The 144,179-nt window shown below is 47.4% G+C and overlaps 5 protein-coding genes and 1 long non-coding RNA gene across 13 annotated transcripts in view; 2 read left to right on the top strand and 4 right to left on the bottom strand.

Moving 5' to 3' along the window:
- myg1 (myg1 exonuclease) overlaps window positions 1-29,415 on the bottom strand; it is a 35,302-nt gene extending 5,887 nt beyond the window's left edge. Inside the window, exons 1-6 of the mRNA XM_035389337.1 lie at window positions 29,076-29,415; window positions 28,543-28,655; window positions 14,024-14,183; window positions 13,128-13,277; window positions 6,388-6,510; window positions 4,734-4,915 (exon numbers count right to left, since the gene is read on the bottom strand). Coding sequence (XP_035245228.1) covers window positions 4,734-4,915; window positions 6,388-6,510; window positions 13,128-13,277; window positions 14,024-14,183; window positions 28,543-28,655; window positions 29,076-29,204 — 857 coding nt within the window. The 5' untranslated portion in view covers window positions 29,205-29,415. The remainder of the gene's footprint in view (window positions 1-4,733; window positions 4,916-6,387; window positions 6,511-13,127; window positions 13,278-14,023; window positions 14,184-28,542; window positions 28,656-29,075) is intronic.
- A 13,742-nt stretch (window positions 29,416-43,157) lies between these two features.
- map3k12 (mitogen-activated protein kinase kinase kinase 12) lies at window positions 43,158-100,444 on the top strand. Of its 2 annotated transcripts, none has more exons than XM_035389612.1 (14): window positions 43,158-43,376; window positions 68,314-68,855; window positions 76,756-76,939; window positions 77,822-78,013; window positions 79,664-79,822; window positions 86,296-86,454; window positions 86,742-86,850; window positions 88,007-88,116; window positions 90,272-90,388; window positions 90,727-90,858; window positions 91,487-92,240; window positions 94,866-94,933; window positions 95,372-95,654; window positions 98,487-100,444. In XM_035389612.1, exons 2-14 carry the CDS (start codon window positions 68,390-68,392, stop codon window positions 98,583-98,585), a joined length of 2,832 nt encoding a protein of 943 aa, XP_035245503.1. In that variant the 5' UTR covers window positions 43,158-43,376; window positions 68,314-68,389; the 3' UTR covers window positions 98,586-100,444. The 2 variants fall into 2 exon arrangements, with proteins under 2 accessions (XP_035245503.1, XP_035245504.1); XM_035389613.1 differs by lacking the exon at window positions 43,158-43,376 and adding an exon at window positions 60,977-61,440.
- Window positions 100,445-104,706: 4,262 nt separating this feature from the next.
- On the bottom strand, window positions 104,707-123,079 carry LOC118210953 (poly(rC)-binding protein 2-like). Of its 6 annotated transcripts, none has more exons than XM_035387500.1 (14): window positions 122,896-123,079; window positions 121,482-121,620; window positions 120,880-120,903; window positions 120,732-120,764; window positions 120,142-120,258; window positions 119,492-119,623; window positions 117,020-117,148; window positions 115,045-115,047; window positions 114,727-114,801; window positions 113,862-113,903; window positions 111,496-111,568; window positions 108,479-108,531; window positions 107,577-107,746; window positions 104,707-105,205 (listed from the first exon to the last, which is right to left on the bottom strand). In XM_035387500.1, the coding sequence occupies exons 2-14, from the start codon at window positions 121,548-121,550 to the stop codon at window positions 105,169-105,171; spliced, it is 957 nt and encodes a 318-aa protein (XP_035243391.1). In that variant the 5' UTR covers window positions 121,551-121,620; window positions 122,896-123,079; the 3' UTR covers window positions 104,707-105,168. The 6 variants fall into 6 exon arrangements, with proteins under 6 accessions (XP_035243391.1, XP_035243389.1, XP_035243393.1 ...); XM_035387498.1 differs by having other exon boundaries at window positions 111,496-111,595; window positions 122,896-123,078; XM_035387502.1 differs by lacking the exon at window positions 113,862-113,903 and having other exon boundaries at window positions 111,496-111,595; window positions 122,896-123,078.
- LOC118210956 lies at window positions 109,054-110,424 on the bottom strand. Its single transcript, XR_004761938.1, has 3 exons — window positions 110,186-110,424; window positions 109,909-110,118; window positions 109,054-109,771 (listed from the first exon to the last, which is right to left on the bottom strand). It is a non-coding gene; the product is annotated as an uncharacterized LOC118210956 (long non-coding RNA).
- Window positions 123,080-123,693: 614 nt separating the features above from the next.
- prr13 (proline rich 13) lies at window positions 123,694-129,158 on the bottom strand. 2 transcript variants are annotated; one of them, XM_035387505.1, is made up of 4 exons: window positions 128,943-129,158; window positions 126,638-126,703; window positions 125,892-126,394; window positions 123,694-124,889 (listed from the first exon to the last, which is right to left on the bottom strand). In XM_035387505.1, the coding sequence occupies exons 2-4, from the start codon at window positions 126,651-126,653 to the stop codon at window positions 124,842-124,844; spliced, it is 567 nt and encodes a 188-aa protein (XP_035243396.1). In that variant the 5' UTR covers window positions 126,654-126,703; window positions 128,943-129,158; the 3' UTR covers window positions 123,694-124,841. The 2 variants fall into 2 exon arrangements, with proteins under 2 accessions (XP_035243396.1, XP_035243395.1); XM_035387504.1 differs by lacking the exon at window positions 128,943-129,158 and adding an exon at window positions 127,265-127,685.
- Window positions 129,159-129,259: 101 nt separating this feature from the next.
- Window positions 129,260-135,632, top strand: LOC118210952 (cell division cycle-associated protein 7-like). The gene is made up of 9 exons (XM_035387497.1): window positions 129,260-129,364; window positions 129,477-129,608; window positions 130,013-130,291; window positions 131,713-131,796; window positions 132,890-133,036; window positions 133,485-133,628; window positions 134,092-134,241; window positions 135,082-135,218; window positions 135,501-135,632. The coding sequence occupies exons 1-9, from the start codon at window positions 129,356-129,358 to the stop codon at window positions 135,538-135,540; spliced, it is 1,122 nt and encodes a 373-aa protein (XP_035243388.1). The 5' UTR covers window positions 129,260-129,355; the 3' UTR covers window positions 135,541-135,632.
- The last annotated feature ends 8,547 nt before the right edge of the window (window positions 135,633-144,179 follow it).

Genomic DNA, 144,179 nt, shown 5'->3' with positions numbered 1-144,179 from the left:
CTGTTAACAGTGTTTTTCAAAGCACTGCCCGGTGTAGCACCAGGCTACACATCCAACCTTTTAATTAGTAATCAGGCCAAGCGTGCCACCAAACCATCCAAAGATCTGAAGTCTTTCCTGTGTGCCTTGAAGTAAATTATAAAAAAGCAGAGACGCTTTCTTTTTATTTCAATGCCCCCACACTGCAGAATACCAAAAGCAGACAGATCAGTCACCAACAGCCAGAGCAGCCTGAAAACGTGCTTCTTTAAGATTGCTTTTAGATGACTGCACTTCCATCCTTATTTCCACACTTCTTTGCCTTCACACGTTTTCTAATACGCAGAATCTCTCGTTTCATTTTATCGTTTTACAAATTTTGTGTTTGTAATTTTGTTTTATCCTGTCCATTTTCATTCTGTCAAGCATTCTGAGCTGAAATTTTTATATGAAAGGTATGATATAAATGAAAATGATGATGATGATTATTACTCTTTAAGGAGACTGCTGTGCTGGTTTCTGCTTTTGTAAAATATGATGTTAAACTGAGTTACGCTAAATGTCAATGTAAATGGTGCTGAGACACTCAGACTTTGCGTACTCTCTCTGTATTAATAACGTCTTTTTGTTGTGGAGCCACAGGCTTTATTCGTGAATCAGGTTCATGGGGGATGAGGTGGGACGCTGCGTCCCCCCCTCCTTCCCCCTACACTGAAACGCCCCAGGGGCAGCTCTGACAATGAGGGGCTTTCACACCACGTGATCGTCACCAGGAACCCGCTGACTCCCCGAGGTGGGGGGGAGGAGCACGTTGCCATGGCAGCCACATGACTCCGCGCATCCTGCCGAGCGTGCCCGTCCCCAGGGTCTGGGGGGGGTGGGGGGGTTAATTAGCCCGTATTGGTGACATCACAGCCTACCGCAGAGAGGGCAAAGCAGCAGGAAGTGGTGAAAAAAAAAACTCACTGACAACAACCTGTAAAAAAAATTTTAAAGGACAAGGTAGCAGAGGTCAGTAACCCATTTTAATCAGCGCAAAATGTCAAACAAACGGACCTTTTCTGATTTAATGTGACGTCCAAGACTTTCAGACGTACGGACAGTACTTTTTAAATATAATAATCTTTATTTAAAATTATAATTTATGATGTTGTTTCTTTACCAATATGCAAAAATAATCTTTTTTTTTAACAGTACATGTGTTTATGTTGCCACGTGTGTGTATGTGTGTGTGTGTATACACAAGCTGATAACTTGTTAAAATGTAGGGGCTGTCTTAGTAATAAACTGAGGACTGAGTATGAGACAGGAGTCACAGAGAACCAGTGAGAGGACTGAGTATGAGACTCACAGAAACAGTGAGAGGACTGAGTATGAGACTCACAGAGAACCAGTGAGAGGACTGAGTATGAGACTCACAGAGAACCAGTGAGAGGACTGAGTATGAGACTCACAGAGAAACAGTGAGAGGACTGAGTATGAGAGTCACAGAGAAACAGTGAGAGGACTGAGTATGAGACTCACAGAGAACCAGTGAGAGGACTGAGTATGAGACTCACAGAGAAACAGTGAGAGGACTGAGTATGAGACAGGAGTCACAGAGAAACAGTGAGAGGACTGAGTATGAGACTCACAGAGAAACAGTGAGAGGACTGAGTATGAGACTCACAGAGAAACAGTGAGATGACTGAGTATGAGACTCACAGAGAAACAGTGAGAGGACTGAGTATGAGACTCACAGAGAACCAGTGAGAGGACTGAGTATGAGACTCACAGAAACAGTGAGAGGACTGAGTATGAGACTCACAGAGACAGTGAGAGGACTGAGTATGAGACTCACAGAGAAACAGTGAGAGGACTGAGTATGAGACTCACAGAGAAACAGTGAGAGGACTGAGTATGAGACTCACAGAGAAACACTGAGAGGACTGAGTATGAGACTCACAGAGAAACAGTGAGAGGAATGAGTATGAGACTCACAGAGAAACAGTGAGAGGACTGAGTATGAGACTCACAGAGAACCAGTGAGAGGACTGAGTATGAGACTCACAGAGAACCAGTGAGAGGACTGAGTATGAGACTCACAGAGAAACACTGAGAGGACTGAGTATGAGACTCACAGAGAAACACTGAGAGGACTGAGTATGAGACTCACAGAAACAGTGAGAGGACTGAGTATGAGACTCACAGAGAACCAGTGAGAGGACTGAGTATGAGACTCACAGAGAAACACTGAGAGGACTGAGTATGAGACTCACAGAGAAACACTGAGAGGACTGAGTATGAGACTCACAGAAACAGTGAGAGGACTGAGTATGAGACTCACAGAAACAGTGAGAGGACTGAGTATGAGACTCACAGAAACAGTGAGAGGACTGAGTATGAGACTCACAGAGACAGTGAGAGGACTGAGTATGAGACTCACAGAGAAACAGTGAGAGGACTGAGTATGAGACTCACAGAAACAGTGAGAGGACTGAGTATGAGACTCACAGAGAACCAGTGAGAGGACTGAGTATGAGACTCACAGAGAACCAGTGAGAGGACTGAGTATTCCGTAAGGCACATCTTTGAGACTCCGTGTCTGCATGCCAGACGACCTCTGATCTTATTATGATTCCAGTCCAGTTTATACTCTGATTAACTGCGGTACAGCGATGAGGAGCAAGGGATCACACACTAGTTCAGTCACCCCAGGCCTGTGGACGGACTGCCGTCCACGAGACACAGACCCGACGCCGTGTCCTGCGTGCCTGTCTTCTGAACCAGCCCGGTTCTGAGCACACAAACAGAACGGAGGTGCCTGTGTGCAAAGGCTTGGGGTTCGAACCGATTCGGATGAAACCCACAGTTACTGTACAGCTCATCACGTCTGCCACGGCCTTTGTTCTTACTAAAGTCCTTTCTCTCCAAGAACGAGAGCCTGTAGCATTTTAATTTAAGGACGGGTTTAGAGACTCTCCGCCCCTCCTCACTGCGAACGGTTTCCTGCAAAGCCAAGAACTGGGGAAGCGTCCACCGGCGAACGGCAAAATCCTGACAAAGCAGAACCCCGAACATCGTTAAGCCAGCGTGAAATAAGAGCGAGGCGGTTCATTAGCAATAAAGACGCGAGCGACAGAACTCCGTAAACAACCCTCCGCGCAGCCAATTAGCTGCAGGGAAGCACCGAGCGCAGTAATTGAGGACCTCTTGGTCATGAATTCAAAGCGCACACAGTGAGCCGTCGGGACTGCAGAGGGAGAGGAACACACCAACCACCCGGGAGAAACGGTTCAGGAGACAAGTGCCGACATGCCAAACTCGCGGCTAAAAACCGCCAGACCAACAGAATAACCAGCCATGATGAGTCAACAACCACTCACACCACCTGAAAGGTGGCTGACCGGATGAAACAAGGCTGTGGCCAAAAAAACCCCAAGTCGGCAGTCGCTCCATCTGGTGGGCTGTACCGGTATTACAGCAAAGCAGCACAGGGTTTTCTGACATGCAATCGTAAAGCAGCGGTAAACCTAAACATTTGACCGAACAGAGTAAACCTGACATCACAAGAGTGCAAATTTATGGGAGACATGGAAGGGATGGGGGGGACTGTGGGCCAGCCCAGCTTGGCCAATTTTCATTCCCCGCTGGGAATACAACTACCGCCCCCCACTGACTGTGGCAGGAGCAGAGCCAGTACACCTGGCAGGATTCAGCCACACCTACAGCACAGGGTCACTGAGCACCGGGGCACGCCGACTGCACGTTATTTAAGGTTCTCTCTCCCATTCGAACGGCGGCCACGGCCAGGTGACAGCCATAGCCAGGTAACAGCCCCGTAGCTAACGCTCGTCTCCCTGCAGGGCTGAGGTGACTGCTCACACGCATTAGACTGCAGGTGCAAAACAAGCGTGTGCCCACGTGCTGCTAACGAGCTGCTAACGGGCTGCTAACGAGCTGCTAACAAGCTGCTAACAAGCTGCTATCGGGCTGCTAACGAGCTGCTAACAAGCTGCTATCGGGCTGCTAACGAGCTGCTAACGGGCTGCTAACAAGCTGCTATCGGGCTGCTAACGGGCTGCCCAGATTCCGCTTCCCTCCTTAACGAGCGAGGCATCGCCTAGTAACCCACAGACTTCCTTTCCTTATTACGATTACCACTTCTGCAATTAATTTCATTTATTGCCGGAGGAAGCGTACACAAATATTGTTAATTTAATACGCGTGGCAAGCCATTTGCCCTGGAATAACACAACTGGGCAGACTGTGCCTGTGGCTTGAATTATTTTTAGAAATAAATACTTTTATCAAGACACACATTATCCGGTTAATCATGATTTTTGATGCCCATTTTAATAATTCATTTTTGTGAAATCCTGAGTTTGTTTGCAATAATTTTTTTCTATACTCCACTGACAACACACATTTTCTACGCACCGTAATCTAAGGACCAGGAATTATTACTGACAGGTAATTTTCCATGGTTATTAAAAATAAGCGTGCAATTCAATAACATTCAATAAAACAAATTTCTCTCAGGCTTCCCTTGCTAATGCTGCCCAAATGGAATTTATTTAGCTATACCAGGTTGTCACTGAGGGCTTGGACTGTACAGCGACGGTTCCATAATTGTCTTATAATTGTCTTTTTCTCCTTTGGGATGACAAAAGGAAGAAAGGATGAGGTGGCCCAGAGGGATGTGTGAGAGAGCGAGTCGAAGGGAGGAGAGTACGAGAGAGAGGGATGGGAGAGAGAGAGAGAGAAAGATTCACCTGTTCTGGAAGGTATGCAGACCAGCAGGAACGCACTGGACCCTCCACTGGCCGTTCTGGTCGGTGTAGAGGACGAACTTTATGGGTGGGTTCACGCTCAGCTCCTTCTCCAGCGAGAAGAGGTGCTCCTTCCAGGGACATCCTCCCTGCTCCAGAACGATCACCTCCCCGCTGGGGTCAACCTGGCAACCACAGAGGACATTCACACAACATCTCAAGTCAACCTGGCAACCACAGAGAGCTTTCCGCTGGTAACCACACTCACTGCCTCAATGGGGTAACTTAGCAACCGCACGCTCACCTCCCCAGTGGGGTAAACCTGGCGAAAATAGAGAACATTCAAACACAACAACCTCCCCGCTGGGAAAGATCTGGCAACCGGAGAAAGCTTTCGCACACCAATCTCACCCCTGGGGTCAAGCTGCCAACCACACCCACTGCCCTGCTGGGGTCAACCTGGCAACCACAGAGAACACTCACACAAGCTCATCTCACAACACTGCATGTCAGTACAGACTGTCCACACACACACACACACACAAACTCACACACACAAACTGACATACACATACTCACACACACTGCCACTTACACTCACACTCACACATACTCACTTGCACACACTCATGCACGCACGCAACTCCCACACTCACACTCACACACACCTGCACACACTCACGCTCACTCGCACACACACACACAAACACTCACTCAGATGCACATGCACACTCACGCACAAACACACTCACACACACCCACCCACACTCACTCGCACACACACACATACACACACACTCATACACACACACACACACATCCACACCCACACCCACTCACACACACGCGCGCACACACACACACACACACATGCACACACAATCACACACACCTGCACACACTCACACGCACACTCACACACACACAAACACTCACTCACATGCACACTCACGCACAAACACACTCACACACACCCACCCGCACACACACACATACACACACACTCATACACACACACACACACACACACCCACACACATCCACACCCACTCACACACACACGCGCACACACACACACACGTTTTAGTGCGGTTTGCAGTCACACCTGTGCCCACACAAAGACCTGGGTTCCATTCGTACATTTAGGCATTCAGCCGAAGCTTTCATCCAGAGAAACCTTTCATTCTTTCACACACAGTCCATTTATACAGCTCGATGTGTTTAGGGCAAGCGCCGTGCGCAAGGGAATAATGGCAGTGCCCCATCTGGGGATCAAACTTGCAACCTCAGAGCCCAGTTTCCTATCCATTATACTTCAGGCTCAACATCTTTGATCCTCATTTAAATAAAAGCTCATTTTTGTACTTGTTGAACTTGCCAACCTGTTTGCCCAGAGAAACATAAGCACTTATATCAGTTAAGGAAAAGGAGTTGACTGAATCCAGGCCACAGTCCTAAATCCAAAGGAGAGGTGGAGGAGTTCTCCTTTAACCTTTAAGGCGTGAGGTCACAAATATGTGATTAGAATATTCGTAACTGAACATTCTAATGATGTCACTGCTGGTGACTGAAAGCAACAGAGTTCTATAACACTGATTCCTAGAGCCCACTCTCCACAGGATTTGATTACTGGCAAGCGGGGGGCAGAGAAGGGTACCTCAGAGCGCATCTGGACCGCCCCCTCCACCAGGGCGCGGGCCGGCAGCCAAGAGTTCTGGTAGAAATCCACCCGGTCCAGAAACTCCGCCCCCACCATCTTCATGGCCTGCCGAAACCCCTCCTGGAGAAACAATGTCATCACACAATTCTCAATTAATTACGTGCACACACACACACATACACACACAGCATTCAGTAAGAGTGACGGCATATTTTCTGCCCTAGGCTACAGCTCTGGGGGGGGGGGGGCATCTTTGGTCGTTGGCAGCAGCAACATGCAGATTTTCATTTTTAATCTTTTCCCCTGTCCCTTCATTAGCCTAAATTCCCAGAGCAGGCCTAGCCTGAGCTCCAAAAGCAGGCCTAGCCTGAGCTCCAAAAGCAGGCCTAGCCTGAGCTCCAAAAGCAGGCCTAGTCTGAGCTCCAAAAGCAGGCCTAGTCTGAGCTCCAAAAGCAGGCCTAGTCTGAGCTCCCAAAGCAGGCCTAGTCTGAGCTCCAAAAGCAGGCCTAGTCTGAGCTCCAAAAGCAGACTTAGCTTGAGCTCCAAAAGCAGGCCTAGCTTGAGCTCCAAAAGCAGGCCTAGTCTGAGCTCCAAAAGCAGGCCTAGCTTCAGCTCCAAAAGCAGGCCTAGTCTGAGCTCCAAAAGCAGGCCTAGCCTGAGCTCCAAAAGCAGGCCTAGCCTGAGCTCCAAAAGCAGGCCTAGTTTGAGCTCCAAAAGCAGGCCTAGTCTGAGCTCCAAAAGCAGGCCTAGTCTGAGCTCCAAAAGCAGGCCTAGCTTCAGCTCCAAAAGCAGGCCTAGCCTGAGCTCCAAAAGCAGGCCTAGCCTGAGCTCCAAAAGCAGGCCTAGCTTCAGCTCCAAAAGCAGGCCTAGCCTGAGCTCCAAAAGCAGGCCTAGCCTGAGCTCCAAAAGCAGGCCTAGCCTGAGCTCCAAAAGCAGGCCTAGCCTGAGCTCCAAAAGCAGGCCTAGTCTGATCTCTGCACACAGTCCTGAAGGGACGGCAGTCAGGCGCACAGCTCGCAAAAATACATGAAGGAAAAAAGGAGAAGAAACACCCGCATAAAAAGAAGGAAAACCTAAACGAAGCTACGCTGACGCTAACGCAAGTCTCCCCCTTTACCTCCTGCACCGTCTACATGAGCGCGGTGGGAACGAATGCATTTCTGCACCCAGGTACCTCTGCTTCGGATTTCCTCCATTTTATGCCTGAGTGCACGTTTCATTTCTCCCCTCATTGCACGGCCATCCCAACGGCTGCCCCCCCCCCCAGTGCCCGGGTCCCAGCACCGGCCTGGACGAAGCTCGGCTGACGGAGGTCACACTGTGTTCCCCACACGGTTCGCCGGACACACGCATGCAGGGGATCCGGGTCGGGGGTCCATTTTTAATCAGCCAATTCGGGACGTGAAATTCAGTTCATTCACTGAAAAATCCCCATAGAACTTTAAATGCGTGTTTTTTAAAAGTCACTAAACAAATTTCCTGAACTGACTGAATTAAAACAGACTCCCCAAGCCTAGCCAATGTCATGGCATAAAGTTACCTCAGGTCATTTTACACAATTGGTCTTCGATTGGTCCCACTGGCAATATTAGTTCTAAATGGACTGAAACATTTGCGCTTAACACTTTTAGCTTGTAAAATGAACCTAGCAGTGCCTATATTCCCGATCTTGATTCTATAAACAGCTGCGTGCAAACTGCTGCACCTTCTTGGCGATCTGACTCAGTGAAACACCGTGAGCTCATTAGGGCTGTGTGAAGACGTTCACTGGCTGCTTTGAAGGCCATTTCAAAGTGGTTCGACTGCTCCGCGGGAGGCTGGTGCCCAGGAGGCTGGAGCAGGAGGCTGGAGGCTGGGGAACGGGAGGCTGGAGGCTGGGGAGCGGGAGGCTGGGAGGGAGGCTGGGGAGCGGGAGGCTGGGAGGGAGGCTGGGGAACGGGAGGCTGGGAGGGAGGCTGGAGGCTGGGGAACGGGAGGCTGGGAGGGAGGCTGGGGAACGGGAGGCTGGAGGGAGGCTGGAGGCTGGGGAACGGGAGGCTGGGAGGGAGGCTGGGGAACGGGAGGCTGGAGGGAGGCTGGGGAGCGGGAGGCTGGAGGCTGGGGAACGGGAGGCTGGGAGGGAGGCTGGAGGCTGGGGAACGAGAGGCTGGAGGCTGGGGAGCGGGAGGCTGGGAGGGAGGCTGGGGAACGGGAGGGTGGGGAGCGGCCGCATGCGTGTTTCTAATCCACGCGGCTCCTCAGTCCTCACGAGACATTACTCCACACGCACGCTCTCTCTAATTGCCAAGTGCCCCATGTGTGTCAGGCCACATGCAGAGGATGCTGGGTAGGAGACGCAGCTTTCCAGAAGCGAAGAGGGAAAGCCATTATTTTTTCAATTACGGCAAACTGCCCGGGTGAGAAATCAGGGCGCCAAGAAAACCTGGGGGGGTCAGATAAGACCATTAAACTTCTCCCAGTCAGCCACTTGGAAATATATATTTATTTATATTTAAATATTTTCAGTACATTTAACCACAACTGGACTCCTAAATAATTCCTGTTTTCTATATCCTGGTAAAATGAATATTTAAAAACGTAAACGATTGCTTTTCCTGCCAGTGTACTTTCCAGGCCCACCCAAATTTGGAATACCCACTTTGCAGACTAGGCACAAGCGGGCTCATATACACCCCCTGCTGCCATCTTGGGAGGGAGAAGATGACGGTTCTCTTCCAAAACACGTGCCAAGCCAGATGCTTCTTTTCACACCGCACCACCAATCATACATGTGTGCAGAGTGGGGGTAGAGGAGACCCAATCATACATGTGTGCAGAGTGGGGGTGGAGGAGACCCAATCATACGCGTGTACAGACTGCAGAGAGCTAGCCACAGCCATCTGGACGGCCAACTGGGGTCGCTCAAGCAATGAACACTGCTATCCCTGCCTAACTGGAAACACTTGACAATCTTAAATAATGTTTAAGATTATATTTAACATATATAATAAATGGTGGGGATATTGGACAGAAAAAAGGTTCAGGCTTTACCACAATACTAGACAACACTGTTGTTGCTATCCAGGATTTGTCCTTACAAATTAGCTGACTAGTCGGCCTGCGGACAAGGTAGTGTACTGACACTCAGGAAGTAAAAACCATTTCAAATATTGCACAGAAGACAAAACTATACATGTCTGTTTATGCAGAAAGATGCTATTCTTCCTTATGGGCCTTATGGGCAAGTTCACAATAAGAACCACCAAAGAATGACAGAGTTTGTAAAACAACAGACCATTATCAAACCGGTTTAAACCGGTTTAAGCACTGCATTTTACTTCCATTTCACCTTCATTGTTTTAAAACGTTTTTTTTTATAAATCTGTACTGTTCAAAACTATTTTATTGATATGATGACTTAATATGAGGACGGAGTGTGGCACAGTGGGTAAGGAACTGCGCTTGTAACCGAAAGGTCGCAGGTTCGATTCCCGAGTAAGGACACTGCCGTTGTACCCTTGAGCAAGGTACTTAACCTGCATTGCTTCAGTATATATCCAGCTGTATAAATGGATACAATGTAAAGTGCTATGTAAAAGTTGTGTAAGTCGCTCTGGATAAGAGCGTCTGCTAAATGCCTATAATGTAATGTAATGTAATGTAATATTGTCATGCTTAGTTTTACTTAACCATTTTTTGTCCAGGAATGCACGTATGCCCACTTTCCACTGCTTAGAGACAGAAAAAAACAGCCAGCACTATAAAAACATCTGTGGTTCTATGCACTAAAAGCCGCCCTTGAGAAAGTGGCCACACCGCAGTCAGACATCACCCGTGCTTAATTAGTGCCAATTTACATAAACTAGTGGGGACAGGGAATGTGACAACTGACTGACAAGTAAGCTCTATCGCCCTCTTGCTGGGGGATGCCTGAATTGCAGCTAAGAAATCTGCCCTACATAAACTGTTTTCCGTAATCACATGGTGTTGTTATTCATGAATTTATCTACTTTTACTTACTTACTCTGACTTTCTTTTGCTCACTCGCTCGCTTTTCAGGAGAAGCATTAGAAAACGAAAGCCGGGCAGAGATTTCTGCGGCCTTCAGAGTCGGAGTTATAAATGCTCGGATCATCGCACAAAAACAATTCCAGGGTTTTAAAACGAGCAGGTCACAGGTGCCTTTTATAAGACTGTCACTGTGTGTGCATCGTAGCATCACTTCCATTAGCTGTGCTTCTGCTGCATCTGCCCGCGGTGGTTGCAATCAGACCTGGGTCAAATACATATTTTGTTTTGGATTCAAATACTTTTCTGTGCTCTACTGATCTTGCCTGGCATAACTGAGCCTGCCAATATGACCAGAAGGCGGGGTTTGCACTTTCTGAGAGTATTTAATTGGTTCCAATACACCAGACTAGATGAGTAAAGCGTAGAAAAGTATTTGAATCCAAAACAAACACGTATTTGACCCAGGTCTGGTTTGCAATGCAAGCGCAAATTCTTACATACTCCTATCAGAACTGCGGCCTGTGTCGCAGTGCAGCTGTTGACGTGGTTGTGTGTGTTCTGTAAGGTTAATGACTGCGGTGAAGCACGTACGGTACCGATTCGCGAACGTGTGAACGGCGGGAATTTCCCATCAGCGGGGCGGCCTCGAACAACACGGACAAAATATTCATGTATTCATTGGTTCTGCTCATAACTGAGCCCGCAGGTGAGCCCACGGGTGGGGGGTCCGCTCCCCGTCCGGGTACAGAGGTTCCTGACCTACTTGCTCGGTCGGCGTACGACGCTGAATGGCGGGAGTGAGGACGCGTCCGCTTCCAGACGGCCGCCACGCCGACCGTCGGCCCGTTCCGCCTGTCCGCCGCCGCGTCACGCTCCCCGATTCAAAGTGACCCCGAAACACCCCGGGGACAGCCCCAGAGCCGCGGAGCGTCATCGCTCTTCCAGAAGCTTCCAAATCTCCCGGCTTTACCCCCCCCCGTCCCTGTCCTCACGTCCCCTCTGCATTTCGTCTTAGTGCCTGCACTCAGACAAAAAATTCAGAGCGCACAGGTGCATGGGATTGCATACACACACACGCGCACACACACACTGCTTGTTTTAATTATTTAATAAATGCATTTAATGATTGACAACCTTTCCGGAAGGTGCTATTTTTATCGCCCGTCCCATCGCGAACACTTATCTGATCAGTCACAGCAAAAAAACACTCAGAACGGCTTAAGCACCAGACACACATCCCAGTGTGTTGAATCTCGTTTTCGTCGTTTAATTTTTCAGTGACATTTCACTCGTCCATCCCATTTATCACCAAAGTATAAAAACCTGTTTAACCCTGGCACACATTCAGCCACAAGGTCAGTAATGAGTTGCTTGTATGTATTAAAATGAGAATCAATTTACAAAAAAATGCAATTTTATTCTATCTCATCAATATTTAATGCAATACAGAGGAAGGACAGCGGATAATAACAGGCTATTCATAACCAGCCAGAAAAGCAGGAATGGGTGTGAGCACCTCTGCCAGGAAACCAGGAATGAGAGTGTGTACCTCTCCCAGAAAAGCAGGAATGAGAGTGTGTACATCTGCTAGGAAGCACTGATACTGCCCAAAGCACCAGAAATGTGAAAGAAATTCATCTTCACAGGAGTAGAATATTCAGCTATGAATTCAATGTAAATAACATCCTTGTTATGGTTGTCTTCTGTCACAGAGTCGGCTAACTGCACAGCCAACGCAACAAACCAGTGGCTCCCGACCTTGTTCCTGGAGATCTACCATCCTGTAGGTTTTCACTTCAACCCTAACAAAGCCACACCTCATTCAACAGCTACAGCAGGGCTGCCCAAACCTGCTCCTGAAGATCTACCATCCTGTAGGATTTTACTCCAACCCTAACAAAGCAAACCTCATTCAAGGAACATGTTTGGGAACCACTGCTGTCAATGCTAAATAGGTTATCGATCAGGCTCTTATTTCGAACCATCATTCAAAGCCATCCCACTTGTCAATTATAGTTCACCGATTACATCTTGGATGTCCCCAAGAAACCATCCAACTGACATGCTGGTCAAATGAGAATTCCATCTCAAAAATCAATGTTTGATGGTAAACCAATCCATCCTTGGATAATGAGGGCCAAAAAGAATGCCCCAAATACAGGGAAGCTTCTAGATGCCCACCTCCCGCCCCTGAAAAGCCTGCCTGTGTTTTCACCGGGGTAACCATGGACACTTTTACCACAGCAGCAGAGATTTACTGAACCAAAGCGTTTCAGATGCAGGCTGCGGCAGGTAGGACAACTCGGCAACCACACATCAGAAAGGCTGCGGAAGGGGCCTCTAGTGGCACAGCCCGTACAGCGCTAACCACATGCTCAATGCGAGCCGCGACGTCGGCGGTTCGAATCCGACCGCCGACCTTTGTCGCACGTCTCTCCCTCTCTTCCCCGTTCTTCACTGTTCTATGAAATAAAGGGGAAAAACTCAAAAAACATATTAAAAAAAGAAAGGGTCCATAAGGTAGGACAACTGGGCAACCACACATCAGAAAAATGTCCCTTTTAACTTTCTAACAGAGGAGGGACCATTAAAATACAGTAATATTAAAGGAGGTGCATGTTTCCTTCAGTCCTCCGCCCAAACTCATATTTCACCCTCTGCTTCTCCGCTGAAATCCAGCCCCTTTTCCACAGTGCAATTCTGCCACCAAGAAGAGCAGTAACACCGTTCGGAACCTTCTCACTGACCTCCGTGTCTTGGCTCTTGCTGTTCCAGCGGGGGTTAAGATGGCTGACGCGAGCGCTCAGAGTGGAGGAGACGGCGTAGCGTGGCTCGCCATCGTACTGCGAGATCCCGTTGTCCACCGCGTCCACCTCCTCCACAAAGTTCTCATACAGCTGTGTGCAGACAAGGAGAGAGTTCAAAGGTCAACAGGCTCATCAAGTGCCCCATGCTCAGGATCTCCATGGTAACCCTGTCTTTAGGCAGAACCCTAACGCGCAGTATCTCCATATTAACCTCCTGTATTTATGAAGAACCCTAATACCCAGGGTCTCCGTGGTAACATTCTGTCTTGACAGAGAACCTCAATAATCAGGATCTCCAAGGTACCTTTCTACCATAATGGAGGACCCCATTGTTCAGGATCTCCATGGTAACCCTCTGTCTAGATAGTGGACCCAAATAGGCATGATCACCACAACTGTGGGCTTGAGATCCTATGGTTCTGTGAGTCTCCAGTGAGGACTCAGATTCCCTGACTCAGTGACTCTCCAGTGGGGACTCAGACTCCCTGACTCAGTGACTCTCCAGTGGGGACTCAGATTCCCTGACTCAGTGACTCTCCAGTGGGGACTCAGACTCCCTGACTCAGTGACTCTCCAGTGGGGACTCAGATTCTCTGACTCAGTGACTCTCCAGTGGGGACTCAGATTCCCTGACTCAGTGACTCTCCAGTGGGGACTCAGATTCCCTGACTCAGTGACTCTCCAGTGGGGACTCAGATTCCCTGACTCAGTGACTCTCCAGTGGGGACTCAGATTCCCTGACTCAGTGACTCTCCAGTGGGGACTCAGATTCCCTGACTCAGTGACTCTCCAGTGGGGACTCAGATTCTCTGACTCAGTGAGTCTCAGGCCCTCACCTTGTCGTATAGCGCGTCCAGCCGCCGGTCGTCCGGCTGCAGCTGAGTGAGCTTCTCCAGCACCTGGCGGCCGAAGTGCAGGTAGATGAGCCCGGCCGAGCTCAGCTTCGTACCCCAGGGCTTCTCCGGGCACAGGCTGCTGAAGGTCTCCACAAAGGACCTGCATGTACACACACAGGGGACTTACACAGATACACACACACTCAGGGGACTTACACACATACACACACACACAGGGGACTTACACAGATACACACACAGGGGACTTAAACACAGATACACACACACACAGGGGACTTACACACAGATACACACACACACAGGGGACTTACACACAGATACACACACACAGGGGACTTAAACACAGATACACACACAGGGGACTTACACAGATACACACACACACAGGGGACTTGTACAGATACACACACACAGGGGACTTATACACAGGTACACACACAGGGGACTTACACAGATACACACATGCAGGGACTTACACAGATACACACACACAGGGGACTTACACACAGATACACACACACACACACACAGGGGACTTACACACAGATACACATACACTCAGGGGACTTACACAAAGATACACACTCAGGAGACTTACACACAAATACACACACCCACAAGGGACATTCACACATACACACAGACACAGGGGAATTACACACAGGTACAGACATTCAGGGGACTTACTTACAGATACATATACACACACAGGGGACTTACATACAGATACACACACACACACACACACACAGACACAGGGGACTTACACACAGATACACAGACACAGGAGACTCACACACAGTCACACACACGCGTACAGACACACAAGAGCACTTCCATTGGTGCTTACATTGCTGCTGGAATTACACACAGACACTGAAAATATAAAATTGGAATTGTTTGTATCATTTTGCCTGTGTACTCACTGTAACAGAAAGTTATAATGTTGGTTTTATTCTATCACCAAAAACCACAAATTGGGAGACACCATGCAGGAATGTGCACTTGCTCTTGTCATTCATAGTACAATCGATAGTGTTCTGTCATTCATAGTACAATCGATAGTGTTCAATAACTACCGGATAAACAGGATTGCGCACCAACTAGCCAGCTAACAAGCTGGGTAGATTATAACATTAAAATTCATTTTATTTAGTGCTAGCTTACAGTTAATGTAGTAAATAAATTAACACCTTAAATTGAATTTGGTGAGAATAAAATGAAGTTAACTGAATTATTGTGGCCTGCTTTGTACACTAGCTGAACAGACTACAGGAGTGGCTCCCGCATATCGGAGTGGGTAAGCTGAGCTCCATTGTCTAACCAACTTCATTTACATTCATTCATAGTTCAAGAGATAAAAGAGATGGTAATTTATTACCCTTTGTCCATTTGCCGTTGCCATGGAAGTTTCTTTTTTTTCATAGCCTACAATCTACTTGTCCAGACGGCTATTTTAACGTAGGCAGGTCAGGTTAAGTGCCTTTGCTCCAGGGCACAACGACAATGCCCCTCTCTGGAGTTGAACTTGCACTCTCGAGAGTTATAAACCAGGTTCCCTAGCCACTATGCTAATCAAATATGCTAATAAAATCACATGTACAGCATACTGAAGATTCGGCCAAACTTTCGCACTCAGTTTCTCCTTTTGTTTTCAAAAGTCATTAAATAGGCTACATCTTTGGGTGTGAAGCACTTCTTCATTTTAGAATTAGGCCTACTTTTCACTGGGGTGAATGCTCAAACAACTTCAGCAAGGTTGCGTGCGTGAGCATGATGGCCAACCTCTAAAATGAAAGCACTACACTTTTTGAAGCACAAGCACAACTTCTGTTAAAGAATTAGATTATATTACATCAAAAATCTCTCACTGGTTTCTCCCCCACGTTATTGACAGCTGCCTCCAAACAGGCTTAAATGTGATTGATGTCATTCCTCAAAGGGTCTGGCTGGCTTTGTGGAAAAGATACCAAACAGTCATTGATGTGCAGGAAATCTTGCCATCACCAGTGCCTCACTGAAAACTTAATCATTTTGGCACAAAACATTTCACAATCTTAAGAGAAATGCCACTTTGAGACATGCAGTCTTGTTTTAAAAAATGTTATGTTCTACCCAGCTAAAAAAACAGCACATACCACCACAAGTTCTGAGCTGGTTAATGCTGATCTACTGCTGGTCCAGGTTAGTCAGAGCTGGTTAATGCTGATCTACTGCTGGTCTAGGTTAGGCAGCACTGGTTAATGCTGATCACATTAGTAGACCACCTTATTCAAACTGATACTGAAAACAGCTGTGATGGTAGACCAGCTTATTCACACTGATAGTGAAAACAGCTGTGCTGGTAGACCAGCTTATTCACACTGATAGTGAAAACAGCTGTGCTGGTAGACCAGCTTATTCAAACTGATAGTGAAAACAGCTGTGCTGGTAGACCAGCTTATTCAAACTGATAGTGAAAACAGCTGTGATGGTAGACCAGCTTATTCAAACTGATAGTGAAAACAGCTGTGATGGTAGACCACCTTATTCAAACTGATAGTGAAAACAGCTGTGCTGGTAGACCAGCTTATTCAAACTGGTAGTGAAAACAGTTGTGCTGGTAGACCAGCTTATTCACACTGATAGTGAAAACAGCTGTTCTGGTAGGCCATCTTATTCACACTGATAGTGAATACAGCTGTGCTGGTAGGCCAGCTTATTCACACTGGTAGTGAAAACAGCTGTGCTGGTAGGCCAGATTATTCAAACTGAGAGTGAAAACAGCTGTGCTGGTATACCACCTTATTCAAACAGGTAGTGAAAACAGCTGTGCTGGCAGGCCAGCTTATTCAAACTGACAGTGAAAACAGCTGTGCTGGTAGGCCAGCTTATTCACGCTGATAGTGAAAACAGCTGTGCTGGTAGGCCGGCTTATTCACACTGATAGTGAAAACAGCTGTGCTGGTAGACCAGCTTATTCAAGTTGGTAAGGAGGGCCATGCTGGTTCAGTCAAGCTAAAGCAGTTGGTTTCCAGCATGCTGATTACCAGCATAGATTGGTGAAAACGGTTATTTCAGCCGGTTATGAACATTTGTTTTTCATTAGCATTTAGACTAGCGTAAATAGGAGCTACTGCTGGTTGTTTCAATATCTTATTAGCCTATTAATCCACAAATGACTTCATTTCTCATATTCTGATATAAAAAATTTACATCTGCACAGGATTTCATCTATTTCTGCTCCCAGACTGTTGACAGTCTCATGAAATTTAATGTTCATGCGGGTAGTTTTGTTCTTGTTTGTGAAAATGTTCAATATGGCAGCTGACAAGCTGTCAACAGTCTGCCCATCTCGCACTTGCCGCCTCTCTGGGGTGAATCCCCCCTCCCCCCCCCGCCCCCCCACGCCAACAACGCCCCCCCCCCAGAGGGGATTAGGGCTCTTCCATCCCGCTCTTTGCACTCGCGGCTGAACTACGACTCACTCGGGGAAGGAGCTTCCGCTCAGCGCAAGCAAAGTGCAAAGTTTAAACGAACCAATGAGACCACTCGCATGCATAAAATAAAAAAAAACTGATTATTTTTCACACTGCAGGACACATCCTCTGACAGGGGTTAACCACACACTGGACCTGAATTTAAAAAGTACAGCGGTAATCAAACGTTGCTTACCGACTGGTATAAAAAATGCATAATATTCATTAAAACAAGACTCAACAAACACAGACAGATTTACCGACTCATGTTTTCATAAAGTACCACGCAAGACCTCTTGTGTGCTGAATGAGTTTGCCTTTCGATATGGAAGGCAGGCGTACGGATATGGAAGCTCACTTTAGCCCAGGCTAGCTGGTGCTGTTTCACAGGCAGCTGGAGAAGCAGCCAAACCAGCCATTATTCCGGAAGATTCTCCGCTCCGTCCTACCTTCACAACACCTGCATTTCTCACCTATCGACTGTCTTTATGTCGCCTGTTTTGGGGGTGTCGTTCTATAGCGACGCAACAGCCATCATACGGTCACACGCCAAGGATGTTTACCGCTAACTACGCCAAGAAGCCGCTAATTACGCAGCAGAACCCTGGGAGGGGACTCACCGCCACAGGAACGGGCTGAATGCTAATCGGCTTTGTGCGCCACTGAATGTTCCGGTGCCTTCCGAGGTGGCCTCGTACCCGGGTGCACTGTGCTGATGCATATAGGCTGGAGCCAAGCGAACATCATATCAGTCTCCTCACTTTGAAAACCCCCAGAAAAAAATTTGCATCTCGGAAACTCATGCAAGAAGTCCCCGCCACGTAAAGTCACTGAAAACTGGCCCGTCGTTCCAGCTCACCGGCTTGATCGCTCACCAACGCATCTGTGCCAGCCTGGATCTCAGCGATATCAGCCTTGATCGCTCACCACAGCATCTGTGCCAGCCTGGATCTCAGCGATATCAGCCTTGATCGCTCACCACAGCATCTGTGCCAGCCTGGATCTCAGCGATATCAGCCTTGATCGCTCACCACAGCATCTGTGCAATATCAGCCTCCATCTGTGCGATATCAGCCTCCATCTGTGCCATATCAGCCTCCATCTGTACAATATCAGCCTCCATCTGTGCCATATCAGCCTCCATCTGTGCCATATCAGCCTCCATCTGTGCCATATCAGCATCCTGATTGTGCGAGTGCATTGGACCGCACGCTGCATTGTGCAGACGTTCTACTACAAAAGTTATTATAAAACTATTTAAAAGTTAGCAGAGAGGAAAGTGTGTTCAGTTATTGATACAAAAAATGCCAACAGGAACCTATGTAGCCCCTGCTAATGTACCCCTACAGCAGCATGTAGCCCTATGGCTAGGCCTAGGCTATTGCACAGAAAACAAATGCTTGAGAATCCGAAGAATACACCTGAAATGTCACAGAAAATACAAAGCCGATCTTGCATGGGAGCTCTTGATCCACGTCACGCTTTTAAAATCCACCCTGGGGTCGCTGGCGTTCTGTGCTGGAGGTGACCTGTACATGGTGACATCCACACGTATTAGCGAAAGGTTTTCTGAAGCAGCAACAGGTGGTTCCTGGAGATTAACAGAGACCAGTGAAGGGATTCCTCTGGCTGCGCAGTGTGCCAAAGAGTCTGGAGACCGGGGACACTGGCTCTCCTGCCCTACGCATGCCCAGAGGCCATTTTACAAGCCTCCAGGCAACCACTGCAGTGCTCTACCTGCTGCACCGCTCTACCTGCTACACTGCTCTACCCGCTGCACCGCTCTACTGCTCTACCCACTGCACTGCTCTACTGCTCTACCCGCTGCACCGCTCTACTGCTCTACTCACTGCACTGCTCTACTGCTCTACCCACTGCACTGCTCTACTGCTCTACTCACTGCACTGCTCTACTGCTCTACCCACTGCACTGCTCTACTGCTCTACTCACTGCACTGCTCTACTGCTCTACCCACTGCACTGCTCTACTGCTCTACCCACTGCTCTACTGCTCTACCCGCTGCACCGCTCTACTGCTCTACTCACTGCACTGCTCTACTGTTCTACCCACTGCACTTCTCTACTGCTCTACCCACTGCACTGCTCTACTGCTCTACCCACTGCACTGCTCTACTGCTCTACCCACTGCACTGCTCTACTGCTCTACCCACTGCACTGCTCTACTGCTCTACCCACTGCACTGCTCTACTGCACTACCCACTGCACTGCTCTACTGCTCTACCCACTGCACTGCTCTACTGCTCTACCCACTGCACTGCTCTACTGCTCTACCCACTGCACTGCTCTACTGCTCTACCCACTGCACTGCTCTACTCACTGCACTGTTCTACTGCTCTACCCACTGCACTACTGCTCTACCCACTGCATCGCTCTACTGCTCTACCCACTGCACTGCTCTACTGCTCTACCCACTGTACTTCTCTACTGCTCTACCCACTGCACTGCTCTACTGCACTACCCAGTGCACTGCTCTACTGCTCTACCCATTGCACTGCTCTACTGCTCTACCCACTGCACTGCTCTACTGCTCTACTGCTCTACCCACTGCACTGCTCTACTGCTCTACCCACTGCACTGCTCTACTGCTCTACCCACTGCACTGCTCTACCCACTGCATCGCTCTACCCGCTGCGAATAGCAGACGCCAAACTTTACCCATACTTCCCCTGGGTGTATCCAAGGTCATAAGCGTATAAATCAGACGCTCCCTTTACAAAAACCACATTTACAAGTCAGCAGTGGCCTCTGGACCATATGCAGGGTGTTACAAATGCACACGTAACAGAGAGGATTTATTACATCATGTCAGTGATGTAATGACTGCTTTGGGATCTTAACGAGGAGAATGACATTACTTGTGTCATGTCTTCTGACCTGCTTGTGTTGCATGGGAGCTGCAGGGCAGCTGAACTGGTTTAGATACTGCTCTCGGACGGGCTCCATGGTCTGGTGCCGAATCTGGACCGTACCGGTGCCGACCGTGGTGCCAAATCTGGACCGTACCGGTGCCGACCGTGGCTGGCAGCCACCCAGAGCGGTGAACAGTTGGCTCTACAGAGCACCAGCTTGATGAACTCCACAGTCCAAACCATGAAAACAGAGGCTATTTTCTATTTTAATTTACTTTTAATTTAATATTAAATATTGGCCAGAGCCCAGCCAGCAAGCTCTGCCTGGAGGCTAATTTGGATTTGGTTTTTTTTTTCCCCCACATCAAAAATGAAACAATCAAATTCACAGATTGTAGTTTTAGAGGAACAAAAACATTAATTTTCCCAGCTTACCAAGGTTAGATGGAAGCTCTTTCGAACCTAATTACATATCTAAAAGTCCAGAGGGAGAAGGATACAGGACAAATCAAATTTACAGGAAGAGGTCATTTCCACTTCAAAACTCAACTCACTCAAACTCAAATCCTGCCGGGGCTCAATTTCTATTTTAAACATGGGCTCGTACGGGGCTCATGGGTAACGGATAGATAAGGAAGTGACCAAGGACAATAAGCAGTGGGTCAGGAGGGATGGAGGAGGTGAATTTGACTGGTGAGGCAGCACTGCATACCTACAGCACATGTATGACAGCTAAACAGGATGTCAATTATTAACCGTCTGTTATTATTTACTTATGACTGTTCGAAGCAACAGCGGTAATATAATGTTTTAATAACATGAAATTCTTGAAATGTGAGATTTCCGTAGGTTTTAGGCTGAAGAATCAGTGTTCACGTATAGCAGCGCTTCTTAATCCTGGTTCTAGAGAGCTGCAGGGTCTGCTGGGGTTCCCAGAAGACCCTGCGGCTCTCCAGGGCCAGGGCTGGGGACCCAAGCAGACCCTGCAGCTCTCCAGGACCAGGGCTGGGGACCCCAAGAGACCTTGCAGCTCTCCGGGACCAGGGCTGGGGACCCCAGCAGACCCTGCGGCTCTCCAGGACTAGGGCTGGGGACCCCAGCAGACCCAGCGGCTCTCCAGGACCTGGGCTAGGGACCCCAGCAGACCCTGCGGCTCTCCAGGACCAGGGCTGATGATCATTGGTGTGCAGCGTCTAGTTAGCAGCTGTGTCGCTACACACCTTAGTGTAGCTACCTCCTCTGCAGTACTCCTCCACCAAACGATGGAAGTGTCCGAGAAGGGAAGGATGAAGCTTAGCCATACTGCTTTGATTTAGGAATGGGATTAATTGAAGATGACCTAACCTCAACAAAATGGGGAGAAGCCCGAATCGTTTAACGGTAATGCAGCATCATAGCATGCTAATGAGGCTCTATAACCTCTCATAGTGCGGCTCCACACAAACTGCGGTCTGTTTGGCTCTGCTTAGCCTAAAAGGAAAACAGTGCATTTTCTAATACCGTAAATAGGTGATGACTATGGAGTACATCTATCCAAATGCCTATGTAAGCATGAGCGCATCAGAACAGCACACAACTTGGCTGAAGTTAATTTTTTGTCCTGTTCAAATAAATTGCCCCGCAAGAAATTTGTTAAATGACTGGTCCACCATCTAATAGGGTCCATATTCACGTTCTTAGCCTTCTGGCTGCATAAACTGCCCCCAAGATCACGCACAGATAACACAACCACGGCACATTAAAACCAGGCACAGGACTGAACGGCCTGCTCTCAAAAGCAAAAACTCTCACGTTCTCGTGTTCTGAAGACGTACTCGACTCACTATCCCTACGCTCACAACGGCCACCTTCCATCCCATAGCTGGGATTCCAGTACCCGCCCCCCCCGTGTGTACTTCTCTGCCGTTTTAGGTGAAGTCATGACCGCTGTGCGCGTCCGGCGGCGAACGCGATTCGGAGCGGAGAAGCCTGCATTTCATCTGCAGGGGGGCGTGACCGATGCAATTCCAAACTCGGCGCCTGAAAGCAGAGACGCGTAATTAACGGACGGCTCGTCGGGTGGTGGAGGACGGCACGCTCGTTAGGAGGCTAATTGGCGGAGCGGAGGCATTCCGGAGTCATTTAGAAAGAGAGCCGCAGGCGAGACAGGCCGAGCCGGGGGGGGGGGAAGGCAGGGGGGCTGCTATCAGGCATTTATCTGAGGCGATAGCGTACGAACCGCCGCTCATCGGCGGATGGAATCGGCTGCATTCCGGCACGTTCCAGCGCGCGCGTGCAGAGGAGTCTTGACGGATGGCGGGATGCAGAGTGCCCGCCGCGACCTTCAGTCTCACCTTAAGGGCGCGACTGAAGGTCGCGTGCGCCGCGGATGCCGCTAACCGCGGAGATGACAGACCGCGCGCCTCCGCCACGCGGCAGGAGACGGGTCGATGGTCTGCGGTAATTACCGCGACGACCAGCAGAGAAATGCGCTCCCGCCGCTCTCAGAGATTCTTCATAAAGCAGAAACCCGCTTCCCTGGAAGAAGAAACGCAAGCAGAGGCACGGCAAATATCCGACGCCCGTTCGCAAAATGGTGGACGGCCATTAACCCGAATACATATTGCACTTAAAAACTCCTCTGTTTCACACAGCTACACAGAATCTGACTGAAAAACCTGGCACTGTAAACATGTACCTGCAGTTTGGCACTGTAAACATGTATGTACAGTTTGGCACTGTAAACATGTACCTGCAGTTTGGCACTGTAAACATGTACCTGCAGTTTGGCACAGTAAACATGTACCTGCAGTTTGGCACTGTAAACATGTATGTACAGTTTGGCACTGTAAACATGTACCTGCAGTTTGGCACTGTAAACGTGTACCTGCAGTTTGGCACTGTGAACGTGTACCTGCAGTTTGGCACTGTAAACGAGTACCTGCAGTTTGGCACTGTAAACGAGTACCTGCAGTTTGGCACTGTAAACATGTACCTGCAGTTTGGCACAGTAAACATGTACCTGCAGTTTGGCACTGTAAACATGTATGTACAGTTTGGCACTGTAAACATGTACCTGCAGTTTGGCACTGTAAACATGTACCTGCAGTTTGGCACTGTGAACGTGTACCTGCAGTTTGGCACTGTAAACATGTACCTGCAGTTTGGCACAGTGAACGTGTACCTGCAGTTTGGCACAGTAAACATGTACCTGCAGTTTGGCACTGTAAACATGTATGTACAGTTTGGCACTGTAAACATGTACCTGCAGTTTGGCACTGTAAACGTGTACCTGCAGTTTGGCACTGTAAACATGTACCCGCAGTTTGGCACTGTAAACGTGTACCTGCAGTTTGGCACTGAACGTGTACCTGCAGTTTGGCAAAGTGAACATGTACCTGCAGTTTGGCACTGTAAACGTCTACCTGCAGTTTGGGAAAGTGAACATGTACCTGCAGTTTGGCACTGTAAACATGTACCCGCAGTTTGGCACAGTGAACATGTACCTGCAGTTTGGCACTGTAAACATGTACCTGCAGTTTGGCACTGTAAACGTGTACCTGCAGTTTGGCACTGTGAACGTGTACCTGCAGTTTGGCAAAGTGAACATGTACCTGCAGTTTGGCACTGTAAACGTCTACCTGCAGTTTTGGAAAGTGAACATGTACCTGCAGTTTGGCACTGTAAACATTTACCTGCAGTTTGGCACTGTAAACGTGTACCTGCAGTTTGGCACTGTAAATGTGTACCTGCAGTTTGGCACTGTAAACGTGTACCTGCAGTTTGGCACTGTAAACATGTACCTGCAGTTTGGCACTGTAAACGTGTACCAGCAGTGCTTACGCTCTGAATTTTGTTTACTACTGAGCAGAAACTGAAGTCAACTACAGTGCCTTCGGGAAGCATTCAGACCCCTTCACTTTTTCTACATTTTGTTACGTTACAGCCTCATTATAAAATGGATTAAATTCATTTTTCAATCTACACATATTACCCTGTAATGACAAAGCGAAAACAGATTTAGAGATTTTAGCAAATTCATAGAAAATTAAAAACTGAAATATCTCATTTACATAAGTATTCAGACCCTTTACTCAGTACTTTGTTGAAGCACCTTTGGCAGTGATTACAGCCTCCAGTCTTCTTGGCTATGACACTACAAGCTTGGCACACCTGTATTTTGGGTATTTCTCTCATTCTTTTCTGCAGATCCTTTCAAGCTCTGTCAGGTTGGATGGGGAGAGTGGCTATACAGCTATTTTCAGGTCTCTCCAGAGATGACTGATCGGGTTCAAGTCCGGGCTCTGGCAGAGCCACTCAAGGATATTCACAGACTTGTCCTGAAGCCACTCCTGCGTTGTCTTGGCTGTGTGCTTAGGGTTGAAGTCGTATTGGAAGGTGAGCAGTCTCAGTGCTCCGAGGTCCTGAAGGCCTGATTGAGTGAAGTGCTGCTGGAGCTCTGTCAGAGTGGCCATCAGGTTCTTGGTCACCTCCCTGACTAAGACCCTTCTCCCCCGACTGCTCAGTTTGGCCGGGCGGCCAGCTCTCGGAAGAGTCCTGGTGGTTCCAAACTTCTTCCATTTAAGAATCTATTCTTTGGGACATTCAAAGAAAAACTGGGCAAAAACCAGGCAGAAACCCCAACAAACGCGCAAAGGAAAACTCCTAAGTGGGAAGAAAACAGAAGCGGCACATTTACATTCAAAGCAACGGCCTACACGGGCTGCACCTCACACACGCCACACGGGCTGCACCCCACACATGCCACACACACCGCACACCCCACACACGCGTCACACAGGCTGCACCCCACACGCGCCACACAGGCTGCACCCCACACGCGCCACACACGCCACACACCACACACGCGTCACACAGGCTGCACCCCACACACGCCACACACCACACACGCGTCACACAGGCTGCACCCCACACACGCCACACACGCCACACAGGCTGCACCCCACATGCCACACAGGCTGCACACCACACACGCCACACGGGCTGCACCCCACACACCCCACACGGGCTGCACCCCACACACGCCACACGGGCTGCACCCCACACACGCCACACGGGCTGCACCCCACACACGCCACACGGGCTGCACCCCACACACCCCACACGGGCTGCACCCCACACACGCCACACAGGCTGCACCCCACATACGCCACACACGCCACACGGGCTGCACCCCACACACGCCACACAGGCTGCACCCCACATACGCCACACACGCCACACAGGCTGCACCCCACACACGCCACACAGGCTGCACCCCACACACGCCACACACTACAGACGCCACACAGGCTGCACCCCACACGCGCCGCACGGACTCACACCACACACACGCTCACGCCAGTGCGCAGCTGCTGCTGACGGTGCGTGAATGCAGGCGACTGGCTTTGAACATTTATGCAGGAGGCGGGGAGCTCGCCCTGGAGTGGAGGCAGCATTGTGTCCAGGTGCATCTGACAGGCTAATCTGAGCGCTGGGGCTCTGTCTGCGCAGCTCGGCTCGTTCCATTTCACAGCACAGAAAAGAGCCACACCTGCTGGAAAAACAACGCCTTTCGTTTGCTCTTTTCCGAAATGCGGGAGAAAACAGCCAGCCAGTCACCGAACACCAAGACATTACCTCACCGGCATTTAGCAGACAAGCTCATCCTGAGCGACTTACTAGCTCAAACATAAGTGCCAATATCAGGAACAGAAGTGGATTCATTCCCTCAAGGGGGAAGGCCCGAAGAGAGACAGCAAGAGCAGAAGAACAGACTCAACTGACAACCTGCCGACTGCCCTACTGAACATTTTACTGAAGTTATACAAACAAGAACAAAACTTGAGTACTAAACTGTGTTACAGGAACAAGAGCACAGAACCACAGTCACACCCAATCAGGTGTTAGAGGTAACGAGTGAGGCGTTTGGGACAGCACAGTTCCAGAGACCGTCAGGGTGGGGGAGCCCAGGTGTAGTCTGAACAAGTGGAGGTGCAGTCTGCGTAGAGCGATGGCCAATACCTCTGCTGTTCAGGCAGCTGTGGGACGTCCGGCCCACCAGAGGGGCAAAAACAGAAGGCGGACATGACCATGGCCAGGGCCCTGACCTCAACCCCATCCAACACCTTTAGGATCAGTTGGAACAGCAACCACGAGTCAGGCCTAATCGCCCAATCAGTGCCCGACCACGCTAATGCTCTTCCGGCTGAATGGAATCAAATCCCTGTAGCAATGCTCCAGAGGTTGTTACAGCAGCAAAGGATGGACCAACTCCATATTAATGTCCATAATTTTGGATGAGACGTTGGATGTCAGTGTTAGTGTCGACATACTTTTGGCCATACAGTGTATGAAGGGGTAATGCACTTAATGAACTAGTAAGCCATCGGGTACTAAATCTGATGCGTCTGGTGACAGGCAGCCGGTAGAGGGCAGTGAGGGAGGGGTGTTTGTCGGCAGGTTTGGGTACACGTCTGGGCACAGAGGTACTGAGGTCCCAGCTGAAGGCTCGAGGAGCCTGAGTTCATGTGGGGTCCGACTAGGGCTGCGAACGGTCCTGCGTGTCATCCTAAAATTGCTTTTCCTTGTACAGGGAAAAGGACATCCTGTACATCTCTTTGGCCATCTCTCAATTACAGAAAAAACACCACAGCGGGGGGCGGGGTGAGCGGGTGACTGACAAACCAAACTACCCAATAGCGCTTCTGTGAAGAACCTTCCAGATCTGTGCTCTCCTGCACTGCTGCAGCTAAAGCTCTGACTTTGATAAACCCTGTGTGTGCGTGAGTGTGTGTGTGCGTGTATAGTGTGTGCAGAGTGTGCATGTGCGTGTGCGCATGTGTGTGTGTATAGAGTATGTGTGCGCGTGTGTGCGCCTGTGTGCGTCTTAATCTGTGTGTGTGTGTGCATGAGTGAGTGCATGTGTGCATGAGTGTGTGCGTGTGTGTGTAGAGTGTGTGTGTATAGTGAGTGCAGAGTGTGCATGTGCGTGTATAGTGTGAGTACGTCTGTGCGTGTGAGTGGTGCACATGTGTACAGTGTGCATGTATGTATGAGTGTGTGTATAGTGTGCATGTGTGTGCATGTGCGTGTGTGCATGCGTGTGTGTGTATAGTGTGTGTGTGCGTCTTAATCTGTGACTGTGCGTGAGTGAGTGAATGTGTGCATGAGTGTGGGCGTGTGTGTGTATAGTGAGAGTGTGAATGTGCGTGTGAGTATGTGTGCGTGTGTGTGTGTGTGTGTGTGTGTGTGTGTGTGTGTGTGTGTGTGTGTGAGTGTGTGCGTGTGTGTGTTTGACCATGTGTGCGTGTCTGCATTGTCTCCTCTCAAGGCCACATCTCAATTTACAGGGGCTTTTGTTGGATTTTATGAGTGTGACTTTAAAGACAAAAATACTTTTATGTGTAATACTGTGTCAACACTGCAGAGTCATTTGTGAGAGATTAATTGTACACACCAGACACTATTTTCATTGTGCGTTTACATTTTAGGCAATTTAGCAGATGCTGTCTCCCACAATGACTCACACAGATGGCAGCCTTTGCACAATCATACAGCTGGATATTTTCTGATGGCGATTCTGGTTTAGTATCCTGCTCAAATGTACAATGGCAGCAGCCCCATATGGCAAACCTACACTCACAAGCCCGGTTCCATCATCATTATGCTATACTGCCATCTTCAGTGTTTGCCACTCTTATTACTGCGAGACACATATGAAATTAAAATAGTCCATTATTCTACAAATGGTGTCCATCTTATTAAATGTAGGAGGACGGAGTGTGGCACAGTGGGTAAGGAACTGCGCTCGTAACCGAAAGGTCGGAGGTTCGAATCCCGGGTAAGGACACTGCCGTTGTACCCTTGAGCAAGGTACTTAACCTGCGTTGCTTCAGTATATATCCAGCTGTATAAATGGATACAATGTAAAGTGCTATGTAAAAAAAGTTGTGTAAGTCGCTCTGGATAAGAGCGTCTGCTAAATGCCTATAATGTAATGTAATGTACAGTCAGATTCTTTAAAACGACATTGTTATGACAACCAGTGGTGAAATAAGCAGTCCTACCATAGAGAGCTAAATGGAACAGCAAGTGTGTAAGTCTCCACTGGCATTGCCCTAACCGGAGAAGAATGCAGCACATGGCCACTCTATGGTGGATAAGAGTGTGTAGGCAGGGCAGCACCGCACCTCTGATGATGGTCATAGCGATGCTTCTTGGGGTCGAACTCTCCACCAACGTCCACAACAACGTCACAGGTGGCCAGCACTGCAGGGTCCCGCGTTCGAACGATTTCCGCGTCCTGTGCGGGTTAGATTAAATCGAGAACAGGTGTTCATGGGACAGCTTGCATAACTATAAAACTGCACACCACTGCAAGTATAACTATAAACATATTAATTTAGATATAAACATATCTGGCAACCCTTTGATGGCGTGGCTAGTTAGCAATATAACGAGTACACTTAATATAGAATAACAAATGCATGAGATTTGGAAGCGTGTCAAGAGATATCACGCTTTTGAAATAGCCATGGAATTTATGTCATTATTCGCTTGCAAGGCAGTGTAGTTTAGCACCTAGGTACGTACCATTTAGTGAACAGAGTCGGGCATGTGTATACCGGTAGGCTTACAGAATAGACCGCTTTACTTGTGCTTTTTAGACTGAAGCCAGCTCACGTTGGCATGCATTGTTTCGTTTTGTTTTTAATGTATTTACCTTGTATTCTGGGAGCTGCCGAAGGAGAAAGCAAGCGAACACTTCATCACAATGAAAAGTCCCGTTGTGGGTACCAATTTTAGGCACCATGTTCTCTGCACACACGCGCTTTGCTTCGGGTGGTTGCATGTAGCGCCTTCGGATGCTCGCGGAACTGAACTGCGCCTGAGCGAAACGCAAAGCAGCGAATACTTCGGGAACACAGAGGACAGGAGCTGACCCGCGAAAAACAAACGCTGAAGACAGAGCCGATCTGAATATACTGGCACGCCGCAGGTGGACGGAAGTGAACACGGAACTAAGCTAAAGTCCACTAACTTACTAACGGAAAGGACCGGTTTTGCCGACGGACCGGCGGATGTGATGTGATATTCGTAGTGTCTTGGCTTTTTTTATTAATTCACATTCATGGTTAAATTGTACGACCGTGTTGATCACCCGTAACTGGTGCCAACCGATTTCAATTTACTGCAGAACCACCAAATTGCAGGAGTAATTTTCACTTTCTGCGAAGGTTTTCTTTGAACTGTGTCCTTTTAAACGTAGTATGAGTTCGTTCGTCATTACAGTTGGCTACAGTTTCTGTGCTGTACAGCTGCACTTTAACAGTACATCCCGATTTAGGCTCTCTGGCTACCGCTCTCCCCGACCACCCGGTAGTGTAAACAATTAATAACTGTATGTTCATTGAGTGTAAATCATACTTTGCACTTCTGTATTATAACGCACTACTATTTTAATAATATTTGCATGTGGTTTTATATTTGCTACACAATCAATAAAACTGTTTTCCAAAGTAGGAATAATGGTGAATATTATACTGGATATTATAGTATTTTGGAAATTGATATTATTGTCTATTGTCGGGACTTGCAGTGATGGGTAGTAATACATTACATGTAATCTGGCTCGCATAAAAACAGGTAGCAAAAATTAACTAATCAGCCCAGGATGGATTTATAAATAAACAAAATCTGATTATGGTTACTTTTATAAGGATTACATGGTTATATTTTGGAAGACTTTAACATACAATTCAGACACACACCACATGTTCAAACACTTCAACACCACTCACATGCGACAAGTGAGACTTACATGTATTGTAGCTGGACATTCAAATAAAAATAATGAACTATAGTCTTGCAAGAAACAGACAAACTGATGTATTTTGCAATAACATTTATTTTGGAGTATGCTAAGGTAATGCAACTGGAAGTTATCCTAAAATAATCAGATTATATAATGCCTTAAGAGCAATTCAGCCAATTGTTTTACTAATTACATTTTTGGCCTTGTCAGTTGTAATCAGTAGCAGATTACATTTTCCAAGTAATCTGCCCAACACCGGTGTAAAGGTTGATCTGGGAGATACTGAAGGCAAAAGCATTTACTTGTGAACAGACACACTGGGACTTAACTGCAAATCAGGGCTCACATTCATAAAGCAATATGACCAGAGGAAGCATGAACCTGGGTCTTGCACTCTTCTCTGTGAGATGCTTTGTGAATATAAGCAGTGGTCCATTCTACACGTGTAGATAGAACTACATCCATCGCCATGGCCCTTTTGGACAAAACCAAAAAAAAAAACAGTTCACTTTGCACTTAAATGAACCATACATGTGATAGGCTATTATAAATTAAAGATCTTCTGCTTATTAGAGCATTCAAGGCACTGGCTTTATTCATTAAATTAAAGAAGTAAAAAAACATGAGATTGAGAGAAAAATAATTACTAAAGCATGAAAAAAACAGAAAGAGGGATGGAGAGAGAGAGAGAAATTGAAACTGAATTGAGAGACTGAGAGAGAGAGAGACAGAGAGAGGAAAGAGAGAGAGAGAAAGACAGAGAGAGGAGAGAGACAGAAAGACAGAGAGAAACCATCACTGGCAGTAATTCCTTTCCCTAGACTCCAGCACCTTGCACCTTGCTGTGAAATCTGCCACACTGCGATGCCTCCCCGCTGTCCCATTCTGTCAGCTCAGATCTGTCCTGCGAGCAGCTGAAAATGCGTTATTTTTAGTTACATTTTCTTTTCTCAACACCTTTCCCACCTCACACACCACCCCCTCCCCCCCAAACGTTAGCCTATTTGCACAGCTGTCTGAGACAGGCAGCTGGTGTCAGAGAAGAAGGCTGTAAAATTAGACTTCAGGTTCTCGGCACTAATCAGAGAAACGGGAAATTTGAAGTGTTAATATTTTCTGCAGCCGTGTTCCTGGATTCTCTACACAGACCATTAGTGTCAGTCAGTGTGAGAGAGAAAATGGAGAGACAGACAGAGAGGCACAAATGAAGCCAGAAGACAGGATGAATGGAGATTAGGGTGGAAGAATGGAGCAGGTGAGAAGAGGAGGAAAGAGGAAGAGGACAGACCGAAATAGTAACTGCTGGACTGTATAGGTGATAGGGCAAAACCGGCCTTTCAGTTTATGAGGACCAGCCAGCCTCTTTCTGCAGGGGGTCCCCAGGCTCTACAGCACACACACACACACCCATACACACACACACACAGACACACACGCACACACACACACACGCACACACACACACACAAACACACACACACACACCCATACACACACAAACACACACACACACACACAAACACATACACACACACCCATACACACACACACACACAGACACACACGCACACACACACATACACACACACACACAGACACACACGCACACACGCACACACACACACAAACACACACACACACAGTCACCCACATTTTGAGGACCTTCTCTCTTGTGTATGCTGGTTTTCATCCCAACCACAGTTGCACACTGTGAACTGTAACGAACTGCTAATTGTTCGTAATTAGACAATTATAATGTCTATTGAGGGACGATTTACCCTATTGAGCCACATTGTGTCAGAAATAGCTGCGCTTGCCACAAAGAACAAAAGTCCCACATTCACTTCCCAGGACTGTTCAGCCGTCAAAGCGATGAATCATTTCATTTTCTGTGAGATATGTCAAATGATGCCTTTACGAAGATGTTGCATTTCTAAAATGATTCAATTATCACCTGACAGACGAAATTTAGCTAGTTTACGTGTGTATGAATCCACTAATGAATCCACTAATGCTCAATATTGTTTAAATACTTACAAATTAAGCACAGTAAAATGTTTTGGATACATTTGCAGCCTGCAGCTGTAGCTGGTGTTTATGCAAATGTTAAATCAAGATACGATTGAGCTAATTAATTAAGAGCAGAAGTTGGCACAAAATCCTGAAACGGACCAAATCTTGCCGTGCACCCCTGGTCAAGCATTTAGCTTGGGTTGGCAGTCCTGCTACACTGTGTTGCATCAGTTTTCCTGTGTGTATGGTCGTGCGTGGTGCCTGTGTGCCTGCATACACAATTTGAGTGGAATTATTTGTTTCCTTATGCTGTAAGTGAATATTTACGTGTGCTTCGCAATAATTATTGTTAATTCCTTAAATAATGTAAATACTTACTATTCATGACGTGTGTGTAATTATTGTATAATTGTAACCTTTTTGTAATTGTGTTTTCAAGCATGTGTATATTTGAAGGTTTGAGAGACCTGCCAATCCACAGAGAAAAATGACCTTGACTACAACCCCAAACCCTTTTATCTGCTGATCCTTCAGTGCTGCCGTTTCTGTCTCGTCTGTAGTGAATCTGATGGAGAGAGACACTTTGGTGAACTGGAAACGACAGCGGGGATCCACAGCGCGCGAGTGTGACAGAGCGACGGTGAAGACAAAAGAGACGGGAAATGATCGTTAATTCCCGGGCCATTCCGCGGTTGTCAAACCAATCTCAGCTCAACAGTGCCACCCAGTGGACTGAGAGTGCCATAACCATAGTGTTCAAACAATCATTATTATAATAATAATAATAATAATTATTATTATTATTATTATTATTAATAATGTATTTGTATAGCGCCATTTCATACATGGAGTGCAGTACAAAGTGCTTTACAGCAGACAAACAAAGCATTTGTCAGATATTTTATAAAACTAAAAAGATGAAAAAATGAAAAATGATTAAAATCCATTTAAAATAACATTAAGAACACAGTGGACAATTCATAAAAATAAAAAAAAATGAATGAATAAAATAAAGGCATAAATAGATTTTTTTTTAAAATAAATAATAGTAAGCAACATAGCATGTGTAAAATAAGACAGCACTTTATGACAACTACAGAAAAATAAAAACAATTTAAAAAGAACATTAAGATTTCCTAAGGACAATACAAAAGAATTCAATGAAGAAATAAATAATCTGCCTGTAATCATAATTGTATTAATTAAAAGCCAAGGTAAAGGATGGGTCTTTAGTTAAAAATAAAACAATAAAAATAAAACAGTGGACAGAGCTTGCCAGTCTTATTTCTATTGGTAGGGTGTTCCACAGTCTTGGAGCATGAAAATAAAAAAGCCTCTTCTTCATGGTTAGGATCAATTATCGACTCCAATTTGTAGCTGTAAGGCGCCCTGCCCAATTCCCACAGGTACAGGTTGTGGCCGTTTAACGACAGAACGTAAGCAGCCCTGTTTAAGTGCCCAGCCACTGAATGGAAAGGGAAACAGGATTTGCAATAATTTTGTTGGACGTACAAATACTGTGCGGATGCAACTGCAGAGAGGCCTGTTAGACTGAGTTTTGCATTAAGTGCGTACAGTTCACTCTTATCCGACATGATCAGAGGTACCAATTAAATCACTAAATTTGTTGATAGGCAGAGCAACCTGGTGGGTCAACCTTTGCCAGAATGAACAACTCAAAATGAATTGATACTCCTAAGAGAAGGGTTAGTAAAAGAGACACAGGCACAAAGACAAAATATTCAACATCTCAGTGAAAGGCATGTGTTCAGCAGGCATGGGTTCAGTATGGGTTCAGTGAAAGGCATGGGTTCAGGGAAAGGCATGTGTTCAGTGAAAGGGATGGGTTCAGGGAAAGGCATGTGTTCAGTGAAAGGCATTTGTTCAGTGAAAGGCATGTGTTCAGTGAAAGGCATTTGTTCAGTGAAAGGCATTTGTTCAGTGAAAGGCATGTGTTCAGTGAAAGGCATTTGTTCAGTGAAAGGCATGTGTTCAGTGAAAGGCATTTGTTCAGTGAAAGGCATGTGTTCAGTGAAAGGCATGTGTTCAGGGAAAGGCATGTGTTCAGTGAAAGGCATGGGTTCAGGGAAAGGCATGTGTTCAGGGAAAGGCATGGGTTTAGCATGTGTTCAGTGAAAGGCATGTGTTCAGGGAAAGGCATGTGTTCAGGGAAAGGCATGTGTTCAGTGAAAGGCATGGGTTCAGGGAAAGGCATGTGTTCAGTGAAAGGCATGGGTTCAGCATGTGTTCAGTGAAAGACATGGGTTCAGGGAAAGGCATGTGTTCAGTGAACGGCATGGGTTCAGCTAACTCAACAATATGCTTAGAGCTCAGTTCTTTTGAGCATATCAGGTTTTCTTTAGGCTTAGTATGGGGAGTCTATGGCACTGTTTGTTAGGCGTGATTGGCAGGTGACAGGCATTTATAAAGATTTTCTTGGAGACCATTCAGGCAGCACATTCAGTAGTTTTTAATAGAACTAGGCTATTTCCAATCAGAAACATACAACTGGCAGGTCTGTCATCAATGCATTGTCTTACTGGTGAAATACTGGGATCCAGAAATATGGGGCGATTATTACAATGCATGTTTTGTCAGAAATATGACACTAACACTCACATCCCAGGACCTTGACCAGTCGTGTCAAATCAGAATTACTTTCTCTGTTCTATATTTTCCATATTTTCTGTTTTTTGGAAAGATGTTACATTGTTAATGAATGAAAAGACAAACGAACAGGTGAAAACAACAAGGTCCTAATTTCTGACAGTGTCAACACCTGAACTCTGACGCTCGAACATTTGTGGAGTTGGAAGACAAGGTGCACGTAAGCCAGTCAAAGCCAAACTATAATCAGTATATAATAAGTAAGATAAGCATACTCTGGGAGAACCTAAAGACTCCCTGAAGTGATGGAGTGACTGGGTGTAAGATGGCACACAGCACTGCTGGACAGTCTTCCCTCAGTGGCCTATTTTCCCAGACTAGATGTCTCGAGCATCATGTAAAAGTGATAATGATACGCTGACCTCTCTCTTCTCGGGGGTCGGATGCTGTGACCTCACAGGCGAGACTGTTAGAGAGTGTAATCTTCCCGCTCGGAGTACATTCTCACCCGCTGCTGTCACATGACTAACTCTAATCGTGCGGTTTGTCACAGCTGTGATGGTATGACTTCGTCTCTGCGGTTATTATATTTCAGCGGTTCTGCGTTTGAGCCTCGAAAGTGGAGCTCAGTGCTGTTGGCTTGTTTCAAAATGAATTCAGCTTCTGAGGTCGAAAAATATGTCTTATCTCTCTCATCCATCAAGCAGGTTAAATCAAGTGGAAATTGCTTAACGCTTGTATTTCTCCTTCCTTTTTTCACACTCCCTATCTGATTCTCTCTCCTTCCCTACCTCTCTCTCTCACCCCCTCTCTCAAAATGTACATGGTTTGCTCTCACTTCATGAGCTTGGTAAGATAATTCTGCTAATGGACCACGCAGAAAGTAATGACAAGGGTACCCTTTGCAGAAAGAAACAACCATTTTTGGTGCAATGGGTATGGTTTAGCTTTCCCCTTTCGACAGTATGAAAAATGTCATTCCTGATGTCAAATCATTCCTTTTTTCCCAAAACTGCTTTAAATACACCCTGTCTTTTTGTCTCCATCTGGGTGTTAGCTTCATTATTTTATTGGTCTAATTATTGACTCCTGTTTAATTTGAAACCTCACATATCCCTGATAGACAGCTGCAATATCAGTGTGCGGAATCCTGTGTTTTGCTGTCCTAGAACTCCCTTCAGGCATTGTGGCTTGGTAAACGCTCGGAAAATCATAATTGTAGATTATGAAATTAATTGCACATCACAGCGCGTGCTGGAGAAATAATTAGTTAAACGGAGGGAAAATTGTTTGACACAAAACAGCCTGGCAGGACAGCTTTTGAGCGCAGATAAAATGTTGATTTATTAGCCTGTTTCTCAGGGTTATGAAGGCGCACAGTCGGAGTCTCATGGAGGGCGAGTTGAGCCCCTGCCCTAGGCATTTGGGGGAGGGAGATATTGAGAGGAAGCATCTGCAGCTCGGATAGTTAACATCCAGGGGATTCACAGTGTATCTACAAACCCATCTGCAGCTCTGATAGTTAACATCCAGGGCATTCACAGTGTATTTACAAACCCATCTGCAGCTCGGATAGTTAACATCCAGGGCATTCACAGTGTATCTACAAACCCATCTGCAGCTCGGATAGTTAACATCCAGGGCATTCACAGTGCATTTACAAACCCATCTGCAGCTCTGATAGTTAACATCCAGGGGATTCACAGTGTATTTACAAACCCATCTGCAGCTCTGATAGTTAACATCCAGGGCATTCACAGTGCATTTACAAACCCATCTGCAGCTCGGATAGTTAACATCCAGGGCATTCACAGTGCATTTACAAACCCATCTGCAGCTCGGATAGTTAACATCCAGGGCATTCACAGTGTATCTACAAACCCATCTGCAGCTCGGATAGTTAACATCCAGGGAATTCACAGTGTATTTACAAACCCATCTGCAGCTTGGATAGTTAACATACAGGGCATTCACAGTGTATCTACAAACCCATCTGCAACTTGGATAGTTAACATCCAGGGCATTCACAGTGTATTTATAAACCCATCTGCAGCTCGGATAGTTAACATCCAGGGGATTCACAGTGTATTTACAAACCCATCTGCAGCTTGGATAGTTAACATCCAGGGCATTCACAGTGTATTTACAAACCCATCTGTGACAGACAGGCGCTGGAATTCAGCATTAGCTATGCGTGCTATGTGCAATGCATGGGGAATTTGTTCATTAGTGTGTCGACGTGTTTGTATCTGCCCCATATCCAAATAAACTTTAATGCTGTAATTATTATACCTATGCTCATGCACAAAAACGCACACACACACACACGCACGCACATGCACTTACGCACACACACACACGCACACACATACACACGCATGCACACACACACACACGCACGCACATGCACTTACACACACACACGCACACACATACACACGCATACACACACACGCACATGCGCACACGCACATTCACACACGCGCGCACGCACAAACGTACACACACATGATCATGAGTAAAACTAGTGTGTGACATTTTGACAAGTTTATAATTTCATATTATATAGTTCTGTACATTTCCAAAAACTAGTCATCAGAGTTATCAACATGGCATTGATTGATCATATGCTTGTCCTAAATGAGGACAAAACCAAGTTCATGTTATTCTCAAAATCCCATAAGATTGATCCAAAGGACTTCATATTTATACCCAGAAGGGTCCCTAAATTGAACTTGTCCCTATTATAAGTATTTGGGTATTTGGGTTGATAACAAGCAGTGGATTAAATAGTTCTCTTATACAGAAATAGGACCTGTTTCTCGCCTGAAAGCAGGAAGATGATTGGGCGGGCAATACTACTTCCTGTACTGGATTATGGTGATGAAATTTATAGGCATTCTGTCCGTTGACCCCTGAATTGAGTCCATCACTCGGCTCTGCGGCAGCTTGTGTCATTAAACCCCGAGATTCAGCCTAATACTCTGCTCTGTTCTGCCTTGAGCTCTATATGATTCAATGACATAAGCTCACCATTGAGCTCTATATGATTCAATGACATAAGCTCACCATTGAGCTCTATATGATTCAGTGGGAGGGGCCCACCATTGAGCTCTATATGATTCAGAGGGAGGGGTCCACCATTGAGCTCTATATGATTCAGTGGGAGGGGCCCACCATTGAGCTCTATATGATTCAGTGGGAGGGGCCCACCATTGAGCTCTATATGAGCAGCCTGGTCAAGCTCATAGTGCTGTAAGGTTATGAGCAGCCTGGTCAGACTCATAGTGCCGTAAGATTATGAGCAGCCTGGTGAGCCTCATAGTGCTGTAATGTTCTGAGCAGCCTGGTCAGGCTCATAGTGCTGTAAGGTTATGAGCAGCCTGGTCAGGCTCATAGTGCTGTAAGGTTATGAGCAGCCTGGTCTGGCTCATAGTGCTGTAAGGTTATGAGCAGCCTGGTCAGGCTCATAGTGCTGTAAGTTTATGAGCAGCCTGGTCAGACTCATAGTGCTGTAAGGTTATGAGCAGCCAGGTCAGGCTCATAGTACTGTAAGGTTATGAGCAGCCTGGTCAGGCTCACAGTGCTGTAAGGTTATGAGCGGCCTGGTCAGGCTCATAGTGCTGTAAGGTTATGAGCAGCCTGGTCAGGCTCATAGTGCTGTAAGGTTATGAGCAGCTTGGTCAGGCTCATAGTGCTGTAAGGTTATGAGCAGCCTGGTCAGGCTCATAGTGCTATAAGGTTATGAGCAGCCTGGTCAGGCTTATAGTGCTGTAAGGTTATGAGTAGCCTGGTCAGGCTCATAGTGCTGTAAGGTTATGAGCAGCCTGGTCAGGCTCATAGTGCTGTAAGGTTATGAGCAGCCTGGTGAGCCTCATAGTGCTGTAATGTTCTGAGCAGCCTGGTCAGGCTCATAGTGCTGTAAGGTTATGAGCAGCCTGGTCAGGCTCATAGTGCTGTAAGGTTATGAGCAGCCTGGTCAGGCTCATAGTGCTGTAAGGTTATGAGCAGCCTGGTCAGGCTCATAGTGCTGTAAGGTTATAAGCAGCCTGGTCAGGCTCATAGTGCTGTAAGGTTATGAGCAGCCAGGTCAGGCTTATAGTGGTGTAGGTTTATGAGCAGCCTGGTCAGGTTCATAGTGCAGTAAGGTTATGAGCAGGTTATTTGCATTGTTTAAATAATTATGTTCATTACAGACCCTGACAACGCTGCAATTTGCATAGGTCAAATGTTTTTTTTTCTTCCAGTTAGAGTCCAGTTAGTTTAACATGCACTCAATACAAAAATTTAATTAGGGAATCAAACTGCCAATCATTAGAGTTTTGTACAGCTTGTTAAAGAGCTCTAGAGTGGAGAGACAGCATGTTTTCTGAAGTGGGTGTTGAAGAATAGGAGGCAGGTAGTAATAAAGCCTGTGGGGATAAGAGAGAGTTAGTTCTAGTGTATAAAATGTCTGAGGAGATCGAAGGCCCTTGCCAGAGATCAATCATGGTTTGTCCTGTGTGTCTGGCAACCAGCCAACTGCTGAAACCTGGAGTTCGACATTTTAGTCAAAAGGTTCAGCAGTCTAGTCAGATGATTATGGTGCAGTTATTTTCGTAACACTTCAAATGCAGGCTACTCAGATATGGAACCCCGAACATGCAAAGCGTGTTTACTTTCAGGTGTATCTCAGTAGTTTAAAGCTGAACAATGATTAAGGAAACAGGAGGGACAAGATCAGACATGAGGAATCAAAGGAAGATTCAATGATGAGATGAGTCATTGCAGCTTTGATTTGTCTCGTAAGCTCTCACAGTCATTATGAACCTAAAGAAGAGAGGTTGTAAAGTCATATTACTGCAATATCACCGTACAGGCAAATGTGTTTAAAAAAGAACACAAAAAGGAAATAATTACCCACAGAAAGCCTCTTAAACACATATGATGCCCCCTCACAGTACTCACTTAATCCAGCCTCCTGTGCTGTCGTCTTCAATGTTTTTATCGCGCAATTATTTTTTTTAAATTGAAGTTACTATTTGCTTCCCTCCAGTGGCCAGAAGCAGTCATGGCAGTTAATTTGCCCGCGATTTTAAATTTGAGACGGTTGAATAGTGATAGAGAGATGCTTATAAAAGAACAGCGGTTTATCTTGTTCAAGGTCACGTGGCTGCTTAAAAATATAATATTTATGTAATATGAACTCCACAATTTCCTAAAATTTGTAACATTTTTTTAAGATAAATTATAAATGTATTTCTAGCATGCCAGAGCCCAAACGCCCTCCCCCTCCCCTCCCATCTCCCCCCCCCCCCTCCTCCACAGGTCCCTCTTTAAAATTTTCAAAGTACCACTTTAAAAGTCTCTGGCTCTGCATGTTGATATCAGGTCAATTGGCAATTACATTACATTACATTCCCTTAGCAGATGCTCTTATCTACAGCAACTCACAAAAATGGAGAAGTATGCTCAGTATTACAGCAGTTTAAACGTGTGTACCACTAAAATTGTCTCAATGTGTAATGTATGAAATAAGCGTTGGTAATGAAATACGTTTTCGAAACATTACAGTGCTTTGTTCTCAGCTCATCTGTCTGTTTTAGACTGGCTATTTGGAGTCTATGGGTTGTAATGTCAGAGATGAGCATCTGACTGCATAATGCATCCTTACAGAGGAGGCCATTAAGTGAAGGTCTTACAGTCTAGACTCCCACACAATCACACATAGGACTGAGTGAGTCACCGTAGAGTGTGTACGCTATGAGGCATCAATAATAAATTATATCTGTGGTGTGCTGCGAGTCACAGGATTTTGAGTCATGTCTGTTTCTGGACAATAAGCTCTTCTGTAGATCCCAGGTGGTATCGAACCTTCTTGGAGCTTGGAGGGCTGGATTCTCCTAGCCCCGCCCGTGATGCCAGCCGCAGCTGAAACTCCACAGAACAGCGACGGGCAAGGAGGCTTGTGTCCGTCTCCGGGTTTCGTGCCAACGTCTGCCCTCAGCCATCTCATTAGTCCCGTTTCTGTAATTGATATTTTAGCCGCATTTCTCAATAAGTTCATGAACGACAGGTGAAGACCAACATCATGTGTCCCGACGTGAAACATCTTATTGAGGCGTTACCGACAGTTAAACCACAGTAAGTGTATTGAGAGAATGAGCTAATTTGGCCCGTGTGATTGGTGATAATGAGGACCTGCACACACAGCAGGCCCTGGAGGAAGAGGAGTGTTCAGCCCTGCCTGAGGAAGAGCAGAAGGATGGAGCAGGAGGATATGGCTGAATCCCGGCAGCTGGAGGAGAAGGAGACTGTTTTACTCTCATCTCAGATGTTTGAGGTCCAGAAGACAACGGGCCTTATTCACAAAACATCTCTTAAATTATTCTTTCTTTTGTTCTTAAAAAATGTTCAGACAACTAAACAGTCCGAGACTCATGACAATGCCAGGGTTTGTTGAGGTAGGACCCAAGCGCAGAGTAAAAACACAGGAAGTCCAAAAGCCAAGTTTTAAACAAAGACTTCACTGACAAGATAACCAACGTGAAACGGGCAATTCCAAAAACTCCAAAAATGCTTGTAACAGAAAAACACAACGAGGAACTCAAAACACTCGAAAAAACTTGAAACAAGCAGCGGGAACTCAAAATCCTTGATACACAGGGAGCAAACAACCAGGGAGCACAACAGTAGGATCACCATACTGGGTGACAGAGAAGCAAGACGTATACACAGAGGGCTAACAACACACAGGAGAACACAATGCACAATAAACCCAGAGAGGAGAGGAATAACGACACACAGGTGGGCACAACGATTGGATAACGAGACACCAATAATGGAACCAACACAGGAGAACGCAATCAGACGAACGAACCACAGTACAAAGATGTGAAATGCCGCCAACTGGTGGCCAAAAAAGGAATAACCGGAACAGAAAAGGCAGAACCATGACAGACACATGTGCAAACCTTTGTTTTTGTGCATAAATCCCAGATCTGGCTCTCGCAAACTTGCCACCAAATCATCCCCTGATTTAATTGGCTAAAAACATGTTCTCTCCCTCTCCACCTTCGCTAATGTGCGGTGAGCTTTCTGGCGCAAAATGGCTGCCGTGCTTCACCCAGGTGGGTGCTACACATTGGTGGTGGGTGAGGTGAGTTCCCCTTCATCGCTGCAAAGAACTTTGAGCATTCAGAAAAGTGCTATATAAATGCAAGGATATTGTTATTATTATTATTATTAGTATTATATCCCAGGTGTATGAGATGAGGAATTCTTTGTAAATATTATGCACAATCCTGCTCATGTGATTTGCATGTGATGTGAAAAGGAAACAGCCATGAACAAATACAGATTTTAAAAAAAGATAAATGCCAAAATGTTCGTGGAAACGTTCATACACAGAGTTTACAATCAAATATGAGTGTACGCATGTTTCAGAAACGAGGGCCATTGTATCTACAGTACCTCAGCCCCTGTGAGTAATGTCATTTCCAAAATGTATGTGTGTCTAACGGATTCTAACATCTCACAACATAAGGCAGGAAAGGGGAACATTTTTTATCGTTTCCCGATTTTCTCTCTGTAATATGTTCGCTGAGAAGTGTTGTGTGACAATTTATAAATTGTGGTGAACAAAATAAATATTGATTGGTTGGTTGATTGGATTGGTTGATTGGTTGGTTGATAAGCATCTTTACTGGCTTCCCACTTCATCTCTAACGCCTTCATCTTCATCATCCAATATGTCCCCTCTCTGGCAAATAGTATTAGACACACCTGGAGACACACACTCTGTCAAACACACACACGCACACACAAAAAAACACCCACACACAAACACACACAAATGCATACACACTCTGTGATGGATAATGAATGTTGGGAATAGTGATCCCGCATTAAATGTTTGTTTATGTAATATACGTAATTACATGTCATATAATTGTGTACATTTCATTAAACTACATCGTGTGTACATAATACGTTACATACGTAAGAACTTTGCAGTAATGCTAAGATCCCAGTAACGCCCCGCAATAACGCACAAATCTGTTTGTTTGTTTTTTAATAAGCGCTCTGCCGCTATCGCGCTGCCTCGAGGTTGTACATTGGTCCTGTTTCCTCATTGGTTCAGGATGCGACTGCGGATTCGCTCACGTGAATCTGGGCACGGGATAAACGGGGGGTGAAAGAAAATGTCTTCCTCAAAGGAAAATATTAAAACAGTACAAAACACGGCTTTCATTGATTGTTTCATGAATAAGATTATTAAACTCTGACGTACGTATAGAGCACGGTCAATGCGAAGCAAACCGCACGGAAATGTGTGAGTTTGATTCAGCACTAGGTGCAGAGACAGCTCCTCCCCCTCTCTTTCACCCGTCCATGACTCCCAGATTTGTATTGATATCACAATTAGCCAGATGGGACGCGTATTGACGTAGCGACCCTGCATGCACGGACGCTCAACGCTCACACAACCGAGTGAGCGAGTCAGAGGCGAAAATAATTAAAATCCGGGCCGTTCTTTGTCACCGTTCGGACCCTTTCACTAACGTTACGTCTCTTCAGCCAACGACGCGAGCACTGTCCACAGCAAAGGTAAGACGCTGGGTTATGTCTATTACAATTTATTTGCGTAGAAAATTATTTGACCGATTTAGCAAAGCAGCTCTCGGTGTTATTTTGTAAAAGCGACGCCGTAATTTTACGTGGCGATATTCAATAATGAAAAAAACGATTTTTGCGTCGGTCACCTCACTGACGAAGCAATTTGAGTATATTTCAACAGTTCTTGCAGAATGTAACATAAATGTAACCTACATGGATGGGTCAAATTCAGTCAACATCCCGAAAATATCCGGGCGTGTATAGTTTCAGGGGCTAGTGCTGTAAATTGCGTATACGGATGTTTACAGACATCGCTAAACGCAGTGTAGGATATACTAAGATATTTACCGAGGTTGCTTGTGCACATTTCTCGAGACGATTTAAAAGAACAAATCTTATCGTCTGTCTGTATCTTGCGTCAGTCGCAAAGTGAGCACGATTTTTGTCCTTTTTCATGCATCGAAGTTCAGGCACGCGAAGTCATTTTGTGTAGCAGTGTGATGCTGCATAGCGTTAGAATACGGCGGTCAGACGGAAGCCCGGTGCGCGTGGCAGCTGTTTTCTTCAGTCCAGGACGCATTGGGTCCGTTATGTAATTTTTCCATATTTTTGAGAAATTCATGATGAAATCCTACCATTCATTTAGTTCTGAGCAGTACATTTTTAGCTTTTGAAAACACCCATGGTGCCATTAGTATTATTCTGTTAAATTTCAATAAACCACTGTACAGCTTTTGAGATATTAGAAATCAATTGAAACAGTTCACTTTCCAGACATGCTCATTAAAATAAAGTCATGGAGATAAAGATCGAGATAAACACTTCAGAGATCATGACGCACGCTTAAATACTGAAAGTCCTAAATTACTTTCATGGTTGTGCCAAGAACTGCTTAAGGTTTGGATCAATAAACGCTGCATATCACCCGATGAACGTCACCGTATTTAAACACGTGAACTCCGTACGAATCGGCTTTGGACCTTCTTCTGCGAAATTTCACGCTGGGAAATTTGGAGTAATTTTCTGGAGACTGACCCTTCGACCTGTGCCTGAAAGAATAAATTAGTATATTTTTATCCAGACGTACAGCAAATATTCCTGGCGGCCAGGGGGCGCTGTGATATCACTTCAGAGAGAATAACGATCGAAGCGTCCACGCAACTCCCCGCCCCCCTTTCAGCACAATTAAATCGATAACCATAGATCGGGCGCTCCATTTTCTTAAGTGGTGTAGGGTTTCGCTTGTTAGACCCATCAACATTTGTCTTTGAGTACAGTCCGTGACAGGACGAGGGGAAACCTTAAACATACGCCGTCTGCTCGGCGACCCACAAGCCTCTGCTTCTACGAAGATTACTTTGACAAAATTCTGACAGTATGGTTAATTTACACATTTTCTGGGGCCGTCGGGTTGTGCAGATTTATATGTTTGGCTCATTGCCTGTGGCATAGAGACGATTATGTCTGAAGGTAATTTCGCTCGTCTGCACGAGGCGTGTTTTACTTTTCAGGGTTAGTGATTCCGAATGAACTTTTCTTGCCATTTTGAATTTTGTGTCAGTGCGGTGGAACCACGTTGTTGTATTGTTCCTGTCCATGCATGACCGCGGCTTGTACGTGTCACGGCTAAACGATAGCGCAGGGAAGACTTTCATAATGATCGATAGTGCATCTCAATTCTCGCGCTGACCCGCACGGGCCGAGGCTGCCTGTAAACTGATCTCCAGGAACAAGAGCCATTAGCGTAATCTGGCACTAAAGGAGACCAGGGACGGAAAATCTCCTTTGAGGATGAGAATGCACAACGATGAGCCGAAATAGGGGGATTTAAGGAGTTAAGAAAAACAAAAAGTGAGTGTATGACCAGCCATTTTTCAATTGAAACGCTGTAAAATATGTCCACACGAGTCCTCCGCAATATATTATTACAGTACTGAAAAAAGAAAACCACATTGACCATGAAGCATGATGACATTTGCAGCTCGTAATCCAATAACTGTGTGATTTTCGGCTCGCTTTGATTTTTTCTAATAAAGGAGACACGGCAGAATCGATTCAATCCGGTTAATATGGTTTGGCTGACAATTAAAATTATCTTTGAACATTGTGATACAGCGAGGGTTAATTATCTTGAATGTTCAGTTGTTATTCATAATAAAATATATTATATATTTTGGAACACAGAATGAAGCAAGTCCTCGCAAATAAAGCTGATCTAATGATAAAGTTTTTTCTCCAGAGAGCATGATGCGTTTGAGTTGAGCTCTCCGTGGTCCTGAAAGAGACATAGCCGCCTCTCAACAATCCAACGCTGCCTTACACTCGTGTGGCGAGCAACGAACATCAAGTAAACACATTTAGAGAAAGAGTGTATTTATATTTTGGTGACACATTTAGTACAGCATACTCAGATGCGACTGACACCTGCACGTAGGCTTTCGATCATTGCAATAATGTACACCGCGTGCATCACATTATGACAATGAACTGCGAATGATCCGTTCGCGGTTTATTATTATTTAAATCACATGGCAGTAAACGTTCGAGAATAAAAATGCAGTCAACATTACTCTTAAATGTCATTCTATATGTGGGAACTACAAGAACTTAACGATCTAGACTCTAATGTCCCTTGGCGAATGAACTATGGGGCGGCGGGGTGATTCAAGAACTTAATCTAGTTAAACATCGAATGTTCAGTGGGATTATGTGAGAGAGGATGCGGATTGGCTGGCTATTATGTCATGGGTAAGCAGGTTTTTTGTTGTTGTTGTTTTTTTCAGTCACCCAGTCGGTCATATGGCAGATTTGATTAAAGACTGATTATCTCTCTTTTGACCAAATCAAAATCTCTCTTCTGGCATTTCCATCCTCCAGCCTACGTAGGCATGCAGAATCAGATTAAATTGTCAAGACTTATTAATTTATGTATCTAAATGATCGTCCAAATGCAAATAGTAAAAACACAAAACAGGTGTTTTTAGTTTAGACTGCACTGGTATGTACACTGTGCTCAGTATAAGGAACAAAGGGGAATGTTTGAGCGCTCTAATTAAATCTTTAATGTATGATGAAGGGACTCTTTGAAAGAAGATTTATATGAACTGATTGCATTGCACATTAATTACTCTCTCTTGTTTGGCAGACAGATTTTTTTGCTAAACTTTCTGCTAAAGGCAGAACACCTTGGACATTTTCTGTTACTTTATGTCTGGTGTGAAATGACAGTGATGTTCATTGGAAAAAGAAAAAGACAGAACAGAAAGAGAGAGAGAGAGTGTGAGAGAGAGCGACAGAGAAGGAAGGAAGGAACAGGACTGCAGGTGAGAGAATATATAGTTCAGACTTGATAGAGGGGTGAGTTACCATGCTTATTAAATTTATGTTAATTAAGAAAATTTTTAACAAAATGGGACCCAAATTAGAAATACTTTTTAGGACCAGTCAAATACACATACCAGCACAGCCTAGTGGACTACAGACTCCAGGACCTCCTCATACTCTCCCCCCGTGACCCGTTTTGGGTCCTGACCTATGGTTTAAGCTTCCAATATTTAATCCATATTCATTTTCCTTGGAGACCGCTGCTTTTTTAGAAAAAATAATAATATAGTATTTTGTATCTTTACTACACAGATGTTTTTATCTGGCTTTCTGGTTTAACTAGCATGTTTCCTGCAAACCTCCTGATTTTATTTTGAGGAATTTACGAAGTTTTTTTAATTTAATTTTTAAATGTTTTATTTGTTTTGGAGAATTTGATAAAGTACTACATGAGAGGCTTTTGTCAAAATGAAATCAGTATGAATTACAAGTTCTTCTACTTCACAGGCAGTTTCATTGGTTGCCAGGTAGAAATGAAACAGCTGCAGTAGGAGGAGTCTTGTCTGAGCAAGGTACTGTGGGAAGTGTAGTCCCACAGGAATCAGTGTTGGGACTTCGGCTATTCCATGTTTACACGGATGATCATGGCACAAATGTGTAACAAATTACCAAAAATGTTTTTATGGGTTAGGGTTAGGGTTAGTGTTAGGGTCTTCCAGTTTGGAATACCCAGTCATGTTAATCCCTGTTGTAACCAGCAGGGTCACTATGCACATTGAGAGGCTGTACCCAAAGCCAACAGAAACCCTTCAATCCCTGGGCGATGCGAGCACCACCTGTGTGCCACACTACATGCCTCTCTGCCCCCGTTGGCAGTGCCACAGACTGGATTTACCGCCGGACCGCGGGCCCTTCCAGGGTCGAGAACAGTGCCTTAACTGGCTTAGCCACCTCACACCCCTGCAAGAAGTGTTTAATCTTCTGAAGTAATCCAAAAATTCAGAAGCAGAAGTAAACCATATGAATTAAAGTCAGTGTAGTTAAATGTTAATTGTTCATGTGCAAACAAAAAAATTAAGCCAGGAGTATTTTATCGGAAAAATAAAATTGGCATATGTTTGGAAAGGACTTGGTTGTAGTTGATCAAGGGCTATCATGATCTAGGAATTGTACTGTAGCAGTAAAAAAAATCCAACAGAATTCTGTGATATTTAAGAAAAAGTATTGAGTATAAATCAAAGGACATATCTAAAATGCCTTTTCCAGACCATGCTTGTCTTCTGGCACCACACTTCAAGCTGTAACACCAAATAAAAAGTTAAAAGAAACAAATACACTAGTTCCTTGTGTGAAACGGATATAAAAATTAAAGAGTTTATATGCTTTCTCTCTTAAGCTTAAAAGGCGATAATATAAGAATGCATTTTGGCTGGTTCTCATTATATATTATTATGCTTTTATTTTCACATGAATAGCTAATTTGGCAATAGTTTACCAAAATGATAAATCGATAAATTAAACATGCATTCATTATATCTCACTGAATTATGCTCTTGAATTATGCATTTACTATTTTAATACCTTTGGGAATGTGTGATAATGTTATAAAGCAGTTCAAGGGAGAACATTTCTGCTGTTCATAAATCTATGCACTGACAGAAGACAATGTAGCAGCTGTTTACATTCTGCTTCTTTCAGTCTGGTTTTTTCATGTCTTGGTCTATTTTTTTTTTTTTTTTTTTGCTTTTATTTGAATTTGAGACAGAGATAAAGAGAGGTAGAGAGAGAGATAGAATTTGAAAAGCCCTTATTTGGATAACAAGATGATAATACATTTTTTTAAATAATAGTAATGAACTAGCAAACAAAGACAAAAATAAAAATAAAAATAAAGAAATAAATAAAAATAACAGTCAAATCGTTAAATTACATTACTGTAATGTAGAAAGGGCCAAGGATACAAATGAGAAATTAATTACTAACCTGCTGTCGTCATCATCAATCGATCAAAGTGCTTTGCAGCCCCCAGGTATTTACAAATTTCAGCAGGTTCCCTATTAGTTTATAGTGGGTGAGAGAGAGAGACAGAGAGAGAGAGAGGGAGAGAGAGGGAGGGAGGGAGCGAGAGAGAGAGAGAGAGTACCATCGTCGTTACCACAATGTTGTTTGTATTTCATGTTGTTTGTATTCCTATTCCTGTTTCTGTGTGTACGCTTTGGCAATATGTACAAATGTATTTCATGCCAATAAAGCATTTTGAATTTGAATTTGAGAGTATAAACCTCTGTAATGCCAGGAGCATTAGGGCCCCAGAGAAGAGCCCCCTCACTCAGCAGGTCCTGAGACTCAGTCCACTAACCCCCACTAACCCCCACTAACCCCCACTAACCCCCACTAGCACCATCTCGCCTCAGGACAGCGCTCTCATAACCAGTCGGAGTCAGCCACATTATAATGAAACAAAAGCAAAATTACAGTACTCACGGGGAAACTCGAAAAATCTAAACAAATTAGAATGCTCTTAATAAAACGAGAATACAGTGCAGCAGGCAATCTGACTGCGGTGAAAAATTATAAGCAAACGTTGACAAAATACAGACTGAGCGAGCGCAGCCAAACACTACAGGCCGGCCGCCATCGGCAGCCTTGGCTGCTCCCACTGTAACCAGTAACACACAGAGACAGAGCTCAGCCCCCATCGGCAGCCTTGGCTGCTCCCACTGTAACCAGTAACACACAGAGACAGAGCTCCTCACCAGATATTATAAATATCAAGAAATTAGAGAAAATATTTTTTCTAAATTAAAGGATGTACCCGAACTTCCCTAGCCTGCATGAGGCCTAACCATTAGAAAGAGCTTTAAAAGGATACACCCAAACTTCCCTAGCCTGCATGAGAGCTAACCATTAGAGAGAGCTTTAAAAGGATACACCCAAACTTCCCTAGCCTGCATGATACCTAACCATTACAGAGAGCTTTAAAAGGATACACCCAAACTTCCCTAGCCTGCATGAGAACTAACCATTACAGAGAGCTTTAAAAGGATACACCCAAACTTCCCTAGCCTGCGTGAGAGCTAACCATTACAGAGAGCTTTAAAAGGATACACCCAAACTTCCCTAGCCTGCATGAGAACTAACCATTAGATTAGAGAGAGCTTTAAAAGGATACACCCAAACTTCCCTAGCCTGCATGAGAACTAACCATTAGATTAGAGAGAGCTTTAAAAGGATACACCCAAACTTCCCTAGCCTGCATGAGAACTAACCATTAGAAAGAGCTTTAAAAGGATACACCCAAACTTCCCTAGCCTGCATGAGAGCTAACCATTAGAGAGAGCTTTAAAAGGATACACCCAAACTTCCCTAGCCTGCATGAGAACTAACCATTAGAAAGAGCTTTAAAAGGATACACCCAAACTTCCCTAGCCTGCATGATACCTAACCATTCCATTTTTTCCTTGGAGAGCAAATAAAGCATTTTAAATTTGAATGTGAGAGAGACTTTTATTCCCTAACAAAACAGAAGAAACTACAAATCCTACCAGATGGGACAACAGCTCCAATAGCAGCTAAGTACATCTTTACATGTCGCAAGCTGAAGGACAGTGGTTGACCGCCAAAAATATATTAATTTTATTTATTAATTTATTAATTTTTATTTATTCGTATTATTTTCTTTTTTCTGCATTTTATAATTATAATAGTAACAATAACAATACATTCACATTATAATGTATGTCTGTATTTCTGTATGTAGGCCTTGCTGATATTTGCAAGTGTATTCTCTTAATTTGAAGTTGAGAGAGATAGAGAGAGGGAGCGAGGTGGAGAGAGAGAGAGTGAGAGGAAGAGGGAGAGAGAGGGGGAGCGAGAGAGGGAGAGAGGGAGGGAGAGAGAATGAAATGAAGAGGGAGAGAGGGGAAGAGAGAGAGAGATAGTGAGAGAGGGGGAGAGAGAGAGAGAGATAGTGAGAGAGGGAGGGAGAGAGAGTGAGAGGAAGAGGGAGAAAGAGGGGAGAGAGAGAGGGAGAGAGAGAGATAGTGAGAGAGGGAGAGAGGGAGAGAGAGAGAGATGCAGTCCTCTCATTCATGCAGAGGTATGTTTCTTGTGAGCTTGCATGACTCATTCTCACAGTAGCAGCAGTGAGGTAGATCAGGTCAGGTTCCCCATCATCATCCTTCTCCCCCTTTTCCTGATTTCGATTGGCTAAGAGAGAATGGGCTGGCGTTTGATTGGCCCGCAGAGAGTGCAGTGAGCCTGTCGTGTGGGAGGTGGGGTTCTGCGTCACTCCCTCTCAGGTTCGGCAGCCGATTTTGGGAAAAGCCGCCCTGCCCAGATCCATTGCCTTAAAAGGGGAAGCCGCCTGGTATGAAGTCATTCTGAATGAACACCTACCTAGCACCATGCTAGGGCTTTCTGTGTTAGCCTTTAACACAGACTGACTGACATACAGACAGAGAGACATGTAGATAGATAGATAGATAGATAGATAGATAGATAGATAGCAGACCTGGGTTAAATATGTATTTGTTTTGGATTTAAATACTTTTCTGTGTTCTGTTGATCTTGCCTAGTGTAATTGAACCTGCCAATATGACCAGAAAGCGGGGTTTGCACTTTTTGAGAGTACTTCATTGGTTCCAATACACCAGACAAGATCAGTGAAGTGAATAAAATTATTTGAATCCAAAACAAATACGTATTTGACCCAGGCCTGATAGATAGATAGATAGATAGATAGATTATCTGAGTAACACTGACGTAGACCTTGCAGACAATACTCTTACACCAGGGACAGGGTGCTTGCAGCATCATTAAAGCAATCCAGATGATGTTAATAATGATCTGAATAAAACATGGTGGCTGTGCTGTCATCGACTATGACAAGTGAACAGCTGGCAGAGGGGGATGTACAGACCTTCACCCGCAACCAATCAGATCTGAGATTACGGTGATTATCCTGGTCTGGCACTTAGTAATGTCGCACTAACTATGGAGATGACAGCACAACCAGTTCTGATACATATGGGGTATGCATTTATAATATTAAATCACACAAACACAAACACACACACATACACAGAAACACACATGCATGCATATGCACACACAGACACACACACACATGCACACTCACGCACACACATACATACATACTCACTCACACACACGTACACAAGCACCCTTGATTCTTTAAATAAATGTAAAATTATTGAAACGCCTGACTATTGATTCATTGAAATAATAGATTTTTATAGGTTTTACAAGAGTACCTATAAACTTCATAACTATGTGACCAGATCAAAAATTGCATTGGTAAGTGACATTGTTTTTTTTTTTTGTTTTTTTTTTGTAGGACATTTCGGGACTTATTTTGTCATGTGAAAACTGAAAAATGTGAAATGATTACCCATAGTCCTTTGCTGCCTCCGCTTGATTGGATCTGAGTGTAAATGGCTGTTGAGTGACAGCAGGGCTGGTTTATACATGCTTCTCTCATTGGCTACATGATGGACAGGCTGAACTTGGCTGGTATTATTGAAATTATCATATTTTCTTTTTTATCATTTGGAAAATAATTGTCAGTGATGATAAGTGAGAATGCCAAAAGAACCGTAGTACATACCTATATGAATACATAATGCATGAAGCTCTGCGCTCTTTCCCTCTGAACACACTGCAGCGTTTCCTCCACTGACTCTCCATCCTCTCTCTCTCCTGCTCTCCATCGTCTTTCCCTCTCTCTCCCTCCTTCCCCCTCTCTCTTTCCCTCTCGCCCTCCTTCCCTCCCTCTCTCTCTTTCCTTCGCTCCCTCTCTCCTTCCCTCCTTCCCTCTCTCCCTCTCTTTCTCACTCTCTCCCTCTCTGTCCCTCTCTCTGTCTTTCCCTCTCTCTCTCTCTCTCTCTTCATTAAGATGCAGGGCGCACTGTGCTAGTGTGACTCACGCCACAGCGGCAGCTACAGTCAGAGTCTAATATTAAGCTTCTGACTTCACACTGGCCAACCGAGGATTCAGTTTCCACGGCAACGCTGTCCAGGCCACACCTCCTTCCCTGCGCTCCCTCCCCCTTCCCAACATCTACCATGTGACTTGCAGGAAGACATCTCCAACCCCTCTGTTCCGTCATTAACCCCCTCCTACCAGCTATTCCTCCAGCTCCTGCTGTGGTTTCCCTTAGCAATGGGACCGGCCAATTAAAACAGCAGAGTAAAATTCCACATTCCACAAAGCGGCATAAAGTGGAAAACTGATTTTAATACAATATGTTAGGCATTAATTCAACTCTAACAGAGTGCATATGCCTCCAATAGGGACCATATGCACTCTGTAAGAGTTAATTTAACACTGTATAAATTAAAATACACATATTAATAAATATTTGAAATAAATGAAAACAGATACAGGGGTAATTGAAATGTGCTTTCATTCATGTTATTAAATCGGAATTTTAACAGGATGAGATTTAGAATTGGTGTCAGAGAATTCTAATGAGAACATCTATCATATCATTCTATAACACTTCGATTTGAGAATTATTTGAAAAAATACTAAATGCATATATAATGGACTGTTATTCACTGAGTTATTAACATAATGGCATATTTTAAAATATGTAGGTTCAAATCCTATTTTAATAGTACCTGAAAGTGAACAGTCCTTCCATACAGAGATACAAGCCTAGTCTTCAATTTCAATAGCTTGGATGAAAGAGTTTGCACAGTAGATATTCTGTGTTAATTGAACGCAAACAGAGCTGATAGGAGTCAAAGAGGACTCTGTAAATGTACTCTGCTGGAGCGATAAATACTCTATCAGTGTTAAACGCAGCACGTATTACCGAAGGAGGATGAGGTGTGGCGTCAGTACGGCGGGGTTGGCGTGCTGAAGAGGTGAACCTCGAGTTCCGCCAATGATCTCACCTTAAAATTGCCTCATTTAAAAACCGATAAACAAAATAAAACCCCAATCAGCTTCCTCCCCGAGGAATTTTCTTGAATGGGTAGGTATATATGGTTGCATTGTGTATGTGTGTGTGTGTGTGTGTGTGTGTGTGTGTGTGTGTGTATGCATGTGTGCGTGTATGGGGGCGGGGTGCATTCTTTCTGAATGAAATTCCTTTCAGTAATGGAGACAGACACAGACAGTGAGGTCATTGGCGAAACTGGAGAATCCCCTTCCTGACTGAACCACTTACATACGATTACAAATCCGGTAGAACAAAATGGATGAAACTAAAAGGGGGACGCAAGGGGTGAAGCATGATGTCACTTCCTGAGAGTGCTGCAGAACGGCCCATCATAAATGAGCCCCTTCACCTCTGACACACAACGCAGCGAGAGGGACCGTGATGGCGATATGGGCCTGTAAGAATGGGGAGAGGGATTACGATGGCGCTCTGGGCCTGTAAGAATGGGGAGAGGGACCGTGATGGCGATATGGGCCTGTAAGAATGGGGAGAGGGATTACGATGGCGCTCTTGGCCTGTAAGAATGGGGAGAGGGACCACGATGGCGCTCTGGGCCTGTAAGAATGGGGAGAGGGACCGTGATGGCGATATGGGCCTGTAAGAATGGGGAGAGGGACCACGATGGCGCTCTGGTGCTGTACGAATGGGGAGAGGGACCACAATGGCGCTCTCGGCCTTTAAGAATGGGGAGAGGGACCACGATGGCGCTCTGGTGCTGTACGAATGGGGAGAGGGACCACGATGGCGCTCTCGGCCTGTAAGAATGGGGAGAGGGATCACTATGGCGCTCTCGGCCTGTAAGAATGGGGAGAGGGACCATGATGGCGCTCTCGGCCTGTAAGAATGGGGAGAGGGACCACGATGGCACTCTGGTGCTGTAAGAATGGGGAGAGGGACCACGATGGCGCTCTGGTGCTGTAAGAATGGGGAGAGGGACCACGATGGGGCTCTCGGCCTGTAAGAATGGGGAGAGGGACCACGATGGCGCTCTGGTGCTGTACGAATGGGGAGAGGGACCACGATGGCGCTCTCGGCCTGTAAGAATGGGGAGAGGGATCACAATGGCGCTCTGGTGCTGGAAGAATGGGGAGAGGTACCACGATGGCGCTCTGGTGCTGTACGAATGGGGAGAGGGACCACAATGGCGCTCTGGGCCTGTAAGAATGGGCACTTTGTTATTTTGGCTCCTTCTCCCAAAATGGGAACCTGATACCAGTGAGAGAGTTTTGTGCACTGTACCCATCTGATTCACACTCCAAGAGGGAATGTGGGAAATCCTGCACTTCTGGGGAACTATGTCCTGTCAAACTTCAGGTATTTACCTGCATCTCAGCTTCAAATAATGGTGTCTTAGCCTCTTAAAATAGGTACTAGGAGCTGCATAGACCACCCTCATGAAACACGATTACTGAAGCCTTTAAAATATTTATATTCTTTTACTCGTATGGCCAACATGTTTGGCTAATGTGCCAGTAGAATCTATACAGTAAGAGTCCACTCTGGCCTCATAAACTCTGTAGGAGTTGATTTAACACTGACCATTTCACTGTGTATCTCCAGTTACACAAGGAATCTGAAATGAGACAGCCAAAATCAGCTACAGCTTCAGATTGGTTCATGTTCCCTTCCCCCACAGTCAGGGCACCTGCCCCAAGTCCCAAGACAGTCCTGAGCCTGCTGTCCACCCCCCCCCCCCCCAAACTCCCCCCCCCTGCCTCCGCCACCCCACACGCTGGTCCACCCTACCACCCCACACACCACTCCACCCTACTACCCCACACACCGCTCCACCCTACCACCCCACACACCACTCCACCCTACTACCCCACACACCAGTCCACCCTACCACCCCACACACTGCTCCACCCTACCATCCCACACACCGTTCCATTTTACCAACCCACACACCGCTCCACCCTAACACCCCACATGCTGCTCCACCCTACCACCCCACACACCGCTCCACCCTACCACCCCACAGGCTGCTCCACCCTACCACCCCACACACCGTTCCATCTTATCAACCCACACACCGCTCCAACCCTACCACCCCACACGCTGCTCCACCCTACCACCCCACACACCACTCCACCCTACCATCCCACACGCCAGTCCACCCTACCACCCCACACACTGCTCCACCCTACCACCCCCCACGCTGCTCCACCCTACCACCCCACATACTGCTCCACCCTACCACCCCACACACCGCTCCACCCTACCACCCCACAGGCTGCTCCACCGTACCACCCCACACACCGTTCCATCTTACCAACCCACACACCGCTCCACCCTACCACCTCACACACTGCTCCACCCTACCACCCCACATGCCAATCCACCCTACCACCTCACAAACTGCTCCACCCTACCACCCCACATACCGCTCCACCCTACCACCCCACACACCGCTCCACCCTACCACCCCACACACCGCTCCACCCTACCACCTCACACGCTGCTCCACCCTACTACCCCACATACTGCTCCACCCTACCACCCCACACATTGCTCCACCCTACCACCCCACACACCGCTCCACCTTACCACCCCACACGCTGCTGCACCCTACTGCCCCACATACTGCTCCACCCTACTGCCCCACACACCGCTCCACCCTACCACCCCACACACTGCTCCACCCCACTGCCCCACATACTGCTCCACCCTACCACCCCACACACTGCTCCACCCCACTGCCCCACATACTGCTCCACCCTACCACCCCACACACCGCTCCACCCTACCACCCCACACGCTGCTCCACCCTACTGCCCCACACGCCGCTCCACCCTACAACCCCACACACTGCTCCACCCTACCACCCCACACACTTCTCCACCCTACCACCCCACACGCTGCTCCACTCTACCACCCCACACGCAGGTCCACCCTACCACCCCACACACCACTCCACCCTATCACCCCACACGCTGCTCCACCCTACCACCCCACACACTGCTCCACCCTACCACCCCACACACCGCTCCACCCTACCACCCCACACGCTGCTCCACCCTACTGCCCCACATACTGCTCCACCCTACCACCCCACACACCACTCCACCCTACCACCCCACACACTGCTCCACCCTACCACCCCACACACCGCTCCACCCTACCACCCCACACGCTGCTCCACCCTACTGCCCCACATACTGCTCCACCCTACCACCCCACACACCATTCCACCCTACCACCCCACACACTGCTCCACACTACCGCACCACATACCGCCCCACCCTACCACCGCCCACGCTGCTCCACCCTACTGCCCCACACGCAGGTCCACCCTACCACCCCACACACCACTCCACCCTATCACCCCACACGCTGATCCACCCTACCACCCCACACACTGCTCCACCCTACCACCCCACACACCGCTCCACCCTACCACCCCACACGCTGCTCCACCCTACCATCCCACACCTGAAATGCCACCTAAATTTGTACAGAGGTCACTGAGTCAAGCACACTTTTTAAGGTGAAGCACACAAAGCTACCGGTGGATTTTCAGCTACACCAAATAAAAGTGGTCTGCCCCCAACCCACGCAGTACACTTTCCAGTGTTAATTCAACTCTTACAGAGTACATATGTGTGAACAAATTAACACTGAATGTTTCACTGTGCAGGAATGCCAGTAATGTTTTCATACAGTCAGTCCTGCACTGATTTAACTGAAATTAGAGTTGCTAGTTGGTCAACACTCCCACCCCCCATGATGCAAGGTTTCCTCCTACAGGCTATCCAGGGAGTTCATCTTAGCATCGTCACCCTGATTTGTTTGTGCACTGGTACACAAGACATCGGCCTGGATCTAGTCAACATTTGTCCTTAGCTTTCAACCACAGTGACACATAAGTATCACTACAATGATGGCAAAAAACATGCTTGCATTTTACAAAAGAAACACTTTGTGTTATTAAATCAAAGTTAAGGGAAAACATCAACTGAATCCAATACATCTGTACTACCAGCAGCATTGACAGTGTTAATTGTAGCACTGTATTTAGTGCTAAATGATTGAGGAGCTTGCTGTTACTGCTCATCTTCTGTCAGATCCTCCCACTGGAGGGGTATCCCTGCAACTGTGGAGGCCTGACATGAAAAATACATTATATCCTTGTAGTGCAGTACATCTGTAGCATTATATGTGTGTGTGAGTGTGTGTGTGTGTGTGTGTGTGTGCATGATTGTGTGTGTGTGTGCATGTGTGTGCGTGCGTGCTTGCATGCGTGTGTGTCTTTAATAAATTTTGATAACAAACACACAGATACGTAGAATAGCAATTATTTTTCCAAATATAATAATAAGAGGTATGTCACTCATTAGACGGACTGTGGACGTCCCAAATTGAAGGAACCCCCGATTTAGTAAAAATGTTTATCAATGGCAATCATCCTTTTTTTCACGTGAACTAAACTTGATGAAACTGCGAACACTTACAGAGACCGGATTAATCTTCCCCAACTGGTAACCCCTCCTGAGCTGAGCGTGAATAAATAAATCATAGTTAAAGTGTTCCAGCTGAAAATAGAACCAGCAAGTCGCAGGAAGAGGAGAACATCTCGAGAGTGAGAGTTGGGGAACATGAAAAAAAGAAGAGAAACTTCTGACGCCAGATATTTCTACCGAACGTGCCGAGATCCGCTTGCCGGCACAGGAGATGGGCCGGTTCTGTAGGACTCCTCCCTGCAATAATAGCTGAGCAGGTAAAGCAGGTGGTTACACAGGTACCTCATCTGGGTTCCTGGGTCTGAACCGGTCGCCGATTTTAAACAAAAAACCAGCAGAACCTGCGGCTCTCCGTTACATTACATCACATTTATTTAGCAGACGCTTTTAAGTGACGTACAACAGTGTGTATCATGGTCATTGGACAACTACAAAACACGGGTTCAATAAGGTACGAAACTCATTTCGTACAGCCGTTTATAGCCAAGGACACAGTTCAGTTCACGCAGTGAACGTTATTCTGACCTTACTTACGCCAGGCCGAGCATAATGAGGAACCCGGCAACACTGTCGTCCCTTTCAAACTCCACCGTTCCCACCTCAGCTCGGGGATTTTAGCTCTGCGGCGTAGACGCGCTTTTAAAATCGGAGCGCTGTCAGGACGATGACGCAGGCTTGGGAATTCTGGGTAGTGTGATGACACGGTCCGCTCAATGGATACAGGCACTGTCCCAGTGAATATTTTTGTGGTGAAAAATCGGTGAAACGACATCTCGGCGTACAGGTGAAAACCTGGCTACATTTGGTTGAAAAGTGAGCATTTTCTAGCCTACAAGGCTGTAGCCGGGTTATACCTGGGTGAAACCTGAGCTGTATTGGGGTTAACCTAAGCCTCTTTTCCACTGTAGGGCCGAACGGTTCTGAGCACGGAGAGGAACGGTTCCAATGGTGTTTCCACCTGGAAACGGTTTGGTGTGGAACGCTTACAAACCGTGCCCAGCACGATTTTCTTGGCACGGTTAGACAACCGCGCTCAGTGCAGCAGAACCGTTCGGGTGGGCGGGCTTGATGACGTAGGTATTCACTGACTGGTTTCACATTACGTCAGTTTTGTGACTCCGCATCCGGTCTCTTCACGTCCTCTTCCGTAAGCTAGGTCGGTAGAGAAGCTAATATAAATAAAAATGCCAGAAACTGAATCCTCGTCCATATCGTCAGACAACGAAACCGAACATTACAAAAACAAAGCAGAACGGGGAGCGACGACAACAACTGGCGCATATTTATTACATACGCAACGGGACGCTGTCCCTGATCCACTGCGTCACTTGCTGTCATCACTACTTTTTCTTTAGATACTTCCTAGTCATGGTTTTAGCAGCCCGACGGTGGAAACAGAAACGGTAACCATTCCCACGAGTCCTGAGCAGCGCGGAACGGCACGGAGCGGCCCCGGTAACCGTTCGGCCCCACGGTGGAAAAGAGGCTCTAGTCCGTTTATGTCCTAGAGGCCTCGCAACCCGGATTTGCACCTCTCTGGACGCCCAGATTGGGGCTTTTGGGTGTAGGCATCCTAGCAGCCAAACCTATCGCCCAATCGATGGCCCGGTTCACAGGGTTCCCTCCCTCATTGTGAATGATGTCATCGGGAGCTGAGAGGATGAGGCCTGCGTGAGCTTAATCCCTCAGATTAGCCCGGGTCACAGACTGCGCAGGCAGCCCGGGTCACAGACTGCGCAGGCAGCCCGGGTCACAGACTGCGCAGGGAGACTGCAGCCTATAATCACACACTCCTGTGGGGGTGCCCGGGCATGCCACTATTCGGCACTTGTTTGGTCTGAGATCGACAGACTTTTGACCAAGTCAATGGTCATCCAGTACACTCCAACAAAGGAGCCCAGGTCTTCGGTTTGGACACGTCCATGCAGGTGCACGTGTGCTCGATGCGAACCAGGCGTCCGGTTGAGCGTGTGATTGTATGTACGCGTGTGTGAATGCCGGTGTGTGTATGCAGGGCGAGCACCGCTTCATGCATGACCGTGTGCAGTAGATCAGCAGTAGTAGCGCTGTAGTAGCAGCAGGGGTACAGCAGTAGTGCAGCGCTGCACTTCAGTAGATTGGATTAGCAACACAGCGAGTGGCACAGTCAGTACTCCTTTAGAGGTCATGCACCTGGATCCAAGGTTTTAAAAGTCAAAGGTTCTCTTAGAGCGCTAACGTTGTTCACAGATCAATCAGCGCCAACACGCGCACGCACACACGCACACACATGCACACGCGAACACGCACATGCACACACGCACACACACACACAAACACACATGCACACGCGAACACACACACACACACACAAACACACATGCGCACGCACACACAAACACACGCACACACACGCACACACACCCACACACACACACACACACACACACACACAAACACTACAGCCAGCTACCTATGATCGGTAAAGCTGCTCATAAAAAAGACATGCCGTGATACTTATCAGTGGCTGCAGTCAGATCCAGAGGGATAACACATAGCGGATAAACATGGAGACATGCGAGGGGGGTTTTAATCGGGATGGACGGATTTAATTTGCCCTCTGTCCGGCACAATACTGCGTGCAAGGGGGATGACATCATTTTCAGGAACATACAGTAGTGGAGCACGCGCCGAATCCCTTCGATCCTTCTCTACTATAAACCTGCTGCTGTGCTTCGGGGCTGAACCTTTCGCGACGGCGTCCTCTGATTGGACGATCTGCGCGAGCCGGGAAGGTTGGGGTGTACGTTGATTAATAAAACGCGCTCTCTCTCTCCACTCTCTCCCTCCCTCTCTCTCTCCATCACACCCGCTGCGTATCCACCTCCTTCTCTGCCTCTCTCCTCCCTCCCCCCCCACCTTCGCACTCGGTAGGTAAGCCACTCCGCAGTATAAAACCTTAAGGGGTTAGACAGACAGGGTCGCTACAACGATTTCTTCTCGCCTGCAAAGAAGAGCACAGTCGCGCCAGTATATACAGAACGCAAACCCGGTGGGGGACAACGGTAGACTGGGGAAATAGGGAAGGGTGTTTTTTTTAAGCAAGGACTGGCTCCGCGGTTGTGACGCTGCGACCAGAGGATGCGGTGAGATGAAGCGAGCGTTGACACTGATTATATAAACAGAACAAGAAAGCTCAATAATTACCCTGGTTTTAGAAGATTACAACTGGATCAAATTAAGAGACAAAACAACTAAAACAAACAGGCAACCACAACAATGGATCATCTCATTTGAGTCCCTACATCGAAGCTGCTACAGGTATAGTTTTAACCGTGCAATATCTAAATGTTAGCTACATGTACGTATATTGTGGGTAATGGACCAATATGCAAACATCTCGACCTGTCTAAGCTTTTTATTTACACATACTAGTAAGCCAAGTGCACATCTGCAGATACGTTATTGCATGCGTATGGGGGGTTGGGTGGGGAGGAATGGTCGGCAAACTGAATGGCAGGAATCAGGTGAGAGATATCGGGTCTGTGCCGCCGATCCGACCGCGCAGCTGAGCGAGAGAATAGCGGTGTCGGGAAGCGGGTGACACAGAAAGCGGGTTTGTAGCCAGAAAATGTGTGGAGGACGGTTTGCGGTCTGTCGGTCAGTCTCCCGCATCCGTCCGCATCCTGTGAGAAGCGGTGATGCGAAGCGGATGACGGTGAGATGCCGTGCTGTAAACAGTCTCCCTCTCCCCCTCTCTCTCCCTCTCTCTCTCATCCCTGCAGTCCCAGCAGAACAGGGTCACTTAGGCGAGAACCAGCATTTAAAATTAAATTGACCCACCAGAGGGGTAGGTTGATAACTAAAACTGGCAGATGCGATGCATCGCTTTGACAAAGGGAAGGCGGATTTGGAATGCAGATCTGTGTGTTTAGCTACTGAATGCTATGTATATCGTCGCAATTATTCTCCGTAACACTGACACTGTGTGTAGTCTACCTGGTGTGGGTACTGTTACTGTGAGACTACTGACGGGTTTTCGTCACCCACCTATAACCTGTTCAAAATATCCGAGCAGTCAGTGCGGGTGATATTTTTTTCTACAAACCCAACATGGTATCTTTTCCTATTTATTTTGATGTGTTCTTGGCTGGGTCGGCTGGCGATTATGTGGTGGTACCGTTAGGTGGAATGAAATTCTGGTTTTCCCACCAGAATGGTGGGCAAACGAATCATGAAATGAACCCAATTTTAGCGCACCCACACGCGTAATGGGGTGTAGGCCTACCAGGGGATGCGCTTGTGAAACGGACAAGAAACAAAATAACGGTGTAAAGGTTGTGTGTATGGAAGCATGCATGTGCCAAAATACAGGGGCATAAGCACACGGGCAGTCATCCTAAAGACAGCTATACTGTATTATAAGGTGTAACAGTCTTACCTGCCCCCTTTTTAAAATTGTGATGTGGTATTCTTGACGTGGGCTTATCGTTGAAGTTAGATAAAGATGTTTGACATCTCGACTGATCTGATCGCCCAAGTAATGTCGCTACCCTCCAAATAGCCAGTGCATTACACAAACCGATGCCATGCATGAGGACTCACGCATACAACGTCACTGGAGCATGATTTGTTAGATGAAATATTCAATAAGCATATACTGTGGGACGGAGAGTAACGATTTTATCGACACGTTTTCTCGTCTGATGTTACGCGTGTGGGAACCCCAAGTCAATGGGAGATGGGAAATATTCATAATTTCACAAACATCGGACACAACCGTCACCGTTTGGCCTAAATTAACTCTTAAAGACGCGATTTTATTTGGAGTACCTAATACACCTGACATAATACAGCATACAATCAGATGGAAAAACCCACATCACGTTCATATTGCTTCCGGGTAGCCTGGATTTCATACAATAGAAAGAACGAACGGTGTTCGGATTGTAGACATATTTTGATAAATGGGAAAATGCCTCGATTCTGTTTTGTAGTTGGAGGCAGGTGAGTTATGCTCTCCTGCGGGAAAGCGGAGTCCGTTCATGGGGCAGGTAGAGGGAGCAAGATTAACGGTTGCGGGGGCGAGATGACACACACAAATACCATTCTTGGCGAATCACAAATACGCGTAGGCCTAACTCCAATTCCACGTATCCATGTGTTACATCACAAATGTAGGCTAATAACGAAAGAGAAATTCTGTTTCTCATCGCTCTAGTTTTGACTGCAGCGGCATCCTCAGCTCTTAAAATGGAAATGCAGGCTTCTGTGTTTCAAACAAATGTGTATTGTTGAGGTTTGTGTGTGTGCACGTGTGTGAAATGTCAGTGACCTATTCGATGAACACAATATTTTAAGTTGCCAGGTCCTCATCTGACCCCCCCCCCCCCCAGCAATATAAACCTGCAGAAAATAATTGTAACTGAAAGTGTTACCCAAGTTTCTCTCTCAGCTACTTTAGGCCTTTCTACTGACCATCTTAATAGCCCAGTAAAAAAAACATGACTCCCCCCATCCTCCCCTTATACATCAAGTATTGATTTTATATGACTATTGCAAAATATGCAAATGACTGTACAATCTCATTCATTGACCTAAAGTGGAAAACTAAGTATGTTTTGGTGTTTGCAGGGCTTTATATTGGTATTACGTGCTCATTAAAAAAAGAAAAATAACATTTGGAAAGAAACACTCCTTTTATTATCAAGCAGAGTAACATTTTATGTTCGGGGTCAGTTTGACCCCAGGAAAAAATATTAAAAATGTGAAACATTTCAAATGTTTAGGTTCAGATAACACTTAAGAACATCAATAAGTAACATATGACAGTTATTCAATAATGAAGAAACACCAATAAAAAGTAAATTAATCACCAGAATTGAGTTTTGATAAAAAATGAACATAACAGCTCAACTAGGTACCCGTGGGTATCAGTTCTTCATTCAGACGAGATAGGTGCAAGTTTGTCACGCTCCTGTCCACCCTGCCTTGTTTCCCTGTCATCAAAGCATATAATGTGGGAGAAAACATGAAATGTCTCCAGAGACATTGTGGCTGGAAAAATTGCCCTACCAGTGTCAACATTCCAAAGCTTGCTGTTGCTTCACCTTTTGACTTGTACACTCTTGACAAAATAAGCAACCCAGTATAGGATTGTTAGTGGGTCACATCCAGCTCTTTCCAATTGTCATCATACACACACCTCCCCTCTAAGTTTGTCATCTCAAGAATATCCTTTTGCATTGATGGTGTTATGAAGAGTTCAAATGCAGACGTTAGGTCTTGTACATGACTGCTAGCATATCTGGTGGGGCCTGGAACAATTTTGATGACATTAGCAGCACTAAGTCTACCCTGTCTTTCAACTGGGGATCCGGACCATAATAGTTCTCCATTTTTGGAAGTGAACATGTCAGTTCTTGGTGGTTGAGAGATGACGGGGGGGTTTCTTGGGGGTTGAGAGATGTCTGGAGGGTTTATTGGTGGTTGAGAGGCGACAGGAAGGTTTCTTGGTGGTTGAGAGATGACAGGGGGGTTTCTTGGTCGTTGAGAGATGACAGGAGGGTCTTTTGGTGGTTGAGAGATGACAGGACGGTTTATTGGTGGTTGAGAAACAAAAGGAGGGTCAGAATGTGGTATCTCAAAGGCTTCATTCTCATCATCAGAGGAGGATGTCGCATAGTCAGGGTCCTCCTCAACATTATCCTCAGTTCCAGACATATCCTCATCTAAATCACTTTCACTCTCCAAGATCTGTGACAGAACCTCAGTGGTAGAAAATATATGCCTCTGTCTGGTGGTCATTTTCAAAATCTTTAGTTGAGGCACAAATGCAAAGAGAAATAGTTTAGAGGGCTGTGTGTGCAGCCCTTATTATAAGTTTGCCCCCACCCCCATGGTGAATGATCAGAGATCTCGTGGGAACTATGTTTTCTACTCACACACACGCACACGCACACACACGCATGCTCTCTCTCTCTCTCTCTCTCTCTCTCTCTCTCACTCACACACACACACACACACACACATTAATGTGAAAGTTCCCTCAGCCAACACAACGAAAACAAGATAAAAATGATGGTTTTATATAACAATAGAGCTTGGGGTCAAAATGACCCCAACAACACCAATGCATACAACATGTTTACAGGACATTGAAAATATTTTTTTCAGTTAATTTCATGTTTGCCATGTTTTCCCCATAAAGTTAGGAAAAGTCATGAAATATCTAGCTGAAAAAGTATGGTAACCATATTTTTAGAGAGAGTAAACATTGAATGGGGTCAAATTGATCCCAAATTTAATAGGAGGGTTAAATGGTTTTGTCCTCATGATCATATACCTTCACCCAACATATTTACTGCATCGCCATGGATGTCTCCTAGCCGCTAGGCGTAAAGGTCTTTACTATGTCGTAACACTAAAGGCTGTTTTATACTTCTGCATAGTGCACGTAAAAGTGGGTCTGTGTAGGGGTTGTGCGCAATGTGCGGCATGTGCGGTTGCAGACCAAGGCCGCGCTGAAGACACAGACCTCCTCAAGAAATTAAAAGCGTGTAGTTAGTAACCAGTTCCACCAGCTTCGCTGCTTGGACCCCTAATAAATAAATCGGGCAGTTTCTGACAGAACAACATTGCACAGTTTAACACAGTTCAGCGCGTGTGGACTGCATCTGAAAGTTAACAGGCTTTGAGTCTGCAGTTCTAACCATCAGCATCCATGCGGAAGCCCACCGTAGCTTCTTCCTGAACCCACGCAGGTTAGCTTTCGCGCTGCCATGGCTCTGTGGGGACTGTGATGCTGATGTTCGTTTACACATTGATCCTGGAGAGTTAGTCGGGCAAACGGTGGCTTCTGTTTAAAGGTAACTTGCTCACCTGGTGTGAGATCAGCTCTGAATTTTCAACAGTGGCTGCTGCTCTCTGTTTTCTCTTATGTACATTTTAAAGAGCCTTTAAAAAAAAACGTTTCTGACATGTGCAGAATTGTGCTGTTTTTGTGTCACGCCCTTCATGTTTTTGTTGTGTCGCGGCGTTCCATGGAGATTTTTCAGTTTGTGAATTAGATTTAAATTCATTTCCTGAACTGTCTGTACTGAACCCCCAGCCACATTCACGTGTTACGGTTCACGAGAGTGTCCCAGGCACTTGGACGCACGTGTAATCTGTGTGTTTACCTCTGCCAGTGGTGCGTAAGTCTACTTTCCAACTGAGAGGGGACTTCCCTTAGCTAACAAAAAAAAAACTGTTCTCACAATGTCAATGGAAAGTTCTGTCAGCGTTATAACACTGCCACTGCATGCCAGCGACATTGTTTTGTGTTGACCTTTTGCGTTAGCTGGGTCTCCTGTGGTCTAGTAGGGGTGTGTAGTTTTGTCTTCGTTTACTATTGGTCACTAAGGCTGCACCCACCCCCCACCCCACCCCCCCCCCCCTCCCCACCAGGAGTGAATTACAGGTATGAACACACCTGGAAAAGTACAGCCGTGTTGAGGACGGACGGTGGTGAAATCAGCAGGGAGTCGTTCTCGTGAACTGAGATAAAAACAGCGCGGTTCGGGGCTCGGTCGGCAGGGCGCTAGACGCGGCGTCGGCCTTCGGACGAAGGGAACCCGGCGTGAGCCGCGCTGCGCTGCCTTGGCTCCTCCCCTCGAGCCGCCGCGACGCCAGGAAGCGAATTAGCTTCAGGTTTTCGGGAACGACGCTTCCCTTTCTCTTCCTCGGGGACGTTAAATCTGACGAAGGAGGCGCTCTGCGTCCCCGTCCCGTCACGGCGAGCGAGCGAGAGGGACGGCGAGAGAGAGCCTCCTTCCCCCGTGCCAGAAACAAGGCGCAGAGGAGAGTAAAGATGGCCGCCCTCTCCCGAGCAGAGCGCTCGTCTGTGTTTGTGTGTTATTTTTTCTTCCCTCTGACGGCGGTGTGGAGCGGCGCTGTCCTTGGGGACCCCGCGCGCTCTCTCAGCCTCAGGAAGCGAAATGGCGGGGAGAGCGCTATTCAAATGAGCGCCGCCGCGGCGACGGCGCGTCAGAGACCTGGGGACGGGGAGAGGAGAGGGCGGGCGAGAGGGATGGCGCTCGTCCCCCTCTTCCAACGGACGGGGCGGGCGTGCGTGCAGGGCGCATCGCTCCAGACCTCCTTTACGGGCCCAGGGCGTTTATAACTATCTGGGCCGTTCGGCTGTTTTCTTCGGTGTTTGTCTTCGTTCTGTTTCATTTCGTTGGCACTGCAAATGAAGCTATCGTCACGAATGCTATGACAATAACAGTTGTGCTGGTTCTGAGCATGCCACAGTAAAACAGCAAGTCCAGCTTCTACCGGAGTTCATATGAGAAAAAAACAGCTATCGGAGTAAAATGTAATTGGCAGAATTGGTATGAGAGCGACCATGTTGGGGTGTGGATTAACTGCTCTTGTGTGGGAGGGGCCTGTGTCTTCAGGTAAAGGCCTCCCTTTATGTTTTATTGTACGGTGGGAGTGCACACGTGTTGGTGATGTCATTTCGGTGCGCGCACCGATGACTCGAGCGCACAGACGCTCGGTTCAGGTCAAATCGAAAACCAGCGGCGGCGGAAGGGACGAGACCGGCGGGTTTCTGTTAGCGTCGGCTTCGAGTGAGGTGTGTTAACAATAGCTCGGATCGCCGCCTAGAATAGAACGCGTAGCCCGCGTCAAGAGGAATTAAAACGTTCCGTTTCCATAACGACGAGTTATGAGGTGGCCGTCTTCGGTCTCAGGATCTGCGGAGTCTCTGAGACCGCAGCGGCCACCGGCTCGCTCAGCTCGCGCCACACAAGATCTCTCTCTGATGTCACTGAAGACAGGCTGATCGGCTGACGGATGTATGATATTAACCCACCTTTCAGCCAAAACATTCTTGTACTGACTGTACTTGTACCTCCCTCTCTCCCTTTCTCCCTTCGTCTCTCTCCTTCCTTCCTTCCCTCTATACCTCTCTCTCTCCCTCCCCCCTCCCTCCCTCCTCCTCCATCCCTCTCTCCCTCTCCCTCTCTCTCTCCCTCCCTCCTCCCTCCCTCTCCCTCTCTCTCTCTCCCTCCCTCCTCCCCTCCCTCCCTCCTCTCCCTCTCCCTCCCTTCCTCCCTTCTCTCACCTCTCTCCCTCCCTCTGTCTCCCTCCCTCTCCCTCTCTCTCTCCCTCCCTCCTCCCTCTCCCTCCCTCTCTCCCTCCCTCCAGGCGTCCCGCTCTTCTCTCTCCGGGCCCCTGGTCGTACCCCTCAGTGCTGGGGAGCCCTGATGAGTGACAGCTGGCCATGGCCTGCATCCACGAGCCCCGGGCCCAGTCCCCGTCCCTGTCGGGATTCAGCACGCCCCTCTCCGAGCCCCCGTTCCGGCGGCTGGACGCCGAAACCCCCGCCTGCACCCCGGAGATGGACCTGACCCCCACCCAGTGCGTCCTGCGCAACGTCCTCTCCATCGACACGGGCGGCGGGGGCGGCGGCGGGGGGGGCCACAGCCCCACCCCCAGCGACGAGCCGCCCGAGCACTTCGCCAACAGCGTGCTGAAGCTGCACGAGAACGAGGCGGGGCCGGGCGGGGCCGGGGCGGAGGCGGGGCAGAGCGCAGAGGGCGGGGCCGTCCGCAGCCAGGCCGATGACATCCGGCTGCAGTGCCAGTCCGGGGGCGGAGGCTTCCTGGAGGGGCTGTTCGGCTGCCTGAAGCCCGTGTGGACTATGATTGGCAAGGCCTACTCCACTGAGCACAAGCACAATCATGAAGGTAAGGGCGCTGGCTCCCCCTGCTGGCTGGAGGAATGAATAGGTACTGCATGATGTAGCTGTAATGGACCACCATTAAAAGTAGGGATAATGACACAGATGCTGAAAATTATATTTATTCTGAGTAGGTTTGGACAAAACCAATATTCAGACCAGAAGTGGATCAGATCTGCAGTTTACTAACATTAACTAACTAACACTGTACAAAAATAAGTGTCTAAAGGGTTAAAATTTTTCAAATAATTGTTTCACTCAGGTATGATTTTGATTCTGAGAAATATGCACAGATATCTCAGTATTACATTTAATCTCAAAGGCTGACATTTATGACCTTGTTGTGGGTTTTTATTTGTTTGTAGTTCCTCCACCGCTGCAGTAAATAACCCTTCTGTCACCAAGAAATTGACCAAGGGTGAAATTACACACACACAGCCGAACACAAAACAAATTTAAACCCCCCCATCTGTCCAGAGTAATGACTCTAGCATAGCTTTCAGGTTCCAGTTTTGTGATTTTCTTGCAGCTGTAATGATTTAGCCAGAAGCTCCGTGCTTTGTTTGACTTCCCCGTGCCTCGGTCCGTCCTCTTGCTGTGTTTTTTCTCTGAATGACACATGCCTGTGTGTGACTGCAGTGCCAGCACTCCCTACGGACCGCCCCCCCCCCCCCACACACCCCCCCCCGCTATCTCCCTCATGCATAATTCAGAGCGCACGCTGACCCCATGTCTCTCTTAACACAACAGACACGCGAGTCTCTCTTAACGCAGAACAGACACGCGAGTCTCTCTTAACGCAGAACAGACACGCGAGTCTCTCTTAACACAGAACAGACACGCGAGTCTCTCTTAACACAGAACAGACACGCGAGTCTCTCTTAACACAGAACAGACACGCGAGTCTCTCTCAACGCAGAACAGACACGCGAGTCTCTCTTAATGCAGAACAGACACCGAGTCTCTCTTAACACAGAACAGACACGCGAGTCTCTCTTAACACAGAACAGACACGCGAGTCTCTCTTAACACAGAACAGACACGCGAGTCTCTCTTAACACAGAACAGACACGCGAGTCTCTCAACACAGAACAGACACGTGAGTCTCTCTTAACACAAAACAGACACGCGAGTCTCTCTTAACACAGAACAGACACGCGAGTCTCTCTCAACGCAGAACAGACACGTGAGTCTCTCTTAACACAGAACAGACACGCGGGTCTCTCTCAACGCAGAACAGACACGCGAGTCTCTCTCAACGCAGAACAGACACGCGAGTCTCTCTCAACACAGAACAGACACGCGAGTCTCTCTTAACGCAGAACAGACACGCGAGTTTCTCTTAATGCAGAACAGACACGCGCGTCTCTCTTAACACAGAACAGACATGCGAGTCTCTCTTAACACAGAACAGACACGCGAGTCTCTCTTAACGCAGAACAGACACGCAAGTCTCTCTTAACGCAGAACAGACACCGAGTCTCTCTTAACACACGAGTCTCTCTCAACGCAGAACAGACACACAAGTCTCTCTTAACGGAGAACAGACACGTGAGTCTCTCTTAACACAGAACAGACACGCGAGTCTCTCTCAACGCAGAACAGACACACGAGTCTCTCTTAACGCAGAACAGACACGCGAGTCTCTCTTAACGCAGAACAAACACGCGAGTCTCTCTTAACACAGAATAGACACGCGAGTCTCTCTTAACGCAGAACAGACACGTGAATCTCTCAACGCAGAACAGACACGTGAGTCTCTCAACGCAGAACAGACACGCAAGTCTCTCTTAACACAGCTTCACCTCTCGCACCTCCCCTTGCTCCTTTTGCACCTCCTGTTGCTCCTCCTCCTGCACCTCCTCCTACACCTCCAATCGCACCTCCTCCTGCACCTCCTCTTGCTTCTCCTCTCGCACCTCCTTTGCCTGCTGCTCCCATATCTCCTCCCACTGTGTGAGTGTGTGTCTCCTTCTGCTGCTCCTCTCGCAGCTCCTCCTGCCCCTCTGGTAACCTCCTCCCACTGCTCCTCTCGCAACTCCTCCTGCTCCTCCAATTGCACCTCCTTCTGCACCTCCTCTTGCTCCTCCTCTGCCCCCCTGCATTTCTCTGTCCTCTGTCCTGTGCACACTTTCTGGTGTGTCCCTCCCCCCCCCCACCCACCCCTCCCTCAGTGGCCTTTGCTTCCTGGCATCACGCTTGCCTCACTGTCCCAGTGTTCTAACGGTCTGCATAATCAAACGCACGCAAGATAGACCAAAAATAAAAAAACAGATAGATAGACGCAAAGTATGAGGACAAGGGCCAGCGGCCCAGATGGCTCTCATCTGAGAAGCTGTGTGAGGCTCAGAGTGGGGAGGACCTGCCAGGTTCTGGAATCCTCCCACCGCCTCATAATTCCAAAGAACTCAAGGGGATCTGGAAGGAGCTCTAATTGGAGCAGTTTATCAGTGCAAAGGAGACCGGCTGTGTGTGTGTGTGTGTGTATGTGTGTGTGTGTGTGTATGTTTGTATGTGTCTGTGTCTGTGAGTGTGTGTGTGTGTGTGTGTATGTGAGAGTGTGAGTGTGTGTGTGTGTGTGCGTGTGTGTGTATATGTGTGTGTGTGTGTGTGCGTGTATATGTATATGTATGTGTGTGTGTGTGTCTGTATGCACTTGTGTGTGTGTGTGTGTGTGTGTGTGTCTGTATGTATGTGTGTGTGTGTGTGTGTGTGTCTGTATGCACTTGTGTGTGTGTGTCTATATGTATATGTGTGTGTGTGTCTGTATGCACATGTGTGTGTGTGTGTGTGTCTATATGTATATGTATGTGTATGTGTGTCTGTATGCACGTGTGTGTGTGTGTGTGTCTATATGTGTATGTGTGTGTGTGTGTGTGTGCTGTTAGTCTATGTTTTTTGGAAGGGAGAGTGTATAGCCGTTTAAAAGCTGCAGGCTGGATGGGCCTTCTGTTTCTAATGTCCTGTGGGCTTCCCCCCCCCCCCAGGGGAAACCCCCAGTCCCCGCCCCTTCTATTCCACACTCCGCCCCCACCCCCTCTCCCTCCGCCCCTGACCCCCCCTCCTCCCCCTGGCTGCTGGACTCATCATAGATCCCGCACAATGGCCCTAAGGAGGACTTAGTGCCGAAAGCGCATTACCCCCAAAAGATTAAAGCCCCCCCCCCCCCCCCCCGCCCCCGTCTGTCTGGGTTTCAGACTGGGGGGTGGGGGTGATGGGGCGAGTTCAAGTACATCTGCAGCTACTTCTTATTAAATCCATGGCCGCGTTAGCCCTGAACCTAGCTAACAGGGGAAGGTGCTTGTATTCTCACTATCACTAACTCTGCTGGTCCTGCTATTGAACACCTCCCATGTTCACTATTGCATAGCAGTTGAGTTTCTGTTTATTTATTTATTTATTTATTTTTTCACGAGGAGCATGCTTTCACGTTGCACGCGTTAAGGAGGGTGTAGCGATTGTACAACGCAGGCTATGCAAGGGAGGGGAATTTTTGTAAAGGACCCTAGATGAACCCCTGGAACGTCTCTCGCTCTCGAAGAGCAGCGATGTGAAGTGGGGCTGGAGTGCGTCGCGTGGGCCTGAAGGAAATCAGCATCCGGAGAACAGGAAGTGCTTCCGTGGCGGTTTCCTCCTCCCCACCCCCCCACTTCTCTCCTCTCTTCCCTCCCCTTCTTTCGTCCCTCCATCCCTGGGTACTGCTGACCGAGCTAGGCTCTCCTTAGAATCCCGCTGGTTATTTTATTTTTTAGATTAGATTAGATTCAACTTTATTGTCATTGCACAGAGTGCATGTACCGAGACAACGAAATGCAGTTATCATCTAACCAGAAGTGCAAAAGAAGCAGTAAAGTGCAGTAAGGTGTATGTACATATGTATAATATAAATATAGAATATGGAATATGAAAAGCTAAGGTATATACAGTATGAAAGTGAATAAATATGAATACAATATGATAAATATGTGGATAGTGGATAGATATAAATATGTTAAACATGTTATGACCAAGGTGCAGCAGTGCAAAGTTCAATCATTGGAGTTAGTTGGGTGGGGGGGGGCTGGGGGGTCCAGGGGGGTATCCGGGGGTGGGGGGGCTATCTCCGTGGTGCAGAGCTCAGCAAGGTGACAGCTGAGGGGACGAAGCTGTTCCTGAACCTGCTGGTCCTAGAACGGAGGTTCCTGTAGCGCCTCCCAGAGGGAAGGAGGGCAAACAGACTGTGGCTGGGGTGAGAGGTGTCCCTGGCGATGCTGCGCGCCTTCCGCAGACACCGCTTGCGCTGGACAGTCTGGGAGTGGAGTACCGGTGATGCGTTGGGCGGTTTTCACCACCCTCTGAAGTGCTTTCCGGTCCGAGGCAGAACAGTTTCCATACCAGGCTGTGATGCAGTTGGTGAGGATGCTTTCAATCGTGCAGCGGTAGAAGTTCACGAGAATCTGAGGAGACAGATGGGCTTTCCTCAGCCTCCTCAGGAAGAAGAGACGTACCCTGGGTACTACTGACCGAGACAGGCTCCCTTTAGAATCCCGCTGGTTATTTAGAGCGCACCCTGGGTACTACTGACAGAGCTGGGCTCCCTTTAGAATCCCGCTGGTTATTTAGAGCGCACCCTGGGTACTACTGACCGAGCCCTGGGTACTACTGACAGAGCTGGGCTCCCTTTAGAATCCCGCTGGTTATTTAGAGCGCACCCTGGGTACTACTGACCGAGCCCTGGGTACTACTGACAGAGCTGGGCTCCCTTTAGAATCCCGCTGGTTATTTAGAGCGCACCCTGGGTACTACTGACCGAGCTGGGCTCCCTTTAGAATCCTGCTGGTTATTTAGAGCGCACCCTGGGTACTACTGACCGAGCCCTGGGTACTACTGACCGAGCTGGACTCCCTTTAGAATCCCGCTGGTTATTTAGAGCGCACCCTGGGTACTACTGACCGAGCCCTGGGTACTACTGACCGAGCTGGGCTCCCTTTAAGAATCCCGCTGGTTATTTAGAGCGCACCCTGGGTACTACTGACCGAGCCCTGGGTACTACTGACCGAGCTGGACTCCCTTTAGAATCCCGCTGGTTATTTAGAGTGCACCCTGGGTACTACTGACCGAGCCCTGGGTACTACTGACCGAGCTGGGCTCCCTTTAGAATCCCGCTGGTTATTTAGAGCGCGCCCTGGGTACTACTGACCGAGCTGGGCTCCCTTTAGAATCCAGCTGGTTATTTAGAGCGCACCCTGGGTACTACTGACCGAGCCCTAGGTACTACTGACCGAGCTGGACTCCCTTTAGAATCCCGCTGGTTATTTAGAGCGCACCCTGGGTACTACTGACCGAGCTGGGCTCCCTTTAGAATCCCGCTGGTTATTTAGAGCGTACCCTGGGTACTACTGACCGAGCTGGAGTCCCTTTAGAATCCCGCTGGTTATTTAGAGCGCACCCTGGGTACTACTGACCGAGCTGGGCTCCCTTTAAGAATCCCGCTGGTTATTTAGAGCGCACCCTGGGTACTACTGACCGAGCTGGGCTCCCTTTAGAATCCCGCTGGTTATTTATAGCGCACCCTGGGTACTACTGACCGAGCTGGAGTCCCTTTAGATTCCCGCAGGTTATTTAGAGCGCACCCTGGGTACTACTGACCGAGCTGGGCTCCCTTTAAGAATCCCGCTGGTTATTTAGAGCTTACCCTGGGTACTACTGACCGAGCCCTGGGTACTACTGACCGAGCTGGACTCCCTTTAGAATCCCGCAGGTTATTTAGAGCGCACCCTGGGTACTACTGACCGAGCTGGGCTCCCTTTAGAATCCCGCTGGTTATTTATAGCGCACCCTGGGTACTACTGACCGAGCTGGAGTCCCTTTAGATTCCCGCAGGTTATTTAGAGCGCACCCTGGGTACTACTGACCGAGCTGGGCTCCCTTTAAGAATCCCGCTGGTTATTTAGAGCGCACCCTGGGTACTACTGACCGAGCTGGGCTCCCTTTAGAATCCCGCTGGTTATTTATAGCGCACCCTGGGTACTACTGACCGAGCTGGAGTCCCTTTAGATTCCCGCAGGTTATTTAGAGCGCACCCTGGGTACTACTGACCGAGCTGGGCTCCCTTTAAGAATCCCGCTGGTTATTTAGAGCTTACCCTGGGTACTACTGACCGAGCCCTGGGTACTACTGACCGAGCTGGACTCCCTTTATAATCCCGCTGGTTATTTAGAGCGCACCCTGGGTACTACTGACCGAGCTGGAGTCCCTTTAGATTCCCGCAGGTTATTTAGAGCGCACCCTGGGTACTACTGACCGAGCTGGGCTCCCTTTAAGAATCCCGCTGGTTATTTAGAGCGCACCCTGGGTACTACTGACCGAGCTGGGCTCCCTTTAAGAATCCCGCTGGTTATTTAGAGCACACCCTGGGTACTACTGACTGAGCTGGGCTCCCTTTAGAATCCCGCTGGTTATTTAGAGCTTACCCTGGGTACTACTGACCGAGCCCTGGGTACTACTGACCGAGCTGGACTCCCTTTATAATCCCGCTGGTTATTTAGAGCGCACCCTGGGTACTACTGACCGAGCTGGAGTCCCTTTAGATTCCCGCAGGTTATTTAGAGCGCACCCTGGGTACTACTGACCGAGCTGGGCTCCCTTTAAGAATCCCGCTGGTTATTTAGAGCGCACCCTGGGTACTACTGACCGAGCTGGGCTCCCTTTAGAATCCCGCTGGTTATTTAGAGCTTACCCTGGGTACTACTGACCGAGCCCTGGGTACTACTGACCGAGCTGGACTCCCTTTATAATCCCGCTGGTTATTTAGAGCGCACCCTGGGTACTACTGACCGAGCTGGGCTCCCTTTAGAATCCCGCTGGTTATTTATAGCGCACCCTGGGTGCTACTGACAGAGCCCTGGGTACTACTGACCGAGCTGGGCTCCCTTTAAGAATCCCGCTGGTTATTTAGAGCGCACCCTGGGTACTACTGACCGAGCTGGGCTCCCGCATTGGGTAGTGACAGAGGGGTGCTCTTTAGCCCGGGAACTCGACTCTGGCCCTTAAGGCCCGGATTGCTGCTGGGTTCTGTTTTTATTACATTACAGGCATTTAGCAGATGCTGTTATCCAGAGTGACTTACAGTACACAGCTGTGTGGTACATAGCATCAGTTTACACAGCTGGATATGTATGCACTGCAGTCATTTAGATAAGTACCTTTCCTACAGTGGCAGTTTCCTACCAGAGAATTTAACCTGCAGCCTTATGAGCCAAGTCTGAATGCTCTATGGGCTGTACAGATGTGAGTGTGAATGCTCTTTAGACTGTACAGATGTGAGTGTGAATGCTCTTTACACTGTACAGATGTGAGTGTGAATGCTCTTTAGACTGTACAGATGTGAGTGTGAATGCCCTGTAGACTGTAGATATAGATGTGAGTGTGAATGCCCTGTAGACTGTAGATATAGATGTGAGTGTGAATGTTCTATAGACTGTAGGTACAGATGTGAGTGTGAATGTTCTATAGACTGTAGGTACAGATGTGAGTGTGAATGCCTAATGCACTGTACAGGTATGAGTGTGAATGCCTAATGCAGTGAACAGATGTGAGTGTGAATGTTCTATAGACTGTAGGTACAGATGTGAGTGTGAATGCTCTTTAGACTGTACAGATGTGAGTGTGAATGCTCTTTAGACTGTACAGATGTGAGTGTGGATGCTGTGTAGACTGTACAGATGTGAGTTTTAATGCCCTGTAGACTGTACAGATGTGAGTTTGAATGCCCTGTAGACTGTACAGATGTGAGTTTGAATGCCCTGTAGACTGTGCAGATGTGAGTGTGAATGCCCTGTAGACTGTACAGATGTGAGTGTGAATGGTCTGGTTGACGGGTTGCAGCTGATGTCCTCATCCCGCTCTCTCGTGTTGTGCTCTCTCAGAGCTGTGGGAGGTCCCGTTCGAGGAGATCTCGGACCTGCAGTGGGTCGGCAGCGGGGCACAGGGGGCCGTCTTCCTGGGGAAGTTCCACGGAGAGGAAGTGGCCGTGAAGAAAGTGCGCGACATCAAGGAGACCGACATCAAGCACCTGCGAAAGCTAAAACACCCCAACATCATCACTTTCAAGTGAGGGTCCGCTGTCCCGCCAACCTGGCTTCTGGGGTCTCCAGCCCTGCAGAGCCATAGGGTCCGCTCTCCCGCCAACCTGGCCTCTGGGGTCCCCAACCCTGCAGGGCCGTAGGGTCCGCTATCCCGCCAACCTGGCCTCTGGGGTCCACAGCTCTGGCCCTACAGGGTCTGCTGGGGACCCCAGCCCTGGTCCTGGAGAGCCACAGGGTCTGCTGGAGTCCCTAACCCTGGTCCTGAAGGGCTATATCTGTTCCTGGATTTTGTTTCCACTAGGCACTCTGGCTTATTTAGCCAATTAGCTGTAAACACCAATAGTCCATTCTCTCACAGATTTGACTACTGTTAAAAGTTTTCTGTAGGGTCAGAAGAACAATCTCTCTAATATCTCTACTAACCTTCTGAATAAATACTGCTAAAATGTAAAAGCACACAGGTGATTGAGCTGATTACGTAATGAAGGATAAGCACAGGTTGGCATGGAATCCAGAAACAGATGCGGCCCTGCATGAACGGGGTTTCCTACCCAAGATTTACAGGGCAGTCTGCAAGGATCTCAGACTCTTGTGTTTTAAACCACCAGCCAAACTAGACCTTGGGAACAAAGTGCGGAGAATGTAGTTAATCAAGGACTTAAAAGTACCTTTGCGCAGAAACACAGAAAGCCAGCAGACTCTGCAGTCCTCTGGGCCTTTCTAATTGGGGAATGGATATTTTCTAAATCTCAGGAAGAAAATGGTGATTCTTCTGTTAACACGCATCTCGATCATCATGTTTCTCTGTCGAGCCAAAAGATGGCGTGTTTGGGTGTTTGGCAGGCTGTTTGGGGGGAAAGTACAGAAGAGTAGGCCCTCTCTTTACCTGTGATTCTGCCTCCCCCAGGGGCATCTGCACCCAGGCGCCCTGCTACTGCATCATCATGGAGTACTGCGCCCAGGGGCAGCTGTACGAGGTGCTCCGGGCGGGACGCAAGATCACCCCCTCCCTGCTGGTGGACTGGTCCATGGGCATCGCCGGGGGCATGAACTACCTGCACCTGCACAAGATCATCCACCGGGACCTCAAGTCCCCCAAGTGAGTTAGAGCGATCCGGCTTAGGACGTTTAACGGCAGCGCTCAAACGTGTTAGCGTGCAAACAGCATGAAATGAATTGTTGTACTTTTGTCTCATGTTCATCGTTTGACCTCAAATCCAAATGCCTTAAGCATACAGAAAAAATAACTGGAGGTTTACTCTATCGTTACCATAGTTTTGGAGAGCATTACTAGCCATTACTAACCCTATAAAAACTAGTGAGATTCCCGATGACTTGAAAAGAATCCTTGAACTAACATTTTTGAAGATGTTCAGTGCAAAATTCTCCTTTCATCATAACAGCTAAAGGCCTTATAACACTGGGTCAAGAAGACTTTATAACGCTCTACAGCATGTTATAACGCTTCACAACACTTATACTTCATAAGACTTTGTAACCCTTAATAACAGTGCATTTACTGTACCTGAGTTGCACTGATTCTGTGTGTGTGTTGTTTGTCCACGTACACACCGGTCACGGGAGAGAAACTTAATGCTTAGTTGACACTAGTAAAATTCACGAAATGTCCTCGTTTTGTTGAACATTCTCAGGTGTCTTCGGGAGCATTCTCAGTTGTACTAGAATCTCAAGAGTTGACGTGATCTAGGGCTAGATCATGTTAAACTGTGAGGTGACACAGCTTCCCAGAGCCTTAGTTAGTGTAGACTGATTTTCTCATTAATGAAGAGTGGCAGTGTCACATGTTAGTAATTAACAATAAGAATAAACGAGGTATGTCCTACCAGAAAACAGCCTCTTACCCGATGAATAATTTATCCTGCGAAGCACAATCATGATTAAGTATTTATGATGCAATCGCAGCCAAAGGCTTTCTTTTCCTTTTTTCAGTTTTCAAATTTTAAATATGTATCTGACCCTGGTGGAAGAATGCTGATCCTTCCGAAAAGAACGGAAAATTATCCCATATTGGAATGGCTGCGTCATGGACAGCACCTGTCCAATATGATCCAAACTTATATTCTCCTTTTGTCCTGTTGTCCTATGCCTGTAATAGTCTGCTCCCGCTGAACAGCAGGCCACATTTAAACTTACAAAATCTTCGATCTTTTATCCTGAAACCTACTTTGACCACTAAATGCCAACTCAGCTGGTTGGTTGATGGTCATAGTTGTAAAATGTGGTTCTGCGTTTGCAAGTTAAAGGGTCGAAGGCCTGCTGTACTCACTAGGCCACGTTGAGCGTGTTCAACACTGTGTGTTGATTGTGTGATTGGTGGATTTGGTGATTGGTTTATTGATTAACTAATTGTTTATTGATTAATCGTTTTATTGCAGGATAGGTTCATTGATTGACTTACATAATTGATAGCTTCTGTTGGTAGGCTGATTTATTGATTGGCTAATTTGTTTGATTGGTTGATTAATTTATAGATATATTGGTTGATTAACTGACTGTTTGATTGATTAACAGAGTGATTGATTGATTGGTTGATGGGTTGACTGACTGACTGACTGACTGTTTTATTTATTGATTGAAAGACTGATTGATTGGCTGACTGACTGCTTGATTGGTTGATTGATTGATGGATTTATTGGTTGATTGATTGATTTTTGATTGGTTGATTGGTTGATTGATTGATTGTTGATTGGTTGATTGGTTGATTAACTCTGTTCGGGTTCCCCCGCAGCATGCTGATCACCTACGATGACCTGGTGAAAATCTCGGACTTCGGCACCTCCAAGGAGCTGAGCGACAAGAGCACCAAGATGTCCTTCGCCGGCACAGTGGCGTGGATGGCGCCCGAGGTCATCCGCAACGAGCCCGTCTCCGAGAAGGTGGACATCTGGTGAGAGCCCGGAGGCGGGGGCGGGGGAGAGGGAGAGAGAGAGAGGCTCTTCTAAAAGTACAGGCCAGGGGTGCAGGGTGGGGACAGTCTGTTTCAGGATTTCCTGCCAAGCTCCTAATTATCTAATTAGCCTCACCGCTTCTTGTGCGGCCATTTTGTTTACCATTAGCTGCGGCTGCGTGTGACATCTTTGGTGGAAAGGTTTTTCTGTAGGGCAGTTTAGCAGTGAGCTAGCGTTAGCGTATACAGCTGTTTACAAAACTAAGCCAGGGGAATTGGCTGGAACTAAAACCAGCTCACACACCAGCCCTACAAGGCCAGAGTGTGCTGCTGCCATAAAGCCCAGGTGACGTTCCACAAAGCAGCACCGAGGAGCTGGCCTACTAAATTTTGGAAATGTTTTTGACTGGATGAAATGTGATAGTCCACCAGAGTTATTTCAAAATATTTATAGAATTTAACCAGCTAACTTTTCACTCCCACTTTGTGAAATACCCCCCGAGGTGGTTCTTTGTGAAAATAAATCTCAGGGTGTCAGGTTTGTTCAAATTGAAACACTTTCCTTGGACGTAATTTCCAGAAACCCCTTGCCTTTTTTCAGTTACAGTGGGCTTTTAGTCCTAGAGGACATGTATTGCACATGTTGAGGTGCATGCGATGAAAACCACAGGCACTTTTTCGGGAGGTGGTCCTGAAAAAGGTTTACATCACAGTAGACTCCACAGAAATGAGAGAGAGAACGGCATTATGGGTAATGCTTCGACACAAGGCTAACATAACACTGTCTTACACATGACGTAGCGGCTCACAAGATTGATAAATGTTATGAGGGTGACATCTGTCATGATGACGGTGATCACAGTTTTATGTCATTAACTGTCGTTAACATAAGCTGACATCACTTGTTATGTCATCTTGTGACAGCTTGTGACAGGTGTATGACAGGGTTATGATATTGAATGTTGTATGATGCCTGATGTTGAAGGGTTCACGTAAAGTGTTAACACTGCTATAAGCCAGTAAATGCGTTCATTCGTTCCGCTGTTTTAAGGGGTGGGTGTGATTTATGTTGGAGCATTTTGGGGCCACACCGGTATTCCTGCTTGGGGCCAACTCAACCCTAGGGTCGGCTCTGAAGCCGCACATCTGTGAAAGATATGAAACGGACACATGCAAACGTATGTCAAATAGCACTGCCAGTCCCTGAACAGATCCTTCTTTCCATGGCTATTGCCAAACTGGGGTCACATTTCCTGAGTCCTGGGTCCTGGGCTTGTTCTATGTATGCTTTATACCACAGCCTGTGCCTTCACCATTTTGATTGCGGTTTTTGTTCTTTAAATTCTGAAATACATACTTGCTTAAAACATTGAATGAAATACATTCTAGCATTCTGCCACGGAAAAGAAAGATGATTATTTCATTGATTGGGATCAGTATTGGGATGGCAGGTATGCAGCACCGAGAGTTTGGCACTTTTCAGGGTTCCCCACAGAAATAACCGCAATGACCACAGGCTCTCAGCCCTTAAAAACATTTATTTCTGTACATTCTGTACCCATTTCAACAGACAGAATGCATAAACAACTTCACACGTCCAATCCTACTTCTTATTTTTCCTGCCACAAATGCTCCACAAATAGTCCACAAAAATATGACTCCCCATTGGTCATTTCACGTACATCAAACAATAAAAACATTGGATACAAAGACAAAATGAACATACATACAAGTGCACTCGTTTAAAACAGTACAACTTTGCAGCTCTGACATTTACTTCCCTCATAGCTCACTGGGTAGTGCCTTCTCCTTTTTCAAACTGTTTAGCTTTGAATGCAGCACTGTTGGGAGAGAATGCAGTACTGTTAGGAGGGAATGCAGCACTGTTAGGAGGGAATGCAGTACTGTTAGGAGGAAATGCAGTACTGTTGGGAGGGAATGCAGTACTGTTGGGAGGGAATGCAGTACCGTTGGGAGGGAATGCAGTACTGTTGGGAGGGAATGCAGTACTGTTAGCAGGGAATGCAGTACCGTTGGGAGGGGATGCAGTACCGTTGGGAGGGAATGCAGTACTGTTAGCAGGGAATGCAGTACCGTTGGGAGGGGATGCAGTACCGTTGGGAGGGAATGCAGTACTGTTGGGAGGAAATGCAGTACTGTTAGCAGGGAATGCAGTACCGTTGGGAGGGGATGCAGTACCGTTGGGAGGGAATGCAGTACTGTTGGGAGGAAATGCAGTACTGTTAGGAGGGAATGCAGTACTGTTAGCAGGGAATGCAGTACCGTTGGGAGGGAATGCAGTACTGTTAGGAGGGAATGCAGTACCGTTGGGAGGGAATGCAGTACTGTTGGGAGGGAATGCAGTACTGTTAGGAGGAAATTAAGTATTGTTAGGACGGAATGCAGCACAAGTGTACATTTGCTGGCGTGCAGAATGCTGTCAGGCTGGGCACCTGTAATTGAGCCTTGCAGGAATGCTACACTTTGTGCATAAGCAGTGTTTTTATCTGCTTTTCAGAGACCTGAGAAGGCATCTGTCTGAGGTGTCTGCCCGCCAACACAGAAGAGTCGGAGTCTGACACGCTCTTATCTGTTTCACATCATCAGCATGCAGTATCGCTGATTACGAGTTAATTACCATTATCTAGAATTTAGCTTGTAGTGGCAAACTTCCAAGGTCACCATTCATGATGTGTCATGCTTGGGGGCTAATATGAAAAAATTTCTGCATTTCCATAGACCAAGCCTCAGATTATCTGCAAAAGGGGTGGGTCTTACAGTGCTGTCTGCCTCTCTCTCTCTCTCTCTCTCTCTCTCTCTCTCTCTCTCTCTCTCTCTCTCTCTCTCTCTCTCTCTCTCTCCCCCCTCCCCCTCCTCTCTCTCTCTCTCCCTCTCTCCCTCTCTAATTCAGTAATTGATTCGCCAGATGCTCTGTAGAGGCAGAAGCAGCCCTGAAACTTCTGGCTTTTTGCCCAAGGTCCATTTACACAGATGAGGAGAGTCTGATTTCCACTCGTTTGGGCAGAAAGAAAAAAAAAAAGAACAAACCACGAATGTATTTTTATAAGTGCCTCTGCGTCAGAGAGCTCCCAGCTAATGCGACCTGACAGCGGACCCAGAGTGTGGAGTTTAGAGGAGTCCCAGAGACTGAGGACCCGACATCAGCAGTGTGTTCTGGTCGGTTCTCTTTTCAACCTACAGCTCCATTGGGCTGAAAAGTCATTTCGTCTTTCGGTAAAATGTCAACTGCACATTTTTTGGGCCCAACATCAGGACTGCAGTAATATTTCATGAGGGTATTACTAGAGAATGCACTTTAGCATATTAAATAGATTTGTAGCTATAGCAAAGTAAATGTCTTTCTTATAAGAACATTTCTCGCTTTAATTATAATTATCCAGTTTCACGGAAAACTGAAGAGTGTGCATATTTTTTGTGTCCGCACAAGTTCAATTTAATTTCTAACAAAACTTACGGCCGTAGAGCGCTTATGTGCTGACTCATTAAAATGTTGTGTTGACAAGGAAATGTTAAACCTGCTGCTCATTATCCTCTGTGTCTGAATACTGTGCACAAAAACTATGAATTTTTAGTGGTAAAAGAATGTTTTCATGTATGCCCAGATAAACACACACCAGTGTCCAGTGTGTCATGCGTGGTAAATGCACGACCAAAGCGACAAAGGGGGTGCTGCGAAACTCCGTATTCGGCATAGTTGTCCTGAATCGTCTACTAATAAAGCTAGAACATCGGGTTTGTGTTTTCAGCTCATAATTTGGTTGCAGGAGCACAGAATGTCTGAACTGAGCAATCTAGGCACGCCGGTGTGCCTAGGGGGTGTGCGCTAAATGGTTAAACCATAATCAAATCTGTGTTCTTGCTGTAGCTCACGGTCGCTCATTGCACACTGTTAAGGTGACCTCGAGCTGTCCAGCTCGCTGCATTAGTGGAGGTTCTCGGGGTGGGTGGGCGGGATTTAAGACGGAGGAGGAGACTGCTTTGATTGCGAACACAGGACCGCAGCAAGGCTAGAAAATCATGCATAGTGTGCCTTTACATGGTGGTGGGCAAACAAACGTCTGCTGCAGAACCTCTGTGGAACTGGTGGGTTCAGTATTTTTACGGTCATCGTTGGGAGAAATCTGAATGAATGAAATGAAGTTATTCTGTACTGCAGTGGCAGTGATTAAACAAAGGAACTAAATAATAGAATAATGGTAAGAAATGTTAGCTGGATGGATCGTAGATGTGGGCTAAATTAATGCATCAGAGATATGGAGTCTTTTAATGGAGACGCACAGTTAATGTTCTTTCAGGGCTCAGAAGGAGTGCAGTTCTGAAAGCCAGAAGCACTTTGTTAAGAGAAATCAGACAAAACGCTCTTTAAGAGACAGCCGTGCGCTGTAAATATTTAATAGCTTGCTTTTTTTACTGTGCTGTTTTTCTTAATTATTCACTTGTGATAAATTCACATTTTTTAAATTCTGCATGCACTCACACACACGCACACACAACAAATGCACACACGCACACACGCTACACACACACACACACACACACACACACCCACACAATTTAAATTTAACTCTAAAAAATTACATTCTTGCCGCCGATTAAAAATTCATTCTCAGAATGCTCTTAATATTTCATGATTTGAAAAAAAAATAATGGATTGTGTCAAGCGCTTCACATAGCTGTTCATAAATAGACCGTAAAACAGAAAAAAACCGCGGTCTTATAAACAAGTCTGCAGCCTGCGTGCTGTTGCCAGGCGCTGAGGTGTCCATGGCGATCCAGCACGCCGTCAACAACCTCCGTGTCCTCGCTGCCAGTGCTCCGGGGCCCCGGGTCCCTGGGGGCCCCCGGCTCGTACCTGACAGGGGCCCCCGCCTCGCTGGGGGCCCGGCCGCCGGAGCCAGCCGGTCTGAGCAAGGCCTTATGGGAGCTCGGGCTCCTGCTCGATTCATAAACGTGCGGAGGAGGAGGAGGAGGGGGAGGAGGAGGAGGAGGAGGAGGAGGAGGAGGAGGGGGAGGAGGGGGAGGAGAGGTGTGTTTGGCGGGCGTGACTCCCCAAATGGAAAATCGGCCGTGCGCTTACTGAAAGTGCACGCTTCACAGTGCCTTCAGCCTGCGTTCTGCATACAGCGCTGTGAACAAACAAGTTGCCCTCCCCTGCTAATCACCTGTTTTCAGAACATTTTCAGTCAGGAGGATATTTGATCATTTCTTAAGTCCTAGTATGGATACAAAGTATGATATAGCAAATAATCACTGCTCTAGCTGTTGAATGAGGTTTGCTTTGTTAAGGTTGGAGTGAAACCCTAACAAAAACCCTACAGGATGCTAGATCTCCAGGAACAGTGCTGGGCAGCCCGGCTCTAGCTGTTGAATGAGGCGTGCTTTCTTAGGGTTGGAGTGAAAACCTGCAGGATGGTAGATCTCCTGGAACAGGGCTGGGGAGCCCTACTCTAGCTGTTGAATGAGGTGTGCTTTGTTAGGGTTGGAGTGTCAACCTACAGGACAGTAGATCTCTAGGACCAGGGTTGGGCAGCCCTGCTCTAGCTGTTGAATGAGGTGTGCTTTGTTAGGGTTGGAGTGTCAACCTACAGGACAGTAGATCTCTAGGACCAGGGTTGGGCAGCCCTGCTCTAGCTGTTGAATGAGGTGTGCTTTGTTAGGGTTGGAGTGAACACATACAGGATGGTAGATCTCCTGGAACAGGGTTGGACAGCCCTACTCTAGCTGTTGAATGATGTGTGCTTTGTTAGGGTTGGAGTGAACACCTACAGGATGGTAGATCTCCTGGAACAGGATTGGACAGCCCTACTCTATCTGTGGAATGAGGTGTGCTTTGTTAGGGTTGGAGTGTAAACCTACAGGACGGTAGATCTCCAGGAACAGGGTTGGGGAGCCCTACTCTAGCTGTCGAATGAGGTGTGGCTTTGTTAGGGTTGGAGTGTAAACCTACAGGACGGTAGATCTCCAGGAACAGGGTTGGGGAGCACTGCTGTAAATGCCAATCAGTTTCTCACACTGTTTACAGAATTGTTTTAACTCTGGCTGTCTTGCATGTAAAGTGTATATCAGACCCATTTCAAACATCTCTGTAGGCTTTCAGCTGTGTGATGTGTTCTGCTTAGAATAATGCAGTCAGTCAGTAAGTCCACCAGAATCATGGCAGACTCATTGACTGACTCAGTGTCCGGGTCCCGAGCCCAGGGTCACTGTTCCACCACCATGTTTGATGGGGCCGAGGGGTTCAGGCAGGTGAGTTTTCTCGTTGAGTTCAGAGGGGGAATCGGAGAGACCCCTCTGCTGAAGTACCGCTTCACCGTGTGAGACATGGTGGCCGAGGCCAGGCGACCTTTGACCTCTGACCTCTGTCCTCTTCACCACACACTCTCTGACACGGTCAGTCTCGCCGTGTCTTACCCATCTGCCTCTCTCTCCACCCTCTCCCCCCCCCCCCTTAGGTCTTTTGGGGTGGTCCTGTGGGAGATGTTGACGGGGGAGGTGCCCTATAAGGACGTGGACTCCTCTGCCATCATCTGGGGGGTGGGGAACAACAGCCTGCAGCTGCCCGTGCCGGAGAGCTGCCCCGACGGCTTCAAGATCCTGCTCAAACAGTGCTGGTGAGGGGGCGGGGCTAGGGGAGGGGGCGGGGCTAGGGAGCAGAGCTAGAGGGTGGGGTCAGGCCAGGCCAGGGGCTGAGGGGAGGGGGCGGAGCTAGAGGGCGGGGCATGGTGTGCGTACACACTGGCAGATGAACGAGGGGAGTGCCTTAGGCTGCGGCAACCCGGCCCAAATAGTACTGGAAGCATGAGGAAAAACGTGCATGAATAGGGAAATGCATGCAGTCCACAGACAGGAAGCCTGCAGACAGGAAGTATAATTTCCCATGATGCCCTTTCTTTTGCAGGAACTGCAAACCGCGGAACAGGCCGTCCTTCCGGCAGATTCTGCTACACCTGGACATCGCTTCAGCAGATGTGCTGTCAACCCCGCAAGAGACGTACTTCAAATCCCAGGTACCCCCCCGCGTACGGACAGACACACTCGTATGCTCTGTGGCATAGACAGACAGGCAGACAGACAGACTCAGACAGACAGACAGACTCAGCCAGACGTACTCTTGCACTCTGTGGCACAGACAGGCGTGTGTCACACTGCAGTCGGATGTGCAGTGTCTGTGTCCTGCAGCTGCTGGTTAAATCTAATGACGCAGATGCTGATCTCACTTCCCTGCTTACTGCTCACATAATGGATCTATTCTGTGACAGCAGCAAGAACTATTTACTGCATGGAGTATATTGATCGCTTAAATGGGAGAGCGGGAGAGACGGAGCGAGAGAGAGGGGGGAAAGGAGGGAGAGGGAGGGAAGAAGGGAAGGAGAGGAAGAGAGAGACAGAGGACAGCCAGCTGGCAGAGAGGGCTGTGGTCAAGAAAAACCCATTAGCTTAATACCTTAATACCACTCACTCACTCACTCACTCACTCTCTCACACACTCACTCACTCACTCACGCCTCACTCACTCTCTCACGCACTCACTCACTCTCTCACACACTCACTCACTCACTCAATCACTCACACACTCACTCATGAGCACACTCACCCACTCATGAGCACACTCACACACTCACTTACTCACGAGCACACACAATTACATAAGCATACACGCATATGTGGTCACACACACACACCATCTTGTAAATTAACGTCAAGTCAGGACCCTCCTTCCCCTGTCTATACACCCAGCTAACACAATCCTTTAAAGAGCGTTTCCTGTTTGGCTGTCAAATAAGCTTATGATGACAACACTTCCCCAGCAGCTGAACTTCGGTAGAAATAACAGAAAATCTTCCAGGCATGTCACAAACAAACATTTAATCATGAGAAATATCACAAAGGATACGTGTCAACAGCATTTCAAGAACGTTCTGTGTGTACATATTGAAATGGCAGATTTTCTGAGCATTGTTAACTTTCTCAGTAAAATGATTATGATTGACTATCCACAATTCAAATTCATTGAATGCAGTGATCAAAGCTCTCTGTTCTGAGACCTGCTTTATTCCTTGTGATTAAGAAATGACATTCAGGGGCTTGGAGCACAGGCTCTCACTCTGTGGTAATGGTTAGCCGGGTGTCAGCACCTGTGTGACTCACCTGCGCCCCCCACAGGCCGAGTGGCGTGAGGAGGTGAAGCAGCACTTTGAGAAGATCAAATCAGAGGGGACCTGTCTGCACCGACTGGACGAGGAGCTGATCGTCCGCCGCAGAGAGGAGCTGAGGTTATTATTATTATTATTATTATTATTATTACTGTTTATTATTATTATTATTATTATTACTGTTTATTATTATTATTATTATTACTGTTTATTATTATTATTACTGTTTATTATTATTATTATTATTATTATTATTATTATTATTATTATTACTGTTTATTATTATTATTATTATTATTATTATTATTATTACTGTTTATTATAATTATAATTATTATTATTATTACTGTTTATTACTATTATTATTATTATTATTACTATTACTATTATTGTTATTATATTACAGTGTTGTTGTTATTGTTGTTGTGATTTCTACTTGTTAATGGGAGCACAGGAGGTCTCAGGGCCGGGGGGGGGGGGGCAGTGTGGGGGCGAGTGGGGCTCAGCGATAGAAAGGAATAATCAGACAGCCCAAGTGAAAGAGTAGAGGGAGCAGGAAATGGAAGCTGAAGGTGGCGGGGGGAGGAGAGAGTCAGCATTAATAAGAGATGGATCAGGAAGATCAGAAACAAAATGTAAAACATAGGTTTCAAGGGCTGTGTGAGTGTGAGAGAATGAAGCAGAACAGTCTCTGCTCAGAACAGTCTCTGCTCAGAACAGTCTCAGCTCAGAACGGTCTCTGCTCAGAACAGCCTCTGCTCTGAACAGTCTCTGCTCTGAACAGTCTCTGCTCAGAACAGTCTCAGCTCAGAACAGTCTCAGCTCAGAACAGTCTCTGCTCAGAACAGTCTTAGCTCAGAACAGTCTCAGCTCAGAACAGCCTCAGCTCAGAACAGTCTCAGCTCAGAACAGTCTCTGCTCAGAACAGTCTCAGCTCAGAACAGTCTCTGCTCTGAATAGTCTCTGCTCAGAACAGTCTCTGCTCAGAACAGTCTCAGCTCAGAACAGTCTCTGCTCTGAACAGTCTCAGCTCAGAACAGCCTCAGATCTGAACAGTCTCAGCTCAGAACAGCCTCAGATCTGAACAGTCTCTGCTCAGAACAGTCTCTGCTCAGAACAGTCTCAGCTCAGAACAGTCTCAGCTCAGAACAGTCTCAGCTCAGAACAGTCTCAGCTCTGAACAGTATCAGCTCAGAACAGTCTCTGCTCTGAACAGTATCAGCTCAGAACAGTCTGCTCAGAACAGTCTCAGCTCAGAACAGCCTCAGATCTGAACAGTCTCTGCTCTGAATAGTCTCTGCTCAGAGCAGTGGAAGGTTTCTGCACGTGCTGTGTAAGTATGTGAGAATGAAGCAAAACAGGATGATGTGATGGCATCATGAAGGAAGGTGGAGGACTGACACCCTGAAGTGGCTCATTTTCACACCGATGCACAGCCCAGAGCGATTTCCCACTTATACCTCAGCTACGGAAATAACTCTGCCCTCTCACTCAAAAGCACAAAGCTGGTGTAATGATGTACTTTTTGTTTTTCCCTTTTCTGTGCCATGGTTTTAGCTCTGTAAAGAACGTTCAGTCCAAGCAGAATTTTGCGTATTGATACGTAATGGTGATGAGGCCACTTTCACTGGAACTACTTCATAGCCCCGAGTTACACTGTTTGTCTGCACACATTATAGGAAAATAATCAACACCCTCTTAACCAATCAGGATCTGGTATTTAATCAAGTCATGGCTATTTAAATGGCCATAAGATGACTTTGACTGTGTCAGAGCCCAGAGCAGTGATGTCAAAATCCAGTTCTGGAGGGTCTGCTGGTTTTTGGTGTGTTTAATTTACGTCATTGATTGACTAAAGAGCCTGCACACCTTGTTCTCAAGGCCTTAATTGGCCACTGATTGAAAGGAAACCACAAATTCCTGCAGACACTGCGGCCCTCCAGGACTGGAGTTAGACCTGCAGATACAGCGCCCCCTCCAGGGCTGGAGTTAAACCCGCATATGCTGCGGCCCTCCGGGACTGGAGTTAAACCTGCAGACGCTGCGGCCCTCCAAGACTGGAGTTAAACCTGCAGACACTGCAGCCCTCCAGGACTGGAGTTAGACCTGCAGACACAGCGCCCCCTCCAGGACTGGAGTCAGACCTGCAGACACAGCGCCCCCTGCAGGACTGGAGTTAAACCTGCAGACACAGCGCCCCCTGCAGGACTGGAGTTTGTAGCGAAACGCAGTGCAGGGCGGTAGAGGAGCTCACTGCTCTGTGCTGTTCATGCAGGCACGCCCTGGACATCCGCGAGCACTACGAGCGCAAGCTGGAGAGAGCCAACAACCTGTACATGGAGCTGAACGCGGTCATGCTGCAGCTGGAGCTGAAGGAGAAGGAGCTGCTCAGGTAGGCGTGCGGGAGAGACACCTGCCACAGGCCGAGGCACAGCCAGCCGTCCTCCGGCTCTCCATCCAATCTGTCCCTTTTACCAGGAGTGGTCTCACAGTCTGGGGTGTGGCTCAGAGTCAGGGGTGTGGCTCATAGTCAGGGGTGTGGCTCATCGTCAGGGGTGTGGCTCATCGTCAGGGGTGTGGCTCATAGTCAGGGATGTGGCTCATAGTCTGGGGTGTGGCTCATAGTCAGGGGTGTGGCTCATCATCAGGGGTGTGGCTCATATTTAGGGGTGTGGTTTCGGGGTGAGGTTTTAACCTAACAGCTTGTTTTCCCGTCTGTCCACATCGCAGGAGGGAGCAGTCGCTGGACAAGAAGTACCCGGGTCTCTTCAAGCACCACAGCTCCAGGCAAGGGAGCTCCTCCAACTCCATGGAGAAGCTCATCAAGAAGCGAAACGTGCCGCAGAAACTGCCCTCCAAGAGGTGAGAGAGAGAGAGAGAGAGTGAGAGAGATCAACAGAGACAGAGAATGAGAGAGTGAGAGAGTGAGAAAGGGAGAGTGAGAGAGAGAGAAATTGAGAGAGATGGGCAGAGAGGGAGAATGAGAGAGTGAGAAAGGGAGAGGGAGAGAGAGAGAAATTGAGAGAGATGGGCAGAGAGGGAGAATGAGAGAGTGAGAAAGGGAGAGGGAGAGAGAGAGAAATTGAGAGAGATGGGCAGAGAGGGAGGATGAGAGAGTGAGAAAGGGAGAGGGAAAGAGAGAAAGAGAGATTGAGAGAGAGAAAGAGCAAGATGGCCAGAGAGGGAGAATGAGAGAGTGAGAAAGGGAGAGAGAGAGAGAGAGAGAATGGAGGGAAAGAGAGAGATGGGGTGGAGAGAGAGAAAAGGGGGGAGAGGGTGACACCCATCAAAGCCTCTGTACCTCACACAGGGGCTCTGACACCCTCAGCCCGTCCTGCAGCAGTGTCCTTATAGGATCAGTATAGGACCTGTCCATATTCTGCCCTTCCCTCTGTGAGCTAAAATGGCAAGACTGATCTGGGACCAGCTGGGCTCTGACCCTGTACCTGACCCCCCTCCCCCCTCTCATCCACACCCACTCCCTCCCCAGGCCTGACCTGCTGAAGTCGGAGGTGATCCTGCCCAAACTGGAGTCCTCCATGACCCAGGTGACCATCCCCTCCTGCCAGAACAAGGGGTCCACCTCGCCGGGACGGTCCCGCCGGGGAAAGCCGCGCTACCGCAAGGCCAGCAAGGGGAGCAGCGGGGACCTGGCGGGCCTGAAGGCCAGCCTGTCCCCGCCCTGCCCCGCCCCCGCGGCCCCCCCGGCCCCCGTGGCCGCCAAGCAGCAGCCGCAGCACCTGGACCCCAGCGCGGCCCTGCGCGGGCTGCAGCACGACCTGCTGCTGAAGAAGCTGTCCTCCTCCAGCCCCGACCTCATCTCCACCACGCTGGAGGCCGAGGGCCGTCGCCACGGCAACCTGGAGCGCGCCGCCGGCGCCAGCCTCAGCGCCTCGGCCGGGCTGGGCGGGGCCGGGGCGGGCGGGGGCGGGGCCGGGGGCGGGGCCGAGCTGGAGGCGGCCGCGGCCGAGGACCTGACGGAGACCCCGCCCCGCAGTGACACGCCCAGCGAGGACGCCGCCTCCATCCCCTTCTCCAGCAGCCCGGACTCGCCCTGCGGGAGGGGGGGCGCCGCCGCGGGGAGGGGCCCGCTGGGGCCCCCCCGCCTGCCCCAGGACGGGGACGACAAGGAAGACGGGCCCAGCGTCAGCTGCCGCTCGCCCGGGGGGCTGCCAGGGGCCGGCGGAGGGCGGCACCTCACCCCCGCCGCCATCCTGTACAGGGCGGCCGTCACGCGCAAACAGGTGAGACTGCCGGCCGCTCACCTGGGTCCCAGCGTAGCCTCTGACCTCACCTGCAAGGGCTCCTCATCCAAACACAACAGCCAGCGCTCAGAACTATAGTGTCCAAACACAACGACCAGCGCTCAGAACTATAGGGTCCAAACACAACAGCCAGCGCTCAGAACTATAGGGTCCAAACACAACGACCAGCGCTCAGAACTATAGTGTCCAAACACAACGACCAGCGCTCAGAACTATAGGGTCCAAACACAACAGCCAGCACTCAGAACTATAGGGTCCAAACACAACAGCCAGCGCTCAGAACTATATGGTCCAAACACAACAGCCAGCGCTCAGAACTATAAGGTCCAAACACAACAGCCAGCGCTCAGAACTATAGGGTCCAAACACAACAGCCAGCACTCAGAACTATAGGGTCCAAACACAACAGCCAGCGCTGAGAACTATAGGGTCCAAACACAACAGCCAGCACTCAGAACTATAGGGTCTAGCCTGCAGTTATTTAGATTATTTTTACAGTAAGAGCTTCACGGTACAAAGGCACTGGGACTGGAGATCACTCAGAACTTTCTCCTGCTGGGATAAAGGGTTGGGGTCTAATCTGCATTCCCCTGAGCACGGCCACACAGAGCATCTGGAGCTACGAGATGAAAATAAGATTCATATCCTTAAGAGATCACGGCAATATACACTGTACACTTTACAATATACACTCTAATCCAGGATCCGTTTATCACGCTAGCTTAAAAACTGTAGGCTACGTACAGACACAATTTGTGGACAAGCTCTGCTGAAAGTGTGATAAAAGATATGTGGCCCCAAATGGGACACATTGGTCCTTGTTCACATAACGTGTACGGTCACATTTGATTGTGAACGGTGTGTACGAACGTTTCCAAGAACATTTCGGGCATTCATCATTTTTCTATATCTGTATTTCTTCATGTTTCCTTACGCTAGTCACATGAACAGGATTGTGCATAAAATTTACCAACAGCCAGCATTCATCATCTCATACACCTGGGATAAGCAAAAAAACAAACATTTTAAGAACAAAAGTAAAACTAATTCAAGAAAAGTTTTGTAAATTAAGCATTCCATTATAAAAGTGCTAAATCTGTAAGTATATAGCTAATATACTGGACAGAGCACCTACTCTAAGAGTATGAATTAGGCTCTTTGTGAGAAGGTTTGAATCTTAAGCAATTTGCTCAATGGGAAGTACATTTCTGAAGTACAGTAGACATATACAGGGCTGTAGCAGTTGTCAAAGATCTGTGCTGATACCCCTCGATGGATGTTAGCATTAGGCTGATGTTAGCATTAGGGCTGATCAATTTCATTTCCTGTCTTTTGAGGCTTTCGGCCAACGCAAACAGTTCACTTAAAACATAGTTTTTGTGATTAATATAGTATTCCTCTGAGATTTAGAATTCAAGCTTTTGAATTTTCCGGTGTAACATCAGTTTGTGTTGTTTTTAACGTGTTTGAAGAAGTAATTTAGGGAATTTCTGCTGTTGTACAGCAGAAAGACATGACAGAGAGTTTTCCTGCGTTCATTACTCACTGTTAGCAAAATTGTCAAATCAGCACCGTGAGGAAGATTAAAAATCTTGAACTTTAAAGGAAGTTTTGATCACATGATGCTGGGTCATCATCTTTAAAGAAAGCCGCGCTGGCCCTTGAGTCCGGTGCGGTCTGGGGCATAACGCTCACCGCGTTCTCATCGCGTTCTCACCGCGTTCTCACCACGCTCTCACCGCGCTCTCACCGCACTCTCACCACTCTCTCATCGCACTCTCACCACTCTCTCATCGCGTTCTCACCGCTCTCTCATCGCGTTCTCACCGCACTCTCACCGCTCTCTCACCGCGCTCTCACCGCGCTCTCACCGCTCTCTCACCGCTCTCTCACCGCGCTCTCACCGCACTCTCACCACTCTCTCATCGCGTTCTCACCGCTCTCTCATCGCGTTCTCACCGCTCTCTCACCTCGCTCTCACCGCTCTCTCACCGCTCTCTCACCGCTCTCTCACCGCGCTCTCACCGCTCTCTCACCGCGCTCTCACCGCACTCTCACCGCTCTCTCACCGCACTCTCACCGCTCTCTCACCGCACTCTCACCGTGCTCTCACCGCGCTCTCACCGCACTCTCACCGCACTCTCACCGCTCTCTCACCGCACTCTCACCGCACTCTCACCGCTCTCTCACCGCACTCTCACCGCACTCTCACCGCACTCTCACCGCGCTCTCACCGCTCTCTCACCGCTCTCTCACCGCACTCTCACCGCACTCTCACCGCACTCTCACCGCGCTCTCACCGCACTCTCACCGCTCTCTCACCGCACTCTCACCGCGCTCTCACCGCACTCTCACCGCGCTCTCACCGCACTCTCACCGCTCTCTCACCGCTCTCTCACCGCGCTCTCACCGCGCTCTCACCGCGCTCTCACCGCTCTCTCACCGCGCTCTCACCGCGCTCTCACCGCGCTCTCACCGCGCTCTCACCGCACTCTCACCGCTCTCTCACCGCTCTCTCACCGCGCTCTCACCGCTCTCTCACCGCACTCTCACCGCTCTCTCACCGCGCTCTCACCGCGTTCTCACCGCTTGTTTCCTGAACAGAAACGGGGCGTGTCCTCCGAAGAAGAGGAAGGGGAAGTCGACAGCGAGGTGGAGTTGCCACGGAGACGGTAAGGAAGCGCTGCCTCTGCAGGATTCGCACAACAGCCGCGTTCTTCCTCCCGACTCCCTCTGAGGGTTTTGAGGGCTCATATTTACCAAGGGCACAAAGCGGCCCCTCTCATTTCCGAACCCCTTGTCCCTCAGAAAGCAGCATGGTGGGGGGTCAAACCTGGACCCTCATGGGGGAGGGGGCTGGGGAATTATGGGTATAAATTTAGCCACATGGGGGGGGAGAGGAATTATGGGTAGAAATTTGGCCTCATGGGGGGGAAAGAGAATTAGGGGTAGAGATTTTGGGTCTTTAAATCAAAACTGTAAACTGAAAACCACTCAACTCACCAGCCAACTGTGACCTGTGTTTGAGAGTCATTCACGAACGGCACTATACCAAAACAATCATATCTGACGCTCCTTGTTTTCCCCGCTCTGTCCCGTTGCCATGGCAGCCGGCCCGTCAGCATGACGAAGTGCCAGTCGCTGTCCACCTTCAGCTCGGAGAACCTGTCGGTCTCGGACGGGGAGGAGGGCAACACCAGCGACCACTCCCACAGCGGCACGCCGGACGTGGTCAGCACCAACACCGACGAGCGGCTGGACGACAAGAGCGACGACCTGCTCTCCCAGGGCTCCGAGATCCCCGCCGACGCCGCCGAGGCCGCGCAGGCCTCCGACGGGCTGTCCGAGAAAGAGGCCGCGCTCCGGCAGGTCAAAACGCAGCTCACCTACGAGGTACGAACCGCCATCTCACGCAGCTCACCACCGAGCATAACACCTACGAGGTACGAACCGCCATCTCACGCAGCTCACCACCGAGCATAACGCCTACGAGGTACAAACCGCCATCTCACCACCGAGCATAACACCTACGAGGTACAAACCGCCATCTCACCACCGAGCATAACACCTACGAGGTACAAACCGCCATCTCACCACCGAGCATAACACCTACGAGGTACGAACCGCCGTCTCACGCAGCTCACCACCACCACCGAGCATAACACCTACGAGCTACGAACCGCCATCTTACGCAGCTCACCACTGAGCACAACACCTAGGAACCGCCATCTCACGCAGCTCACCACCCCATGGTCTGGTATGTTAAGTCTCTGTTCCAGTGTGTGGATGGGTCCCATGGTCTGGTATCTGTTAAGGCTCTGTCCCAGTGTGTGGATGGATCCCATGGTCTGGTATCTGTTAAGGCTCTGTCCCAGTGTGTGGATGGATCCCATGGTCTGGTATCTGTTAAGGCTCTGTTCCAGTGTGTAGATGGGCCCCATGGTCTGGTATCTGTTAAGACTCTGTTCCAGTGTGTGGATGGGCTCCATGGTCTGGTATCTGTTAAGGCTCTGTTCCAGTGTGTGAATGGGCTCCATGGTCTGGTATCTGTTAAGGCTCTGTTCCAGTGTGTGGATGGGCCCCATGGTCTGGTGTCTGTTAAGACTCTGTTCCAGTGTGGGTATGGGTCCTGTGGTCTGGTATCTGTTAAGACTCTGTTCCAGTGTGTAGATGGGTCCCATTGTCTGGTATCTGTTAAGACTCTGTTCCAGTGTGTGGATGGACCCCATGGTCTGGTATCTGTTCAGGTTCTGTTCCAGTGTGTGGATGGGCCCCATGGTCTGGTATCTGTTAAGGCTCTGTTCCAGTGTGTGGATGGGCCCCATGGTCTGGTATCTGTTAAGGCTCTGTTCCAGTGTGTGGATGGGCCACATGGTCTGGTATCTGTTCAGGCTCTGTTCCAGTGTGTGGATGGGCCCCATGGTCTGGTATCTGTTAAGGCTCTGTTCCAGTGTGTGGATGGGCCCCATAGTCTGGTGTCTGTTAAGGCTCTGCTCCAGTGTGTGGTTCCAGTGTGTTCCTCATTTGAGCTCTCGAGCCGATAGTGAAGGTACCAGCAGTGACAAGAATATTACTGGGCACTGGAGAGAAAAAGATGGTAAAAGCAATTAATAAGTGGAAAAATGGAAAAACCTGCACAATGGTGTAAAATGAAAAAAAATCCAATGAGGCTACAGCCGAAATGTAATTCATTATAAAGTCTATAATGCTCAAGATAGCAATCAAATTGTGAACATCTCGCTCTTAGACCTTCATCAGCATCTGAATGTGCGAAGGAGATTCGAGCTCGGGACAGGGTTTAAAAACAGTTAATAAAACAGCACGTGACAAACACAGTACCTGCGTAATGATAAGAGCAGCCTGTTCAGCCCGTCTAGGCTGGCCATTTACCTGCTTTCATCCAGCCCGATCTTCAGCACCCCAAAGGTGCTTCTACTGCATGACCCGGGGAGCTGCTCCATGCATCCCCATGACTGAGCTGGACAGTCCAGGGCTCAGAGAGTGAAAGTCCTGCCATGTATTTCTTTCACTCGTGATCTCAGCCAGCTGATTTGAGTCATCAGTTCTACCTCCTGGATGAAGAATTGTGCTGATTAGCAAATCCAGGTGATTGGAACAAAATACCGGGGACCACTTTTACTTTCTAGACCTGGATTTCCACCTCTGGCATTGATAGCTCTCTCTACGTAAAAAAAAAAACAAAACAATTTCCTGATGTCTGTGTGGAATTTACCTTTAACTAAATGCCACATATCTTTTCCTGTTCTGTTAGTCGGAACACAACCTGGATACTTCAGAGAGCTTCGATCGATTGGCTGGTTGACTGACTGATTGATCTGAATTGATACCAGTGTCCTGCAGGCAAAAGTGCCAACCCACAAGGGCTTAAAAAACATAAATCCAACATCTGAGAGTATTTACTTATGTTTCTGCATAGTAGATCCAAAGCACAGGAAATAAAGAAATTGTGGATTGTCCCCTTAGATTTATAGTATTGTTTTGAGATATCACGCTAGAGAATTTTCAATTTCCTTATCGCAGCATTGTTTTGTGTAAGCATTGAATCTGTGACATGTTCATAACAAAATCATTTCAGTGGTTTGAGCTGTTGTACAGCACTAAAAAATGTACAAAAATGTCAGAACCCTGTCCCAAAGTCAGAACTCTGTCCCAAAGTCAGAACCCTGTCCCAAAGACCGAACCCTGTCCCAAAGTCAGAACTTTGTCCCAAAGTCAGAACTCTGTCCCAAAGTCAGAACCCTGTTCCAAAGGCAGAACCCTGTTCCAAAGTCTGAACCCTGTCCCAAAACCAAACCTTGTCCCAAAGTCAGAACCCTGTTCCAAAGGCAGAACCCTGTTCCAAAGGCAGAACCCTGTCCCAAAGTCAGAACTCTGTCCCAAAACCGAACCTTGTCCCAAAGACCGAACCCTGTCCCAAAGTCAGAACCCTGTCCCAAAGTCAGAACTCTATCCCAATGTCAGAACCCTGTCCCAAAGACCGAACCCTGTCCCAAAGTCAGAACCCTGTCCCAAAGTCAGAACTCTATCCCAATGTCAGAACCCTGTCCCAAAGATCGAACCCTGTCCCAAAGTCAGAGCACAAAGCCCTGTGTAGCACAGAGCCCTTTAGTTGTAATTTCCAGGCCGAAGGCGTGTTCTCTGTGAGTTAAGAGCTCCTCAGCTTCCTGTGCGGTCAGCGTGACTCAGTGCTGCCTCTCTCCGCAGAACCAGGCCCTGTACGATGACTCGGACTGCGACAGCGCGGAGCTCGACCATTCAGGCAGCGCGGACGCCAGCCGGCCCCCCAGCACGGGGGCCTGGTAAGGAGCCAGCTCCCCAAGGCCCGACGGACAGTCATCTGTACAGACGGACGAGACCCCCCCACCCCTGTACAAACACCCCGCCCCCCACCCTGTAAGACTACAGAAGACTAAACGTCACTGGTCCTTTTATCAGATTCCTCTTCCCCTTATGCATCTATCATTCTTTTAACATTTTTAGACTTTTTTATTTTTTTTTTTTTGGTTGTCATTGTCATTTTGCAACAAAGATGGTCTATTTTTCAAAGACCGCCAGATTGCACGGCGAACCGGATCACGTCGGAAAACGAGTCCAGGATTTTCCTTGCGTGGAAAAAAAGGTCATCAGGTGATAAACGGACCATAAACCAGGTGACACCGTTCATCTTCAGAGCCAAGAGACACAACTATAATGGGAAGAACAAAAAAAACAGACAGCACTTAATCTCCATCTGCTTTACCTCCTTTTCTTCCACCCACCAGCAGTCACGGGAAACGCTGTCAGGTGGCGCATCCGTTACTGCACACGCCACGCGCACTGAAGCTTATTTTTGTACGAACCACTAGAGGGCGCCGTTTGGGCAAGAGAAACAGCAAGCTTATTACGCTACGCTCCACGTGGGACGCAAAGACGGGTTGTAACTGGTGGAAAGAATTCAATCATGTTTACATTTTTTTTTTTAATTATTATTTTTTATTATTTTTAAATTATTTTAATGGTTTACAATATATTTTTTTATATCAGAGATTATGTTGTCATTTTAAATGTTCCGTATTTTAAATTATCATCTATGTAAATATATTATGTCTTTACACTGTACAAAGTGCAAATTTTAAAAAGGTATAATAATGTTGACACTGTACTATACATTGGTGCTGACGTTCTCAACGGGAAGGAAGAAACAGTACGGCCAGTACACAAGGTGCTGCTCACGACAGGGAAATCATGGGAGGGGGGGAGGAAACAATGGCTTTCAACAAAGCAATATTTCAACCCCCTACCCATCACCCATCACGTTGCAAGCTACAATCCAGTACCATCAGGGCAGCCATGTTAGTGGCCAGATGGGCATATTAATTAGGTATTGTAGTGTTAACATTTGCTACTGATGGCGTAGGTCAGACAAGTATCCGTTTAAAATAAATCCAGTACTGCATAGCATTTCAACACCACGTGCAACAGACTGTACAGAAAATAAAAAGCATGTTTGTAATATAGTATGTGTAACTCAGATTGTATTTTGAAGTCGATTCCAAGCCACTTGGGGTCCCACACCAATCACCTGAGAACAATGTTAAACGAAGTTCCCCTTCAACACACGAATGAACAAATCTTTGACCTTCCAATAAAAGGAGTGCTGGTATTGGTCTAGTGTCTCACTTGTTTCCACTGAATTGGGCGATTATACAGAGTCCGTTGTGTCTATGGCAATGCTGAGAGAGTTCTACATGCACAGACTACCTTCCACAAAGACCTTGTCAGGTTCAATTTTATAAGCTAGAAATGGCAGCTTCTGTGTTTGTTAGAAGTTTATAGACTTGTTGGTGTTCATTTTCAGAAAAGCTTAGATTTGTACATAATAAAAAGACACTTACATTTTGTCCCATTAAAAAAAGAATTACTTAAATGAAATGTCTCATGTCTTCAGTTTGATGAAACTGATGCAATCTCCTATCCACAAAGATCCCATCGCCAGTACCGCAACGCAATACTGCCCCCTGGTGGCCGGAAGGAAGAGGCACTTGTAAGTTCCCAGTACTGGGAATCAAAAGAGCCTCCTTTGAAAGGGTTTTATACTGCATTGCATATTGTATCTGTGTACTGTAGCAAATGTATTTAAAAGGCTAAATAAGAACACAAATTAAAATGACACTGATAAAACATTGGAAGTGTAAACAGTTTCATTTTTTGGTGCCAAAAGAAACACTTGGTGGGTCTAGCCCAGTGGTCTCCAACCCTGGTCCTGGAGAGCTACAGGGCCTGCTGGTTTTTGTTTCACCTTAAACTCAGGACCCAGTTGAGACCCAAGACACCAGGTGAGTTGAGTTAACTGTGTAACCAACTGCTCTAATTGATTAATGTAGTGCAGAGTCACTATGAAAACCAGCAGACCCTGTAGCTCTCCAGGACCAGGGTTGGAGACCACTGGTCTAGCAGAACTCCAGTCGTGCTGAACCACATTTCAACCTGGTGTGCACCAGCCAGCTGCGCCTCTCTGGAGAAGAATCTCGACTGCTCCCCTCTCACTACCTCTGAGAACATCGCTCAGACCGTCCCTTCGACACCGCTGGTGGTAATGGAACAGCACTGCTATCTGGGCAGTTCAAGAGAATGTTCTGACATAGCAGACGCAGCTGAAACTATTTATCTTCAAGGGCATACACGTGTCAGTTGCACTGCTAAAATGCCTGCTAACATTCCTCTGACTGATGGAAAAAGCTACATGTTTGCCTGGGTGAATACTCTGGAATATAGCAATGGCCTCATTCAGTGCTGGAGATGCTGTGCTTTAGTGGTCGTGTACTGTGGTCATCACTTAACCGGAGGTTCTGAAATGGTTTGGATTGACTCTTACCCTTAGAAGGCAAGGACGACCTCAATCATCGCTTCATCATTCGTTTTGTCATGTCTGCAGAGCATGAGCAGCCACCTTGTGACTCCATGGATCCTTCTGATTTACCTGCACTCCTTCATCTCATTGCAGATGCTTTGGTACAGCTCTGTGAATGTGTCTTCTGCGCAATAAAAGTAACCTAACATAACAATATTAATAATAATAACATCAACAACAATAATAATGTTAACAATGTGTAGAAAGCTTTGTGTGTCCTGGAGGACCACAGTGTCTTCAGGTTTAACTCCAGTCCTGGAGGCCCGCTGCGTCTACGTGACCCTCTTGCTGTGACTCCATTCCTAGAGGGTCAAAGTGTTTGTGGGTTTTTTTTTGTTGCCATTTTTCTCTTATTTTCTCCCCAATTTAGTCGTCGTACCAATTCCCTGTGTGAATCACGGTCCTGGTTGATGCGCTATCCTCTGTTGGTCTGGGGAGGGTGTAGACTACCACATGCCTCCTCCGATACATGTGGAGTCGCCAGCCGCTTCTTTTCACCTGACAGCGAGGAGTTTCACTGGAAGAGTGCAACGCGTTCCCACCCGCGAACACTGCCAATTGTGTTCGTAGGGAGGGAACGCTGACCAAGCCGGAAATACCACTGCCGGGGATTGAACCCGGGTCTCTGCGGTGGTAGGCCAGTGCTTACACCTCTACACGACCCAGATGGCCCGTGTCTCTGGGTTTGATTCCTAGAGGGTCGCAGTGTCTGCGGGTTTTATCTCCAGCCCTGGAGGGCCGAGGTTTCTGTAGTTTCCTTTAAATCAGCAGCCAGTTAAGGCCTTGACAACAAAGTTTGTGGATTTAGTATCAATGACTAAAATCATCGGTGCTAAAACTCACCACGCACAGACAGACACTGTGGCCCTCCATGGCTGGACTGTTCCAGTTCAGCTTATGGTCTATTTATAGTTTCAGGTTAAAATTTTGTTTCTCTTGTATGGGCTTGTTATGGATCTAGTGTTTGTGCATGTCTCGAATGCATGCTTTGGTTCTTGGTTTGCAGTTAACTAGCACTAGTGCTTTAGTGAAGTCTTTACACGCTGGTTTGGGAAGGTCGTTAACCAAGCCTGTCACTAGTGCTTATATATATATAATATAAACCCTCTTTTTACTTATACTTGAACCTGGATTCTCCACCTCTGTTCATGCATCATATAGGTGCTGCATTTTTTTCCCTCTGAAGTCGCTGAAAATACCCCAAATCTCCACAAATTGCATTTTGACCCGATGGGACATTCCAGTAATAGACCCACTCAAATCTCAGCTCTATAATCCACAACTTCTCTGCTGGGAAGAGAGATTGCTCATTTTAGAAAAATTAGTGTTTAATCAGGTAATGTTACATTAATTGTATTCAATTCAATAAGTGTTTGCTGTAAATATCCAAACTGAACGGTCCTATAATAGTTTTGGTTCATTTCCTTGGACTGGATACATTTCAACAAATTAACTGATCCATCCACTATTTATTAAACCACAGGGTGTCTGTGTGTGGGGGTCTGGAGCGTATCCCAGAAGACTTTTGGTGAAAGGCGGGAACACACCCTGGACAGGTCACCAATCCATCACAGGGCACACACACACACACACACACCATTTACACCCCAAGAACGTGACACCTGTTATGCAAACCTGCATGTCTTTGGACTGTGGGAGGAAACCCACGTGGACACGAGGAGAACACGCAAACTCCACACACACAAAGGCCCAGGCCGGGATTCGAACCCACAACCCTTTTGCTGTGAACTGACAGTGCAACGTGTGCTGCCCCAGCTAGATCGGCAGTCTATACAATTTTTATTTACCTGAAACTGGATGAGTAACTACCGTGTGTAAACAGTCCTTGTTGTTCTGTTGAGTTGAGGACTGAATTGAAACCTCAGATTCTCAGGTCGAGCAGCACATCATTCTGCTCACCATGAAAAGGTTCAGCAGGATCCTGAAGGGACTTAAACAGCCTGGACTTAACCAGCACTGATGAATGGCAGCTGACAGACGCAATGATAAAACGTTCAGAGCTACCTCGTTAAAGAAGGAAACGTTTAATAAACTCCACGGCATGGCGCCGACTCCAGCCTGCTGCCTTTCAGAGGCAAAATGGCCCGACTTAACCTAGGTCAGAACATGTCCTTAACGCAGGTCCTTAACGCAGGTCCTTAACGCATGTCATTAACGCAGGTCCTTAACGCACGTCCTTAATGCATGTCCTTAATGCATGTCCTTAACACAAGTCTTTAATGCATGTCCTTAATGCATGTCCTTAACACAAGTCTTTAATGCATGTCCTTAACACAAGTCTTTAACGCACGTCCTTAACGCACGTCCTTAACGCACGCCCTTAACGCACGTCCTTAACACACGTCCTTAACACACGTCCTTAACGCAAGTCTTTAACGCATATCCTTAACGCATGCCCTTGAAAGTAAGAATTTTCATAAACGCAGGCAAGTTCAGCAATCGCAACTAACGCGCCAGACTGAGTGAAGAAAGTGTAATTTATTAATTTACTTTCAAAAGAGAGTTAGAGCCAAATGACTACACAAGGCCATAAGGGTTTAGAGAGCGTGTTCACAGCAAAGCCACAGGGCCTCAGACAGGACTCCGATCAATCAAGACTAAAGTCACTGAAACAACCTCTTGTGTTGAAATGGTTTCAAGGCAACGGACACCCCGGGGGAAAAAAGCATTTCAAAAGCAGAGTTCTTTTAGCATCTCACATCTTTTTAATTCTGTATTTTTCCCCAACAAATTCTGTGGCACCCAGGTCTGTAAGCTTTGAAAACGTGCACAAAAAAGGAGTTTATTTTTTCCCCGCAAAGAATAAAAATATCTGACTCCAGCAAAGAAAAGCAGGAAACTAGTGTTAATCCAATACCGGTCCTTTGTCTAGTTTCAGTTTAATGCTCAAATTTAATAGTCTCGTCACATATACAGACTTGTCAATCAATCAATCATCAGACAGTGTCACCCCCTTTGGTAGTTAAAAAAAATATTTTCTCCATTTAAAACAAATATTCCAACTCAGTTTAGTAGTATCAGTCTTTACAAAAAAAAAAAAAGAAAATTCCCTCTGCTTTTCTGCAAACGAACCTGTGACCCCCACCCCAATCAGACCTGCCCCCCACCCCCAGCCCACCCGCCCTCCCCCCCCCCAACTCCAACACTTTAAATAAAACAGGGCAAAAGGGGAAGGTGGAAAAATAGGAATGACACAGAAAAACAAATCAAGTCTGACGTCAACCCATACCGTTAAAATAACACCGAGAGATTTTACGTCCACTTTAAATGGTGTTAAAGTTATGTCATACCCAAATGCCACTGGTTACAAGACAAATTCTACAAAATCTCTTCCCCACAGTGACAATTACGTATCTACTACCACTAAAGCACGCGAGTTTGGCCATTATCAAACTTTCGGTCGGCTGGTCTGCAAACCCTGGGTGGGAGGGCGACGTGGTTAACCAAGAAACGAAAAGAAAAAAAAAACAAAAACAAACGAAACGAAACAAAAAAAAAAAAAAAACGCAAGAGAGCAGTCAATCTATTTTATTTTTTGGATTTTTTTTTATTTTTCTTTTTTTTTGTCTTTTTATTTTTGAAGAAAAAAAAAGATAATCTGACGTTACATAACTAAACCTATGCCTATTCAGATTTTTCCACCTCTACACTTTTGATGCCAAACAAAGATGGAGACCACAAGATTGTTTTTGTTTTTTTCCCATCAAAAAACATAATATCATTTAAAACCACCAACTGGACTCAAAAAGGGAATTTTAAAACAAAATTCTTTAAGGAAAAAAAATAAATAAAAAAGTTTTTTTTTTTCCCCCCAGCTCATCTTAAGGGGCGGGCATAAATTTAACAAAAACACCAATGAAAAAAAGGGAGGTGATGTAAGGGAGAATTTGGAATACTGGATTGTTGCATTAACCACTCTGACAGGTGACCATGGTAAAAGGGGCGGAGTTAGTGCAGCAGGTGGGAGGAGCCGGTTCAGTTGGTCGCCAGCCCGGTCGCCTCAGAGGAAAGCCTGCAAGGAAACGTCGGGAGAAACCGTCAAACCGTCGAGCCGCCATTTCACTACTTCTTCACCAATTTCAACAGCCCCCATTTTAAAAAAATAAATAAAAAGTGGCCACTACCACCTGGAGGGCTGCAGTGTCTGCAGGTTTAACTCCAGTCCAGGAGGGCCGCAGTGTCTGCAGGTTTAACTCCAGTCCTGGAGGGCCGCAGTGTCTGCAGGTTTAACTCCAGTCCTGGAGGGCCGCAGTGTCTGCAGGTTTCACTCCAGTCCTGGAGGGGGCGCAGTGTCTGCAGGTTTAACGCCAGTCCTGGAGGGCCGCAGTGTCTGCAGGTTTAACTCCAGTCCTGGAGGGCCACAGTGCCTGCAGGTTTAACTCCAGTCCTGGAGGGCCACAGTGTCTGCAGGTTTAACTCCAGTCCTGGAGGGCTGCAGTGTCTGCAGGTTTAACTCCAGTCCTGGAGGGCTGCAGTGTCTGCAGGTTTAACTCCAGTCCTGGAGGGGGCGCTGCGTCTGCAGGTTTAACTCCAGTCCTGGAGGGCCGCAGTGTCTGCAGGCTCTTTTGTAGTCTGCACACAGCGGCTAATTCAGGCCTTGGACACCGGCTGTACCAACACTTTAGCCAGTTAAGCACTTAAGTGCCAAAATGGCCGATCCCCCACCCCGCCACCCTCCCGGCCCCGCCAGCAGATTTCCAGGATTGGAGTTTGGGATTCCGGATCTCCAGAGGGAAGCTTTCGGACAATGACCAGACCGATCCCCATCCACGGACGAACATAATGGCTTAGTCTCCCAAAACTTAAACATTTTACACCACAAACTCAAAAAGGGGGCGCATTAACCCCTTCCCTCAAACTCAAAATCCACACCGCTCGTCTCTCAGAACCCCGAGGCCCAAAACAGGGTCCCGTTCTGGGAAAAGAGCCCCCCGGTGGAACAAACCCCCCTCCCCCCTTACTCACATTTTACTCCTAAGCTCATACAAACTCCTGAATTTAAAAAGCCCTGATTCTGTTGCCTCCACTGACTACAGACAGAAAGCTAAAGTAAAATGCCCTGATTTTGTTGCCTGAATTGACTACAGACTAAAAGCACTGAACTTCTCTAGCAGTGTATAATAAGCAGTTTGGTGCTTGTTTTTTTAATGTAAACTGCTTTTACAGCTCAAAAACAAAATATAAAACCAGAAGCTTTTTTTAATAGGTCAGAACACAAACTACCCCACCTGACAGGAAACCCCATTTAAAAAGATGGAAGGCCATATTTTAGGATTTGAGCGTAAGGAGTGTGGTGCCAGTCCAAAAAAACGTGCAGGAATACACACACAGTGGAAAAAACTATTTTCGATTACACCTTTTTTTCTTTCGCTAATAAGGCGACAGCCTTCGCTTCTTAGACTTGGAACCCAGCTCTGAGGAAAGCTTGGGTTCGGGCGGGGCCGAGGGGGCGGGGCTACTGGGGGCCGCCCCGCCCACAACGTGGAGGGCCAAGAGGGGGAGGGGTTTGAGGCTGAGCAGGCTGGAGACGCAGGCGGGGGAACTGGGGAGCGGGGAATCGGAGGAGGAGGAGGAGGAGGAAGAGGAGGGAGGGCCCGGAGCCAACAAGGAGGACAGAGAGATGGAGGCTGGGGGGGGCACCACACACGAGGAGGAGGAAGAGGAGGAGGAGGAGGAAGAGGAGGTAGCAGTAGTAGTAGTAGTAGCGGCAGGAGGAGGAGTGGTGGAGGTGGTGGTGGTAGTAGAGAGAGCGTAGAGGCTGGGGCTGAGGCTCGGTTCAGGGTTCGAGGGTTTAGAGGACTCTACGCTGCAGGGAGAGAGAGAGAGAAGAGGAAGAGAGGGACACACAGTCGGGATGGGTACCTGGGTGGGGGTGGGAGGGTGGGGGGGGGGGGGGGGGGGGGGGGGGGGGGGAGAGGGAGGGGCTCAAGTCGGAAAATAGAAGCACAGACCATAATAGGGCAGAGGGGTATTTGGACAAACAGGTAGAGGAGTCTGAGGACACAAACACTTGGAAACCTACGGGGGTGTTTCAGTAATGTCTGAGGGCTTAGACAGTCATTCAAAGCCTCTGGCTATTTGCACATCTATGCCATCATGGGAGGGGGGGGGGGGGGGGCAGCTTAAGTTTCTGGAGCGTAGGTACGCATGTGTGTGCGTGCGTGTACACGTGAGTGTGCGTATGTACGTGCACGCTTGCGTGTGCGCGTGTCTGTGTGTACGCGCATGTGTGCGCGTGCGATACAGCGCTCTCTCACGGACACGTTTAGGGTCAGCGGTTCCAGAGTAAACGGGGGGGGGGGAGGGGGTGGTGGTGTTGAGGGGCTGGACGGAGCGCGCGTCTCCGCCTGGCTGCTAGCACGCGGAAGGCTCCGGAAGCTCACCTGGCGTTGATGAGGTACTCGGCCAGGCTGATGCTGGCCGGGGAGCCGGTGATGGTCACCTGCCGGTCGGACGACCCCTCCACCGGGTTGGCGATCTTGATCTGAGCGCCGGACATCTGCCGGATCTCGTTGATCTTGGCGCCCTGGCGACCGATGATGCAGCCAATTAACTGCAGGGGGGGGGGGGGGAGGAGCCAGAAAAGGGTCACAAGAGCCGCAACGGAAGCGGCCCACCAATCCCGCGCGACTCGCACCAGCGGAGCAGAGCGGCCTTGCAGGAAGAGCAGACGTGTAAAAATATATAGTCCAAGGATCACTTCAGATATAAAAACCAGGCTTTATCCCCGCACACACGCAAGCACACACACACACATTCAAACGCACTGCACATAGCTCAAGTGTGACTGCAGTTTAAATTAAATTCATTTAGTATGAAGAGAAAGGAAGGAGAGCTCTGGAAAAAAAAGACAAGATAATCTCTGCCTTGCGGACAGAGATCAGGGAGGAAGGCTGCTCGGATGCACAGATTGACCGTTTCAGAGCTCCGATAGGGGTTTGCACACATTACGGCACACAACAAAGCAAAAAAAACCCGGGTGTGATCAACAACCCAGCAAACCAATCAGTGCTATTACATAACCGCTCGGTGTGCGGCTCGTCGAATGCGTGCGGATGTGAGTGGATGTGGGCGGGGGGAATAGCACACACACGAGCACGCTCGCACACACACGCGCGCACACACTATTTTCTATCGAGCGTTAACGTTTTTTTCTTTGACTGGCAGTTGAGGTCATGAGTTGGCTTCCCCACAGCTGAGCGGGAGCTCGATACCGAGTTTCGGCAGAAAGAGAATGACAAAGAGGAGAGGAGGAGTAGCTCGCGTGGAGCGGAGGGGTACCCACATCGTTTGGAATGGTCATCTCATGGGACCCCGTCTGGGCTGAAGCGTCCATCCCTGTGGGGGGGGGGGGGGGGGAGGAGAGAAAAACATGCTGCATTTGTGGTAGCGCTCATGCTAACACAATAAACCCCGTCAGAGAAGGGATCACATTACTGCACTGAGCGGTCTAACAAACCCATTAGCAACTCACTGTCCAAGAGCTCAGCTGAACCCTTTAGCCAAAGCGAGCAACAGAAGGAGTGTTTAACACAGCTAGTAAACCACCAATCCAGCGTTTAACACAGCTAGTAAACCACCACTAATCCAGCGTTTAACACAGCTAGTAAACCACCAATCCAGCGTTTAACACAGCTAGTAAACCACCCCTAATCCAGCGTTTAACACAGCTAGTAAACCAGCACTAATCCAGCGTTTAACACAGCTAGTAAACCAGCACTAATCCAGCGTTTAACACAGCTAGTAAACCACCCCTAATCCAGCGTTTAACACAGCTAGTAAACCATCTCTAATCCAGCGTTTAACACAGCTAGTAAACCACCACTAATCCAGCGTTTAACACAGCTAGTAAACCACCAATCCAGCGTTTAACACAGCTAGTAAACCACCCCTAATCCAGCGTTTAACACAGCTAGTAAACCAGCACTAATCCAGCGTTTAACACAGCTAGTAAACCACCTCTAATCCAGCGTTTAACACAGCTAGTAAACCACCCCTAATCCAGCGTTTAACACAGCTAGTAAACCAGCCCTAATCCAGCGTTTAACACAGCTAGTAAACCACCACTAATCCAGTGTTTAACACAGCTAGTAAACCTCCACTAATCCAGCGTTTTACACAGCTAGTAAACCACCTCTAATCCAGCGTTTAACACAGCTAGTAAACCACCTCTAATCCAGCGTTTAACACAGCTAGTAAACCACCCCTAATCCAGCGTTTAACACAGCTAGTAAACCACCCCTAATCCAGCGTTTAACACAGCTAGTAAACCACCTCTAATCCAGCGTTTAACACAGCTAGTAAACCAGCGTTTAACACAGCTAGTAAACCACCCCTAATCCAGCGTTTAACACAGCTAGTAAAACTCCACTAATCCAGCGTTTAACACAGCTAGTAAACCACCTCTAATCCAGCGTTTAACACAGCTAGTAAACCACCCCTAATCCAGCGTTTAACACAGCTAGTAAACCACCTCTAATCCAGCGTTTAACACAGCTAGTAAACCACCACTGATCCAGCGTTTAACACAGCTAGTAAACCACCTCTAATCCAGCGTTTAACACAGCTAGTAAACCACCTCTAATCCAGCGTTTAACACAGCTAGTAAACCACCAATCCAGCGTTTAACACAGCTAGTAAACCAGCACTAATCCAGCGTTTAACACAGCTAGTAAAACACCTCTAATCCAGCGTTTAACACAGCTAGTAAACCACCACTAATCCAGTGTTTAACACAGCTAGTAAACCACCTCTAATCCAGCGTTTAACACAGCTAGTAAACCACCTCTAATCCAGCGTTTAACACAGCTAGTAAACCACCTCTAATCCAGCGTTTAACACAGCTAGTAAACCACCCCTAATCCAGCGTTTAACACAGCTAGTAAACCACCTCTAATCCAGCGTTTAACACAGCTAGTAAACCACCTCTAATCCAGTGTTTAACACAGCTAGTAAACCACCAATCCAGCGTTTAACACAGCTAGTAAACCACCTCTAATCCAGCGTTTAACACAGCTAGTAAACCACCTCTAATCCAGCGTTTAACACAGCTAGTAAACCACCACTAATCCAGCGTTTAACACAGCTAGTAAACCACCACTAATCCAGCGTTTAACACAGCTAGTAAACCACCTCTAATCCAGCGTTTAACACAGCTAGTAAACCACCTCTAATCCAGCGTTTAACACAGCTAGTAAACCACCACTGATCCAGCGTTTAACACAGCTAGTAAACCACCATTATTCCAGCGTTTAACACAGCTAGTAAACCACCTCTAATCCAGCGTTTAACACAGCTAGTAAACCACCTCTAATCCAGCGTCTAACACAGCTAGTAAACCACCTCTAATCCAGCGTTTAACACAGCTAGTAAACCACCTCTAATCCAGCGTTTAACACAGCTAGTAAACCACCACTGATCCAGCGTTTAACACAGCTAGTAAACCACCTCTAATCCAGCGTTTAACACAGCTAGTAAACCACCTCTAATCCAGCGTTTAACACAGCTAGTAAACCACCTCTAATCCAGTATTTAACACAGCTAGTAAACCACCTCTAATCCAGCGTTTAACACAGCTAGTAAACCACCTCTAATCCAGCGTTTAACACAGCTAGTAAACCACCACTGATCCAGTGTTTAAACAGCTAGTAAACCAGTGTTTAACACAGCTAGTAAACCACCACTAATCCAGCGTTTAACACAGCTAGTAAACCACCACTGATCCTCACTCAGTCAGGAGAATTTCTCATCAAACTCTAAATCAGTCTATCTCCGGAGTAAATCGCCACAAGAAACAAACAAAATTCTGCTCTGAAAAATCCGGACACTGAAAAGCTGTACGAGGCCTGGAAGGAAAATATGAACTGCTGGGCATTCCAAAATCGTCACATGACCAAAACCGTGGAAACGTGAATCCCCCCCCACCTCACCCCACACAACCGACATTCAAAATCATGAAAATAACAAAGAGTGTAACTTTTAAAGTTGACAACTGAGTTTAACTTCAGTGCCTCAATCCACCTAAATAAGCCTGCCGTGTACATTAACGACTCATCGCGATACGATTCGATTCGTACGTCACGTCCACGCGTCTAAATCGTGACGTTTCCGTGGCGATGCACTGATTGGATGTTTCGGTATGCCCCGGGGATGCGGACAGGAAACTGACCCAAGGTCAGCCCTCACGAGAGACGCTTTACGAATACGGGCCAGGAACGTAAAAAGCACCCAACCGCCCCTGACTGTGGAGGACTCTCATTGGACGGTCCGCACGAGCCGAGCGCCCGTCCTCCAATCACGTACCAGTAAAGCCTTGGTTGCTGGGGGCCAGCGGAAAGGGGCTTTGCTGCATGGCCAGCTGGTGAAGCTTTGTGAGCTGTGGAGAGATGGAGGCAGAGGAAGACTATGAGAGAAACAGAGGGGAGGGGGAAGAAAAGGAGGAAGAGAGAGAAAGATGGAGGAAAAGGGGAACAAGGGTTAGGTCGAGTTCCGGCTCATTTCATTCAAACAGAATCACACAGTGCACATCTCTTAATCGCATGCTGGCGGTTTCAAATGAACTGTGCGGTCCGATAGTTGTACATCAAGTTAACGAGTTAAAAGCCCTACAGCAGGGCTGCCCAATCCTGGTCCTGGAGAACCACCGTCCTGTAGGTTTGCATTCCAACCCAGACAAAGCCACACCTCATTCAACAGCTAGAGATCTCGTCGAGTTGCTAATTAGTAGAGTCAGGTGTGCCAATTTAGGGTTGAAAAGAAAAAAACCTAAAGGACGGTAGGGTTGGGAAGCCCTTCCCTACAGGATCACATAAAAATGCATTAAGAGCGCTGGAGTGGACAGTTTATGAACCATTACAGTACATCCAGCTTTTATTATGAAAATAAGTGGTGTGGTAATATCAGCCCACCCCCCCTCCCCCTCCCTGTGGGCCCAAATGCCAGCATGCATTCTGGGAAGTGGTACAGAGACAGGGCTTCTAGACAGGGTTACTCCTCGAAATAAGCCATCAATTCTCAATCATGTGACAGGGCTGTTTCAACCCCAACCCCCTCAAACCCCTCCCCGCTTCCCCCCCCGAAACTGGTCAAGGTCAAAGAACATCAATACGCACTCACACACCCCAAACATCTGCCATCTCTAACAAAGGCGCATTGTGTTCCAGTATTTCTATCAGGGACACACCAACCTACACAAACCTCACACTGTGCATGCAGACAGTGAAGCCAAACACAAACACACGCGCGCACACACACGCACACACCGCAAGGCGTCTTCACAAATCAATGACACAACGAATCAATCAACTGGAGAGCTACGTACTCAACTGACTACACTAATAATGTCACCCATAATAAGGCTCACTGATCGATTTAAAATGAATATAAAAAGGGTCTCAAAATTCCCCCTGTGCCCACCGGAAGAGCCAGTCGTGTGAGAGATGGGATGGGGGGAGGAGGGGGTGCAAGCAAGAGCGGGAAATGGAGGAAAGCGTGGACGGACAGACAGACAGATGGAAGGGAGAATGGGGAGAGTCTGGACACACGCAACCGTTTCTGCACAATTCTCTAATTTACAAAGCCCAGTCTACTGCACGACCAAGACTACTGCACAATCAAGTCTACTGCATGACCAAGACTACTATATGACCAAGACTACCGCACGACCAAGACTACCGCACGACCAAGACTACTATACGACCAAGACTACCGCACGACCAAGACTACCGCACGACCAAGACTACCGCACGACCAAGACTACCGCGCGACCAAGACTACCGCGCGACCAAGACTACCGCGCGACCAAGACTACCGCGCGACCAAGACTACCGTGCGACCAAGACTACCGCGCGACCAAGACTACCGCGCGACCAAGTCAACTACACGACCAAGACCACCACACGACCAAGACTACCGCACGACCAAGACTACCGCGCGACCAAGACTACCGTGCGACCAAGACTACCGCGCGACCAAGACTACCGCGCGACCAAGTCAACTACACAACCAAGTCAACTACATGACCAAGACTACTGCACAATCAAGTCTACTGCATGACCAAGACTACTATATGACCAAGACTACCGCACGACCAAGACTACGGCATGACTAAGATTACTATACGACCAAGACTATTGCACGACCAAGACCACTGCATGACCAGGACTACCGCACGACTAAGACTACCACACGACCGAAACTACCACACGACCGAAACTACCACACGACCAAGACTACCACACGACCAAGACTACCACACGACCAAGACTACTGCACGACTAAGACTACCACACGACCGAAACTACTGCACGACCGAAACTACCTCACAACCAAGACTACCACACGACCAAGATTACTGCACGACTGAAACTACCTCACGACCAAGACTACTGCATGACTAAGATGTCAATCACACAAACAGGTTCTTCAGCCAACGGTCACCAACTGATCAAGGGGTAACTGTCGGTCAGTTGGTCAGTTGTGGAACACGAAAATCTGCGGGCCCACGAGCTCTTTCATCTCTGGGTGGGGTCATGTCAGGCATGGGGGAGGGGGCAGAGCGCATAACCTACAGGCTGCCAAACCCCCCCCCCCCCACCCACAGCCGGAGGGGGAGCGACGGTGAGGACGAAAAAAAAAAAGAGTATTTGAGAGAGCGCGACAGCACTTACATCTGGCTGTGGGATGGCGTGCTGTCCTTGAACGGCGTACGCCTGCAAATGAGAACACAGCGTTCAGCGGAGCGCCACACCCGCCGCGCCCTGGCGGAACCTACCGGAACCTTCCGCTACATCGCCCCTGTTCCGACTCACATCAACAGATAAAGCAAAAATAAAACTTCAACGTTCACTTTTCTCCCTCAAAAGCTAAAAAAAAAAAAAAAAAAAAGAGGGTCTGCATGTGCTTGTAAATTCTAGCTGCTCTGCAATTTTTAAAACGTGGTCCAAAGTCTCCGCTTGTTAGAAAAACAGAGAGAAGCTTTTGTCAGACGTCTCAAAGGACTGAAGAGTGCTGTCGTCGGGTTCGTGGTGCACCCTGGGAAGGCTTACATGGAAGGAGGCTTCCATTTCAGGAATTCAGGTTTATTCAGAAAAACAATGGGGGGGGGGGTGGTGAGGTGCAACCTGCGACTGTAACAGTGAGCGACCAGAAGGGTGAAACTTGGCAGGTGTTAAAAGCAGAGGGGGGTGGGGGGGGGGAGACTGGTGAGGGTGGAAGAGAGGAGGTTAAGTCCACGCAAACCAAGCACTTTGTCAACTGGCAGCCAACGGATACGTCCGTAACTTGAAACGTACACATCTAAAAAGCACGACTCCACGTTGCTGAGATTCAGTGTACTGAATTGCAATCGCACGGAATCTTTTTTCCCTCCAAAAGTTTAAGATTCCACGCAACTGTGATTCACTGTACTGACGCGAGTCAGTCCTATAGCACTTTTAGACAGTTTTCTCCACAACGCTCTACTGAACACAACCCCACCCACCTCCCCCCCCACCCCCTCCACAGCCACGGCCCCGCCCATCCCCAGGTACGTACCTGTCCGCCGGCAAAGATGACGGGGGACCCTGATGGCTTGGGTCTGTAAGGGATGGTGACTCCCTTAGGAGGAGACTGCAGGGAGAGCGAGAGAGAGAGAGAGCACAGAGTTACACAGATCAGAGACAGAGAGAGAGCGGAGAGTTACACAGAGATCAGAGAGAGAAAGATAGAAAGCGCAGTTACACAGATGGCAGAGAGTGAGAGAGAGAGCAGTTACACAGTGACCAGAGAGAGAGAGTTACTCCCATTAACTCTTATTGTTACTATTTATTGTTACTTCTATTTTTTTTATTTATATATTGCCATGTATCTTACAAGCTTTGGCAATACAAATGTACAAATTTGTCATGCCAATAAAGCCAATTGAATTGAGAGAGAGAGAGAGAGAGAGAGAGAGAGCACAGTTACACAGTGATCAGAGAGAGAGAGGGAGAGAGAGAGGGGGAGGGAGGGAGAAGGAGAGCACACAGTTACAGACGTTAGAGTTATCTAATGACATCACACTCCGTGTTATGTACACTAATGCATTATGTAAAGCTTTGCCAACACATACACTGAAGCATGTCATACCAACAAAGTGCTCAGAATTGAACCGAGGGCAGAGTTCAACAATGGCAGAGTGCTGATCTAGGATCAGTCCTGCCCTGCTCGTACCCTCATCAGATCCATCACGAGCTAAAAGCAAAAGCTGTTCCTGGGTCAGCGCCACTCAACCCACTCAAAGCCCTTCGTTAGTAAGGCAGGCACTGACGGTCTAAAGCAGTGGTCTCCACTCCTGGTCCAGGACGGGGTCTGCTGCTTTCTGTTTTAGCCTTAGCATCAGCACCCGGTTCCCATGAAGCCAGGCGGGGCGAGCTGACGGGGGACCGCTTTTAACCGATCAATTAAGCGCCGAGTAACGACGGAAGCCAGCTGGGCCGCCAGGACCAGGGATGGAAACCACTGACCCTGAACTGACCGATGGAGCCAAGATGGCGCCAGGATCGGCTGCTTCGGTACAGTGCTCTCTCGTGCTTTGTACTCAATGTATACGCACAACGCGCTTTACTGCTGTGCACGATAGCACTACTGTTTACTGCAGGTGAAAGCTACTCCTGTTGTTGCGTTTGTCATTGCTGTTGTTGACATTGTTGAATGCAAGTACAGTGTGAGTTACTGTGAACCGGAGTCAAATTCATTACATGTGTAAAAAGCATGTTTGGCCAATATTCCGATTCTGACCTGGCCTCTGCTTAAGAGTCATTTAAAGAGAGAACCACAGCCAGGGCCAGCACACTGACTAATCAGGGCAATGCACACTCACACCTGGAGTCATCGATGTGCAATCACTACGTCACTGACACACCGATATCACCAAGACAACGTGTCTTCAAAGGCGTCACTGACACAACGATATCACCATGACAACGTGTCTTTAAAGGCGTGCGCACACCTGTTTCAACCATCTAAATTTAATCGGTTACACGTCCTGCCTGACCTACCACAAGAACTGTTATATTTATATTTGTACCACAGTGTGTTTGCATTTTTTACATTTTTGTTTGCATTCTGAAAGTTTTCATTCCATGATGAGGCTACTTCTCCGTAGGCCTGTTTATTTTTGCACTGACATTTCTCTTTTAAGTGTTTCAGTTTGCTGTATATTTATTTGTTTGTTTATATAATTTATATTTACATTTTAAAAAGAAATGAAAATATTTTCAATTTAGTTATTTAACAAAAGGCTGTTTTTTTATTTATCATTTGTTTTATATAGTTATTGTGTTGGTGTTACAAGTTCATAAGTTGTGTGATGTTATACGGTGTTGAAATAAATTAACAAAATGTTCAGTCTCCTTGCTGGTTGTTCCGACACATTCAGAATCATTACCACTTTTGCCGTTAGCATTGTCGTAAACAGGCGGCTCGCTTCGTGCATGCGCTTGTAAAATTTATATTTTAAAGGCTCATTATTACGGTTTTGTATTTCTCTGTAATGTAGCACAGTGCTAACAATGTTACTTATAACATTCTCTCTCAGCCCTGGAACTCAAACCATTTTCTGATGCCCCAAAAATATGCATTTAAATAATTAAATTAACATCACAAACGTGCGAAGACTAGTCGACTAATGGCTTGAACTAACTAGTCGACTAGGAAAAGGTTTGGTCGGGGGCAGCCCTAATACAGATGAGAAAGCAATAGTTTAAAAAAAAATGAAAAATGAATTCTGTCTGTTGAAATGGGGTCAGAAGATACAGACGTGAATGTTTTTAAGGGCTGAGAGCCTGCGGCCATTGCAGTTACCCACCTCCAGCATGACCACGCAGATCTGCTTGACGCACTCGATGATGGACTGGGGGGTGCCGGCGATGGTGATGGCGCGCTCGGTGGAGTTGGGGAGCATGTCTCCGGCAACCTGAACCTGCGCACCTGTCGACTGGGGGGAGAGAGAGGGGAACCCCAAATTCACAAAGGGTCTCCTGAGCCTCGTCAACTACGAGCCACAAAGCCCCAGAGATCCCAGATCAGTGCTGGAGTAATTACGCGCGCGGGGACAGTACTGATCTGGGGTCAGTTACCTGTGCCACACGCCACCCTTTCCCCATACTGATCTGGGGTCAGCTCCTTGGACCATCAGTCACCCTTTGCCCATACTGATCTGGGGTCAGCTCCTTGGACCATCAGTCACCCTTTCCCCATACTGATCTGGGGTCAGCTCCTTGGACCATCAGTCACCCTTTCTCCATACTGATCTGGGGTCAGCTCCCTTCTCACACTCATGCACACTGCGCAGGTCACACACACACGTGCACATAGACACACGCACACACGCGCACACGCGCACACGCGCGCACACACACACACACACGTGCACATAGACACGCACACACTGCGCGCACACACACACACACGTGCACATAGACACGCACACACTGCACACACACACACGTGCACATAGACACGCACACACTGCACACACACACGCGCACACACAGATAACAGAGTGGAGATAGCACAGTGTGGTGCCAGCGTTAAAGGTTATAGTCCGCTCCTTCAGTTACACACAGTGCCATTATCGGCGTAGCTGACAGGTCGGCTATATTTCTTTCGCTTGCGAAAGCAGCGACGGTCTGTGACTGCGAACAGGACCGCAGGTCAGGCGCCCCCACCCCCAGGCTTTAACCGCTACACACACCAGCGCGCGACAGTGCTGTCATGGAAACGGGCTTGAGACCAGGGTCCGGGTTCGAGCGCCAGGTAGGACTGGAGATGGACAGCGTTTGAAGTCATTAAATCCAGGACACCAAGTGCAATTCAATTTATCACTTGGGGAAAAAAAAAAACATTACTTCTCAATTAACTTCTCTTAACTCTCAGAAGTGAACGAAATGGATTAGAGCTGAATCAACTCAAAACCTGGGGCCTGAAATAAACTGCTACTCTACGCTTCTGTGAGGTACAGGCCCAAACTTAACCAGGAAGAAATTATGTTCAGGGATGCCTGTTATATTACATAGGCAAGAACTGATAATAAATCACGTACTTCACGAATCAGCTTCTTAACGTCAGTAAAGCCGTGTTCAGTAAAATGCCTACAGGGACGGACGTTTGAGAAGACTCTAGCATTAGCACAAGGACGAGCGTGCGAACACTGAGCACGTGCAAAGGTGGCATATGTTCCAGGGTCAGTCAAGATGGGTCGTTTCTGCTGGTTACAAAACAGAGAACTGCACACGCCTATTTGTCTTCCTGTTACAGTGGGACATTTAAGATATTTTGGAAGATAAACAGGCCAATTACACACACAACTGCCTCGGAGAAAGCAGTAAGAGCTCCTCTAAAAATAAGCCAGATTCTTAGTTTGTAAGCAGAGAGAGAAAAGTCCTTTCCAAAGGACCTAGTGCTTGGGGTACAGTAAAAACTGTCTGTTAAAAAATATTCCCTCAATTCAGCAGCAAACACAAACTAGCACAGGGAGGCGAATTTTCCTGATTAATTGCAGAAATCTGACTCCCAGACCTCCTTCGGGTGCTAGCAGCTAAAAGCTCTTGAGTCTGCAAGTGTGTGTGTGTGTGTGTGTGTATGTGAGTTTGTGTGTGTGAGTGTGTGCGTATGTGAGTGTGAGTTTGTGTGTGTGAGTATGTGTGTGTGAGTGAGTGTATGTGAGTTTGAGTATGTGTGCGTGAGGGTGTGAATGTGAGTGTGTATGTGAGTGTGTATGTGTGTGTGTGTGTGTGTGTGTGTGAGAGAGTGTGTGTGTGTATGCGAGTGAGTGTGAGTATGTGAGTGTGAGTTTGTGTGTATGTGAGTGTGAGTATGTGTGTGTGAGGGTGTGAATGTGAGTGTGTATGTGAGTGTGAGTATGTGTGTGAGGGTGTGTATGTGTGTGATGGTGTGTATGTGAGTGGGTGTGTATGTGAGTGTATGTGAGTGAGGGTGTGAATGTGAGTGTGTGTGAGTGTGAGTATGTGTGTGTGAGGGTGTGTATGTGAGTGTGAGTATGTGTGTGAGGGTGTGAATGTGAGTGTGTATGTGAGTGTGAGTATGTGTGTGAGGGTGTGTATGTGAGTGTATGTGTGTGAGGGTGTGTATGTGAGTGTGAGTATGTGTGTGTGAGGGTGTGTATGCGAGTGTGAGTATGTGTGTGTGAGGGTGTGTATGTGAGTGTGAGTATGTGTGTGTGAGTTTGTGTGCACGCAAGTGCGAGTGAGTGTGTGAAATAACAGCCCTTCCTGCAGAGACCCGAAGGCCACGCCCCCTGCTCCCACACCCCGCCCACCTCTCTGATCTCTTTGATCTTGCAGCCGCCCTTGCCGATGAGGGAGCCGCACTGGCTGGCGGGGACCACGATGCGCAGCGTCACCGGCGGCTTGCTGGTGGCCGTGCTGTTGGTCATGGAGCTGCTGATGTCCTGGAGGAACACAACCATGCCGCCATTAAACCACAACCACACCACAACCGCATCACCATTAAACCCCACAACCGCACCACAACCACAGCGCAACCACACCGCCATTAAACCCCACAACCACACCGCTACCGCACCACCGTTAAACCAGCGGGTGATAGGGGCAGATAGGGGCAGATAGGGGCAGATAGGGGCAGATAGGGGCAGATAGGGGCAGATAGGGGCAGATAGGGGCAGATAGGGGCAGATAGGGGCAGATAGGGGCAGATAGGGGCAGATAGGGGCAGATAGGGGCAGATAGGGGCAGACAGGGGCAGACAGGGGCAGACAGGGGCAGACAGGGGCAGACAGGGGCGCGTAGGGGCGCGTAGGGGCAGGTAAGGGGCAGGTAAGGGGCAGGTAAGGGGCAGGTAGGGGCGTGAAGGGGCACATAGGGGCGAGTAGGGGCGCGTTGGGGCAGGGAAGGGGCAGGTAGGGGCTTGTGAAGGGGTGCGTAGGGCCAGGGAAGGGCGGGTACGCACCTCTTCCAGCTTCTCGATGATCATGGAGAAAGCCTTGAAGATGGCGGTGGTAGGGCCAGCCAGGGTGATGATCCTCTCTGGGCAGTTCCCCTCGGAAATGTTGATGCGAGCGCCGCTCTAGAGGGGGCAGAGAGAACTGCGTCAAGCTGCGTTCCACTTCTCTCGTCTCCTAGCAACCGCTCGGCACGCCCCCCCGGGGGTCCGGCCTCCCTCTGTGAGGGCAAAGCTGCTGGAGACTTAGCATCGCGCCAGAAATTAAAATTAAAATGGCTGAGGAAAGGCCTACAGCACAGCCTGGGCACAAGGACCACCCGTCTCTCAGATGCGCTAATGGTGGCAGTCACTACAAAGTTGCTCTGCTCAAATGGTGCCGTAACTTTAAATCTCCCAGCATGCTTTGTCACGCGGGGCTGTGCTGCTCGAGAAACAAGGTGGAAGACATGGACTGTGAACCCATGGAATCTAAAGAGCCACAGACTTCAAGATTACGTACCAGGAACCAGGGAATTTAGGAAGCCAACTCTACATGCAAATGACCAAAACGAGTAATAAAATGTAGGTGATACACACTTATAAACAAAGACACATACCTCTTCTCTCATTTTCTTCACCGATTCACCTTTCTGCAGAGGAAATAAAACATGGCGTGAATCAAAACAGTTTATCAGGACACGGATTATATTAACCGAAAAGGGCAAATTGCAAAAAATAAATACATTTTTAAAAAGTTCCACAAACCTTGCCGATAATGCTTCCGACTTCCTAGAAAACAAAGAAAAAAATCACATGATTTAGTCTATGCCCCTTTTAACTCTACAGCCATGTAATGATTTATTAAAAATGTATTTGTTTTATCCAATTCCTGACAAGGGTTAAATAACTAAAAGGACACTTCGTGCTATTCGAACCATGCAGTAAGCCTAAAAAAAATCTCCACACATCTTAATTTCCATAAAACAAAGCAGGCTCCTCCTTCACTGCACCAAGAATGGCACCTGCCATCAATCCGCCATTCAAATTCAGCACATTAACCTTTCAAACATGATTCGCAAAAGATTTCGCATACCGCCTTTCCTCTAAAAGGTGACTTTGTAGGGCTTTTAAATTATTTTAACCCTTTGGAGAGCTCGTTTTTTTGGAATGTTCTTCCTAAATTTTAAACCAGTGTTCTAGAACTCTGTTGTTTTCAGTTGCCAGTAGTGATTGTGACATCAGCATTAGAACTCTCACTTCAGAACACTCTAATCACTTTTGTGACCTCACACCTGAAAGGGTTAATATGCTAGTCCCGTGAATGTGGTCGCCAGCCCGTGGTGAATGGGACGTTTGAGGAGCCTAACCTTGCCGTGCATGAGCAATCTGATGGTGAGGGTGACATTGAGCCCTCCTTCAATCACACCGGAGTCCATAACTGCAGCGTGTAGGACAGGGGCTGGTGAGTCCAAAAAGCTGGGGTCTTTGGTCACAAAAAAATGGAATCTGTGAAGAAAAGGAGAAAAGAGAGAGATAATGGACAGGCAATGCAATGTGGAAGTGTCAGAGTGGGGCCAACGGTCTACTGCACAAGCAAAGACAACAGAACGAAGGAAGAGGAAAAACCCAGAACAAATCTAGATCTGAAATTAGCCGTTGATCAGTGCAGGGATTAGGAACCAATTAAAGATATGGGCGGAAAACGTTCGAGGGGAACCCTGAATACACTCGTGGATTAGCAATCGTGAGAAATTGGGGAAAGCATAGATAAAAGGAAAATAAATAATATTAACGGAAGAAAAAAAAATGCTAAATACGTTGGTCTCATTTTGTGAATCACTTGCAGGCCAAAACCTCACAGGTCGAGAGATTAACGAGAGATGGCGTCTTGTTAGGCCCAACTGACTACGTCCAATTTACGTCAATTCTTCATTCGTAGATATATAACCAGCATAAATGCGAAGATTGGTTTGTCTGAATAACAGTCAATGCCTGGGCGGTACCAATACATCCGACTAAATAATCTGAAAGTAAGGAGTTTGTTCGACAGTTAGCTAGCTAGCCATCTTACAGACTTACAGACTGAGGGGCGTGCGTGGTTACTGTGAACCCTCTATACAAGTTCTCCGGTGTTCGGTTCATTATTGATCAAATACAGGAATTCGTAAAAACCAGCTTGAACTGGGCCTCTGTCGACTGTTTCAAACACGTCTCCTCGCTGCAACACTCCGGTGAAACAACGTGGAAATAACGCAACTTCGAAAGGTGCCAGGTCAATTCAAATAATTTGACCAGTCATTGGACGGCGCAATACATTAACAAACAGGTGACCTCGATGGCATTAAAACAGTAAGCTACACGATTCATGGTTTCCAAAAAAAAAAAAAAAAAAAAACTACTACGACAGCACCGGCTAGTTAGCCATGAGCCCAGAACGCCTGGCTAGCAAAGCTCTCCATACTAGTACCTAGCTAGCTAAATGGCTAGCTAACACAATTACGGATTGATTTGCTTCATAGATAAATTTATAAAAATAATGATTTGAAGGGGTAGATGGGGGGAATGTACAGTCAGACAGCAAAAAGCCGAGAAAAATAAGAGAAACATTCGCTTGTTTAAAATGAAAAACTAGGAATGTGAGCACGCAATGCCTACTGTAATGCGCATTGTGTGCTGCGTGCTCACGCGGCCTAACACCCCGAGCGCAGCCTGAACGAGGAACTGCGCGCGTTAGCCAATGCTTAACCTCTTAACAAATTAAAAATTAAAAATTATTCTTACCTGATCCGTGCCTTGAGATGTATTCAGGGGGAGGGTGGGGTTTTAAGGGTAGAAGGGGAGAGGTTCGGGGGGGTATACACCCAGGGGGAGAGTTTTAAAAGGATTCGGGGGAAGAGGGAAGAGCGATACTGCGAGATCGAGCTCCACTCTTTTACACAAAGACAACAAAACTAGCGCCTCTCAACTTTCACCTTTCACCCACGCCTTCTGCCCGCCCAGGGCACATTTTGGCTCTATTTTCAAAAAGAAACGACTCCAAGGGAAAAATAGCAGGTATTCACTACAACCAAGACGCATACATGTAGATATTTACCGATCGATCACTTTTATCAGAATATTTTCACAAAAACGAACACATTTTTTAGAGGAATTTCACAGAGATGCCCAGTCCTGCCAATGGAAAACACGTCACTGTTACATCACATCTTTGTTCAGCGCAGGACTCGCGTAAATCACTGTGGCGTGGGTAATGTAGCGAGCGACCCACTTAACGAGAACGCGCGTGGCTTCGCTGGCGAGTAGCGACAGCCTCGTGTGGACTGGTCGCTGTGGCCAGTACCGGATTTCAGTCCAGTACGAGCTGCTCTTTTCGCAAATCCTGAATAGGCTACGGGAAAGTACCACCGCCGGGTACACTATCACTGCCATCACCATCCTGAAAGGCAGCTGCCCAACAGTGAAAGGACTGCTATTCTAATCCGCGATTATTCGAAAATGGGATTGAAGTAGTGTGTTCTTACATCTCCATTCGTGTATTTGCATGCAATTCGTCCATTCAGAAAAGAAACAATAACAATATTTCCAGTGTATATAGGTTTGTTTTTATTGGAACTCACGTTGCCACTTTATAATATGACATCAAAGGACGATAAACATTATGTAACGTACAGAGGAAACAAACATATTTTGATATAACTTTCGTCGTATACCACAGTGTATGTTATACGTCTTACAGTAGAGTGCATATCTTTAGACAATCCACGTAGAATGGACTCGGAGTAGCGCTATAAATTGTGTCAAGTATTAATGCAGTGAAATTTAGTTGTAAGTCTAATATTTACGCAAGGCACATGCTCTCACAGTATAAACACCCCTGCAGTAGTACAAATCACCGAGGGCAATGTGATTTGCCGTATTAGAGCGTTCTTCTTTATCTGTCTTTTGGCCAATGGCCAAGACACCTGATATTTGGATTTTGAAACAGGTAAAATCCATTAATGATGCTTTGCTAATAATAAATTGTGTGTATACACGCGCGCGCACACGCACACGCACACATATATATATCGCCTTGATAAATTTGGTGATAGCTCTGCGATTAGTTAAATTCTGCTGCTACGGTTCTTAATTTCATTTCATCTTAACAGCCATCATACACAGAAATATTACAAGCTTCAAACATGGTCCCTAAAATGCATTACACATTTCAATATTAATTATTAGTAGTAAAAATATAAGAGAGCAAGACTTTAAAACCTGTCACTGTAAGGTTACCCTATTTATTGTTGCACTTTTCATAAGTTAATCATATTTTCCTTTCAGTGAAATTCCTGCTGCAATGTAGCACTTCCTTCTGATGTGACAGGAACCATTTTACCCGATCGGAATACTCATATTGAATACTCTTCTAAATTATTGATTGTCCAACTCCACTGTATTCCCAATTTAACATTTTATAAAAATCAACTATTTTAATTTCATTTCCTTTTAATTAATCTGAAATACACAAAGGAAAGCAGCAAAGGATGTGATTATTAATACAAGAGCCAAACGATTTCTGTCCCACAATAATATACCATCCTCAACTGCCTTGTTTGAGAGTATTCGATAGGCTGTACGTCAGTAACATACTTCCTCGTCATTGTAATGCTAAATGAGCAGGTTCTGGGCAGCCAGTCAGGAGAGGATGAGCAGTCAGACGTCTGCCTGGGGTTCGGTGCCATTAGTCAGTCGCTGCTGCTGCTGCTGCTGCTGCTGCTGCTGGAGGAGGAATGCTGAGGGGGGGAAATGCATGGATTAACCCTTTAAGGTGTGAGATCACATAGGTGATTAGAATGCTCTTAAATGAACATTCTAATGCTGATGTCACAATCACTGCTGGTGACTGAAAGCAACAGTGTTCTAGAACACTGACTCAGAATTTTGAACTTTGCCATCGCTAGAGGATAATCCAATATGAGTTAGATACTCTCTCAGAAACTAGTACTGGTGCAACAGTAAACATATTCAACAGGGAGGGACAGTGGTTAGACCAGAGGTGGAAAATCCAGTTTCAGAAATTAAAAGTCCTCCCCTGTATTTTGCTCCAATCACCTAGATTTGCTAATTAGCCCCAGTGGGGAGAACTGATTGGTGAAATCAGCTGGCTGAGTTCATGGGAGGAAGAAACATGACGAGACTATTACTTTTTGACCCCTGGACTTTCCACTACGCATGGCACAAGTGAGTCTGCTTATCATCCCAAAACAGCCCAGATATCCCATATGAACTCCCGGCTGAGAAACTGGACAACTGATCAAATTTAGTTTTCTACATGGTTACCGTGTGCCGAACTTGTAAATACTTAGAGAAATAACCAGTACCCACCTCCCGCATTTCCCCTCACAAAGAGCACAGGACTGTTGGCATCCCTCAAGTACAATAACATAACGTACAACAAAAGCAGATCAACATTTATAACCCTGGTTCTCTCTGAGGTGTGCCAGTTCTGAAGCAATCTTACTGACAGCCGACCATAAAAATCTGCACACACTGCATATAAGAATGCACACTGCATAGATTTCCAATCGGGGCGGGGCAGGCATAATAAAGCAAACGGCTCAATAATCAATCTGTTCTGAGCATTCGTCCGAGAGGTTAACACCAAGGTGTGTGTGTGTGCATAGAGTAGTGTGTAGTGTGAGTGAGCAGGGTGCAGTGTGAGTGTGTAGTGTGAGCATGTAGTGTAAGATGTCACTCCCGGCCCACAGCACACAGCGTAGTTGTGTCTCCCTCACCTTGCCATGTTTTCCATGTTTGGGCGTTTTGTGGGCCTTCTTCCCCTTCTTCTTCCCCTTCTTGTGCATTTTGTGGCCAGCCACGGCCATGCCCACACCCGCCACCCCGCCCGCCATGGGGTACGGGCCCGAGTGGTGCTTACCCCCGTGGGGCATGTGAGGAGAGTGGCCCCCAGGGAAGCCGGGGGCACCGGGCCCCATGGGGTACGGGCCCGAATGGTGATTACCCCCGTGGGGCATGTGAGGTGAGTGGCCCCCAGGGAAGCCGGGGGCGCCGGGCCCCATGGGGTACGGGTACTGTCCCGGGACCGGATAGGCCGTGCCCCCCGGGGGAAGGGCAGGGTTCACACCAGGGGGGTAGACAGGAATCTGCCCGGGGGGGTATGCAGGATTCGGGCCTGGGGGGCAGGCAGGCATCTGGCCAGGCGGGTAGACTGGGTTGGGCGCAGGGGCGCCCGGGGGGAAGCCCATTTGAGGACCTGTAGGATAGCCCATTGGGGGACCTGTGTAGTCAAACATGTAACTTAACCAGATTAGAGATACATCAGTCCGTCATCAGAAAGTAATTTGTTCTTTACATTTTTGATTTGCTGAAGAGACTTGTGGGGGGGGGGGGGTCTATTAGCACGTAATCTGATTTCTCAACTTCATTTGTCATGAGATTCCATCGTAATTTACAACACTGTACTTTTACACTTATAATCACATTTTTAAAAATTCAATTTACAAATAATATGCATATCTACCTTGGTTAGGCCACATTGCCGGTCGTTTCCCGGTCACAAACTGGAAAACGAAGATCTATAGTGCACCTGAGCAGGAAAAACACGTGAAAATGATTTAAGATTGTAGCACCTCCACTGACGTACATGAAGAGATTAGGTCTAACACAGCTTCTTTAAAAAAAAAAAATTACTGTTCAGCTTCAAATAAACCTATTGGCTCCGACACAAAATCGTCGCACCTACATCGGGCAGCCATCAACCAACGGTCATGGTTCCGCAAACTATCGGTCACGGCAATACTTTGTTTCCCATGTTTACTGTTTTGACATACACAAATAAGATATGAAAAAGACATTCTGCTGAATCGCATTCTAGTTATTTTACTTGTTTGTAATAAAACTAACAGCTCAAATGAGAGGACAGCGTTTTGTCCGACAAGCAACTATTTACACAACTGCGAATGCTAACTAACGTTGCTTTGTTTACAGTTAGCCTACTTTTCGGAAAGGTGTGCGTGTATTACATTACATTTACATTACAGGCATTTAATGTGTATGAGGAAGAATAATTTACACTAACAGCTCCCGGTTATTTTTTGGTTAGTTCATTTTTTCCCCAGTGTCTCCCAAACGAGGGCCAGAATCTCACCTTTGAAGGAATGAAGGAATTAAGTTGTAACCAGAAGGTGTGTCATGACTAGTTTTTCTTCCGCATCCAGAGCGCTCAATATATTGACGTCATCCCATTCAGGGCGGGCCACAGAACTATGGGCTGGGCCTGCGATGAATAACAACTTCCGCCAATTGTGCGCGTGAACTGCGTATTTTCGGGGCGCTTATAAAGATGTGTTCCCTGGACACGTCGTTCGGTCGGCCATGTTAAATTCATTATATAAATTCATCATATCTGCACAGTTGTTCCAGTAAGGAGCAACATATCCGTTCCCTTCTCACTGAAGTCTAAAAAGCACTCCGTGGCATCGTAAAATTAAGACGTTCGAAAGGAAAGCATTGTCTCTAATTTTATTTATTTATTTAGGTTACGACGAGTCGAACATTTTTTCTAAGAGAGGCACTGTTTTCTGAGTAAATAGTTTCCGTAGAAATGACTTCCACTAGGGGGCTGCATCTATAAATTTTCCGTAAAAAGTGCACGTACTGTTCCATTACATCACTGTCATATTGCATAACATTTCACTGGCGGTACAGCCTATAAGCATTGTTGGAATCTAATAACCAGGTCGTAACGTCTTCGTGATAAAAAAAAAAATGGCCCAACGCCGAAAGAGAAGTAACGTAAAACCAGCCCAATGTACCAAAAAGCCAAATACAGTCTGCCGTTGTTGTAACTTGGTAGAATATTATAACTTATCATAAACATGCCCACATAATCCCCCACGCTTCCAGCAAGATAAATAGATGCTGAAATTGCTGCACTGTCACAGAGAATCTTCTGTAGACTAAATGATGCCTGCACCCGTTGGAATTGCTTTACATGCATTCTTTCTCTTGAAACCCGTGCTTGTTAAAAGCAGTGATGCACATGTCAGTTCGTTGTGTTTTGTCAGAAATTGTTCTTTAGATTCCACCCAGGCTCTCCTTGGCTCATATTAAACCTCCGGAAAGCTAAATGGCGGGACACCTTAAGATCACGATTATCACGAGTCTGGAACGACCCTTAAATTAGCTTTAAAAAAAAAATTCTATAAAAATTCAAGGCAAGCATGAATGCAATGAGCAGAAAGATCGAACGATATTACCCCACTACAGATGAGTCCATAGTCATATATTATTTGGACCATCAAACTAAAATCTGACCGCGTCTGGGCAGTTTCAGCACACTTTCAACTTATTAACTGAGAATAAAAAGTATCATCTCATCAGTGCATATTTGAAGAATGAATCCACTTTGTCTTTGTACATGTACCATACATCTTATTGATGCGCTGTTTTATGAATTTTCCATGAGAAATGTTCAGAGACCACTATGCACCTTTTTTTAAACCAAGAAGTAGTTGGAAAACCCTAAATTTACCGCTAGGGGGGCAGATAGGCTAATACAGGGCCTTCATCCGAGAACTATAGGCAGAGGAAGAAAATGTTGCACAGACTTCATTTGAAGCATAAATCGTGAGCCACAAGTGCAATGTAGTCTGAAATGAAATTTTAAAAAGTGCACATCTAGCATCAGGCTTTCACTTATGTGGATTTCTGTCATATCCATTTTGAAAACATCAGGTGCGGTTCGCCATATAAAATATGTGTATAATTGCCAAGCACGCTGTGTGCTGTCATTGACAAGGCAATAGCAGCATTCAAACGCTTACCTTAATGTGATATCTTCGCTGAGATTGACAGAAGTCAACAACTTTTCCTAAACTGTTGTTTATGTCCAGTAAATGTAATGTATAGTATGATATTAAATCCATTCGGACGTGCAAATCCAAACGTGTTAATATCCACATTTGCCGACGTCCATGCGCCTTATCATTTCGTGCTCGATAAACTGGGGTTTTCCAACAAACTCATTAAGTCTTCTACAGCAGCTTTGGACGTTTGGTGGAATAGTTTCTCCAAGGACGAACGTATAAGAGCACGGAGCGCAGTTTCGTTGACCACATGGGGGCAATTCAATTACAAACGCCTGTGCATGAATCCAATAAAAGCACAGGCAATTGATTGGGAAAGCTGTTTCAGAAAGTTACGAAGTGAGCAACGGTGAGCTGCGGGCTAGAATATCATGGAAAAGGTAAAGTTTATTTCGCCACAATATAAACGTTTATGGTTTTTGTATTGTGGATCCGATTGAGTATTTGTAGAGAGCCTGCATGTTTGGCATCTCTGTAATTTTCCATTTTCAGGAAGGTCACCTGGAGCTGTCTTCACTTTCGAGACAGCTGTCTGATATTTTCGCTGAAGACTCAGACAATGAAAAAGACAGAACTTTTCATGGATTTTGCGACGATGAAATTAGTGATCTCGACAATGATAAGGTTGAGTATATACTTTCACATCCTTGAGCTCCGCGGGTTTCACTATGTGTTAAGAGTAACGACCGAAGCACAGGTGACTGGGCCTCGCGTCAGTTATAAATCACGCAAAAAAAACTGGTGCGCAAGTTTTGTTGTTGCTCAACGCCTTTAGCGTAGGTTCTCTATTAGCATTTAACTGCACAGTTTACTCTACTGAACTAGTATTCAAAATTGGTGGGGGTAAACCGAAAGCGACAGCAGACCTTGAGGGTCCCCAGGACCAGGACTGGGGATGTATTTATTCCATGTAATTATATAATTATTGAGCAAACAACCATGGCTTCAATTTCAATTCGGCATTACACTTTGCGGTCCCTTAATGTGTGTGCGCGTGCGCTTGTTAATGCTTTTATTCTTTCCTTCAGTGCTTGGACAGTGACGACTGCTCCGAGGACTCCCCTCCAAAACAATCACCACCGCCAAGCCAGCGTTTCACGCTGAGAGTGGCCCTTCGCCCTCGAACCCGCGCCAACCAACGGGAGGAGACCAAACCGAGAGATGCTAAAAAGGAGAAGGAATCAGAAGGAGGAAATGACATTCCTCTTATCCAACCGACACTGCCATCCAACTCTGACTCTGAGAATGACTTCCCCCAATCGTTTCTGGAGAAGAGGGCATTGAACATCAAATCCAACAAAGCCATGGTGAGAGGGGTAATGAGACTTTTAAAGGCCTCGAATGTGGACCGCCCAAAGCTATATCGACTCATTTGCTGCTGAAGGTTTTTGAATGAGCCAGTGTTGTTGAGTTGTACTGTGTACTTCAGTTCCATAGACTGTACACCCTGTAGCCAGGGTCATGAGTTTATTTCCTGAGCATGACCTAGGAAACTTTTAACCTGTACTCCAGTCCTTATCCTCAAGATGTCACTGTTGGCACTGTAATTGCAGTCCTCAGTGGTGAGCAGAGGTGGACAGAGACCTAGAACAATAACCTACACCACACCAGCCCTTTGCAGATACTTCTGGTCACATAGTGTATCTGGACACCCCTTGGTCTGGGGCTGTTTTTCATGGTTTGGGCTAGGCCCCTTCGTTCCTGTGAAGGCAATCGTTCCTCTTAATGCTATAGCATGCAATCACATTCTAGATGATTCTGTGCTTCCCCAACAGTTTGGGGAAGGCCCTTTCCTGTTTGAGAATAAGAAAGCCCCTGTGCACACATTGAGGTTCATATAGAAATGGTTTTGTCGAGAACGGTGTGGAAGAACTTGATTGACCTGCACAGAGCCCTGAACTCAACCCCATCCAACACCTTCAGGATCAATTGGAAAGCCAACAGCAAGCCAGGCCTAATTGCCAATTCAGTGCCTGACCTCACTAATGCTCTTCTGGCTGAATGGAAGTAAACCCTTGCTGCAATGCTCTAACATCTAGTATAAAGCCTTTCCAGAAGAGTATCTGTTATAGCAGCAAACGGTGGACCAACTCTATATTAATGCCCATAATTTTGGATAAGATGTTGGACGTCAGGTGTCCACATACCTTTGGCCCTGTAGTGTAAGCTTGAACACCCATGTGCTTATAGAATGATTGAGATGATTAGCATTCAGTCCTATGATTTAGTCCTCTATTGCCCTCTTGGTGTTGGTTTATGGATGTTTACATTTTTATATATTAAAAAATATAAAATTAGAAAGTCAGGAAAAACTCAAGGCCCTATCTATAGCTCTACATATAGAAATGATTTGCTTAAGATGTGCGCTTTGGTGGTAATTTAGCAGTATTTTCAAAAGTGTGTTGCTTTTTTCTCAGCTGTGTCTGTGGTCAGCGGTGCTAACTGTGTTTCTGGGATTATGGTTTCACAGTATCATTGAACAGCGGTGCTAACTGTGTTTCTGGGATTATGGGTCCACAGTATCATTGAACAGCGGTGCTAACTGTGTTTCTGGGATTATGGGTCCACAGTATCATTGTACAGCGGTGCTAACTGTGTTTCTGGGATTACGGTTTCACAGTTGTATTATTGGACAGCAGTGCTAACTGTGTTTCTGGGATTATGGTTTCACAGTTGTATTATTGGACAGCGGTGCTAACTGTGTGTTTCTGGGATTGTGGTTTCACAGTTGGCCCAGCTAATGGCCGACCTGCAGAAGATGCCTGATTCGCTACTGAAGACTCCGGGAGGCCGGCAGAAGCGTCCGAATGCTGTGAGTATTTATTCAGTCCCCACGTCCTGCTGAATATGAGAATTCCCTCTGTTCTGGAACCTGTGGTGAAATTTTCTGTTTGCTTTTTTGTGGCTTAGCCTAATAAAGGAGTTGTAAGAAGTGAGTGGCTCGTTGGTAAGGGCTTGGTTCATTGAATGAGTAGCTTGTTGGTAAGGGTCTGGATCATTAATAAGCGAGTAGCTGCTGGTAACGGGCTGGCTCATTAATAGGTGAGTAGTTCATTAAGGGGCTGGCTCATTGATAGGTGAGTAAGGGGCTGGCTCATTGATAGGTGAGTAAGGGGCTGGCTCATTGATAGGTGAGTAAGGGGCTGGCTCATTGATAGGTGAGTAAGGGGCTGGCTCATTGATAGGCGAGTAAGGGGCTGGCTCATTGATAGGTGAGTAAGGGGCTGGCTCATTGATAGGCGAGTAAGGGGCTGGCTCATTGATAGGCGAGTAAGGGGCTGGCTCATTGATAGGCGATTAAGGGGCTGGCTCATTGATAGGCGAGTAAGGGGCTGGCTCATTGATAAGTGAGTAGTTCATTAAGGGGCTGGCTCATTGATAGGTGAGTAAGGGGCTGGCTCATTGATAGGCGAGTAAGGGGCTGGCTCATTGATAGGCGAGTAAGGGGCTGGCTCATTGATAGGCGAGTAAGGGGCTGGCTCATTGATAGGCGAGTAAGGGGCTGGCTCATTGATAAGTGAGTAGTTCATTAAGGGGCTGGCTCATTGATAGGCGAGTAAGGGGCTGGCTCATTGATAGGCGAGTAAGGGGCTGGCTCATTGATAGGCGAGTAAGGGGCTGGCTCATTGATAGGCGAGTAGGTCGGTAAGGGGCTGGCTCATTGATAGGCGAGTAAGGGGCTGGCTCATTGATAGGCGAGAAAGGGGCTGGCTCATTGATAGGCGAGTAGGTCGATAAGGGGCTGGCTCATTGATAGGTGAGTAAGGGGCTGGCTCATTAATACGTGAGTAGGTCGATAAGGGGCTGGCTCATTGATAGCTGAGTAAGGGGCTGGCTCATTAATACGTGAGTAGGTCGGTAAGGGGCTGGCTCATTGATGACTTCAGCACGTTTTTTCGGCTCAGCGCGCTCCTCGGACCTCCCTGGCCCCCAGTGAGAGCCGGCGGAACCCTGAGAGGACCTCACGAAGGCACACCCGCTCCATGGGGGGGTGTGTGGACCCCATTAAAGACGAGGAGCTGGAGATGAGCCTGGAGGAGGAACTGCTGGAGGTTGGGGGGTGGGGGTGGGGTGGGCCTAGACACTCAAATCTGGACCTCAAATCCAGCCCTGGAAAACCAGAAGTCTTTTGACCTCAAGGGCCATGATTTGAGTAATGGTGATCTAAAGAGTGGAAGTGGTTAAGATTTGTATTTGAGTCCGGGCTGTGTGATCTGTGAGATGCATGTGATCTGAGATGCACGTGATCTGTGAGTGATCTGAGATGCACATGATCTGTGAGTGATATGTGAGATGCACGTGATCTGTGAGTGATCTGTGAGATGCACGTGATCTGTGAGTGATCTGTGAGATGCGTGTGATCTGTGAGTGATCTGTGAGATGCGTGTGATCTGTGAGTGATCTGTGAGATGCGTGTGATCTGTGAGTGATCTGTGAGATGCGTGTGATCTGTGAGATGCGTGTGATCTGTGAGATGCGCAAGATGTCTTTTTCTTCCAGGTGCGGCGGGCCCCCCGTCGCCGTGGCAGCCCGCGGCCCAATCCGAGCAGGCCCCACGTGGTGCGGCCCGTGGAGGACGTGACCCAGGAGGAGCTGGAGCTGGTGGCCGACAGCCTGGTTGGCAAAGTGTACAACAGCGCCACTGTGAGTCCCCAACGGACCCGGGGGGGTTCTGCGGATCCGGGGGGGGGGGGGGGCACAGTGAGCCCTGGGCTGGGGTTCCACTCCCTGCTTCTGCTCTTACTCATTTAACCAGCCCAGTCATTTATACCATGGATACCCAAATCTGGCCCCAGAATCCAAATCCAGCCCTGGATTTTTCTCTCAGGGAATTAACCAAACTATTAGTGCTACTGATTGGTCGGACTGTTTTCACGCCTGACTCCCAGGTAAAGGGAGGGTGGGAAAACCAGCAGTTGTGAGTCCCTGAGGTTAGTGATTTGAGTGGGATTCATTTATACCATCTGACATTTGATCAAGTCCAGCCCCTTTAGTCCGAAGGACTTCGGTACATTCTGACAGAACGTACCTTCTCGTTTAAGCCGCTGCAGCTGTACTGTTTAAATTTCCTCGATGGCTCGGAGCTTAAGAGCCCGCTCGTCCACAGGGCTCCACGTGCCACCAGTGCCGACAGAAAACCGTGGATACGAAGACCTGTTGCCGTGACGAGGGTTGCCGAGGGATCCAGGGCCAGTTCTGCGGGCCGTGCCTGAGGAACCGCTACGGAGAGGACGTCCGGACCGCCCTGCTCGACCCCGTGAGATCTCGACCGAACGCCGTCTCTGAACGCAACCGTCTGATGTCAACCACGTTTGTTTCACACCTCTGTATCGACATGGAAACCACCTCTTCAGTTGCACTTTTTCCAGAAGTAACCCTAACCCCTGGATTAGTGAATTATTTTCAGACACTAATTGTCTTTGGGGTTGGCTTTGTTGGTGGACGTCCTCCCCTGGTCCTCTGTGTCAGCGCTAAAGCCTTGATGCCAAGTGTTCGTGGCTAGCAGACCCTCCACCTCTGGGTGAGATGTTTAGGGTCACATGAGGTTATAAATCGATCTGCTGATTAAGCAGGAAAACTGGCATCCCTCCAAACAGCCACCTCTCCCCTTTGTTCAGTGACTTAATCACACACAAAGCATTTTGGCTACACAGCAAATCGCCACGTTTTGGAGGAAATTGTACATCGTACTCGAGAGTGAGACGCTTGCGTTACTGAAGCCGTTCAGGGTATCCTGCAGTATGTGAAAATAAGTCACTCTGGATAGCAGCAGATGCTAAATCACCAAATGTTTAGTGTCAGTGTATTAAATCTGCACCTGCTATTTACTCATTGTATCAGTCATCTCTCGAGTGTCAAGCTTGCATTCTCAAAGTATTTCAAGTGCACATCTGACACGTTTCTAGTGGCTATAGATGCGCTCCCACTGAATTGATTGGATTTCTACAGGGGTCACCAGGTCGTGCATGTTCCTTAAAGCAGGGGTTTCAGACTAGTCCTGGAGGGCTGCTGTGTCTGCTGGTCACTGTGCCCTACGGCTCATTCGCCGATGCGCCGTATCGATGCGTCCTGATTGGTCCGCTTGCCCTCCTCGCAGGCCTGGCGCTGCCCGCCCTGCCGCGGGATCTGCAACTGCAGCTTCTGCCGCCAGCGGGACGGGCGCTGCCCGACGGGGATCCTGTTCCCGCTGGCGCAGTACCACGGCTTCTCCGACGTCCACTCCTACCTCAGCAGGTGCGGTTAGGGGCGTTGATTGGGCAGGGAGGGGTTTTGGGGAAGGGGTTTGATACTGAGTGAGGCGTTTGATTCGGCGGGGAGGGGGGTTGATGCTGAGAGGCATTTGATTGGGCACAGGGGGGGTTTGGGGGGGGGGTTGATGCTGAGATGTTTGATTGGCCAGGGAGGGTTTTTGGGGGTAGGGGGGGATATGAGTAAGAATCTGCCTGCTCCTCATGTTGTTTGTAATGTTTGCTTCAGCTGTATTTATTATAATCCTCTGCTGAATTTCCTCAACAGTCTTCGTCAAAAACTGAAAACTGAAGATGAGGACGAGTAACTGAAGCTGAAGAGTTATGGAGAACCTGCACCTCCCCTTTCTGACCAGCTGGTGGCACTGTTCTTTTTTATTTATTTTTTTTAAATACCTGCTTTCAAGCCATTTAAATAAATATGACTTATTAAATATGTGCATCTTTGGTCTGACTCTTCAAAGCAAAACGTCCAGGGCTTCCACAAATCAAGTGGACAATGAATAATCAAACTTTGACCTCTCTCAACACTACACTGACCCAGGACCCATTAATTGGTCTGACTGCACCAGGGTCCCAGGCCTGAGGAAGTGGTGACATCTTACTACTGCAGGTCACGTAGAAATGTCCTAATGTACACAACGGTGAAATACACTTTCATTTCCCACTTCCCACTTCAGGACCCAGAACTCAGCACATAGCAATACGAAAGTAATCTGATGAAATTACAACAGATCCTTATACAATTCTGATTACTTCAGTTTCATTAGCCAAATATATTCTAGATTACATTTTGGAAGTTCATTAGTTTGTATGTTCCTGGACAGAACGTTTTCCTTTCAGTGAATAGCTGCAGTACACGCACACTTCCTGCTCGTTCTTCTGTGTAGGGGAACATGAGTGCTTTGACGTGTGCACCTGATGCATGGACCAGCTTTGGGGTCACTGTTTGCAGTGGACTGTTGGAATCACCAGTTTTGGGGTCACTGTTTGCAGTGGACTGTTGGAATCACCAGTTTTGGGGTCATTGTCTGCAGTGGACTGTTGGAATCACCAGTTTTGGGGTCACTGTCTACAGTGGACTGTTGGAATCACCTAATTCTGTAATAGGGGACCAGTTGTCTATTATTCAGGTGGTTCGTTGATGTGACACAATGGCTGAAAGGACGGAACATGACGTAGATGGAATGAAATCTTCAAGCAACCGGGTGTAACAGCACCTTCCTGGAACACTGCATGTCAACAGAGACTATTTACACACATCCAGCAAATCCAGAGGCACCAAAACAACTGGCAAAAAACAAACATTACTCACCATCTAAAAATAAACAATGATGGAGGATCCTCTGTCAGGGGAAAACTGGACAGATGCCGTGTCGAGATTTGGCATGTTTCTGGAAACGGGAAATTCTCCTACGTGATGCGTGTAAGAAACGGCTGGGATATTCCCTCTGTGATACAGCATCCGGCACAATGCTGACTGCCACTCACAAAAGAAGCAGGAGCTGGTCGGACCAGCCGAGCGCATGTCTGCGGCGACAGAAGAGTCAACAGATGGCACAGACAATTATGCTTTGCGCGTCTGATTGGTTGCTTTGCCGGGACAATAAACTGCGTCCCATTCAGAAGCTACTCTGCCGACCGTGTGCCTCGAGGCTGTAAATCACAGCACAGAGCCGCGTCTTGCAGACCGACTCAAACGATGCCCGCTGAGCTTCGAGGATCGCTTCAGCAGAGTAACTGCATTCTGCTCAGATAATGCAAGGCACGCGCTGGAAGGCATTAAATGAACCCAAATGCACCTGACCAGTGCCTAAAGAAGTTGGATACTGTATACCACTGTGCCTTACGTTTAATTACTGGCTGTGGCAATCTTGTACACCATTGTACTCTGTACGCTGCTGCTAAGTAGCCATCTCTGTATGTCCACAGACTTTCACATTGGTTGGCTTTAGTATATAAATCTCTCCTTGGGCTGGCTCCTCCTCATCTGTGTACATACATGTGTCAAAACCAAAATCAATATGGCCTGCGCTCTCACGATATTCTACAGATGTTGGTCCCCAGAGTTAGAACAGAATTAGGCAAACAAGCTTTTAAATACACTGCCCCCTCTTCCTGGAATAAGGTACAGAAGGACCTGAAATTGTCAGAACTGATTACCATGGGGGAATTTAAGTCAATTTTAAAGGATTGTGAAAATAGTACTCTTGGTCAATGTGATTGCTCCTAAATTTTCATTGAAATTGTTTTATAAAATTGCACCTGTTTATGCATCATAACTGGATTTTTGTCCTTGGCCTTGTATTGCATATTAACTGGATACTCGTTTGTAGTGTGTGGCAGTTGTATCCGTCTGTTTGTACTGTTTTTTGTTGTAACAATGTTTATGCTGCTCTCTTGGCCAGGTCACTCTTGAAAAAGAGATTTTAATCTCAATGAGACTTTTACCTGGTTAAATAAAGGATATATATATATATATATATATATATATATTAAATGAACCCTTGGAAGGCTTCATGCCAGATGCAGCTTGTTTAGCGTGCAGTGCTTGCAGTCAGCCGTGACATTTGGACAGCAATTTTCCAGCGGCTGAAATTTGTGAGGGCCATCAAAAAGATTTTCAAGCAATTTGCCCCAGCAAAATGTTGCACTCAACAGCACTTCTAAGGAGTGGTCAAAAGTAGCAGATTGCAAATTATTAGCCTGCAAACAAGGCACAGGGACAGAGGTGGAAAAACTGTTCCAAAAAATGTGCAGAAGGTAAAATGATGCTTTTCTGTTCTGTTCCAGAGAGATGCACCTCACACTGAACGTGTTCTTTGGCAGAGGGGATTCAGTGAACTGCCAAAGAACAACAGAGGAGACTTGCACAATTGGTTGTGATGTATAATCAGTTTAAACCTTGCATTTTCATTTGAATTAATCTGTACAGGCCCACTGATTCCATTCTCAATTACACTAATTAGTGAGATCATCTACAGGTGTGAATGGGTGAATGAGCAACTGGGAACATGTTTCTTAAACCCTTTGTCTTTTGGTTTGCGAGACCAAACACTGCTGTTGCTGGGGCCTGGGCACTTTCTGGAGCAATTCTTTGATGGTAAATGGTAAATGGACTGCATTTATATAGCGCTTTTATCCACAGCACTTTACAATTGATGCCTCTCATTCGCCAGAGCAGATAGGGGTTAGGGGTAAGGTGTCTTGCTCAAGGACACTTCGACACGCCCAGGGCAGGGTTTGAACTGGCAACCCTCCGACTGCCAGACAATCGGTCTTACCTCCTGAGCTATGTTGATTTGGAGACATTTCTGACGTTTGAATACCTCGAGTGAACCAATGCGTGCCGATGCATGAGAGGGCATTGTGAAAAGTTTGAATCCCGCAGGTGAACTAATGCGTGCCGATATGCGAGACGGCATTGTGAAGCGCGAGTGCATCTGGCGTGCCCCGCCCCAGGTGCATCGGTCACTGTTTTCCTAGTTATGCGCTGTTCCATGGCTGTTCAAAAAGGGGATTGTCTAAAAGCAATTGTGAACTTTATAGCGAGAGGGTTGGTTGTTCCGCGCCCGGTGTTCCACCCAGTTCGGGGGAAAAGTGATTTCGGCATCTCTGGTGGTAATTCGAGTGCCGCCCGCCTCGTGGGTGTACCCCTCTCACCTGCGGTCTCGGCTTCGGACGAGTGTCATCTTCCCTCCGTTCGGTGTGCGGCGTGGATTTTTTCTCTCTCTGCCCACTTCAGTCTCTCCCCTTTAGACGCCCGTGGTTGGAGGCGGAGCTTGGCAGTGGCCATGCCGCTCTCCAGCGCGCAGTCTTCAAACCCATCTTGTTTTAATTAGTAAAATAAAAAGTTCTTACATCGAAATTTTGAGCAACTTGTAATAAAGATCATTTTTGTATTTTCATAAATCAGGCCTCAACTGGTATTCTTCAACCTGTGTTTTGGTTATTATAGCAACACTCTTTAAATGAGTTTCTATTTGAGCAAAGCAGAATTCCCCTCTACTTAATGTTGAGTTCCTTCTACTCAAACAGAAGGTGGCGTAGTTCAGTCAGGACCTATTTTTCTAGTGGTGCAAAAGGTTTATAAGGCATTTTGATATGCTTAGCTGACACTAGGAGTCCTCTTTTCTCTCTTCCTCAGCTGGTTTGCTGAACTTCAAAGTTCAAAAATGCCTAACCATGCATGAACAAACAGTTTTCATGTAGCTGCAGTTATCCGTGAAGTTTGGTGGGGCAGAGGAAAAATTTGAGGGGCAATGCCCCCCTGCCCCCCCAATATCCAACCCTTCTAGTTGACTTATTTCACCATTATTGGTAGGTAAGCTAATTGTAGTTTTACAGTTTACTTCCTATTGCTTAGAAAAAAGTAGAACAAATAAATAAATAAATGTCACCAACCAACATGGAAAAAATTTCTATGTTTCTATGCACTGAATGCAGTAGCTGACAGTGCAAGAGCATTGCTGTCGAGCATTGTTGGTGCTTATTGGCAATTGGTGTCGATTATGGCGAAGTGTCAATTCACTGACAAGTAACCTCTACTGCTGGCTTGTGGCGGGATGACTGAATTGCAGGTGACAGAAACCTTTTGATAAACTGGTGGCCCTAAGAACAATTTTCATGCTGTGCGCCACATTTTATTCCACAGGGTTGATGTCAGGACTCTAACTGGGCCACTCCAGCACTTTTATAATGTTCTTCTTGAAGCGCTCCAGTGTAGCTTCTCCCTGTGGATCCACGTCCGTCTGAAAGGGTCATTTCAGACCGAAACCGGTCGTCACATTTACATCGTTGAGCAGACGCTCTCATCCTGAGGAGCACACACACCTGCTCTGACCTCCAGCAGAAGATGCATTCTCCCGCTCCTCCCCAGGGACTCTGTACCGCTCCTCCCCAGGGATGCTGTTGGCTGACCCATTCTCACATGTTTTGCAAGTAAAAACTCAAGACAAATTACTGTCCATGCAAATGGGAAATGGCGATAAGACTGTTTTTCAGGGAAGGGCTGGGGGTGGTGTAATTTTACTGAGGGTAAGTGCATAGTATGGAAGCTCTTAGTTCAGGCACTCTCTGAAGAGACGGGTCTTCAGTTCATGGTAGAAAATGGTGAGTGGTTCTGCAGTTCTGGCAGGGGTAGGGATGGTTGCGTGGCGGTGGGTTGAGTATGGGTTGGATCCCTGTGGGGTGGAGTATGAGCTGGATCCCTGTAGTGGGCTGAGTATGGGCTGGATCCCTGTGGGGGGATGAGTAGGGGCTGGATCCCTGTGGGGGGTTGAGTATGGGCTGGATCCCTGTGGGGCGTTGAGTATGGGCTGGATCCCTGTGGGGGGTTGAGTATGAGCTGGATCCCTGTGGGGGGTTGAGTATGGGCTGGATCCCTGTGGGGGGTTGAGTATGAGCTGGATCCCTGTGGGGGGTTGAGTATGAGCTGGATCCCTGTGGGGGGATGAGTATGAGCTGGATCCCTGTGGGGGGTTGAGTATGAGCTGGATCCCTGTGGGGGGTTGAGTATGGGCCGGATCTCTGTGGGGGGTTGAGTATGGGCTGGATCCCTGTGGGGGGTTGAGTATGAGCTGGATCCCTGTGGGGGGTTGAGTATGGGCTGGATCCCTGTGGGGGGATGAGTATGAGCTGGATCCCTGTGGGGGGTTGAGTATGGGCTGGATCCCTGTGGGGGGATGAGTATGAGCTGGATCCCTGTGGGGGGATGAGTATGGGCTGGATCCCTGTGGGGGGATGAGTATGGGCTGGATCCCTGTGGGGGGTTGAGTATGAGCTGGATCCCTGTGGGGGGATGAGTATGGGCTGGATCTCTGTGGGGGGTTGAGTATGGGCTGGATCCCTGTGGTGGGCTGTGTATGGGCTGGATCCCTGTGGGGGGATGAGTATGGGCTGGATCTCTGTGGGGGGTTGAGTATGGGCTGGATCCCTGTGGTGGGCTGTGTATGGGCTGGATCCCTGTGGGGGGATGAGTATGGGCTGGATCCCTGTGGGGGGATGAGTATGGGCTGGATCCCTGTGGGGTGTCCGCCCTATGGGGCTGCTGGCCCTGGGACAGCATGGTCAGATTCAGGAGGGGGATCTACTCTTGGCCCAGTACGTCAGCACTGGGGGAATCTAATCTCACCTGCAACAGGGAAACCATGCAGCTCCCCATGCATGAGAACCAGGAGAGACTGAACATCAGCTGGGCTGCAGAAGAGACTGAACACCAGCCGGGCTGCAGAAGAGACTGAACACCAGCCGAGCTGCAGAACAGACTGGACACCAGCCGGGCTGCAGAAGAGACTGAACACCAGCCGGGCTGCAGAACAGACTGGACACCAGCCGGGCTGCAGAAGAGACTGAACACCAGCTGGGCTGCAGGACAGACTGAACACCAGCCGGGCTGCAGAACAGACTGAACACCAGCCGGGCTGCAGGAGAGACTGAGCACCAGCCGGGCTGCAGGAGAGACTGAACACCAGCCGGGCTGCAGGACAGACTGAACACCTGAGGCGCTGCAGGAGAGACTGGACACCAGCCACGCTGCAGAACAGACTGAACACCAGCTGGGCTGCAGGACAGACTGAACACCAGCCAGGCTGCAGGACAGACTGAACACCTGAGGCGCTGCAGGAGAGACTGGACACCAGCCACGCTGCAGAACAGACTGAACACCAGCCAGGCTGCAGGACAGACTGAACACCTGAGGCGCTGCAGGAGAGACTGAACACCTGAGGCGCTGCAGGAGAGACTGAACACCTGAGGCGCTGCAGGAGAGACTGAACACCTGAGGCGCTGCAGGAGAGACTGGACACCAGGGCGGTTTCTCACTTTTAGAGTAACTGTGACCAATGCACCACACAAATGCAGGTGTTTTTTTTCTTGAAATCTAGACATTTTAATGGATATTTATGCCAATTAGCATATTGTATAGCTTGTTAAACAGTTCACTTTCGCTTTTATGATAGATCAGTTATATTGCATTTCAATTGTCCAAGATAATTTTTGCATGTTAAGAATGTTTTACACATTTATACAAGTTTACAATGACAGGTATAGGCATTTGGACCTGTGAAGTAACTTCTACAAGACGTGTTGTTTCCAGGCTGTGCATAAGAACAGATTCATTTTACAGTATTTATTCACAATAATAAAACCATTCTAACATGATCCTTCTGCATATCGATATTGTAGAAACTACTTCGGCGTTGCTACACATGGATTTTCTTCCTTTGGACTACAAACCCCAGAATGCCCCTATACCAGCAGACAGGCTGCCAAATAGATTAAATATCCTTCATCTACAAAAACTCTGTATGAATTGAAAATAGTATGAAACGCACAGTGGACACTGTTATAGTTCAGTTACCCCACAGACCCAGAGAAATGTGTGTGCTGCCAATCCGACCGCATCCTTTCTTCCTTGTGTAGATCAGGTGTGCGTAACTCAGGTCCTAGAGAGCCGGTCTGCATGCTGGTTTTTGCTCCAACCAATAACATTAGTTGTAGTTTTCTGACAATTCTATGAACTACGTTCATTCATCTAATGGAGCAGAGCAAAATCTTTAGGATACACTTGACGTCTGCTGCTGTAGCTGGTGTTTATATAAATATCAGCTCAAGATGGAGCCAATGAAATGATTAAGAGCAGAAGTTGGCACCCTGGGTGTAGATGCATAATCTCACCTTTCTACCTTTCCAGAAGCTTTCCTGTTACCTGCTAAACCTATTTACTGTGTCTTCCACACACTCTTACTGTGTGACAAATACCAGTTTCAGTATGCATACTCAACAAGGCCTAGCCATTACATTACGTTTGAACACAAGCTTAATATGCTTTAAATGGTCTGCTTAATTCTCAATTCTCATAAACATAATGAATTAAAAAATAATAGTAATTAACATACGTATACTGAAAAACTGTTAAAATAATACATTTTGGACACAAGTGCCAATTACTGAGGATGGTGTTAAGCACAGCAAATCCCCAACAAGCAAACCAAACTGCTTCATTTGGTGCAATGCCCCAAAGTTACCTGGAGCAAAACAATGCCACAGAACAACTCCCAAATGGAAGAAATGGCCAGCTCGCTGTAAGTTTGGGGGTGCCAAAGGAACCCCCGCAGCAGAACCCCTCCCCTCAGAGAGTTACCAGGGGCGGCTCTCCCCGTCGCTTCCTCCTGGAGGTGTTAACTGGGGCAGCGATTCAGCAGGTGGTTCCACAGGAAGCTGGGGACATGCAGGGAGGAAGTGTAGGGCTGCAACGGCATCGCTTCAGATCACGCACACCCAGCCCCCCGACACACACACACACACACAGGCTACTTTAGATTCCACACACGCACACAGGCTACTGCAGATCCCACACACACACACGTCGCAGTAGATCCAACACACACACAGGCTACTTTAGATCACCCACACACACACAGGCTACGGCTACTTTAGATCCCACACACACACAGGATACTGCAGATCCCACACACGCACATAGGCTACTGCAGATCCCACACACACACATGCTCCAGCAGATCCCAAATGCACAAACTACTGCAGATCCCACACGCACACACACTACTGCAGATCTCACACACACACACTGACACTGCTGATCCCTTTATGTAGGCTTTTAATCCAGCTGTTGGCATCTGTAGTAGTATTCACAAATACAAGCCCAACCCCTCCATATAAAATGAAAAGATTAATAAAGACTGTGGCCTTTAATAACACACAGGTTCAACTCTGAAAAGGGTTCATACACAAACCAGGTACTGTCCCTGGTTTTAATATTCAAATTATCCACTTTAAGCCCAAAGAACCTAGAATGTTATTCTCCAATTAGGTACTTCAAATGATAGTTGTAATGTACAGCGTTTTTTAGACCTTCACCCCTCCCCCCCCCCCCACCCCAAACACCCCCCGCCCCTTCCAATTTGATAGCCCTTATTATAATATA

This window comes from Anguilla anguilla, chromosome 13 (assembly GCF_013347855.1).
Source record: "Anguilla anguilla isolate fAngAng1 chromosome 13, fAngAng1.pri, whole genome shotgun sequence".
In the NCBI taxonomy this organism is placed as follows: Eukaryota; Metazoa; Chordata; class Actinopteri; order Anguilliformes; family Anguillidae; genus Anguilla; species Anguilla anguilla.
The sequence above is the reverse complement of the archived record's forward strand: the minus strand, read 5'-3'. Positions and strand labels throughout refer to the sequence as shown.

What these genes read in the sequence shown, in the direction of transcription:
- prr13 (XM_035387505.1), bottom strand. An exon ending in AACATGGAAAACATGGCAAG is followed by an intron (nt 124,890 to 125,891) that starts GTGAGGGAGACA and finishes TCCCCCCCTCAG; the next exon opens with CATTCCTCCTCCAGCAGCAG.
- map3k12 (XM_035389612.1), top strand. Translation starts at nt 68,390, where the DNA reads ATGGCCTGCATCCACGAGCCCCGGGCCCAGTCCCCGTCCCTGTCGGGA. An exon ending in AGACGTACTTCAAATCCCAG is followed by an intron (nt 86,851 to 88,006) that starts GTACCCCCCCGC and finishes CGCCCCCCACAG; the next exon opens with GCCGAGTGGCGTGAGGAGGT. An exon ending in GTGGAGTTGCCACGGAGACG is followed by an intron (nt 94,934 to 95,371) that starts GTAAGGAAGCGC and finishes TTGCCATGGCAG; the next exon opens with CCGGCCCGTCAGCATGACGA.
- LOC118210953 (XM_035387498.1), bottom strand. Translation starts at nt 121,550, where the DNA reads ATGGACTCCGGTGTGATTGAAGGAGGGCTCAATGTCACCCTCACCATC. An exon ending in TCATCTTTGCCGGCGGACAG is followed by an intron (nt 113,904 to 114,726) that starts GTACGTACCTGG and finishes TCTCATTTGCAG; the next exon opens with GCGTACGCCGTTCAAGGACA. An exon ending in AGATGACCATTCCAAACGAT is followed by an intron (nt 107,747 to 108,478) that starts GTGGGTACCCCT and finishes CCCCCCCTGCAG; the next exon opens with TTAATTGGCTGCATCATCGG.
- LOC118210952 (XM_035387497.1), top strand. An exon ending in GGCAGAAGCGTCCGAATGCT is followed by an intron (nt 131,797 to 132,889) that starts GTGAGTATTTAT and finishes TTTTCGGCTCAG; the next exon opens with CGCGCTCCTCGGACCTCCCT. An exon ending in GGACCGCCCTGCTCGACCCC is followed by an intron (nt 134,242 to 135,081) that starts GTGAGATCTCGA and finishes CCCTCCTCGCAG; the next exon opens with GCCTGGCGCTGCCCGCCCTG.